We start from the raw sequence: 144,179 nt of genomic DNA on the forward strand, positions 1-144,179 counted from the left end.
AATGAAATTTTATTATCAAGTATATACTGAGAATACAGGCAGAGTGTCAGATTTGAATTAAAATAAACTGCACATATCTGATCCTGCGATTTTTTACTACAGGATACCTACTCCCTGAAAATATTCTGGCAAGATATATCCAGAAACTCCATCTTCTCTGATCCATCTTGTCCCTTTCTCACCAGCACCTTTGGGTGCAGATTCAGTATCTTGCATGGGGAAAAGATTTCATCTCTCCCCTTCCTTAAGTGAGACATCTGTAAACCAGGTCTGCAAGTCAAAGTATCTTATTTATTGCTATCCAAGATGTTCCAGCCTTCAACTCCCAGTGGTGTCTAGAAAGCCAAATATCAATCTATCAACTTTATCATAAATTCCTACAGTTGTAATCAGCACTAAGCAGCAGCTTAAGTTGTTTTACTTCAATAACATGGGAGAAAAAGTAAAAAAAAAAAAAAAAAAGGGGGGGGGGGGCTTTTCCTTACTTGCTTCCAGCTTTAACTTGAGCTATTTTTATTGAGAAATAATTGCCAGATAATACCATTGCTAGATTAAATAGCCTGGAAACTATTTCCTCCCTGCTCATAAAATCTGCACAAAGAAATTGTTTTTCCTGTCTAATGTTAAGACCACTCATGAGCAATCTGCCTTAAAAAACCTCACACTTCCACTGATAACTTTTGAAATGGTTCACTAGTCACCGAGAACTCAGAAGACAGAACTGATCATGTGAACATGAAAGTGTATTTAAAATTAAATTTATTATAGACTTTCCATTATTTTTCATAATAAAGTTTTTAAACTTCAGATGTCAACTGATTTAACATCAGCTATTAAAAAGTGATTAAGTAATGACTCATTGCAATAGTAAACATGTCTGACCCACACTCATATTTCTTGTTGAACCTACCTTTTGGCTAGTGGGCTAAAACTGCTTTCTGGATCTTGTACATTTGTGCATTTCACTGCAACATCCAGATACAGGATCAAAATCTGGCCAACTAAAAATTCACCTGATCCAACATTTATTCAAATATGTATTACATGGTAATTGAAGTAGAAACGAATCAAGCTAAATTTTTGGTGACAAGGTTCAATTCTTCTTCACTAAGATTCAGGACTCAAAACCAGAAATAATGCAGCACATCTTTGCCTTAAAATTGTATCACACTGAAAATTTGTCAGCTACAAGATCAAGCTCAACAAGAAATCTCCACAACATTTAGTTTAGAGGTTAAGTTTCCCAAAGTATCACAGATTCAAGGAAAAAAAACTCTTCCATTTTTCTTGTGCAAAACATGAGTTATTAAGTAGATTCTGCATATGGCTGAGTCAGCTATGTGACATTTTATGAAGCTAGACAGTCATCTTCATTTATTCTGCTGGACTATGTACCACAGAAGGATTGCAAACAGTTACACATGAGGTTTGTGACAGGCTTGAAAAACTGTTCTGGACTTTGATTAACAGTATTTCAATATCTAGATTATACAACTTAGAATGGAAGTAATTTCTGCTTTTGTAACCATAAAGTACAGGAAAGAACTGGAGAAAGACATGGTGACTGATATCTTAATTTTTAAACTGCCCTGGAGCAAGTTATAATACTTCCTATTCTCCCCTAGTAAGATATTTGACCTAGCCTTGTGGTAAATCAGATCAGAGGCAAGACAGAGAATCATAGAATAGTTAGGTTGGAAAGGACCTTAAGATCATCTAGTTCCAACCCCCCTACCATGGGCAGGGACACCTCACACTAAACCATCTCACCCAAGACTCTGCCCAACCAGGCCCTAAACACCGCCAGGGGTGGAGCATTCACAACTTTCCTGGGCAACCCATTCCAGTGTCTCACGACCTTCACGGTAAAGAACTTGTTCCTTATATCCAATCTAAACTTACCCTGTTTAAGTCTGAACCCATTACCCCTTGTCCTATCACTACAGTACCTAATGAAGAGTCCAGCATCCTTACAGGCCCCCATCAGGTACTGGAAGGCTGCTATGAGGTCTCCACGCAGCCTTCTCTTCTCCAGGCTGAACAGCCCCAACTTTCTCAGCCTCTCTTCATATGGGAGGTGCTTCAGTCCCCTGATCATCCTCGTGGCCCTTCTCTGGACTTGCTCCAACAGTTCCACGTCCTTTGGATGTTGAGGACACCAGAACTGCACACAGTACTCCAAGTGAGGTCTCACAAGAGCAGAGTAGAGGGGCAGGATCATCTCCTTCAACCTGCTGGTCACGCTCCTTTTGGTGCAGCCCAGGATACAGTTGGCCTTCTGGGGTGCAAGCGCACACTGCTGGCTCATGTTAAGTTTTTCATTGACCAGCACCCCCAAGTTCTTCTCCACGGGGCTGCTCTGGATCTCTTCTCTGCCCAGCCTGTAGCTGTGCCTGGGATTGCTCCAACCCAGGTGTAGGACCTTGCACTTGGTATGGTTAAACTTCATGAGGTTGGCATCAGCCCACCTCACAAGGGTGTCAAGGTCCCTCTAGATGGCATTCCTTCCCTCAACTGAATCACATAACTTGCTGTCATCAGTAAACTTGCTGAGGGCGCACTCAATCCCACTGTCCATGTCAGTGACGAAGATGTTGAACAAGGACGGTCCCAACGCCGATCCCTGAGGGACACCACTCGTTGCTGGTCTCCAGCTGGACATTGAACCATTGACCACAACTCTATGTGTGCAGCCATCCAGCCAGTTCTTTATCCACCAAGAGGTCCATCTATCAAATTGATGTCTCTTCAATTTAGAGACAAGGATGTCATTGGGACAGTGTCAAACGATTTGCACAAGTCCAGGTCGATGACATCAGCTGCTCTACCGCTGTCCATCAGTTCCGTAGCCCCATCATAGAAGGCCACCAAATTGGTCAGGCAGGATTTCCCCTTACTGCAGCCATGCTTGCTGTCACCAAGCACCTTGTTGTTTTTCATGTGCGTTAGCATGCCTTCCAGGAGAATCTGCTCCAAGATTTTGCCAGGCACAGAGGTGAGGCTGACTGCGCTGTCATTCCCCAGGTCATCCATTTTCCCCTTCTTGAAAATGGGGGTTATATTTCCCTTTTTCCAGTTGTTGGGAACTTCACCTGACTGCCATGATTTTTGAAATATAATGGATAGTGGCTTAGCAACTTCATTAGCCAGCTCCTTCGGGACCCGCAGATGGATTTCATCAGGTCCCATGGACTTGTGAAGGCTCTTAAGATGGTCTTGAATCAGATCCTCTCCTATGGTGGGCCTAGAGTTTTCATTCTCACAGTCCCTGGGTCTGCCTCCCAAGACTTGGGTGGTGCGGTCACAGCATTTGTCAGTGAAGATGGAGGCAAAACAGACATTCAGAACCTCAGCCTTTTCCAAATCCAAGGTAGCCAGTTCTCCTGATAGCTTATGGAGAGGGCCCACATTTTACCTCCTCTGTCTTTTACTTGCAATGCAACTATAGAATCCCTTCTTGTTATCTTTCACATCCCTAGCCAAGTTTAATTCTAACTGGGCCTTAGCTTTCCTAACCTGATCCTTAGCTTCCTGGACAACATCCCTGTATTCTTCCCAGGCCACCTTTGCTTCCACCGTTTATAAGCCTCTTTGCCCCCCCCTCATAGTTTCCTCAGCAGCTTCTTATCCATCCAAAGAGGTCTCCTGGCCCTCCTGCTGCACTTCCTTCTACTTGGGGCATAGCATTTTCTGATTGACATAAAAGTTGCATCTAATGACCCGTACTATACTAAGTTCACTGGGCTGTTGCTAGCCACTTCAGACTGTGCTGACAAGTCTGTATAAAAGTACAAATAAATTCATAGCTCCTCCCCTTTACTATAGGGTATAACATATTTATTCCATAAATTGTTCTAAGGCCAGTAATCAACAGTTATTAATTCTAGCCAGAAGGTTGTTACCACAAGGAATTACTGGTACCCTGAAACCATTCAACAGTGGGGAATTAAAACTTCCCCATCACTGTACACATTCCTATTATCCCTATCACTTCTGTTTGACAGAAGGATTTTCATCAGTGTAAGAACAAATTGTAGAAATGTACACACTATTACACAGCAACTTACCTCTTCACAAATCCAGCAATGACACTTAAACATGTAAGCTATTATACGTGAGGTATCTATAGAAAAAACAGTTTGAAAGATCCTAAATATAAGTGCTTTAAACCAAGTCCAAGAGTGTCCCATGCAGGTGCACTTTCTGCTCTAAATCTGTCAGGTATCAACAGGACGTGTTGGTATCCAAAACCAGCAATAAGCAGAGCAGTGATTGTGTTGAACTGTTGTAATTCTAAAGAATTTCAGGTGTTGTGGAATCATATTACTTTGGCAAGTAACAAAGTCATTGGGTACAACACAGGTATGATATCTTGCATTAGTGTCAATAGTTTATGAAGTGAATTCTTAGCTCTCTTACCTCCACTCCTCCCCAAACTTTTCATTGTACAAAGCAAAGTTTTGGCACTTAAGTCATAATTTTGTAACTGATATTAGGACTCAATCCCAGATATACTACTTCAAGATTTTAAATACATTATACCCAAATTAAACCAGGGAAAATAAAAAAAAAAATCCCTGAAAGAAGTAAGTTTACTGAGTTGTTTTCTCCAGCTAAACCAACAAAAATTCTGCTGATATATTGAGAAGGTTATATATCAGAATTAAAATTCTGGAATTATTCCAGACCTAAAAGTCTGGAATATTTGTTCAACTAATACCAGCCTCGTGAGTTTCATTCCTCTGCAAGGAGAAAGCGGTTTTTGCATCTTTGTCGTTGCATGCGTATGTTAACATAGTCACAATAATCTTACTTATATTTTTGACAAATAAGTAAATTTGGATGCCCATTTCCCTTTGGAAGGTCAGAAATATGAACAAGAATTCTTACAAGTAAATTCAAAACGTTGTTTCTTTCTGCATGAGACAACAAATAGACTAGGAATATCTGGAGAAATTCAAGTGGCATGTGTGTGCACATAACTAAACATCCCTCAGTTAAAGAGTGCTCTGTGGCTGTTTTAACCTTTTTTATTTTTCTTCTTTCAGCAGCTCATCAGTAAATACATTTTATGATTGTATAACAGCTTGTACCTGTTACTGTGGCTTATTACGCTCTTGGTTGTTTGGGCTGAGCTTTGGCTCAGAAGGGAATCAGAGCAAGAGAGCAAGAGTGCTACAAGAAGAAAAGTGCTACCAAAAGACGGGTGGTAGAGACATTCCTGTCTTTCAAAATATCATTTATAGGAATAACTTTTCTCTGATAAGCATGCCAGTCTCAGTAGTCACCATTACATTTTACAGCTTTTATAAAGGCCATGCCTTGAATTCAGTGGCTTTTTTCTACGTTTCTGGTTGAGAAGCCACACTGCACTCACAGCAGCATTAATAGTTAATAGTTAATTGGTGATAGACACAGAAAGCCATATCCATAGCAATGACCCCATTAGGGAAAGAGAAATAAAATCAGAAATAGCCACATATTTAGATACAGATCAACAGATAATCCTCAGGCATCTTCCCAGCAATACTGGTCCATCTCTCTCACATTGCCTAATACTGGATTTCAGTCTTTTCAAAGAAACATAGTTTCAGCTCCTTAGTACCCTGCCTTTTCCTCACAAGCTTCAAATAGCGGGGAAAATGTGAGGAAGAAAGTCTGACATGAAGACAAAGTTCAGTTCATCAAGTTTGCCATTATCAGCCTCTATATTTACATCTCTTCTGTAAAACAGCAATTTAACACCTTACAGAATATTTCTGAAATTACTACTAATGCCTGTTTTCTAACAATTAATATTTACAAATTCCAGCTCCAGCAAACCATGTACTATAACTCTGATTCAGCACCATTTAAAATATGGGTATATCAGTCAATTGCAGGGGAAAAAACAACCAAGAAAAACATTAAATTAATGTTCATCCCTCTTTAAATAAAGATAAAAAACTGTTTTCCATTGTTGTTCACATGGTTTGTGAGGCCAACAGGGAGTGCTGGTCATTACAGTTCAAGTATAAATATCATGACAAGCTATAGATTGCATACTAGTAGACAGTATCATCTATGAAACTGCCTGTGGCTGAAAAACTATGTGAGTTACCTCATTTCAGCAAAAGGTAACCTTAGGTTAAGGTCACTTGCAAAGCTTGGTAAAGAGTATCATATACAAACACTGCTTCTGTTTTTCTTAAAAAGAAGAACCAAACCTCCAAAGCATACCAACAGGTACACAGAAAGTTCTACATAGCAGGTCCACTAAAAATAAGTACTTTATCAACTCCCACAGGCTAAGGCCTGATTTCAGGTTAGGACTGGTAGCATTCATTACTTGCAAAAAATTGCAGCACTTGCAGAGTAGTGCATATTAGGCTGAACAGGGAACACTCTCTTTTTTTCAAAGCAAATGGGGAAGGACCCATGGGAAAGCACAAACACCCCCGCCAGATATACTTCTTGTGTTTACTATGGACTCTGAAATTCACTATTCTTCCTTCTGTGGCTTCTCCTTGCTTGATCTCTGTGACTGTGAACCAATCTTAAGTAGATTCAAATGTGTGGGTATTTTTTTTTTTCACTTATTTAATTAAATAAGCTTTGCCTCAGTTACTAAGCAGCAACACAAACTTCAAACAAAAAAGAATGTTGCAGCAAAACCTTTTTCAGTCCTACTACTAAAGGGGCTTGAGGGGGCAAAAGAACACATCACCAAGAAAAATCCTCTTTCAGTGAAATTTGTAAATGCTCTTACACTAGCCTCATTACTATCCTTTTAAATAAAACACCCTGTTCATTTGTTAGAGTATCAGCAACCAGGGAAAAAAAGCTTTAAAGCAGCATGAAAACAAAAAAGAAACAAAACCATGATTCACAAGAAACATTTTTACTAGCTGTGAAAGATGCTCCAAAATGATCTGTCTGGTCATAAAAGGAAATCTCTTTGAAATTCATTAAGTCGGACACTATCAGCCCAATCCTGCAATTCTGACTCAGGCAAAACTGTCACTAACATCAGTGAAAGCTTTGCCTTTATGAAAAAGTGAGAACAGATTTCAAGGCTGGAACCTAGTTGTGTTTCATTTCATTACCATCTTGCTTCACAAGCAAAAAACCCATTAAAATCAGAATTACATTCTAGTCTAAAAGAGAAACTGTACATCCAGGGAACACAAAACAAGCCCGGTATGAATTGTAGTGGAATTTTATTGTGGCCTTTATTTTAATGTTCCGTTAGATGTCAGAACAGTGCAGAAATCAACATATATTTTCTTTATGAGTTTTGGCTTCTCTCAAAGTGATTTATGAAAATAGATCTGCTGCTAGAAGTGCTGTAGGGTAGACAGAAGGTTGCAGGGAAAATGCCAACACACTAAAAAGACTAAAGAAAAACAGGCAATAACAAAACATAGAACAAAGCAGTATAGGAATATTTAAGTATTTCCTAAGATCTTACAAAAACAGAAGCAGCCATCCTATTCATATTCTGGGAAGTAAAAGAATAGACTAGGTATTTTATCAGAAAGACTTTTGTCCAGAACTCAGGTAATATTTGGGATTACAGACGTCCAGCTGTCTCTCGCTTTTCAAGTCTTGCATCTGAGTCTAACTAGAAGCCTAATTATTTTTAAATTATCAGTTTTCCAGAGATGCAGTAGCACACTCTATGATACTTTGGATAACCTTCTTGGAACAAGATTTTGCAAAACTGAGTTGTCAAAGATAACTTTGTTTTTAAAACTTCAGAGTGCAAATTTCTGAAAGATACCTATCATCAAGAAAAAAAATGGAAATTAATAGCTATCTTAAAACTATTGAATCCTGTTTCAATTTTCATTTACCATAGCTACTCTCTTGTTTAGAGCAAATAAAAAAACTCTAATGTTACAGTTTAGAAGCAGAGCAGATTCAGGTTCATAAAATCCACAAATTTGAAGCTTCTCATCAGGAAATGTTACACCTGCAGTTCATAGAATATCCCCGATCTGAATGGACTAACAAGGATCGTCAAGTCCAACTCCCTCCTCCTTGCAGTTGGTACTATTCAAGTAGTAATATAACCAATCACAGTTCAAAACCTAAAGAAAAAAATCGTATAATTGACACCGGCTTAAGGATACTAGCTCTTGAAACAAAATGGGTCTGGAACATTTAGGTTTTCTACACCTTTGTGGATTTACCAACTTCTAGGAAGCATTCTGCTTCAGTGTACATGGGTACACTCAAGGCAGCTGACATGCTTCTACACTATATTCAGGACCTTGCGCATGTAGTCAACATGATCCATGCCGTGAATTATATTGAGAACCTGTGGAGTCTGACAGTAGACTCTATTGCTACATAGAAACCCTGATTTTTATAGTGAACAATGTAGTCCAGTTATTCTTAAACTGCAGAAGTGCCTCAGAGAGGAACTCTCACTGGGATTCTGCCATGTTGCTGTTTAATATTTGTCTTACTATTCTTGAATTATATTAGCAAATATTTGAAGACAGAAAGTTTACAGTCTTAGCTTCTTTTATTAATTGAATTGTTCAGAGATTGTTATAGATATTATAGATACTTAACAAACATCAGAGTAAGTTAAAAAATGACTGAAAGTATTTCAGAGCTCCTAGGTCCTAAGATAATCACAATATTTGCCCCAGTTTTTGTTTAAAGTTTGCTTTCAATAGCAATCTCATAGTCATAAAACTACAAGAGTTGAAAAAGCCATCTTTCCCACAGATTGACTTCTAAACAGGCGGGGAGTCATAAGGAGCAAATTCTATCTGTGCAAACAGCCATGCACCCCATCCCAATAGGCTCACCACATATACATCTTAGGAACCAAAAGTGACAAATCTGTCAAAACTTAAATTGTCAATATATTTTTCTGTTTTTAAACTTTGGTTTCATTTAGTATCTTAATTTACCTTCTATAAGACATTTAAACATGAATATTTACTTTCTTGTCAGCTCTCTGTGGCAAGTTCACTACCCACTAATATTGCATTCCAGGAAAAAAAAAATAAATCTTATTTGACCATTCAGAGAAGGAGGTTTAGAATTTTAAGATTCCTTCCAACCCAAAACATTCTATGATCTGTGTGATTAATGCACTGTTATTAATTCTTGAAGCAGTGGTTTCTATTTTTCCACTTTATCTGAATAAAAGCCTGCTTGCCTTTTTGTATTATGAAAACAAGTGCAAAGTTGTAAACAAGTGCAAAGCTGTTTCTTATGGGAAGCATAAACACAGGTAATTAAAGGACATTTTTACAAATCAGCCCAGTACTTTACCACACAACCATTAAACTATTACAAGCAGGCCAACTTCCAATAATGCTGAATCCCACTGAATTATTTTCATTATGCTCCACAGTCTTGGAACTGAGTGTGCTTTGCCTCCATAAAACTGCAGTACAGCTCTCCTATTCCCAAGCCAGGGAAGCAAAGATTTTAGCTAGCTAGCTGAGAACTTTCTTCGTTTCTGTTACAGTGTTAGAACTGGGAACTGCAGTAACACCTGCAGCAGATGATCTGCCAGTCTTGCTTATATTTCAAGTCTGAAATAATTTGCCTCTCTGTGGTAAGCTGTGACTTCATCCACATGTACTGGTACAAAGCTTCTATTTCTATTCACAGAATCAGAATTGTTAGGATTGGAAGGGACCTCTGGAGATCATCTAGTCCAACTCCCAGCACTCATGAGCTGGCCATCATGAGTGTTACGGAGAAGAAAACCTACAACAACTCAGTGAAAGACAGACATATCTCTAGCTCCACAGAATCCTCATTACTAACTCCAGAGTTGCTGCAAGTCAAAACTACCCATACAGTAGAGTGAGACCTACAGGAGAAATCCTGGAGTTCCCTGCCAGGAATGTGTCTAAATACCACATATAGGAATCTGTTTTATGTCTATTCAGACAGCGTAGATACTGCTTAGCCAAAACCCTTGACCAGGCATGCTGCTGAACACATTGGAGAAATCACTTCAGATAACACCTTATCCTTTTAAAGGGATTTTATAAATTCATAGCACATTAACAGCTTTTCCTGCTACATACTTCTCGGAAATTAGCAGTTAGACAACACAGTGTCAGTAAGCTTAAGTGCAGCACCATATGTCAGAACTCTGATAGAATTAGCAACAACAGATAAACGTTTAAAATCTCCAACATGCACAAGGCTCCTGAGCACACAGGGAGTCAGCACACATGAATTTTTACAGTCTTTGAAGACATGTTTCCAAGGCCTAGGTAAAATATTGCATTTAAACTCATTTACACTACCCAGCTTGGGGGAATACAGTGAATGCCTGTCGGATTTCGCTTGTACTTTCTTCCCTCTACCACTCAGCTGAAAGCCCAATATAATTGTACTGGGAATTCTCTTCACAGATCTCAAGCCATTAAAAACTGCAGCACTGCTTCCTCTTTGGGCAAAGAAGTTTTGTGAATCTGGTACATTTCTGGATAGTGAATATCACATTTGTGAGAGGGTAACAGGCCATCGAAAAACAGTTTTCCTAGCTTAAATAAATAAAGCATATTCAATAGCTTTCAGTTGCTGTTTGAATTTTCCATTAGACTCTTGCCTATCATTTACTGGATGCTGGGTAGATTTAAGTAGGGGACTAGTCCACATTTATGCAAAGCTGATCCATCTCTTCCTTCTGAAGATTTAATTAAAAACATGTAAAAATGCTTATGTTTCCTTAACAGGCTATCCTCATGTTTAACAGAAATACATACACACACACACACATATATATATATACACACCCTGCAGATCATAAAGCTGAAAAGAACTATCATTACTTCTTTAGCTTCCATTTTCTACTGGAGAAAAAGTGACACTTTCAGTGAGAAAAACTACAAAAAGAGCAAGTTATTTTCCTTGTTATTTCACTTTGACAAATGCAGGGATGCTTGCTTCATGCCTATGTAGTTGCTTCATGTCCTTGGTAATTTTGTGAAAGAACAACATAGCATAAACTAAATTTCATAAAGTAAGAGATGCAAAAATATTTGGAAAATGATCTGGTGCTGAAAGCTGAGTCCCGTAGAGTCCCTCATTGTTAAGTATTTTTTCATTTCACAGGCTGCTCTGGAAGGCCACTCTCAGGCTTTATCTGGACTCACTTCATCTCAAGCAAAGATTCTGGGGTCTTGGTTATTTATTTTTTTTTATGAACTAGCAAGGAGGTCTAATCAACATTGCCCTCACAGAATGGCCCTGTCTTAGAGCTACTCAGCTAAGGGAAATAGTACAAGCTTTTCCATAGAATCATAGAATAGTTAGGGCTGGAAAGTACCTTAAGATAATCAAGTTCCAACCCCCCTGCCATGGCCAGGGACACCTCGCTCTAAACCATATCACCCAAGGCCCCGTCCAACCTGGCCTTGAACACTGCCAGGGGTGGAGCATTCACAACCTCCTTGGGCAACCTATTCCAGTGCCTCACCACCCTAACAGGAAAGAATTTCCTCCTTATATCCAATCTAAACTTCCCCTGTTTAAGTTTTAACCCATTACTCCTTGTCCTATCACTACAGTCCCTAATGAAGAGTCCATCCCCAGCATCCCTATAGGCCCCCTTCAGATACTGGAAGGCTGCTATGAGGTCTCCACACAACCTTCTCTTCTCCATAAACAGAGCTGACACTCAAACCGCAGGTTTTTAGTTTATTTCACTGTCTGGAAAGTGACTGATCTCAGACAAGGTGTTTCAGTCACTAATGGTCATAAGTTAGGGTTGTCTTTGACAAGTTGTCAGTAAAAAAAAGTAAATCATATTTTAAAACTATTAAGGAACAGCTCCTCTAGCCTCGGCTGCACAGCAGTAAACACAAACCCTTTAGAAGTCACTGGCAAGAACCATCAACATTTGAAAATGATCAGCATGAGCCCCAGTACAACATGCATCTTTTAAAAGCTACTTATTTCATAGGAACTATAGAACAGGTTGGAAGGGGTCTTGATAGATCATCCAGTCCAAACTTCCATGGGAAAAGGAGCTTAGATGAGATTATCTAGCACCTGTTCAATTAATTACACCTTGAAAACCTGCAGTGACAAGGATCCTTGGGACAACCCTGGAAAGACTGCTCCCAGTACCCTCATAATTTATAGTAGGATGTTCACAGCATTCTGAAATTCCTCCAGTTTGTTTTCTTTCAATAAATAATAGGTTAAAAAAAAAATCCAACCAAAAGAGAAAAAAAAAACCCACACTAAAACATCCAGTTTGACACATTTACATACAATAGCTGCATCTTAAAACTTTTTAATGCTATGTTGGGAAAAAGGAACTGCGGAGCACTGAGGCATCTGCCTTACTTTGTTGAGATCAGATGCTTGGCAGTAACTCATTTTCAGAGAAAATGTTTCAAAGAACTGATTTTTGCCTTTCTTGTGGCTAGAAGAATCTGGTTCACTATAATATCAAGCTCCAGTCTCATGGTTTCCAAGAGAAATTTATTTCTCCCTGCCAACTATGCAAAATGTCTGTGCTGTATCCAAATTACATCCTACCCATAAAGGATATTATAGCTAACTATTGCAAATAGCAAACAAGTAGCCTTGTTATTAATTCTAATAACCCAGAACATTTTCCATTTTATATTTGTTTCACCTAACAGCCTTCACTTATTCAAAGCAGGCTCCCACAGGTATCTAGGCCTGCATGATAATTAGAAAGCATGTGTCTGAAGTAATAATAAAAAATGTACTTCCTTTAAGAAACAGCACTGTGAAACAAGGGTCATCTCAGTTATATTGAATTCAAGGTTTTTTCAAAGCACACTAGTTGATCTCACTTTTCATCAATTTTACATACAGTCCTTTAAATAGAACATATCAGTAAAAGCACAAATGCTAGCATAACTCTAAAAACATTTCTAAAACTTTCCTCCTCTCTCTGCACCCACTACAGCATTAGTGACAAAATTACTCTGACTCATCTTTCAGTATTGAAAGAAAAATAATCATCATAATTGAAGCTTGTATTCTTAACGGATATTGCTCAGATATCTGGAACACAAAACCAGTTGCATTTAATTTTTAAGCATTTTTAGTGAGGTTGAGACTCTTATTAACATCAGAGTTCACTCTAGTCACTGATAATCTTTGTGAGATACTGAAATAAATTGTAAAACAAGCAAACAATTTATTAATGTCTGAAGAAGTAAATAATTTAGATGCTTTGAAGAATTCCCTATGAATCAGCTCACATTTGTTTTAAACATAATTCTATTATCACATCTTTGTGAATGCAGTGCATTGGGTTTTATTTGTACAAAGAGCTCCTGAAAAAAGTCAAAATTTGTTACTAATGCTGCTGAATGCTGTTCAAACTAAACGGAGATAACAGTCATCTTTCTAAATGTGTTTTGTGGCCTTACAGGCTGACAAGGATGTCTTAAAAGCTTCAACTCTTCAGCTATTCTTAGAAGCTTTTGATGAATAAGGTATTTTTGCCATAGCAAATAATATTTTGGACCTTCCTCTAACAGAAGTGTCCTTACATTCATGAAAACTGGGTAAAGTTTCCAGCAGCTCAGGCTTACTTGAAAGTCCTATGCATATATTAGTAATGTCTCACAGATGGCGTTTCTTCTTTACGTCCATCATTGGGGTTGTATTCAATGAGCTGTATGGATCTCGCATCTATATTCAGTCATTCAGCTATGCCAAGTAGCTGATAAGAAAAGAATTTTTACTTCCATTTTAGACTTTGGAAAGAAAAAAAAAATGAAATAGCAGTACCATATAACAGATTTTGAAAATAACTATAGATGTTCTCCAGATTTAAGAACATTTCTGTCTCCAAAGGATTTGGAGACAATTAGGATCTTCTGAGAAACAAAAATCAACTCTTTTGCTGACTTTTTTATTTCATTCTATTCCCCAAAAGTGGTATGAAGCAATGCCAAAGATACAAGAACAGAACTGTTGACAGCATCAGTTTGAATCTATAGTCCTCAAAACTATACCCTAAACTTTCTGAGGCCCAGAAAATGCACAGCAGCTTGTTTTATGTTTTGCCATTACTGTGGTCCTGTTCCCTTGGCCTCATACTGCAAGACATCCTAATTGATGAACTGGCACACTACATTTGCAATGCAAAGCTATTGACATTTGTATTGCAGTTTTTTCATCCAACTTTTTTATTCCAAGGAATAGGCCTCAAAAATCCACTACTGTATTTCTCACTAGCCAGAGGATATTTAAACTCTGCACATTTAGATCTCTAGATTGCAAGTGTGAATCACTCTTCAACATCATCTCTACATATAGACCACAGCACCATATCAACAATTACGAATGATTTGAACTTAATCCATCAAGTTCTTATCTGTTTCAAGATCTTACATGGCATTAGTCATATTTCTTATTTGTGTCTCTCATCTCTTTCTGGAATGAAATATATTTTGATGACATTTTCAGCAAGAAGAACCCTTACTGAAAACAAAAGACAGAAGTACCACCTATATATAATAGAAGCAATGATGATAAATTGATATTAATTCTTCCAGTAGCTCTAGAATTGCACAGGGTTCAACTGAAACTGCAGTATTAAAAGGCATTCTAAAAATATACCCCAATTCCCATATGCTTTTGATGATTTCAGTGGAACCTGAACCTTTATGTCTGTATCTGTGAATGAAATAGGATTGCTTCATGTTCTGCCTCTCCACGGGGATAAAAAAAAAAAGGTGCAAAACCATAACAAGAGCATCATTCAAAATGAAGCAGCTTCATACTCCAGATAAGACTGCAATTAGTTCAATAAACAGAACCAAGACATTGTCCAATGACACATGTTGCTCAAGTCAGCAAAACCACATCACATCCCTCTGCCCCTGAATGAAACATATAATAGCTGTTACACGACTATTTTGTTGGAGGTCTCCTATTTTTGCTGCAGGTTAAATAAATTGCAAATTCCATTTCTTTCTTGCTTTCCAGCCAATATGAGGGTAAGAAAGTCTTCCTCATCTCCTCTGAAAAAGTCAAGACACACTTTGTTCAACATAGAGTGATAAACTGCAGAATTTCATTTCCATTCTCCTCATTTCTTATTTCTATGGGTTATCACTCCCAGCAGTGCATCCCAGTTGCCTGAAGCTGAGTTATTCCAGACTCCCATCACACTGGTGAACAATAAATCAACCAAGACAAACTGTTGAACAGTATGATAGATCACATCAATGAGCAATGCATGGACTCAACTCTCCTAAATAAATATCATCATCACCAATGAAGTATTTAAGTGCACACACCTTAAATTGTTTTTTTGAGATCAAGTTGGAGTCATAAAATTTCCTTCAAAAGATTTGAACATACCAGATGGGGAACAACTTAAGACAGCTTCATTACAGTCAGCAATTGTGTCTTCTGAAGTACCACATCCCTCTGTTAAGAAAAGAAATTCCTTGAAGCGTGTGGGCATGCAAAATATATGGGGGCGGAGGAATGAGAGCATACAGAATATACATCCTTTCCTTCTGTAAATCAACAAAATAATGTTTTAACCAAACCAACCAAACAAACAGAAAAACCACCCAAACAAAAAAAAATAACCACCAACTTAGAATCAGTTGCCAGATAGAGCCTGCATATAGAAGCCAGTTTTCCTTCCTAATGCAAATATTCTATCATCATATAGCAGCAAATCGATCTGTCTGGGTTTATGGTTTGGTGTTTCTTGGTCAGTTTTGTTTGTTGGTGTATTTTGTTTTAGCTGTGGGTTGATTTTATGCTTCCCCTCCCCCTTTTCTTTTTTTTTTTTTTTTTTAATTTGTTTTAGGTTTGCGGGGGGGGGGGGTTAACTCAAATTCCTTTTGCAATAAAATGCACCTTTTTCCCCAACATACTTCCTAAATGGAAACAATAACTCTTCACCTTAGCTGCACAAAGGGGGCTGATAGTCACAAGAGATATTTGTGTTCTTTCATCTTTTTAATGATGAAATTATTAATTTCATTTTTTATCATTTCCAAAATCCAGTAAGGCTAAAACTAGGAGACATATGGGAACGTGCCATCCTGCCAACATGCATGGAGCTCCCCTTCATGCATTCTGTTTTGTAGATGTAGACAAAATTTTCACCCTGAAGTAACTAGGCATTTTGATTTTATGAGAACTCCAACGTGAGCATGTGAAGCTACATTATTTTTACTGATCCCTTTATCTTCATGTCCCAGAGAATTCTTGAAGATAATGTAGTCCACAAACTCATAAAACTTAGAAGCTTTAAGCAACTGTTAGTTTCCTATTCATTAGCTGAAGTATGAAAGTTACAGTAAAATGCAGCCTATGAAGCCTCACTGTTGTAAACATGTAATGCAAAAACATTGTCTGAAATACCACTCTGTATGACCACACACCAGATAGCTAATAGAGCAGGGCACACTTCCTCCTAGGCAGACAGTACCATCGGGTCTTTCATGGGACCGTGCCTTGCAAAAGCCTACTCAATGGCAAAGCAGGTATTTTCTGAATACACATGCATGACCTAAGTGAATGGGAGTCTGGGCATAATGGTCTTCATTTCCCAGCATGTATCCTCTTGAAGTGGCTACGTAAATAAGCCCACAATTTAGTTTTACTTATTAATGTGAAACCTTCATAAAGGCACTGCCATTTTTCACCTGAAGAAAACATTTGCTTAAATAAAACCTTGAAATAAAAATCTCACTTTGACTGTGATTTTAGACTGTCTAATGAGTTCACAAGTGAAGGAATGCACTTTTGTAAATTTTTTTATACAATGCCCATTTTCTGAAATTCTTTAAGTTAGTTCATATGCTTTCTTTATTAATAAATGAAATAAAGTCTTAAGTTCAACATCAGCTTTACCTCTGTAGCTAAATTAAAATTCATGTTATGTTGAACTTAATACACAGTCAGGAATATTAACTTTGATGTGAACTATATACTTTACTAAAAGATAACCTGGTTTTATGGTTCACTGTAATTTTCTACTTCTGAAGAGCCTTTGAATTAACATTTTGAAATATGTGGTTATGTCAAAGAAGAGACTTGCAAATTCTAAAATTGTCTCCACATAATCAAGACAATAGAAAATAAATACTTGAAACTAAGTGATAAATATGATCAATCACTAATTCAAGATGAGGTTTTCACATTTTTAATAATTTTTCAGACAGAATGTAATGTTTTATCATATTTAAGCATTTCCTATATATTCGTTTATACATTTACATTCAGAACAAGTATGCGTATCTGATTCAGACCACACAGCTGTTAACAAAACAGAAAAGAAACAAAACAATATCCATAACTAGGCAGTACAAGCTGTCTGTCACCTCTCCTCTGTCTATGCTTTGACTACAGGCCAGAGTAGGCTAGTCACACCACCTTCCTGCTTTTAAGTGTCTGGGGGTCACTCTAACCTCCTGTCAAAGCATCTGGGAGCACGGAGTTCAGATTTTCAGTAATTAGATCATCCAGGAACAAATAATTGATATACAGGATCAGAAAAGAGGTAGCAAAGAAACTTGTTTTCATTTTGGCTTCATTTAAGGAATCATAAGAGTCAATTCAATAAGATTCAACTGTTTCTAGATATTTCTAAAGGTAAGCTGCATCACATGCATGATCATGACACATGTAGGAAATACTGTCTGATGAATAGTGACTAAAAAAATTTACAGTATATAGGCAAACAATAAAACTATTTTATATAAAACTTAATAGTCAGGAAATGAGAAAAGTAGCTTTGAGGTAAAAGCCTTTTGTTATAGTGAATTTGGAGGGCAAAAACTGGTTTTCTAACATTTTATATTCTAGCATGCACAAGTTATAGAAGCAGCAGTTAACCTTTAAATCTGTCAAGAAAGAAAAAAAAATGGTGTTTAATTATCTTGTTTGCTATCAACCTAATCTGTAACCCATAAAATTTCTACCAGAAAGAATACTTATGAAGCCCCATCTTAAATAATGAATCAAGACACTGAGTACAAAGTAGGTCTTATTAAATATAAGTGATGAGCACTGTTACTGAACAAATTTCTTCCCTGAGGACAGCATGTAGCTATTCACTGCAGGACACAACAGTAAGGCACTAAACACAAAAATGTAATAGTTTTTTTAAAAGTATTACAATTAAGTGTATATCTGACTGAACCAAAGATTACCTACTGGATATAGATACTTGGAGACAGCATTGCATGGATATCAGAATCACATATTGTGTCAGGACAATAATCTTCTATGAAGACAGCTATTGATTTTGAATTATATCAAATGACACGGTTTCTTATCAGTAGATATGAGGACTTTAAATTCAGTAGAGTGCATGTAAATGACTGGGCACCAAACTGAACTTCAGAATCACATTTTGTATGAACTATTTTAATACATGTTTAACCAATTTAAAAATTAATTATTTCATATAAATCATAGAATCATTTAGATTGGAAAAGACCCTTAAGATCAAGCCCAACCATTACTCTAGCACTGCCAAGTCTGCCACAAAATCATGTCCCTAAGGGCTACATCTACACATCTTCTAAGCACCTCTAGAGACAGCAACTTAACCATGTACCTGGTCAGCCTGTTCTAATGCTTGACAACCCTTTCCATGAAGAAATTTTTCCTAATATTCGGCCTAAACCTTACCTGACGAAACTCTGAGCCCTCCTCCTCTTTTCCTTGCCTAGAAGAGACTGATACACTCCTTGCTACAACCTCTTTTCAGGTAGTCATATAGAGTGATAAGGTTTCACCTGTACCTCCTTTTCTCCAGGCTAAACAACTCTAGTTCTCTCAGCTATTCCTCATACAACTTGTGCTCTTGACACTCCACCAGCTTCATTACCCTTCTTCAGACACACTCCAGTTTCACAATGTCTTTCTTGCATTGAGGGGCCCAAAACTGAACACAGTGTTTGAGATGCAGCCTCACCAGTGCCAAATACAGGGGGAAGATCACTTACCCAATCCTGCTAGCCTTACTATCTAGCACAATATAGTGTTTAATATTCTCAAAATTTTGTCCTTTATGCATTTCTGTTTAAATACACATGCTGAAGAACTGTCCCACAGTCTGCATGTGCTAATCCTAGAGAAGTGAGCCTCAGAAGGTGGACAGACTTGTTCCATAACACAAGTGAAACAGGTCACCTGGAGACGCAGGTGCATCTCAATTGTTCCAATTTTCTAAATTTCAGGAACTCTTACTACAAGAAGTCCCTTACTCAGTTTTAATACTACTGAAAGTTTAAGATCTCAAGACTTGCATAATGTTTTCAAATTGTATCCCTTTAAGTTACAACTGTATGATGCACTTACCCCTTCTTCCTTCCCAGAAGGACAAGGATAGAAAAACATTCATTAAATGGTCTGTCAAATAGTTAAGTAAATAAACAAAGTGGGAGTAGAGCTACATCTCTCAAAGCTTTCCTAGATGCCTCCCCATATAAAGTAATTTGCCACACACATACAAAAGCTAGACAGCTAGAGAGTAGCACACTACTTCTAAGAACACTCAGTAGTCAGTTACTGAAACAATCTTCTCCCACTATCGAGCTACTGTTAAGGAGAAATATATATGTGCTTATGTATACACACCCCATTGGTTTAGTTGCACAACAACAAAAGTTCTTGCATTCTGGCACCACTTTCCTGTTTGTTCACATCAGCTCAGTAAGCAACGTTCCTTCAACCTATTCTTACTTCCATTTCATTATGTGCACTCATGTTGGAAGCAGAGTCACCTGAACAGTCTTCATTTAGGGCAAACCCAGGAAGAAAGGCAATGCCAAACACCACCTAGAAACAACATAAAAATATAGCCACAAAACCAATACCAACTTCGGAAATGCTGTACTAACACCAATTAACAGTCATTTTACAAGCTCTTTTCAATGCATGTTTTCTCTCACCACATCTGTAATTCAGTGATGATCAGCACTAGCTGGAAAGGGTTAAGCAGAAAGCATTAGAAGGAAAAAACCAAATCCTACAAGTTTATGAGTTTGTTTCAGGGAAAGCAAACGAACAAAACAAACAAACAAACACACAAACAAACACCCCCAAATGCTAAAACAAAACCAAACTTCAACCCTTAAAGATGTGGCTTATGGATACTGTAAACATGAAATAAGGCATAAGACAGTAAAAGCTTAAGTCAGGAGATAGGCTGATTTACGAGTTAATACAATGAAGCAATCAAGCAGGGAAATAATATCAATGTGGGAAGCCAAATAATCAGCTGTGCCTTTTTTATACTAGTAGTCTGCTAAATTTTGTCAGTACAACCTCCTCTCCCCTCAGAACTGTCTGTTTGCCTCTGCACAGTAAGCTCCATGCCGAAAATTGGAATAGAAAGAAAAGGTGAGAAGAAAGCAGATGCTTTCTCCAAACTCTTTTTTTCTCCAGCAGCACACAGCTACAGTTATAAAACAGATGAAATAGTCCCCTAAGCATCCAAAAACAGAACAGTATTTTTCAACATTTCAAGGCATTCCTAGAACTTGTCAGACAAGCATATTACAAAGAAACAGCAAGCCATCAACAAGCTTCCCTACCTTAAAAAATCATTACTCCACGTAATGGGTCCCTGTACTTAAAAAATACTCATAGAATGAAAACAAAACATACAAAGCAAGCTACCTCCTCCTTAGGCAGCTCCAAAGAGCCATATTCCCAAGGAACAAATAGCAGCCCAGCAACAGGAAACATTTAATTTAAAAACATAAAAACAATAGGGGGGGAAACAAACAAACAAACTTTAAAAAAACCCAACCAAAAATAAAACCAAAACCGTATGTTGATTACCTTTCAGGGTAGCTGTACTGCTTCAGCAGGTTAGGACATCAGAAGAACAGATCTGATCTGTTTTTCCTAAAGTAAAAAAAGGAACAGTAGCTAGGAGTCCACGTTTTTTAGTTACCTTGTTAGGAGCTTAATTTAATTCACTTGCTAGCTGTCTGATTTGGTCTGTACTTGCACTAGCCTCCATCTAGAGTGTGAATTAGAGTGGTAGGGGCTGCACTTGGGAAGAAATAATCTGGAGACAGCTCTTTCCTCTCAAAGTGGGTTTTAATGCAATGTTTTATTACCAGAAGTGTTTCTCTAAAGTTTTATAGGAGATAAATAAGTTTTTGCTTCAGTATGTTTATGAATTTTAAACATGCTTTGTATAAATATCTGAAATTTTGTTTATAATTTGACATGGTGTTTATCAAAGTAAAAAAAAAAAGTAATATCCATCATCAGTTGGTCATGGAGGGTGCCTGTATTAACAACATAACAGCATTCAAGTCAGCAGTTTAACGTACAAACTCACATATTTTTGCTCTATGTATTTCTGCATTAATAAATATGTATTAGTACAGGAAAAAATGAAATTCAGTCAGGCATATCAAGTTGTTTAATACTTTCAGTTTGAAAGCTAGACACAAATTTATTTCATTGAAGTTGACATGAGAGGAATAAGCTAATGGAGAATATATTCTCTGAGAGCTGCCAACACTAGCAAATATATCATCAAAGCATGGCTGTGGGTACAATAAGCTGTATACTGAGTGTTGCTGAGTCTTCACAGCCTGTCCTTTTGTAGGATCAAATTAGGTGTAAAGTGCTACCATGTGAGAACAGAAGCTTTTCATATGACTCTTCAATGCACTTTCATAGAGATTTTTCATTTTCCTAGAAGCTTACAGGTTTCCAGCTAAACATACAGCAAGGCGTCAGGGAGCCACAAGGGCTGGCTTACCCTGGAGGAAGGCGAGCCAGGGGTCAAGGGCATACACATTACAAGCCATACCCTCTATGGTGGGGTACAGTCACAGTATGTTAGAGATTGGAAGGGACCTCAAAAGATCATCTAGTCCAATCCCCCTGCTGGAGCAGGAACACCTAGATAAGGTTACACAGGAACGTGTCCAGGCGGGTTTTGAATGTCTCCAAACAAGGAGATTCCACAACCTCCCTGGGCAGCCTGTTCCAGTGTTCTGTCACCCTCACTGAGAAGAAGTTTCTTCTCAGGTTTAAGTGGAACCTCTTGTGCTCCAATTTGTACCCATTGCCCCTTGTCCTTTCATTGTTTGCCACTGAGAAGAGCCTGGCTCCATCCTCGTGACACTCCCCCTTTATATATTTATATACACTAATAAGGTCACCCCTCAATCTCCTCTTCTCCAAACTATAGAGACCCAGCTCCCTCAGTCTTTCCTCATAAGGGAGATGCTCCACTCCCTTAATCATCTTAGTTGCCCTGCGCTGGACTCTCTCCAGCAGGTCCCTGTCCTTCTTAAACTGAGGGGCCCAGAACTGGACACAATATTCCAGATGAGGTCTCACCAGGGCAGAGTAGAGGGGAAGGAGGACCTCTCTCGACCTACTAACCACCCCCTTTCTAATACAACCCAGGATGCCATTGGCCTTCTTGGCCACAAGGGCACAGTGTCGGCTCATGGTCACCCTGTCGTCCACCAGGACCCCCAGGTCCCTGTCCCCTACACTGCTCTCTAACAGGTCGTTCCCCAATCTATACTGGAACCTGGGGTTGTTCCTGCCCAGATGCAGGACTCTACACTTTCCCTTGTTTTATTTCATCAAGTTATTCCCCACTCAGCTCTCCAGCCTGTCCAGGTCCCTCTGGATGGCAGCACAGCCTTCTGGCGTGTCGGCCACCCCTCCCAGCTTAGTGTCATCAGCAAACTTGCTGATATTACACTCAATTACCTCATCTAAATCGTTGATGAATATATTAAATAATACTGGTCCCAGTACCGACCCTTGAGGCACTCCACTAGATACAGGCCTCCAACTAGACTCCGTCCCATAGACTACAACTCTCTGGCTTCTCTCCTTCAGCCCACAGTACCTAAGTAGGGTGGGCACAATCACCCTAGTAACAGGGTCCATTGACTGCACCAGACATGGCAAGGGGTGAACCAGATCTAGGAATGAGATCTATCAAGGGAAAGCAGTAGATGGGAGAAAGAGGAAAGGCTACAACACAGGTCCAACCAGGAGCACTGAGATATGACTGGAAACTGGTACACCCACAGTATAGCCGAGGCTGGTACCAAATGCTCAGTCTTGAGCTTAAAAGGGGCTCCTGGGCCCAAGGAAAGTATTGTTTTGCATTCAGGAGGTGCTGGTTCTTTTGGCATCTCAATAAGAAAGACACAGGCACTTCAAGCCAGTTAACAAATATCTTCAGTAAAAGATGGAAATAAAAAAAGTGACAGCAATCTTACAACCCTTCTGATGCTGCATGTGGCTGGAGGCTACACATGATGCTGTCAGGGTCATTAATTTCACTAGCGCATTTAGGACTCTGACATGAGATCAGGATCACTACAGTACATTCCAGAAAGTGATTAAATTATTGATAAAATGTTTTCAAAACTTCAGAATCCAGTAGATTTCATGAGCTCACGAAGGACCAAGAGAAGCAACACATCTAAAGAAAATCTAACTAGATGGTACAAAACCTATGAATGGAGAGATTTTTATTTTCTTTGTTTTGTTTCCAAATGAATATTGCTTATGTCCAGAATATTGGAAAAGCAGTTCTTAAGAAAGTACTATGATTATTCTATAAAGTCCTGAGCTGCCCTTAGGCAGAATATTGCATTTTATTCTCATCATTTAGTTTTGAGAAAAAGAAATTCAAACTGGAAAAAAAAAAGGTGAGAAAAGCTACTCAGGAGACTGCAAGAGTTTTGTTCATTTGGTAAATGCATTTCCTGAGGTAAACACAAGGGAAGAAAAATAATAATACTGTCAAAAATCCCACACAAACAAACGAACAAACGAAAAATGGACAAAACCCAACTAGTCAAACAGAAAACTGTATGTGAATTTAAACTTGGCAGAAATAAATCAAGGTTTGAAATTAGGAAAAAAGCTTCTAATCATGAAAGCAGTAGGATACTTCTCCTCTAAGAGCAGCAGCAGAAAAAGATATTTTTACAATGTGACTTACATGTGTCAAACTGTAGGTGACTTTACATGATGCAGTTACCCAAAATAGCCATGGACTAAACCCAGCGTCTCAAAAGTCAACTTCCAGACCTATTCACTGTTTCACAGTACACACAGAAATACCAGTTTGTTGAAGAAACAAAGAAACTCAATGGGTGACGAATTAGTGCTACTCAAAGAGGTGCATAACCTGTTCCCCTCCCATCACCTTCCCAAAACAACTAATTAGGCCATGGGAGAGCATGTTTCCTGGTGTTGCCAAATTATTTCAAACTGGCTGAAGCATCTTCATCGATTACTACCCTGAATCAAGTAGAATCATAAGTAATAACACTTTGTTCAGTATAGTGCTGCTCAGACTGTTTGCCAGCAGATTCATAGGGCAGTCCTCTCTGTGGCAGACACTGGTTTCACGTTTGTAATCAAGCCTACTGAAAGCACTCTGTGTTGAAAGCAGTTCAGTGGAAGCTAGGATAAACACAAAGTAAGAGAAAATAACTGTAACCATGACTAATTGTTAATGTGTTACTTTTCTGTTTTTTAATGCTTTTAGTGATTAATAGTAAAGTAAACAATCATAGAATCATAGAATCATAGAATAGTTAGGGTTGGAAAGGACCTGAAGATCATCAAGTTCCAACCACCCTGCCATGGGCAGGGACACCTCGCTGTAAACCACATTACCCAAGGCCTCGTCCAACCTGGCCTTGAACACTGACAGGGATGAAGCATTCACAACCTCCCTGGACAACCTATTCCAGTGCCTCACCACCCTAACAGGAAAGAATTTCCTCCTTATATCCAATCTAAACTTCCCCTGTTTAAGTTTTATCCCATTACCCCTTGTCCTACCACTACAGTCCCTAATGAAGAGTCCATCCCCAGCATCCCTATACACCCCCTTCAGATACTGGAAGGCTGCTATGAGGTCTCCACACAGCCTTCTCTTCTCCAGGCTGAACAGCCCCAACTTTCTCAGCCTATCTTCATATGGGAGGTGCTCCAGTCCCCTGATCATTCTCGTGGCCCTCCTCTGGACTTGTTCCAACAGTTCCATGTTCTTTTTATGTTGAGGACACCAGAACTGCACACAGTACTCCACGTGAGGTCTCATGAGAGCAGAATAAAGGGTAATATATAATGCTAATAAATCCCACCACTCTTAAGACAATTCTAAAATCACTACTAAAACGAAAGTATTGAACTGTAGAACATTTGCTTTGCAGTGAAAAATTTTCAATCTTTTGCTAATAATCTTGCAACTTTTTTATATTCAAGAACTGATACCAGTGAAGAAAATGATTTATGTGAATTTGCTTGCTATACATATGTAATTTTGAAATATCATGCACAATTAACTTTGATGCTTTAAATCCTTCACCCTGACAGTCATGGATCCAGATCAAGAACAACTGTTGCTTTTTTTACAGAAACTAAAACTTTAAATTCCAGTTGATTTCAACAAAAAAGCAAAGGAAGACATTGACCATCAGAAAAATTGAAAGTATTTTTTTCTGACTTAGAACATGAACATCTTCAAAATCTTGTGAGTTATCAGGTATTTTATGGTTTACTGGGATATAATGAAATCTGAGATAAAGGGCTGGATTTACAAGGGTTGAGGAACAACATTCAAGCTAAAACTGGGTCTTAAGCCCAAGTTTTACTTGTTATTTTTCCAGGATCTTTTCTCTAAACTCATCTGTAGCAAGTCTGAGGGAGAAGCGTTCACCTTCCCTTGAGGAGGTTCTCCAAAGTTCCTTTGTGAAAACATATAGTTCCCTTGTGAAAACATACAGCTCCTTTAATGAAGATTTAGTTCACAATGTACATCAGCAGGATTGCTCACATGAGCACATTTTTCTAAATCTTAAGGTATTAAGTTACCTACTGTAAAAGGAATATACAATAGGGTGTGTTATATTAATACACGCTGCTCATAAATTATCATTTTACATACTGTCAATTTTTCCAAACTGTTATAACTCATATTCTGACCAAATGGAAATGTCTAATAGTTTGGTTGCTGTATAGAACAGAGGAATGGTTTCACTTTGTTCTAGTATGCTTCTGAGATAATGTTTATTTGCTGTATTTCTGGAAAGAGCTTCCAAATACAGGATTCTCAAATAGACTGAAGAGGAAAGATCAGAAGGTGAATAACTACACCTCAATGTAAAGGATCCAGTCACCCATACCCTTATAAATAAGTCAAAACATGTTGTCAAGCACTTATTCCGTATGAAGAGTAATATGTATTAAAACAATTTTATGTAATTAATTATTTTCCAGCAAATTAATTAGCTAAAATAAGACAATAGGTGTCAAAATGTTTTTAAAAGAGCTACAAAGGAAAAAGTGGACAAAAAATAGTTTGGTTTTCAGTCACAACTCTGAAAAAATTTGGAGTAGCAGTTTTTATCAAGTAACAGCCAGCTATCAAACTAAGTTATGCCAGGTCTCGCATTTTGGAATAATTTTCCCAATCACTATAAAGGATCCCCTGCAAGTTATTTAAGTCATAGAAGAATTCAAAAAGTTATTGAAAGTTAATACTACTCCTAATTTTCTTAATGGATTTATGCCCTTTGTCCTTAGGGTAGATGTAGCATGTACAGTCTGCACAGACATTGGATCTGAGCACAGAACATAACAAGAGAGACAGTGGGAGATTTTCCACGTTGGCCCACATCTTTAGAATTCACTCTGTCCCTAAATTCATACTTGTGTTTGCTACCTTACAGAACATGCTGCAAAACCTGTGCATTATCCAATATGAAAAAACACTGTTAAGTGTGGCAGGATGAGAAAATATGGATTCACAGGTTTGATTTCTTCTATTTCACAAACACCTGGTATCACCATGACTTTGATACATCTGCTCATGGGCGCTGAAAAGTGCTCATTTAAAAGCTATTTTATATATATATAAATAAATGTAAAATACTCCAGTAGAAACAAATCTAGTCCAACACAAGCATATATTGAAAATCTCATATCTAAACACCTGACTGAGCACAAGTATCAATACCGCCCAAACTATAAACCACTGAGGTATCCTTTTAATAATTCCACTCATTACAAGAACCACATGTTTTCAGCTGTATCATTAAACGGTCTCAACCAATACTACATTTTACATATGCAAGCAATTGTATTTCTATCATCAAAATCCATGTGAGTTCATTTACACAGGTACAGTTTGCTTCTCAGAGTTAATTTTTTTTGTATGTAAAATATCCCACAGGCAAAGAGAAAAAATAAAAAAAAAAAACACTCAAAAAATGGAAGAAACTTAAAAGTTTCACACTGGGAAAACAGTAGCCTACTCTGGATATTTAAGCACTGTTCTGTTATGATGAGGAGTAATTAAATAAAAACAGAGGAACACTGACTAACTAGCAGGAACTGTCTCCCTTGAGGCTTGAGACAACAAAGCATTTACAGGGCCGCTGAGTCCAGCGGAACAGCTCACTTGCTTTGAGCTAAACAGTGTTTAACAGACTGAAGCCTTGATTAACAAAAGGAGCTATAACAAAGTATGAGACTAGATTGAAAATATTTCTGCTTTTGACTGATCTCTGTGCACAGCATTTCACAGCTATTTCTGCCTCTTTATTAGACCACTGTTTCTTCTATTCTTTTTTGTAAAACAGAAAATACTAACTTCCCATTGACTCTCATTATCTAACAGAAAATCTGTTTATAAGCACATAAAGCAAAGATCAGATTTTGCTCCAAGGCACTCAAGACACTGTAGTGAGTTTAAACACATCAGCCACACGTGAGCTCTTCTTTTCAGTGCTGACTACATATGGAGTACAAATTTACAGTATATTTATATCCTAGCTTAGCTGTTTTCATATGAAGTGAAAATGTATGCACACATTTTGTAAACATAATTGTTAATATTCGATAATAGTGGTACATTTAGATATTACATAGTTTCTGGGGGGTACTTTTTCCATTTATGCCTGTTGATTACAACACAGAGTGGGGTTTTTCATTGAAGTTGCCAATCTGTTCTCCCTGTATCAACATATTTTCCAAATTCTGCTGCATATTCACTTGATACATACATATGACATGTTATTATTCTGTAATGTACCACTCATTAACATTGAATGAGCTCTAAAACTGAGAGTAAAATGCAGACCACCTAATTTCTGGTGCTATGACCCACCTCCCCAGAGGTTAGGTTTAGCATACGATGGATAGAAAGACATCAGTTGCTACTGGAACTGGGCAACTCCATCTGAATGAAGAGAATTAAGGCTTAAGATAGAAGGTGCTTGAGAAGAAAAGCTATCTGAACACATGCAATTTGCCACTCATGTTTCAATTTGTTAAAAGGCTGATAATCTAATTAACTATGAATTAGGAACAATTTGTATGCATCCTGAAATTAAATGCAACAGCCAACAGTTATGCAAACCAGACTAAAAGGCCTATTTATTTTAGTTACACCAAGACTCGCTTTTGAGGTAATACATTCTGAAGAATGCTATGCTACATCCTTGTGGTGAACACCTCTATTTCTTATAGAGAAAACTGGCAAACACTTTTACACAGACTCTCTATTTTCAGATACTGAAATACATTGCTAAGCCTTTTGTTGCTTATTGAGGAATACTGAACAATTACATTTTTCTTTTTAGTAGTTTTACTCCCATATTTTAAAGTTGGTCTTTCTATTTTAGGATTGCATTTATCAAAAAAACCTCTCTTCTGTTTGTAGCTTTGTGTTTAGTAATAGGTTAAAGCCTCTGGGGTTTCACACTTCAATGAATTACATCCTGGTGAATCCTGTGTACTGAGAAAGCCAGATTAATTAACATAATCAAACATGTCTCAGTAAAACCAGAATCTAAAACTACAGTGATGTCGTATCCCATCACAACACCCTCTTAAAATGCTGGAATATTCAAACTGGCAATACAAGTGTGGTAAAGACTACATATGTGAGATCTTTATTCCTTACCATTATGATATACGTGCTTTTCAACTGTCAACTTGGAAGACAATCTTTTGTTTGAAAGGTCAATTTATTGCTTTTATAAGAAAGCACACAACTTTAACTTTGTAGCTGAATATATCATGACAAAACACTTTGGGTTTATAGACTCACATGTTTTAACATTGGAGCCATTACTTTGAACTTCTGAATCTCAAGGCTCATAAAATTTTACCCAGCGACTTCTGGATCAAACCCAGAACATGCAGCTGACCTACATTTAAAGAACTTAAATAATGATAAGTTCTGCTCCCTTTTCAGTTTTTCGCAAACTTTCAATTGCTTCAAAGTAGGTTTGTTGGGTTTTTTTATTATTCTAAATTAATGTTTTATCAGTTTCCAGTCTTGTTAATTTACTGCCTCTGCTTATTTAAAAATGGCTTTCATTTCACATACTTTTTTCCATCATCAAGGTGTTTAAAGACAAATCTAAACCTTTCTGGTTTTCACAAGTTAATCTGCTTTTATCTTATATTAGGAAAGTATTCCAAACTGTAACATTCTTGTAATTATTTTCAGAAACCTTTCAAATTTGTGAGCAGCCTTCTTACAGAATGATTATTTAAACATATTGAACTACAATATGTTCCAGGATTGAGCACACTAAAATAATTATAGCAACTTCTCATGACTACCACTATGATTAGTTTAATATTCCACAAGGAATCTGTCACACCAAAAAGTACATGCAATAATCCTTCAATCCATATCTGCACATTAGCTTCTCTCTATGAATACTGTTGAGTAACTGCACTATCTTGCATTCAGTTGTATAAATTTTGTGTTCAAATGAAAGTGAGTTACTCTGTTAAATTGACTTACATTTATCTTGCTGAGTGCAAATACATGAGGTTGTTAAAGTATCCCCATTTAAAAGGTAAACTACTAGTTTGATTCAGATTAGGCTCATCTCCTTGTAGTAACCTTATGGCATTTTTTACTCCTAGGCTACCTGGTGTACATATCTCAAGCTTATAAATACAAGTGCTTTATTTTCAAAAATACCCAAATACTTGTTGGACCAGAGAAAGAGTAGCTATACACCCTGCTGGTTATGGAGAGAATTAGATATTGATATTAACGTATTCTGGAGAAAAATTTTCATTTCAATGTACTAGTGTTTTCCATTTGTGAAGAATATGCTTCAATTAACCTTCAATACTACTGAAAGTAAATTAAACAGCTCAGCTTTTTATGCGCATATTATACACATACCAGCTATCATGTTTTGAAGGTTGAGCAATATTCTGTTACATTGTTCTCCAAGTATATAAGACATATATAAACAAACAAATTGATATTTGACACAAATTCATACTACAGTGACACTCCATGAATTTCATTTTTTAAATGGATGTTCAAACAAGTCCTACCTTTTAATTTACTGTATCTACCAGAAGGATAAAAAGATACCATAAACGTCTTCTAAAGACTGAACACAGTTTTGTGTACAGCTTTGCATAATAGGTAAGTCTCCAGTAGCAATATGGAAGGAATAAGAAGATGGTAATTAAAACAATAGTGAATTAAAATACTTTAAGCAGACAATATTTTATCAAAGCTTGTGATTAAAAACGAAGTACGCTTCTATGCTTCTAAATCTCACTGGAGTCAACAACATGTTCTTGAGTACTTTGTTGAAATGGGACTTTTCATGAATCAAAGGGAGTTGTCTGAATTTACTCAGAAGAGAGAATTTTAATATTCAACATTACCCATATGAAAATTTTCAAAAGCTTGAAAACAACATTCTTATTTAGCAGAACAAAATGATGCAACAACAAAGTTGCTGCTTAAAGCAGAAGCAAGCATATGTCTTCCCACGAGGATTTTGAGAAGTTTGAACTCTGCAGATTTAAAGTATAGCCTATATTTATAATTAATAGAACTGTTCCTACTGGAGAGTTCATGCTGGCAGTTTTAACTAATAGTATCATAAAAAAAAAAAAATCACTTGCTTCAGCATAAATAAATATTAGGCCAATTCACTGTTGAAGCACATAATGCACAAAGATAAACAGCACAGGGAGAAGCAGCCTTACTAAACACTAGTTTTAAGAGGAAAGATAAGATTCAAATATTCTGAATATTGAAGGGAAGTACTCTACGCTGATTCTGTAGAGCACCTGCCTTGACAGACTATCCTAGAGCAATAGAGGTATTCTTTACTTTGTTTGCTATTATGTTTTCAGTTAAGGGTTTAAACAGCTTCTTTTCATGACCACTGTTTCCAAGCAGAGAGAATGGGAACAAAAGGATAAACTTCTTGAAAACTTCAAGTACTGAATAAAAAGAGTCCCTGAATTTATGTAACCACTACTACTGAAAAAAAAAAAAATTAGAATGAAACAGTTCAGGGAACAGAGGAAATAAGTTACTGATATTCTAGGATATTCTTCAGCCGTACACTTGATACGTATCAACAAAGAAATCCAAACTGGACTGAAAATGTGTGGTAGGTGTTATTATTTAGTGATACACATTGGAACAACCTTGAAGAAGAGCTAAAAAAAGTGTAAGGATTCTGCAAAATAGAAAATATAAATTAAGAACTAAGGTAAAAGCAACATGTGAGATATTTTTTAAACAAAAAAGACAATATACCTGGAGGTGGAACATGTGATTACTGTAAAGATTTCTAATGAAATACCCTATTTCTAAAACACACCCTATCCTTGGATATGAGGAATGCATAAAATCCCTCTTTCTTATTTCTTTTCTGCATCTTCTCTACTGAATGATCTTTTAATCTTTTCTGTTCTGTGTAAAAAGTTTTTCTGTATTTCATTCACTGTCTTTCTGTAATTACTTCATTATACTTCCCTCAGATTTCAGTTTCTTTTACTCTGCTTCATATGTGCCTAATCTTGCTCAACTTTTGCTTTTTTCCTTGCTTTTTTCCACATCTGCTTCCTTCTTCAGCACTTGAGCTTTGTATGGCGTTTTAATAGTTTAATTAGACTGTGGCCTGACACAATCACATGGACTGTGCAACTAGTGAAGCTGCACACAGAGTGGGGCTGCTGTTTAACATCTAACACAAATTAGCGGCTATTAGGGGAAAGGAAGCCAGCAGATTATATTGAGGCTAACACTGAGAAGAAAGTGCCTAGCCAGATATATTTCACATATGCAGAGACCTCTCCCTGAACTACTCCCATAGTTCCCCTTTCATTGGCTCTCCAAGACATGATGCTGGTGTTCAAAGGCCATTGTTTTTAGATGCACAAAACATCCCAACTTTACAATCTCAGACATAATTTCCTCTTCTGTCCCTCTCCAGGTATATGTCCCTTCCTCACATTTATTATTTTACTGCATACACAAACCACACAGATTTCACAAGAATTTCTCAAAAAATATTTCTCAAGATCACTCAGAAATCTTTATCCTTTTCTAATACAAGCAGCTCCTGACTTGCATGAAATGTTGTTTGTTTTCTCTAACAATAACCGTAATCATTTCTCCTTCCTACTGTCACCTGTACTTGTAAACTCATTCTCTGTTCCTCCCTCTTCTCATTAATAACTTTCAAATTTCTCCCTTACAATGTTCTTTCCCTATTGCTTCCCATAATCCCTTCCACGCTTCTCCCCAGAAAAACTTTCAAACTCTTTTGATCTCCCTAGTAGTCTGCCTCATGGCACTAGACCATCTTTTCTAGAAAGTGGAATTGAACAGGATATACTTTTTGTGTGTCCATCAGCACCGAACTTTCAGAGGAGACTGAAACAGGATTTTTTTCCCCCCCTATTTCCTAAGAAAAGCGTTATAGGTGCTATAGGCAAAGCATAATAACTCCCATCCCTCTTCCCGCAGGGGCAGACATTCAGTCAGGGGCTCTTCTGAGAGCAAACACCTGACCCGACCCCCAGATAAGCCCTCCCCGCGCCCCTAGCGGTGTCATCTTCCCTTCCAGGGGCAGCCCCTTCAGGGCGCCCCCTCGTTGTCCCCGGTCCGGTCCCGCCCCGCCGGCCTCCGCAAGACACAGCGCTGCGGGGGGGACGGCCATGTCCAGCCCCCGCCTTGCCACCCCGCCCGCCCCGCGCCGCCGGCGCCGCGGCACCCCCCTCGCCCGGGATGCGGTCGGCTGCGGGGTGCCGGCTGCTGGCAGGAGCCGGGGCCAGGCGGGCGGAGCGGTGGGCTCCTGCCGCCGCCGCGGCTGGGATTAGGCGGCCACTCTGCTGCGATGCGGAGCGGCGGGGCGGGCGCGGCGGGGCCCAGCGGGAGGGCGCGGGGAGACGCAGGGCACTAGGCGGGCGGCGGGCGCGGCGCTGCCGGAGCTCTCCAGGGTGCTTGGGACGCTCCCGCCCGCGAGGAGCCGCTCAGCTCCGCGCCGAACCGAGCCGAGCCGAGCTGCGGAGCACTTCCGATGCCTCGGACACCACCGCTCCAGGGCTCTGCTGAGCCTCCGAGCAGCATGGCCCGGATTAGGTACCTCCGAGCGGCTGTGTCGGGATTTTACCTGTGGGAAGCAGCGGTACTGCTCAGGTGAGTTGTTTTCCTCGGGGAAGCAAAAGTCCCCCCGCCGGTTTTCCCGAGCGGCTGAAATACCCGATACTGGCGTGGAGGGCGACCGCGGTCACCGCATTTCCTCACCACTAACGCCCGGGCGGCTAACCTTTGGAAGCCAGACTGTGGGCACAGGAGCTACATGCATGGGGTCTAAGCTTCGCAAATGGCTTTTTAACATTGCACTGCCTCGAATAAGATTTCACATTTTGCGAGCTGAAGGCTGTGCCTGTCCTTCACCTGTACATAGTAAGGGTTTCCCTATTTTATCACTGCTTTTTGTGTTGGTTTTTTTTTTATCACTGTGAATTTTATCACTGCTTTTAGCAGGAATTGTAACATTAATGATCTTGAAATTCTTCAGGTGCAAAGTGTCTATATGTAAAAGTTATGGAAGATAATCTGATTTGGGAATATATAGACTTCTTTTTACTGTCAGTTCTTTTCAGTAAAATAAAAATCAAGGATTGTGTTAGATCAGAGAAGCTTTATACAGAAACAGAAAGATAATAGCTGAGTGAACAGAGGATATGGTCTGCAGGATTTCCCTTGAGAGGGAAAGCATTTGCTGTACTACTAGTAGCCTAGGGTTTGTATTGTGAAAGATAGCAACAGATCCATAAATTATGACCTGAGTAGAAAACTAAGGTTCATATGGTTTTTCTACTTTCTGCCCAGCAGACTTTTGCTAGCTGAAGTAATGCTGTGATTTCAATGCAAGCATTCTTTTGATACATAGCTCTGGAACTGTGATGACAACAGCCTGAAATAAACTTAAGTCCTGTGTTTAAAAGTGAAGGAAACCTTAAAAAGAAAACTCAGATATGTAAAGAAGCAGAGTTCAATATCATTGTGCATTCACTACTGATGCGGAGTTAGCCATGCTTGTTACCAACACACAGTCTAGCTCTGGAACACAGTAAACAGACTGTAGCATACAACATGACAATTCTGGGCTATTTTAAGAATCACATTGTTACTTGACAAAGATAAGAAAGAAAACTTACATTTTAAAAGTGGTTCTCCAGGGAGACTTCAGGGATTATACATGTAAGATGTCTATAACCGCAAAGTTAAAGTAGTAGCATGTAGCAGCCCACAAGGACAGCACACTTCACAGCTACCCACAGGTTTTTAGCAAGTCATTCCTTTTGAAGTTAGTATAATGGCCTGATTTGTACCAATATAGCTAAATAGTCGATAATGCGATTTTATTGTAACTGTGCCAAAATAGAGATTTTAAGAAACTGGGTCACATGGGAGGGATTAATTGACACTGGGAGGAAAGAGTAAATGCATGTATATTACAGTTTAGATTTTTACAGCTATATTGAGTGTTTAATGTTCAGAATAGTAGTGTATTGTAGGCAATACAAGCAGTACTGTGCTATTATTATTCTATCTCAATGTACTTATACAACTTATTTTTCCTCAGTGTATTACTTAAATGTCACCCTACCGTGGAATGATTCATCCTTTATTTTAATCATACAATAACACATATTATATTCCAAGTGAAAAAATAAAAATTTTTAAAGTCAGTGTTGGAAAACATACATGTATTTTGCATCACATAATTCTGTACTACTATGAAATTGTTTCAAGCTGTATACAGGCATCTTATTTTGCATACGTTCGAATTATTCTGTTCAGTGATCAAATAACTGTTGCATTGCACTAGTCTTCTGCTCTTAAATTGTCATTTTATCACAGTAAACATGGTCACTGGTGCACAAAACTATGTATTGTGAGAAAGACTTCAGAAAGCTGCTCAGAACTTATGTATATCTTTGGTATGTATCTCTATATAGAGACTAATGGTGATTTTAGGTCTAGCAGTATTACCTGAGATACATGAGCCAGTTCGAGACATACAGGCGTCTTCTCCATGCTTTGAAATGGAAAAAGTGTTAAAATTCCCAAGCTTCCTGAAGCCATTAATTTTATTTCTTTTCCAACTGAAGTAACGTGAAATGACTTCCACTGAAGCAAAGACAATAGGGAATAGTACAATGATGTTTTCACTCTCTACAGGACTATAGACTTCAGCCTTAGCACCTATATAGACCCATCTGTGAGAAGATGGATATGTTAGGGATTTCTAGGAAAAAACAAACCTTGTGTTTTATTTGCTCAGATATTATAAAAAAAATAATGTACCCTCTCTTGCACCTTGTAACATTAACACTTTTCTGTTCTTCATTAACAATCACTCAAGGATGTGTGAGAAGACTGAATGAAACTAACAGGAAAAACTTTCAATTCTTGTCAAACAGCCCTGAGGCTGTTTAAAGTTTTTGTTTAAATGATATGTCTGTAAAGATAGACATTAAGTTTTATTTTCAGTACAGGTCAGATGAAAGTATAAACTTACAAGCTTGCTACTTTAAAGTTTCAGGATTGGTATGTTTCACAAGAGGCAACTGCACCCAATTTATTTATTTTTGTAATAATTAATTTTTCACCTCACATCTAAAAGCTTTTCAAGTTGAAATGACTGAAACAAGATGTATATTGATCATTGTAAGATCTAATTATTAATTTGATTAATTTAATTATGGAAGACTTATGGAAAGAATTAAACACTGTCAATAATATTTCATAATATCATTCATGTTTGTACTACAATGTTTTAGATAAATAGTGTACATATTGATAATATCTTAATAGATTCTAGACATGAAACACAAGGGTTTAAGAACTCTATTACATTTTCACGGGTATATCTGAGGACTGAGAGAAAAGCTATGCTCAGACACAAAATAAAAAACAATATTATTTTTAATAACTGCCTGGCCAAGCCCCAGTGTGATGTTAAGGAGAGGATGGAGATGTAAAATTTATTGTGAAAGCTAGGGAAAATAATTTAATGGAGTCTAAGAATAGCTTCCCACAAGAGAAGGAAAACAAATACTTATAAGATATGCTATTAAGTTATAATAATCCCTAAGACCAAATATTCCTCTGAGTTTTCATTAAACTAATAGCGTTAACAAAAATTCCTTTGCCTTTACTTATTCCAACAGGTCACACTGCAAGCTAGATTATATGTGGTCAAATAAGTTTTGTGACAGCTCTTGAGCTTGCATAGGCACCAGCACAGGTCTATTAGAACTACAATCTCAGGGACTTTTCACGGATTCTGCTTTCTCCTCAAAGAGTATAATATAGGTATTTTACATGTAGACCTGTGTATGGGAAAGTATAGGATGAAAAGGTAGGTGGCACTATAGAGATGCAAAATAGATTCTCCCTATGATATTTCTTTAGTTATCTATATTAGACTATGAAACATGCCATGATTAAATTAGTGCCTCATTCCTTGTTCTTATCATTACTCTATCAGCCTTATATTGAAGGAAACAGTACCACAGACACAGCTAGTTGCACTTAGAAACCAGATTCTTGTGGGAAAACTTCCATGTAACATACGTCTGGGGCATGCCTGAGCTTACAGTTAACTGATTTTGAAATTATTCTTGCATTACATTGGAAATTGTTTTCAGATGAATAGCTTTAAGAAACAGAAGTCAATATCCTTTAAGCCAGCATTAGTTCCTCCAAATAATGAAAGAAAAAGAAATGACAGTTAAAAAATATTAAATCTGACATATCATCACAAACATCTTTGAAAATAAAGATTTTCAGATATCATAAAAAGACTTCAGTAACTTATTATTATGTTAAGACGTATACTCATAATACTATTCAAGAAACAAAACTGTGTTAAAATCAGGATGTGAATAAAATAGCGTGGATAGGCAATATAGTAATTCAAGATGAGAGTACTGAGGCACAGAACCTTTCCTCAACAGCCCAGATTTAATTTGAAAACATAGTTTTCTGTGGGATAAATCAGTCAACAGGTTCCAGATCCTAATGAAAAAGATCTGATATGTCTCAGGGAGCAGCAAGGAAAAGCAAGGTGAGCTGGGAGCTCAGGCTCAGCAAGACAGACAGGAGCAGAATCCTGCCAACAAAGTCTGCAGCCCCTGTGAAGGAACAGAGCAGATCGAGTCCAAACAATTATTCAGACTGACAGACAAGATTAATAGTGATGAGGTAGGTCCAAGGTCAAGCCCAAAAGTCAGGTCAGAAGGTCAGAATTAGGAAGGTACAAGGCTGGGTAAAGGTATACTCGCACAGTAGCTTGTGCAGAGTCCAAGAGGATCTCCCAAGAACTCCTGAAGGAGAAATGACAAAAAAACAAACAAAAAGACAACAACAACAAAACCACAACCCCAAACAAATAAATAAAAAAGAAAAAACAGCTCCTGAGAGAAGAGGGGTAAACCCCTGCTGAGGCTTATGTGACATTTTGTCAAACAGCTTTGCTTCAGTGCTGCGCTGTTTTTACCACAGCTGCATTCCTACTGTGACCAGGTAGCCAAACCCCTGTGATGAAGAAAATGTGCTCAAGGTCCTTGCAAAATGTTAGGAGGAGAGCATCTGGATTCCCTTGCAGAATGTATCCATATGCAGGCATTTTACTTCCCAAAACTCAGACAATGAGGAAGGGGGGGGTAAGGGTGGTAGCCAAAAAATGTAATTCAAATTTTCAACGATACCAGTGAAAACACTGAAATCCTTTTGAACCAGACATCAGTTTTGTCATAAGTAGGAATTTGATCAAAAATTTTAAAATCCATTTAATATCTATAATTTAAAACTTATGTATGTGTTTTGAATTTATAACATTATAAACTGTAAGAAACATAAATAACAATGAAATTTCAATTAAAAGCATGAATCTTTAAATTCTTACTGTGTTAGTGGCATTTTTTTACCTTTCAACCTCTTCTAATTCATTCTTAGCCAATTGATGCTAACAACAACTGAAAGCAAGTAATACTGTGAGATAAGTGTTGTGCTTCTCTATGATGAAAAATGTAATAGCTTCTCCGTCAGATTAGTCTTGTCCAGATAGCCTAGGAATCATGACAATTAGAGAAAATGAAAATTTTTATAAGATTAAATCTTCTTATTTTAACAGATTTAGAATGGAAGCTTCAAATGACCTTATTGGGTATTATGTAATAATACCTATAGGGAATTATTCCAGCAAATCAGCTTTTCTCAAGTAATGAACAATCAAGAACCCTTGTGTGTGGTGTTGCATCTTCTCCTTTTTATTACTTTTCCTACTGATCTTCAAGATATTTATTGGAAGAATCAGTAAAAGGAGATAGGAACTAAAAAGGAGTAACTTTACTTTCACTGGTATGTAGGCACTGTGAACAGATCAAGTGAAAGGCACCTTTTTTGAGAATATCAGCTACCAGTAAAAAGAGAACATCTCAGAGAACAGGAAAAGACAGAGCTAGAAACTATGTACAACAAGAATGGAGGCCCAAAGCAGAAAAATGAGAAGACCACCAGGAAGCAGAACAGTCTTCACAGTAAAGAGAAAAAAAGGTGAAAATATTTTATGCTATACTTTTTTCTAGCACAGGTTACAGTCCTTATTTTGTGTGGCTTCTGAAGGAATACGATCCTTCCTGACTGATGTCTTTAGGTGCTGTGTCAATACAAATGTTAAATAGTGAGAGCAAAAAGAAAGAATGAAGGAAAAAAGTACAAAAGTAAACAGCATGTGGTTATAAAATTAGAAAAGAATTCTTTTTGTTATTAGTCTTCCAGTCAGCTGTCTAATGAATTGCTCCAACATTATTCAACAGTAAACAGGTAATAATGTTTGGTCTATACTGCAGTGGACTTTCTACATAACACTTCCTCTACACTTTTCTTATGCCATATACTACCATGGGACCATACCACCCTCTAGACCTGCCACAGATATACAAAATAAGCAGGGATAAGTGGGGAGTGCCAGGGACATTTCCATGTTCCCTAAGGAAGATCAACCCTCTTCAATATCATTATTACTGACGTTTCTGTTTGGTGAAATGGAACATTAAAGAAGTGCAGTTTCCAAGGGAAACAGTTTGAGACCACAGAAAATGTAGAAATGTTCAAGAAGGCTCTGGCCTGGGATAATGTTGTGGTGAGTGATGGGACTGTTGGAATAGAGGAGCTACACAAGTGGTGGGGCTGCTGTCTAATACAGATCAATGGCTATAGGAAAAAGCAAGCCAGCAGGTTATCCTGAGACTGTTTGAGCGAAACAATAAAGTGAGTAGAAAGCAAATACAGGAGTATTAAATGATCTGGAACTGTGAGGTGGAGTTAAGTGTTATTAACCTTTACGTGACTTTTACAGCTGAAACTAATCTAGGAAGGATATCATAAGCAGAAAGAGTACAGCTATGACATTTAAAAAAGCAAACTTTCGCCTCTTCCTGATTAAAATTTAAGCTGCAGTTATAACTACATAACCTTCTGTCTTCATATTTTGCCTTTTGTTGCATTCCATATTTGCTATAAAATATGCATAAAAATACCTTTGATATAAAAAATAATATTGGAATATGCTACTTATCTTACCATTGCCCAAGGCTTCACATACTCTGCACAGTTTGCATAAGACTCCACTATGTCTAGAATTTATCTCCATTACAAAATACTTTTTTCTCCGTTTCAGGCTTTTGAAAGGTAAAAAATGAGTTTAGTGTAATTCTACCTATGATCTCTGAGGATCCACAATCACCAGAATATATCATTTCCAAGATGACTTTCTATAAAACTGGCTAATCTAATTATCTAATTTTTACTTACAATTAATTAACTTGAATTTCACAACTGCCTACTCAGCAGAAATGCCCAGAACATACAGTTATACCAGTATGATTCTTCAAATGTTTGGGTATTAAAATTATTATTACTTTATATCTTAGTTGGGGACTGCAGAGCTTATGGACTTTTTTGTGAAAAGTTGGTTTGTAATGTTCTGGGGTAAAATGGGGCTTGAATGTTAAAAAGATCCTAAGGTTTTCTCCTGCTGAAGCTTTTAATTTCATAAAGTTTCCTAAACTGCACTGTTATCTGTTAGATTCAGTAATGTACAGGAACATCCATGCCCTGGGCATGTGTAGGCTGAGACATATTCATCTGCAGAGACCAGCTAAACTTCCAGTTTTGTGAGCAACATGTCTCCTGGCTACGGGTGCCCTACTAGGTAAATAAAATAAATGTCACAAAACAGTAACTTGATGGCAAAAATAAGGTAAAACTTTTAATTTTTTTAAGGGAAAAACAAAGGTTTTGAAATCAATCAGGACTAAAGCACTGACTTCACACACCTAAACTATGACTACGTTAGTCCAAGGTAAATGTTAATTCTGTGACTAAGCATCTATATAATAACTCCATGAAGGGATGCTCATCTTAGCAATGTTTTCCCTGATGCTCTCAGGTCAGATCCATTACCTCTGACTCAGCAACATTAGAACTAAAGTCAAAATGGACAGATTTCAGCATCAGAGGTGGACTAAATCCCGTAAAAGACTTTCTTTTAAATCCATAGTGTGATTTTTCATTGCTTTATACTAACAGAAAGAATGCTGGATGTAATTTTTGGGGTTTGTTTGTTTGTTTTTTTAATAAAAAAGGAAGCAGGTTTCTCAGAGTTTTCAATATTTCTTAGAGTTTGTTTTAACTCTTAATTTGCAAGAGTAAAAGTGAAATTTGCTGCAGATCTCGCATGCTAAATATTGGATGCTCAATTGTTCTCAACTTAATATTGTACTTTTTTACTACACAAAGTGAATATGAAATGCACCCACTGGAAACAGTAACCCATGATTACAAAAAGTACAATACACTAGGGAAATGGAATAAAAAAATATATTTGAAAAGTGTTTTTCATATATGCATTAAAATTTTACCTCCAAAAGTTATCCCAAGCTTCTAACACTGTGCAAGTGAACTCTAAGAATATATCTAACTAAATCTAAACGTATTTTTGTTGCTCCTATACACCAATCTTTGGATGTAAGAGTACTCAGATTTTCATCTCTAATAGAAATCTGAGTATAAATGCACTTCTTCAGATTCCCTAAGTGGTGGTTAACAGAATGTCCTTTTTCATCCTTTTTAACAGTGCTGACTCCTCAGGAGGTAAAGTGTCTTGCATATCATAAAGGCTGCAACAGCGTTTGGGGTTGTCCTCTATGCCTTAGTGATCGCCCAAGGAAGAGGAGGGGGGAAGGTAGTGTACCTGGAATACCTAAGGCCCCCCACCCAGCCTGCTTAGTATGTGCAGGGGCCAGAGGGGGATCAGCACACATCATGAGCTTTCCTTTACCCAGCTTATTTCCACTTCTTTATATGAAGCTTAGAAGCATCAGGTGATAATTAATGGTGGTGCTGGATATGTTGTACTGGTATAGCAAAGACGAAATATGCATCTAGGGGGAAGTTTAAACAATATTTTCTGTGTGTAAAAAAGAATGTATGTAGCTGACCAGGATAATTCTGGCAGAAATATGAAAGGCTACAAGCAGTGTATTTTTTACCTTCATATTATTTTCTCTACTTATTCAGTAAGAAATATGCTTCAGTGCATGCATTAGGGATGCTGGGTTCTGCCATTATGTGGCATGCATCCTGCCACTCCCATCATCACCCTGAAGCTCAACCCTGTAGTCTTATGCTGAATTATTATAGTGCTGTTTCTAACAGAAATACTAAAAAAAAAAATAAAAATTATGTAATCCATATATCTCATGTAAATTAACACAGCTGATTGAACATCACCATTCCTGTCTCACAGAAAATTCCAAAGCCCTGAAAACATTGTGTTGCTTTTTCAATGCACAAAAGGAAGTTTAAGTTGCAAAAAGCAGGACAAACTCTGCCAATTCTGGGGATTGGGGAAGATGTTTAGAGAAGTTTTTGAAAATTAGAATCCAAACCCTCAATTTCAGTTGCTATCAACATTAGAAAGTTGATGGCGGCTGACAGGCTAGAAAGGACACAAGAATATTCCACACAAGCCTGCCAGCATTACATTAAAACAGCATTGAAACAGATATGCTTCTGTAAAACACTGTTTCAAGAAAGCAGTATTTTTTCTACTAGAAATATTTTGGCTTAACGGAAAATTCTTAACCAATAGCAGTAACACAGTATCTACACTATAATTAGCTGACTAATTAAAGTAAATGTAATGAGAAGTGTTTTGGGAAAGAACTTTATATAGCCCCGAGTTCTATTTACTGGTAAGTTTTGACTTGTCTGGGTTGTAGGCCTGTTTGTTGAAACACTTTGTTTCCAGGCAAGTGACTCTTTAGGATACATTCAGCTTTTTTTAAACTGAAATTATATCTTATCAAACTTATTACGGAGATAAAGTCTCATTCTGAGCAGCTATCTGACATGCCCACTGAAGATACAGGAAAACACTCTTGTACTGATACAAGCAGATCTTTCTTCAGGCAAATGGAATAGTGTTTAATTGAATTGCACTTCAGTCATCACAAACCCTGAGGTTTTAATTCAAAATCAAATTTTTATCTAGCTTTGATAAATCTCAACAATTTCATTCTATTGTTTTTCCATGAATATTTTAATGAATAATAAAAGAATTGCTTGAGAAGAGACATATTGAAGAAACCCAGTTTTTAGTTTCAGTTATGATTTTCAACTCATAAATTAGACTTTTTAAAGTAAAACAAGGCAAAGGAGGAACAGAAGACAGGACATTCTAAATGGTCATTAAGTATGGTTACAACAAATACCTTTTTTTCTACAGACATACAGTTCATGGGACACTGTTGTTGTTACATTGAGAGAGAGTAAAACAACCCAGTGGATGAAAAGTAAGCTGTTGGGGCAATACCACAACAATACTAAAAAATCTAGGCAGTGAATTATAACTAGAAGTCACAGTAATAGGTATCTCTGCAATTTAAAGGACATGTGCTGATGCATTCAAAATACAGGATCAGCCAAGGAGCTGTAATCTGTAGAATTCTGTTTTCAGTATTCACACGTTGCTCCTAGATTTGCAAAGAGTTTGACTTGGGAAACAATAGTTTGAAGTTTTTAGCCTGGCAAAAGTCGCTTTTAATTAATTCTGCTTTCAGCCCAGTGTTGCCTCATTGACACCAGTTGAATTGCTATTCATATGGTGGTGAATATTCAGCTAGTTCCTGCACAAATTCAATCGGTTAGAGGACTCACTTATTAATCACAAAAATAAACGTAATTATTCAGCTTTGGCATGCTTTTATAGAAGGACATCTGGTTTATGAAAGATAATATCCTGAAATTATTTTACTTGGTCATTTTTGCAATCTATCCATTATTCCAGTAACTTTTCTTTGTTATTCAGTGAATATACAAATTAGTCATTATAGTGAGATAGCAGTGCAAGTTCAGACTAGTATAAATTTGTGATTTACAATTTACAGTCCTCATTCTCAAAGATATTCTGTTCATTTTAGACAAGTATTATCTGTCTTTAAAAAAAAATAAAAGCATTAATTGAATTTTGGGAAGATCTGACTATCTTTAACTAAAAACTAAAGTTGCCAGAAATTTAACCTATTCAGTATGTCTTTGGAATAGGAAGAGATTTGTCTTTATTTATTTGCCAGAGAACATTTGAAATATTCTCTGTTCCTTGTATTACAGTTTGAGTCATTTTTTTCCCAAAAATGTAGGTTGCATAAATTAAGAAGTGGCAAGAAATTAAGACCTGACTTTAGAACATTTATAAAAATAAAGTATACAACAGGTACAAAAGATTATTAAGGAAGTATTTGCTTCTTGGATAACAATGAACAAATTTTCAGATAAGAGTCATAATTCATAAAATATCTTAAGAAAATTCAAATGCTGTATGGATGAAATTGGCAACAATAAACTTGTCTTGAATAAGAAAACAAAATTACAGGGGCAACCTGTAGTTTATTGAATCCATATCTTAATTTAACTAGAAAGCCATGCCCATAGGATCATGAAGAATGCTGACAAATTAATTTTCTTCCTTTACCCTAAGAGGTTATTTTTTTTCCAAGAGGGTGTTAGTAAAGCATTGTGCTTTATGTACTGAGTCAAACAAAAACAAGTATATGTAAATTTAGCCTTATCTGGAATATAAAGCCCTCTGACCTGTAGAATGATGATTAGGTCACAGTGACTTAATCAGAAGATTTAAAACCCCATTATTCTCTATCTTTCATTTCTGTTAAGGAAAGGTGAAAGACTCCACAGTAATCCAAAAATTTTTTAAGCTGTAGTCCATAAAGTAAATAAGGTATCAACATTGTACCATTTCACTTCCATGACAAACATGACTGAGGAATTCTCAACTGTACTAATAAAAGGAAAAACTTATGACACCATAAGGAATCAGGAACATCATAAACAATACTTGCAACCGTTGTCCCCTTGCAAATAGCACCAAAAAAAGCAATGCTACTTCAGTCACTGAAACAGAAAACACTTAACTTTTCCAAATCTGAAAGAAAGGGCATTTTTAATAGTTGCATTGAGATGCAATCCTATACATTCTTCGTGTAACTGTAATTTCTAGCTATTAAAATAATAAAGAATGGATAACTAGTGATCTTAAAATGGAAATTGTTTGCTGCACATAAAAACTGTTACTCTGGCTGAAAATGTATCCTGATGTAACACTACTTATCTTTGCAGCATTATATTGAATGATTAATATCTCCATTCAAATTTATTTAAAATAAGAGGAAAAAAGGACAGCTAGAAATATCTAAAACCAAGAAAATCAGTAGAAAATTTAATCGTATAAAATATTTAACTTTTTTTCCTGAGGATTTTTATCAAAAAAGACCTCTCTAAAATCTTGGTGATGCAACGCTTCTGCTCCTGTTGAAATGACAGGTTTTTTCTCTGGCAAATGTGAATTAAGAGTTCTGTGCCTCTCTCTGATATGATAATTATTGTTATCTAAAACATTGGAGGAGAGGAAAAGCTGAATTTTCATTGCGTTAGGAACTGACAACTTCACGACCTACAGGAAATAAAAGAAATTTCATTTTTAATTAGCAAGAAACACTTTGTCCATTTTAACAGAAATAATAGGAAATTTGGAATCTCAGCCTTTTTTGAGACATTGTAAACTTAATTCTTTCGTCATATACTCTCTTTAGGTTTAGTACATGTTACTCTCTTCTACTACTCTTTCACCACTGGAAACTCACTTTTTATTTTTCTTCTTATCTTTTTTGGTCCCTCACAATTAAATTAATTTATTCACCAATAAAGCTCAAGTAGAATTTTTCTGTGTTAGAATAGAAAGGTGCTGGAAGGAAATTACCTCCTTGCATTAACCCTGAACTGTAGAATTCTGACAGAGCTCCTAGCTTTCCAGAATGGCCCTGGCTTTTCATGAATCAATATTGCTGATGAATAGCCTCCAGTAAGAGAAGTGTACTTGTCTTCTGTGAAGGATTTTAATTTCCAGTAGTGAAGAGATTGCTTTAAAATTTTATTGCATGTTGGCTGCCTGCAGTTTTTCCTTTCCTTATGAGTGTGTAATTAATTTCCTTGAGCTTCTCTTCAAAGCTTTTTAATGTAAAGTGTATTTAAAACATTCAAACATCAACTGGACAGAATGGACCACAAACATAAGATCCAATTGCTCCAGGGGTTTAGCCACACTTGCTGTCTGAGAGAATAAGTCAAGTAGTGAAAGAGCTACTAGACCACCGCAACATATACAAAACCTCATATAACAGCTCTGTAGCATGCATTGTAAGATGAAATACAAAACTTCTATTTCTGAATGGCTATGATGGATTGTGTCTGAGATAGAAGAAATAATTTATGATCAGATGAGAAAAATCAAAACCAAATAAGACAAGTATGTTAATATACTTGTTAATATACAGACAAGTATATTTACTTTCAAAATACATAGGTAGTTTAGTGATGGAAGGAAGAAAAAGAACATACAACCAGATTCAAAGATAGTTTGTATCAATTATATTGAAAAGTTAGTGAGACTCTGGAGACTACTTTCATAATAACCGGGATAAATTAAGCGAATGCTCTAATTTGGACTTGGAAACCTGTTTCTTGGAAGTTTCCAGTGGAAGGTATTATTACAGGACACCATACTCTTTCTTTATCTCTGTCATCCACCTGGGAAGTCAGCAAATGGTGTAACACTTGTTTATCATAAAATCATAGAATAGTTAGGGTTGGAAAGGACCTTAAGATCATCTAGTTCCAATCCTGTGCCATGGGCAGGGGTGCCTCATACTAGACCATGCCACCCAAGGCTCTGTCCAGCCTGGTCTTGAGCACTGAGAAGGATGGAGCATTTACCACTTCTTTGGACAACCTGTCCCAGTGCCTCACCACCCTCACAGTAAAGAATTTCTTCCTTATATCTAACCTGAACTTCCCCTGTTTAAGTTTAAACCCTTTTATCTCTTGTCCTCCCACTACAGTCCTTGATGAAGAGTCTATACACACTAAAGCTATTTTTAAGAATCCACCTTGAAGATGAAAAGTTTGAAATACAGGAAAAATCACTGAAAACCAGTATTTTCTGTAACATATAAATGATATAAAAGTCTCAAAGGCAGTACAATTGACATTAACTTTGAAAATGTACTTTTAAAAATAAAGCTTTGATAAAAGCGTACTGAAGTTTGGGGCAAATAGTGAAGAGAGAGCTTATGATAAGGAATATGGTGACTCTTCAAAAAAACAAGGGAAAGCAATCTGATTTTTGTAGCTTTAAATGTTCTAAAGAATGAAACATTTGTAGAGGTTTTGAAATGTAAAATTTCTTTTAGAGGGTTTTTCTCAAACATTTTCTTTTGGAGGAAGGGAAGAGAGTGAGATTTTCTCTCACAAACATGCTTACTTTAAATAGACATTTCAGAAGCAAAGATTCATGATCCATGATTTTTCTTGCTAGCTAAATTGCCAGCTGCTACATGAGATCTCCCATTTAAATTCTGTAGATGTTGGTGCCTTGGCTGCATAGCTATGCTAACTTTGGTGGGTTTTTTTCCAGAGCTCTTTGGTAGTGATTATTTTAAATACATAAAGGAATCAGCAATAAGGCAAACATATCCTCATCTGAGGGGTTAGAAGTGAGTCCCATCCCCTGCAATTGCAGTCATACATGTCACAGCATCATAATTACTTCCATCTTGAAACACATGGGAACTTTCTATCTCTACTCATAGTGCTAAACTATTCCTGAACTGAAGTGCCTCGCTAGTTGAAAGGCTTTTAATTCATGATCTAAATTTATCCCTGGCCTCTTCATATCCATTTGCTTTCATGACAGTGTTATCTTTTAGTTTAAATTTCTCTCCTCTTTGCAGAGGCATGTCATAGTAGTGGTCAATCTCTGATGTTTTAAGATGTCTGCAGTTTATGGAAATCTCAAGTGCAGTTTTCATTCTTAATTCCGTAATGTGCAAGGAGCTGATGCTCATGCTACTGTTTGGTAAGTCAAATATCCAGCTATGAAAGGAATTGAGCAAAATGGGCTAACATTACCACATATAAACTGCAACCCAGATTACACATTAGAGTACAGGAAACTACAATCCTGCAACCCAGTCCCAGTATAGAAGGCCCCTGAGAAGACACCATTTTCCACTTTGAACTATGCCCATTTTATCCGTTCCTTAAGATTTTCAAGTCCAGAAAGTGTCTTTTGGCAATCTGATTATTTTTGTGTGATATTTGTCATGTCTACTCTGAATTTAGTTTGTTTTTATATAATACACTATAGGTCATTCTTTTTCACCAAGCTAGTATACATGAAACACAATATCTTATATTTTGCTGAATTGTTTCTTCCAGAAAGCTGTACTGTCTTGGCCACTACAATTTGATCTTCTGTTAAGTTCCTTTAACTATTAAACTGCTCACCTAAATTCCCATTTGAATTTGTCTGTCTCTCATTGATTTTTCTTCTGCCTTTCTTCTTCAGATGAATGTCCAGCATTTTCTGCCCCTTTGAGGTATTTACACTTCAATGTTATTTTTCAGTCTTCTTTTTGATAAACTAAACAGGTTGATCTCTTAAAGTCTCTTACTTTAAGATTTCCCTAACTCTCAGTGCTTTAGTGGCTTTGTTCAGTACCTTTATATATATTAATGTCCTCTTAAACAAGGAATTTGGTGCAATGTGCAAGAATATCACCAATATCATATAAAATAGTAAGTGAACATGATGCTTCTGCTCTTGATATTTCCACACTACTGGATAACACAGTAGTGCAGTGAGAACTTTAACACAATAGTGCTGAGTTGTTCAACATGAATTATGAACCCTTCTTCAGACTCAGCTGCTTTCTCCAACTCTGGCCACACTCCCATTTAGTTTACCTCTTAACATCCTTCCTTTGTCTCTTTTAAATTATTCTACTTAAATGGACAGAACTTAGGAAATGGGTTATTTTATTGCCCTCATCAATATCTATACCTTATTTAATTATTTATTTATTTTCAACTCTTAGTTTAAAACCATTGATAATTTTGTTTTTCCTTTCCAGATGGTAGATGGCAGTGCTGAACACCATTCTTACTATGACTCCCTACAATAGCTTTTTGTCTAGAATTTAAGATGCTGTTCTAGACAAGCTGCATCTTGGCTGTGGTGGGCTGCTTCTCATTGTCTAACATTTTTATCGCAGTATAAATGTCTTCAGCTTGACCTAACAGTTTCAGACTCAAATATGATTTTTGGTAGGTCATGCACTGTGGCAGACATGTTTTTTCATCTCAGTCCATGAAATTTCAATGACAGTCTTCAAGGTATGGCATAAAGCTAAACTCTCTTCAGATTTTAAGTGAACACTTATTGAACAGACAGAATAGACTAAATACAAGAGTAATTATAGACCTGGTGATTCCAATTCCGATTTAGAAATTTATGAACAATCTATAAATTGCAAATCAACTCACACATAGAATAAACACTAGATAACAAATAAGGCAGAAGGATTGCAGTTCTCTGATTTCAGTTGATGTAATTTAGAAATGGAACAGTTTTAATTAAAATATGAGTTAACCACAATATTCTAGAGGTTTCTATGTTCATATTCTGTGCATGTCCAAGTTTGTAATACTCAAGACTTAATATGACATAAATACTAATTTAAGATATCAAAGTCAAAGTTCATATTTGAAGACAGATATATTTTAGCAGACCTTCTAAATGGAATGTGCCGCAAAACTGTAACTTTTCATGTCCTGAGTAACACATCGTTTGGAGGAAAAAAATTACATTCCTAGTCTGCACTTAACATTGCATCTGCATACACACATACTTGTATGAAATTTTCCCATTTTGGAACTCCATCCATTGTTAACAAGCAAAGTCCAGCATAGAGTTTTTATGTGTTAGGAAATTCCTAAGGATTTTAGGGTTTTCCCTGGGCTTACTTCTAAACAAAAGCATTTTTAATCACTTCTAAAACAGTGAATTGGCAATAATAAGAGAAAACCAAGCAGGTAAGAAGTCAGAAGAAATGGGAAAAGCTCTTTATCTTTTTTGAGACTCCAAAAGCCATGAATGGTTTTATTTGAATTGTGTATCACAATGTTACTCAGAAATTTATGTGTGTGTGTATATATGTATATATATTTGCTGACTGTATTGCTCTTTCAATGCATTGGCCAGCATTCAAGTAAGGGTTCCACAATAACAGAGCCTTTTCCTTGGGTCCACATGGCTGATTGCACTGCCAATACTCTTCTCACTTAGCATGTGTGGAGCACACTTTAGAATGTCAGTGACAGTTCTGTATGCATAAGGAGAGGAGGCTATATGAGATGACATTTGCCATGTGGCCCTGAAATGAAAATTTTGCCCTAAAATAATTGCTTCAGTAAGTTGGTGGTTTTTTTCCACTGCAGCGGGTACTTTTTTTTTTAACAGAAAAATAACCTCTAAGACAGAGATAAAGAATACTATTTGCCAAAAGACTGTTTAATATGTAGTGTTACATTTAAATATCAATATAAAATAACAGCTGAAGAAAAATTGGTGTAGTAATACTATTCCATGAAAGACAAAGAATAAACTAGATTGGAAAAGACCTTTAAAATCATCAGGTCCAACCTTTACCCTAGGACTGCCAAGACCACCAATAAGCCATGTCACTAATGGCCTCATCTACATATTTTCTGAACACTTCCAGGGATGGTGATTCCACTATGTCCTTACTATTTTCTTTCTCATCTGGACTTCTGTTACACCACACCCAGTTAAAAAAGATTCATTGTAACATAGGTTCCAAATTATGATATTCCACATGCACAGCTTTTGTGTAGATGACATAGTTTAATTATGTGATGATGAAATGACTACCATTGACTGAAAGTCTTATTAATCTACAAAATCCTGAAGAAGAGTTAACAGCAACCTATAACTAAGCAGCTTAACAAAATAAAATTTACATATAAAAAGACAGATAGGAAAAGCATTTATTTGCTACTACTATTCTTGAAGCATAAACTAACTGGAAAGGCAATCTTAGCTTTGCTATTTTCTTGTTCATACAGAAAGTAAATTATTGACTATGTAAAATTAAAGTATACATAACAAAATCTCTAACAAAATTCCATTTGTTTGTTTATTTGCTTTTCCTTGCTGTTAGCTTGGTAGCCACAAAGGAAACAGACAGTGCAAGATCGCGCAGCATGCCGATGTCACCATCTGATTTCCTGGACAAGCTAATGGGAAGGATGTCAGGCTACGATGCAAGAATAAGACCAAATTTCAAAGGTAATTTCAAACCTAAACTTTTATTTTTTCAGTATTTCAATATTTCTTCTCACATAAATGCAGTTTCTGGAATAAGTATGAAAACTAAGAAGTACACTCATTGAAAACAAACAAAAAAAATGCCTTCTTTTGCCTTTCTTTGTTATGACAGTAGTAATATTCTCTATTACTGTCATTTTTACAGCTTTCCAAATACAGACCTTTTGGAAATTTGGCCTACCACTAGGTTTCGATTGTCTAATACAATTAATTATTATTTTTTTGTTTTGTTTAGTGGGTTTTGTTTGGGTTTTTTTTTTGTTTGGCTTAGTTTGTTTTTCTGTTGTTTTTTTTTCTTTTTGTGGTGGAGGTGGGTGGTTTTTTTCCTAACTCTTTTTATAATTTTTTGACATCTCCAACTCCCAGAAATATAAGTGGTTATGACTCTATTTGCTAGTGTTGTCAGAATTTGCCCAGATTGATTCATAAAGACCAAGTTGTTTGTCAAAGTACTTCCTCACAGTAAGCTATAAACAGTTGGTGCTGTGTATATAAAGCTATTAACCAGGATTTAATGCAGCTGGAGATGTTTTGCTTTTAATAAGTTAGTGGTGCTGATATTTCTCAGAAAATGATAAACGTGCACTGGAAATTCAAACACATCAGTAAAAGATTTACAACAGTGATCAATATCCCTAACAACCACACAGAATAAGACCTCTGAACCCTCCTTGCCAGAACTACTTTGAAGAATGTTCTGGTGCCTGGCTTCCTCTAGGGCTCAACAATATCAAACAGTTTACTGAAAGTAATGTAAAACACTCTATTTCTAATTTTTTTTTCTTGTATGAATGATAGCTCTTACATTATTTTTGCTCCTTATTAAAGTTACCTTGACTTTTTTTGGCACAGTATATTCTTTAGCATGCAAGCTGCAGGTTCAACCTAAGGTAAAGTTTTGCTGGGCAGAAGACCTCAGGCAAACTCTAAACTCTGCGGGGTTTTTTTCTTTCTTTTTTGTGTTTCCTGAAGTCCTGCAAACAGGTGTTTAAAAGTGAGTTTACAGCTTAGCAGTTGATTTAGAGATTGGATTTTGGAGATTGCCATGGACATCACGCAATCACAGTGTTCTGATGGAGCTACAGTGAAGAACAGGCACATGATTTAAAGATCAGCAAATTCAATACAGTACTATTTGAAAGTATAATTCAAAAAACTTAGAGCCTTGTTTTGTAACAATTGAAATTTAAAGAGACAAAACCTAATTTGACATTGTTCTTTTTCAAAAAGTGCACATTCTAAATCTTCTAGACAGCTACACACTTTGAACAAATCTGCCCAGAATGATTCAGACCTATCACTAAGAATAAGTATCTCCTTCAGTGACTTTGCCACTTTCTGGTGGCAAGTGCTGGGGTTTAATGCCTTTTTGAGTTTGTAATGTGGCAACAGTTTTAAAGAAACAGAATGAGTACTGATAAGAGAACTCAGTCAATAATTTTAAATAATTTATTCTTCCAGTAAAATTCCTACTTGAAAAATATCTTTAACTACTGATTTTAGTCATAGTTAGCTTTGGTCAATAACATGCAATTATATATTTTGTCTGAGTGCTCTGCTTTTGGATAAGGAATTCTGCATATCTCTTCTTGTTCAACAGAAATAATAGAGAAGACTATTGGTATTTATTTAGCTATGGATTAAAACCAGAAAGTTAAGAAACCTTGCAAAATCTTTGTTCCATCCGCAAATTATTTACTTTACCCAGTAGATCAAACCTATATAAAGATGCTTCTCTTCTTACTCAGCAGTTCCATATCCCAGACTCTCTGTTTCTTACAAATATGAGAAATATTTTATCACCTTTCAAATTTGGACAAAATTATGTAATTCATGTGTAAAAATTGTCATGGCCTCAAGATGCTCAGAATTAATCTTATACAGACGAGGTATTATAATTTTCAATCTATATAGCCCAGATCATAACACTAATAACAACCTATTAATGTGGAAATTTTGGGATTTACATAGGAAAGTGTAAAGCATTCCTTGCCTTTGTACTGCCAAAAGTACTCACCTAATCATTAGTTTAGGAACTTCTTAAACCAAGATTTAATTAAAAAAAATAAATTAGATAAATATGTTCATCTCATCACTTCTAGAAGCAGTTTTGGCATTTCAATGCAAATCCAAGGGGGAGCGCACCAGCAATCACCTTGTACTTTGAAAATTGGCTATGTATCCCTAACATTAAGTCACTTTAAAGCAAAAGGCACTGTCTTTCACTGAAGACTAACACCCTTAAAGAGCCTTTGAAAAAAGATCATGTTGAAAAGTTATTAAAACTCCAAATAAACTATTTTAATTAATTTAAATATATACTACAATTAAAGTTAATACTTATTTAATATTATACTGCCTTTACCCACGTGCTCATCAGCTCTTTCAGAGAGATTTAGTAGATCTGAGAGACATTATTTCAGCAAAAATAATATTTATCCACATCTGTTAATCACAATAGTTGTCATAATTTCTACCAGTTTGGCTGGTACAGAGGTAAGGTTTACAGGGATAAAGCTCATTGTCAATCTCATCCACTATCACACCTGAAGTCTGATTAGCTTTTTTAATTCAAGTTACACTTGCTGGACAAGGTACACCTTTCCGCTGATAACAAAACTGATGCAGGTTATACCTGACTCACAGTGATTTATATTTCCACAACTTTACAAAGATTTTCTTATTGCCTGGCTTGATATCACCTCAGCCTGTCAGTTTGCTCTGATCACTTAGTCTGAAACATCTTCTACAGTCCTCCTTCAAATCTTCCGTCAGAATAGCTACAGTATTTGACAGCAACTGGGGACAAGTGATGCTAAAAGACTTCATTTAGTTTTTCTCTTCTGACCTTCTTCACTTCCATGGATGTCTTTAATCATCTTTTCTTGAATTCACCTTCCAGATGTTGGCAGGATTCTATTTTTAACTCCTTGCAGATAGTTATCATTGTTAGCATTTGTGTGTCTAGTGAGTGTCAGCTCTATTTTTTCTCCTTGTCTTTAATCTATGTTCCATATGCCTGAGTTCCTGTGTTTGAATATGACTTCCAGTTTTAACAGTTTCATTTGCACTTCTTTTTGTTTTGGGAAGTTCTTTTTTACTCTCAGCACAGTATCTTTAAATAATCTTTAAATCATTTGCAAGCTGCTTTTACCTTCTCCTTTTGCACTCTTTTTAACTAAATCTTAAGTATACTGTTGTAATGCTGCTTTTGAAATTAAGCATTGTAGTGATTTATGGCTTTTTCTTTATAAAAGCAAGTATGTTTGTTGATATAGCACACTTAAACCTTAAAGCATAGTAATAATTTAAACAAGATAATATCATACCAAATTTGAAATGATGACGGACACTATAACATGAAAATGCTCGAAAAGAAAGCTGTGTTGCAAATAAATAATCTAACATAGCCAAGTACAATTTTCTCCCTGGCAGTTTTTACTGACTCTGCCTTTGTTCATCTCCCTTGCTTTTTCTTTTTCCCTTGATCCTTTTCAGGAGTTGTCTATGTTAAGCTTTTACTGAATTCTAAGATATAACGAACATGCTCAAGAACAGCTCTAAATTATTAACTGGATATCAAAGTGAAAATAGTGTCAAAGTGACTGCAGATCGACACCTCCTTACTTGAGAATTCTGCTCCATAGGATGCAGTCTTGTGCATTACAGTGGCTGAAGTACATGTAGTGATATTTTGTTGAAATTGCTACACAGTATTTCAAAACAATCATTGCCGTGAAGAAAGAAGAATGTTTCAAATTTTGTCCTATTGGCAGAATTTTTAATGGATGTTCTGGATCTTCAAGTGTTTGAGTTCATTGGTCACATTAGATTTTTTTAGTTGCAAAGCACCAACAGTTTCAGGGCAGATGTTTCTTCAATGACCCTAAAAAGGAATATTACGTAAGGGTTTGTAAGGCCAATCCTCAAATTCCAGATACAAATCTTTCATTAATAGTGACTGCTTAAAACTACAAAAAGAAACCAGGTTCTCCAGTGCTGAACTGGATTATTGATATAGAAGAATATTAAAGGGCAAGAGGGTGACTAAAAAACCTTGTGATGGAAAAATCTTGCTTCTGCTGCACAGAGATTTAAATTGATAAGATTTAATGGACAAATTAACATGCTCTACCACCATGCCATTTTTACAGAGACTTTCAGAGAAATAATTTAAAACCTTTCCCATGAAGAGACAATTCATTGTTCAGTTATCATAATGACTGCACTGCCACTACTGATTCATCTCACATGCAAGATAAGACAGAACAACAGTTGCCTAAAGACTCGTAGTAACAGAAAATTCAGTTTAAACAGATTATTAACCATTTTGTGGATTTGAGAGGAATGAGAATAGAATCTAAGTCTTTCTTTCTTATCCACATTTGTCCCTGTAAGCAGTAGAGATAAGAGCAGAAGCAATGTATTTCTGTTACCAGTGATGACAGATAACATTAAAGGTAACAGCTGCCTTGAGTGAAGGCTATTTTTATCCCTAATTGTTGTGAGAAGTGCATACACTGCTTGCTGAAACACATAAAAACCTGTTTTACTATATATTTCAAACAGGGTGCTGATTTTTTTCTTTTTTTGCACAGAAACATCTGTGCAAGTCAATAATCAACTTTGTCTCTTTTTATTATTGCTAAAACTGGCCAGTCAAGTAACCTACCTTTGAGAAAAATCAAAATGAAATATATTAGGAGCTATTTGCTTTAATTGTGCACTAAATGAGTTGTGCATGTAGCATTATTTCATCCTAATTAGATTTAAAAAAATCATATTTTTTATATTTTATAGTCAGTCAGTAAGGTAAAGGAACTGGTGTGTTTTTTTTTCTTTTGCAGGCCCTCCAGTTAATGTCACATGCAACATATTTATAAACAGCTTTGGATCCATTGCAGAGACAACCATGGTAAGATATTTTACCTCAAGCAGCGATTAAAGTTCAAGTTAAATGTGCTCAATGAGCTCAAAAGCTAACTAAGGCTTCTCTTCACCTGGAACTAAATGAAGAAGGAAATCCACTTCTAAGAACAGAAGTGAGAACATTTAATTTGGTAACTGATTTTTTCAAACAGAAAATTCATTTTTATACCATCAAACACACAAGTAAAGCCAAGGGTTGGCTTTTTTTTCATAACTTTTATTTGATACTTGTAACAAACTCACTATTTTCAATTAGATAGATATTAGTTTCTATAGTGTTCCACTTTTCTAACCTCAAAAATGTCAATTCATTAAGTTGCTTTGTTAATAATATTTTATAATTTCATTATATACAGTGTATATAGAGATGTATACTTTATTTTAAAAGTCCATCAGTAGAGCTGTTGCACAGGCATAATAGAATAACTGAAATAGAGATCTGGTATATTATGAATTCTATGAGTGTGGTAAATATGCTTTTTGTATGTACACTTATAATTTGTCTATTAAAGAAAGGCGGAAGACAGAGTACAAGAAGACTGGAGATTTTAAGAAAATAAGGAGAAAGAGAGGTTCAAATCTAAAGACAGTAAAACTAGATATTGAACTGTGAACTGACAAAGAAAATTTGGATAATATTATTTAACACGTAAAACATACATGCTAATAACTTGAAGTACAGATTTACTCTTTAAAAATTGATGAAAGAGGTGATATAGGCATTCTTTCCCCATAAAAATACCTCATGTATTTTGAAGAAAGGCAAATAAATACCTTTGAAAATAGTTACATAGTAATTTGGGGACAGAGAGTGTTAAAATATAGAGAGATGAAGGGAAATCTATGAGTGTAAGATCCAAATATAGTAAATATTCTGAAATCCCAACAATTTCAGGGGTCAGGGTACATACTTGGAATGACAGAACAGACTAAAAATAATTGGTGCAGCCAAAAAAAAGAGGGAAGGGAATAATCCTAAGCAAAAGCTATCGTTCTGAAAGACCAGTAAGAGCAAGAAAAGACCTTTGACTTTTGAATGTACCAAGAACCTATAGTTAGAAAATCGATAACACAAATTCATAGAGTCAAATATTTCTGCAACCCATACCCAAAGTGATAATCACAGCTGCCTAACCTTTACCCACCTTGGAACATAGTGGTAGATGTTACTGAGAAAGGCAGATGATTTTTTCCAGGTAGAAAATTACTTTAATTTCTATTTGGGGTGCCTTGCCAAATTGCAAATCCCAAACAGATTGACATGTCATCCAAGGAGATTTAGTCAGGTTCGACCAGAGGATTAAGCAACACCCACATGATTAGAATAGTGTTCCATACCTACTTTTCAATGGCTGAATGGGTGTATCTGGTACAAAGAAGGAGACAGACCACAGGGTCAGTAAAATGCAAATATCCAGCAATTAGATCACTATAAAAAGCATATCTAGAAAAACAAAGTTGCTACCACTTTAAAAAAATTGTCCTGAATTTGGGAAGAGAATGCTTGAGTTCACATCTCAAGCGTGTTTTCTCTCTATGACCAGAAAATTAGAAACATTTCCTTTAACTGCTACTCAGTACAATACTTGTATTTTATAATGGTATTCAATTCTGTTCTGTGTGTGTGTGAAAGTACATTAAAACAGTTGAGATGATAGACTACAGCCTGATCTGTAAAAACTAGGTAGTATGTTACAGAAGATACCAAACCCGGGCAGAGACACAGGGTTTTTCATTCTGTCAATTATATGCATTCAAAAACTGAACAACTAAGTACAACCTTGACTTTAAGACAAATGCTGCCTTTATGATGCTGGTATTTGTGTATAATGCATTAACTGATACATAGTATGTTTTGTTTATGGTCAGCAGCTGTTGATTCCTCAGAAACCCAAATCTTCCTTTACAGAAAAACAAATGCTTTTATGTAGTTGGGACTTTCAGTCCTTTATTTTGTTAGCTTTAACTTCTTCCCAACTGAACATCTGAAGATGAACATCTTCTGAAAAATATGAACATCTGTCTATCTCAAAATTACAATCAAAACCATCTTTCATTATTTTGCAAGCTGAATTTCTGCATTGTTGAACAAAAGTCACTTCACCGCAGTTCAGTATTTTACCAATTTTCACTATGTTATTATTTATTTACTGCAGTTCTTAGAATTCAGGTAGCTGTGTTCTAACATTTATTCTAAATCTTTATGCATAAAATGAGTCATTAAAACAATTTATTAGACTCAAAAAGGACTTCTATATTCTTGATAAATACTTTTTTCCAAACTATAAACAAAAGAGCTCAAGTAAGAAAGAAGTGCAAAATCAAACCTGGCCACTAAGTGGTACCTTGAATTCTCGCTGATATTTAAAACTATCAACTTTAAAGAAGTCCGAATACACCAAGCCACTATTGCGATTGCTCTTGGCGCTTAATCTTTCCCAGTCTCTGGTTCTCTCACAGATGACCAAAATCTTTGGGCTCCCTCTGCTGCTTTGGCTATGTATAACACAGTAAAAACAAAAAAACAATGGGTTAAAAAAAACCCCAAAGTGGGATCAGCTGCAAAATAGCCCGGTGCCAACTATACATTATAGGACTCTATAGTTTGCAGTAAGGAAGAGGAATTTGTCAGTGCACAGTGGGAACTTACAGCATGTGGAAGAAATCAGCTTTCAGTAAGTGCATTCTCTTAAACCCATACACACCTGGTCTTGCTATCAGGAGAGACAGCCAAACCAAAGCAGCTTAATTTGGTTTACAGCAGCTGGTAAACTCTATAAATTGGTTCTTTCTTTTTTTTTGGAGGTTTGCTTGGGGTATTTTTTACATTTCTTTTGACTTATTTAGAGTATGGGTTACTGTTGGGAACTCATATTCCCTTTCTTTTTTCATAGTGTGGAAAAAGCATGCCACCTCTTGCTAGGAATTTATGTCATATACACTCTGAGGAGGCAGAGCAAAAGTAAACCACATAATCTAAAACTCCCTTAAACAAACTTTCCTGGTGGGCACAACTTAAGGTCCAGCCTTGCCAGTCTTTCTGTGTTATTGAGCCAAATAGTAGTACCAGACCTGTACATGTCTGATGATATTCACAAAGCAAGTACTTCACACTCACCCTCTCATCAAGTAAAACTCTTATTTCATCACACGTATAAGGGAAAATCTACATCCAGTCTTTCTTTCTTTACATGTTGCTACTATTATGCTTTTCTTCAATTGGAATTTTGAAATCTTAAAGTATATGAGATTAAACAAAAATGTGGAAACCTAGAATAAAATTACTTTTTCATTATAGGAAATTAACATAAATAATATAAATTAACATCTTGCATTTTTTATTTAAGACAAATAGTGACGTACCAAAGTACACTTAACCTTAAAAATCTGATAAATCAATAGTATTGCTTGGTCACGTATATTGTCAATGTGGGAACTGTATCCTACAGGAAACCAAATAATTTGCTTATTGGTACACTGGAACGGAAATTTCAGGCTTAATCATAACAGTCTCAAAAGCTTACAGAGGGTTTGGTGGGTTTTTTTGTAGCTCAAGCTGTGCTAAGCTTGCATTTGCACTGTATCTCCGAATAGGCAGTGTCAACATAAAAAGAATATACTGTTCAGTTTCACAAGGTAAGAATAACACCAATGCTAACATTTTCAGCTACAAATATTTACAGACACAGTAGAAAATACGTGGAGCAAAGGCTACAGAATAGTGAGCCTAAAGGGCAGATAGTAGGCCACACCAAAAAGCCCTTTATTCTAGTAAATATGACTGACCAGCTTCCGCAAGGTCTTCTGAATTTTAAAGGTCAGAAACAACACTTTGGTCTTATTTCAGATTTACAGCAGTATTTACCAAGTATGTATTAATATGCTTAGCATAATGCATGTGCTGAAAGTTTATTGAAAGGGACACTTACTGAGAGACCTAATGGCAAATTATAACAGTGCATACAACTACATATTCAAAAGCATCCCTTACTTCTTCCTGGCACATTTTTGCTGATGTGTGTTTCTTGACTTAGTCTCTAAAGAACTGTGTTATCCTGAATGTTGTTAGGAAGCAGGTGACTAACAAGTTTATCTTACATTTACAAATAAAATGTGCTTTTAACCTACATTAACCCATCTTTAAACCATCATAATTACACTCCTTTACAAGTCACAGCTTTTTAATTTCATTAGCTTCATCTTCAAGTGAGTATTTCTGTTTAAATTCTATTCTACTTATTCTCTTTTAAATAGAGTGCTTGAAAGGAGCGTTCACTTGTATACGTTGTAAAGCTTAATGCTGAAGCATTTCACCAAATATTTTTCATAATTCCTTTTTAGTTGATTGTCTCAGTGCAAGGAAATATGTGCCTTTATTTGGTGAAAATATGCTGAAAAATTCTGTGTAGTGGATATAGTAATGTGTTAATACTGACATGACAAATATCTACATTGCACAATATTTATCTCAGATAAGTGAGCATGCAATAAAGGGCACTTTATAGTTTCAAGATTACAAAAAGTATTAAATATTTTTACCTATTTGACAATTAACTCCCTTCAGTCAAGGCACAGAGAAGTCATTAAATTCTTATTGTGTGAGTTTGGAAGACAGATTATTTAATATCCTTCATTTTATCATTAACTTGCCTCTGACACCCTGAGCCTCGGTTATAGGCTCAGGAGCAGGCTGAGGTTTTTCACATTCTAGTGGGTCTGCAGCTGTCCAGTTTGTTATATGTCCAGATGAATCCCCCTGATGAGCTTGCATTCTAAGCAGACAGCATCATATCACCCTGCCCTGATACAGTGTGTTTTCCACACCGTACAGAAGTTCTATAGTATGCAAAAAAAGAGTTCCAAATCAGTCAGTTTTATAAGCAACAATGGAAAATACTGTTTTATGCAGTTCTGCTCTGAAACTTTTAGTCTATTGGATGATATTACAACAATGCAACAGCATGATGAAGAAGAGAGGAACAAGGAAAAGTTAGACAGTGGTAGCACAGCCAGTTCCTGTCCATCTAACCAAGTTACAAGATGTGGCATGGCACCAACTACTTGCAACAGCTGATCAAGTGTGCATATTTTATATCACTATTGGGTGTTGAAGAGAAGAGGTGGTTTTAGGTGCCTATTAAGAATGAGACCAACTGGAGCTGTGTATAAAAACGTGAGGGTTAGGCATCTAGTTTGCTGATAAACTGTAACAGGTGGTGCAGCAGGTGGATAGATTGGTTAACACTACGCAGAGAAGAGGCTAGTACAGATAATACTGCACATGATGATTATCGGGTACCAACAGCTGAATTTCCAAATCCCGGGTAATCTGGTTCCATATTAACACTGAAACTCATCCTTACACCACAAGTCAGAAATGAGGAGAAATAATCTCACTGTACTTATCTCCTGGCCTTTGGGGAGTTTATGAGGATGATTGATTCTGTACTTTTTCCTAACCTTCTCTTTCTGTGTTATAAGATCTGAATATTCCTGTATTCTTTCCTGGCATCTATACTGGAGACTTTTCTCAGGAAGTAATTACAGCATTTTGGGCTCCTTTGATGGCACTGATAAAGTAAAGGAAATTCCAATTTTTCCTTTTTGATTCCTTTGATGACTTATAAATGATTTAGAAAAAAAAAAAAAATAAAAAATAATAGACAGTGTTTGGATTGGATCCTTCCAGAATTAAATTTCAGCAATTTGGACAGAAAATGAACTTTGCAGTGATGAAAATAATTTTGACTCATGTTTGGTTTATGTTTGGACCAGCAAAAATGACTACTTAAACTGATCTTTAAAAATCACCAGCAGCTTTACCTTTGCTGCAGTTGATAACTATTGCCAAAGCTGGTGGCAGGCTTCTTTCCTTGGTCCCTCCAGTGGTTTTAAAACTGTTTTCAGAAGCAACTCTCCAGTGAGTTAGGGAGCAGTAGTGTTCATTCCTCGGTTAACAGAGTGTGATTATGTTACTTGAAAAAGAGGCTCAGTTACAGGATGGTTTCCACATATTTTATGTTTGAAAGCCAATATATTCAACGTGGATATACAGAAAAACAGAAATATAAACTATGAATTGAGATATGTCAGTAAAATATAAATAATCTTTTCTTATTAAAAATGAGGTTAAACTTTTTTCTTTGTCGCTGCAACAAACCAACTCAAGAGCAAGTCTCAAGTTTATTTTAGATATTGTCTTGAGGCCAAATTCCGCTGAAAGCTTTAGAGATACAGTGCACCTAATAACAAAGTGCATTTGTCCGAGAAAATACTGGAAAAACAGTCAGTTCTTGCTTCCAGGTCTTAAAACCTCCCTTTTCTAAATATCCTTTCAATGATCTATGAAGAACTGAAACTTTCTGTATGAAAGGAAAATATTTCATGAAGTTAACATCTTTAGATTGACTGTGAAGTTACTGTCTAGAATAAGTGATACTGTAATGATGAAAAGCTGCTTGAAAATGTCTTGGACATTCTTGGTAGCCTCAGATGAGAGTACTGCCACAGAGGATCCAACTCAGTACGTGTTTGCAGCATTAAGGGAAATTTAAAAGTGATGCAGGAACTGAAAAGGACTATATTCCATGCACAAACATGTCATAGGTCTGAAAAGACAGTAGCAAGTATCTACAGTAAAACAGAAGTTCAGACTGATAGTTTTTACTGACAGCAGTCATGTAACGGGCACAAACAGAGTAAAGGTGTGGTCCCTTTGCAAAAACTGAATGCCTTAAAAGCAGAATCTAGAAACCTAGAATACCAGGGTTTCAATTAAATACTAAAATTCCCCTTTCAGTTTTCCTGACTTGTAAATTTAATTCATTTTTGAGACTGTGACCCATAATTTATATCAAGATTTTTTGGAAGAAGATGAATTGGAAAAGATTTTATATTTATTCCAGTAAGGCTTGGTGTCTGAGTCACAGCCAAATTCTGTAACACTTTCAGGAACTTGTAGCTGAAATTCAATGGAATCTTTATGTAATATGGAGAATAAAAATATGAGTCACAAATAAAGACTGCTGGTTCCATTTAACTTTCCCTACTGATACAAACAGATTATCTGGATCCTAATACCCATCTGTAAGGATAACTTGTGACTAATAATGGACCTGTGTGATGCTGTCAGGGTTTCCAGACATAACTTTTACTTCTTATTGCCAAATCTCAATCTCTCAAGTTTCCCAACATCCAAGAACAGTGTTTCTAGACTATGGTACATGCATAAGACAGGCACTCTAAGCTCAAGTAGAAAAGTTGCAGGACGAGGCTGACAACAGGCTTTCTCATTTTAAAGCAGACATCTCATTGCTTGAAGATGCAGCTCTACGCCTACAAAATAAATTAATTGAAAAGAACTGCATACAGACTTTTAAAAAGAAAACATTGATCGTTTTCCTAAATTTTTGTGGGGTTTTGTCATTCAGCTCAACAAAAGACCAAGACATGATGCATAAACACTTTGGTACTCTTTGCCAATACATAAATCCACAAACAAATGTTTTCAATAATGAACAACAGCAACAATGAAATGTTAAATGTTGAATAAAACCTCCAAGATTCTTCATGAAAAACAACCACCAGTTTATAGTCCCAGCTGTCACACACAACATGGAAGATATTCTAGTACCTCAAGGCCTAGTGCTGAAAGCTGAGTGGCTTTATCCACTTGTTCAAGCTGAGCATCCGCAAAAACTCTCTTCAGCTACCACCAGACGCATGCAGTGTCTTGTGCTTTGACTTCCTAGTCCTGGGTGAAATGTCAAGTCAGGTATACCACTATCAATACCAACTTGAGGTACACCAAATTCTGCAAATGTTTTAGAATACAGCACTGAGAGATTGTTTCATTGGTCTAAGGAGCAGGCAGCATGCTGGGCCATGTTTTGTTAAAGTTTTACTCACATCGAGGGAAACCTACCTTCAAATATTTTTTACCTCATTTGAAGAAAAGAATGAATCCAGGCTTGCAGTTGCCTTAGTACTCTAAACCTAGGAGTAATTTTTCTATTTTAGCTAAAATAGATACTCCCCAGGATATGTGTTATAATCAGCTCTTCCAAACAATCTATAGGAAATCATTTTCCCCATCTGATCCATTTTAACAAATATTCTTTAGATCTAAAGATAAAATCTTTATATTAAAAAAAAAAATAAAAATTGTACAAAACAAAAACCTGAACAGCTCAATTTTAAGACACCATATTTTCCATTTCCCCGTAGCCATGTATTGCAACTAATAAGAACAGAAATCTTGAAGGGACCTCTTACATGATCAGTGCAAGTTTTTACTACTGCAGATAATTTTGCTTTATAATCCTATTCATCACCTGTTCTAATGCTGTTTAAAACCCATGGTCTCTTTACATTTCAGCCCTTATGAAAAGTTCTTCCAGAATCTTTATCTCCTCATTCCAAGGGAGACTTAGCCTTTAGCCAAATATTTATGTACTGTGCTTACCTACACCCATCTGATCTTGTCCTAGAAAAGCTGAAGAAAAGTTCACACCTCCTATTAATTCTTACATATCTTTGCTTACACTGACTTTTCTTTTTCTGCCTGCTTTTGTACAGCATTGCGTTATAAAAGCCTATGTCATTACTCTCATCCCCTACAGCATTTTCTCACTTTTACATCTCCATGTTTATCTTTTCAACCTGTTTGAATAGGAACTATCAGGTTAGCAGTTGATAAAGGTCTATATCCTGCTATGGTGATTACAGCATTACAGAAAAAGCTGTAAAGACTACTAATTTGCAAGCTGAGATCTACTCAGTCACTATTATAGAAAAGCTGAGTATGTGTAAAAAGATGGTTGTGGCATCACTACATAGCTCCATTCACACTGTATGAGGTATGCTGTTTATAAATTTTCATATTTTGTTGCAATCATATAAGAAGATTAATTAACAAAAAAAAAAAAAAAACAAACCCCCAATAAAACCAACCAAACAAAGAAGGACTAGGCCAAAAGAAATAGTTGTTCAAACATCTTTAGTGTAGCTGCCTTATAATGTGTATTTAAGCAGTGGAAATTAATCTCATCATGATATAGGGGGATTTTGTCCTTAACTCCTGTTAGCACTAATAGGAGTTAAGTCCATAAATCCCCATCTATCACTGTAAGAATATAACCTTTCTCCCTTGTTTTTCCATTAACCCGCAGTTTACTAACACTTTGTTTACAGAAACAAACACTACAGTTGTCTTTAGAATAACTGTTACATTAACGTGAATTAAAAAAAATTAAAGATTCTTCAATTATCACTTTTGTTCCTGGTTTCTATTCTTGAGTCTAGTAAATACATGCTGGAAAACTCCAGTACAAACACCTTACATGAAGCATTAACCTTGAGATTCTTTCTTTGAATAAGTTTGAGTTATTTTGGCATCATTTAAAAATTCAGTTCTGTTCTCATGTCTTCATTCTATCGTGAATACTTGCTACTTCATGCACTCTGTGTGTGCATTTTTAATTACAATAGCCAAAGTAATCGTTTAGCATGAAAGAGCTGTGGACTCACATATTTTATACATCATACTCATATTGCAAGGAAATATCCTAAATTGTATCCCAAAAGTTGAAACCATCATATAATACTTTGATATTAAACTATAAAATTATACCGTTTATCAAAAGAGATGGTAAGAATATGTTTCATACATAGCTATTTTCCATGAATACACAGCATGTGATCAAATATGGTCATTAGCAGCTGGTAGAAAAAGAAGTATTATGAGACTGTGATTCAGGCTTTACTTTCCTTCAAAAACCAAAGGGATCAGCGAGGTGTTGGCTGATAATGCACTTTAACTGACATGCCCCTCCCTGTGTCATTACTGGCATTATAATAATGGTGCCGGATCTCTTTTTTTTTTCTTTTTTGTTCTCCCTAAATCCCCCTAGATTACACAGTATCACAGTATCACAGTATGTTAGAGATTGGAAGGGACCTCAAAAGATCATCTAGTCCCATCCCCCTGCCGGAACAGGAACACCTAGATAAGTTTACACAGGAACGTGTCCAGGCAGGTTTTGACTGTCTCCAGAGAAGGAGACTCCACAACCTCCCTGGGCAGCCTGTTCCAGTGTTCTGTCACCCTCACTGAGAAGAAGTTTCTTCTCAAGTTTAAGTGGAACCTCTTGTGTTCCAGTTTGTACCCATTGCCCCTTGTCCTAATAGGATTATAATAGTAATTTACATAATAGTAAAACTCAGCATCTCTGAGAGAGATTGCTTTCTTCAACAGTGCAAAATAACCTGTGTGACTTCAGAATCTGTCTCGCTTATTGCAGAGACTTCAGCAGGACCAGTTAGTTGACTAAAGCACAATAAGTGGGTTCTGTACCTTCTCTCACTCCCAAGTAATTTCCTTTGTCCCTTCAGCTCATAAACCATCTACCCTGCCATCTAGATTCACTACACAGATGTCTCAAAACAGGGATCAACAGATTGCCACCTTCCTCCCTCTCTCCAAACCATATGTAATCAATCCCACCTCACAGGCTTCTCTGCTCCTCTGCCTCTAGGGCTCCAGTTTGGTGAGGCATTTATTTTCTCAACAACTTCAATCCAGGGCTTTGACACAGCAAAGCCAACAAACATTAGCTCCCTGTAGCTGCAGCCTTTTCCACAGCTTAGAAAGGTCCCAGCTTGCAAGCCTTTACAAAATCAAACCTAGAAGCAAATTTAATTCCCTACCTTTCATTAAAAAAAAAAAAAAGGCAAACAAAACAAAGCAAAAAGATAAAAAGAAAAACCAACATAGGAAGCTACCTCCTCAAGGCATTTCTTGTTAGGCATTGTGAGCCATTGTGAACAGATATTGATCAAACACTTTATCACATTCATAAAGATATTGAAGGTAAATTAAAAACAAATATATTGAATACACATAATGAAAAACAAGTATGTGTTCACTATTTTTTCTTAACCTGCTTTCAGTGATAATAATTTAACAGTAATCTTCAAAGGCACTTCTGGGGGGTCTGAATTTATTCCCTTGCTTTAGAAAATAAGCTGTCTTTGCATTGCCTGATCTTTGAGTCACTAGATTTGTTTTTTGGTTAATAGATTTCCAGAATGTAAATGTACAGGAACATATAAAAGCCAATATATTGGCATAACACTACTAGTTAAAGAAGATTACTAGTCTGCTTTCCCTCCACAAAAATTGATACAATATGTGGAATCTGCCACAGCCTTCTTTTTAGTTCTTTTATAGACTTGAATAAGGGATAGCTACTTGACTCCTAGTAAAACTGAAGGGATAGAATACTGAAAATTTGATGTTTCTAGTCAGTCTACTAAATAGTTCTCTGGTTTGCAATATATTTTTCCTTATTTTTGTGAATTTTATGAAACTGGCTACTCTATAGTTTTAGAAAACAGTATAGAAAATACATCATTTGCATACCTTGATATAATCTACATTATATAAAATATAGAATACATATCTATATAAAACCCAACAGTTTTCAAGGTATATGTTTATACTTTACACTGGTTAAGGTTTTCATTGATTTTGGATAACTTTTTTGCAGATTTTAAATATTTATAGTAGACCTTTTAATGTAACAAGACTGTTTCCCAGCTTACCAAAATGTAGGGATAATGATTCGGATTTGTGTCTGTGACTACTGTTCTGGTAAAACTGTAGTATTACAAACTACAGTACTTCAGATGTATCAAAGGAAGGTTAAGATTGGCTTTTTAGTGAGTAACCTCTACTTCCCCCTTCATAATAGACCTAGAGGATGATTTCAAGTACAAGTTTTTAAGGGAGATTTCTACTTTTAGCCTATTCAATCAATCACTGAAACCAGTCATAGTCTAAGTGTTAACACATAAAATGTATTAATAACACTATGTAAAAACATAATACCAAAACCTCATCTGAACAAATTAATAACCTCAGAAAAACTCAACTTTCCACTTAACAAGAAATACTTTCTGCTGTTAGAAAAGGAATCTTCGGGAACACATCCTCTGCAGCAAAAAAAACCAAACCAAAACAAAAACACCCCAGAATCTTTTGTCAACTGATACCATAGCAACATTCTACGAAGAGAGAGGCTTACTGCATGATGTTTGTTCATGTAATTGCCATGCGCATTTTTATCTAACCCTTATGCTACTGCTTGAAATTTAAAGTGCAAACATTTTAAAAATCCCTGATCTAAAGCTTAAAAAAGCAATTATACTGAACAAGTTGCAAAATGTGATTTTAGAGTAATGCATTAGGAGTTGAGATCACACAACTTCCATTAAAAATGGAAGTAGTCTAGTCAGTCTTCAGTTAACAAATTTCTAGGACATGCAATAAGAGCTGTGAAAATGTTATTATACAATATGTCAGTATTATGTTTAATTACTTTCTTAAAGAGTAAACATCCTAGATATTAACTGGCTTACTGGCTTTGACTTTTGATATGAAGATTATTTGTGAGCACAGAAACTAAAATACAACCTTTTCTACTGGTCATGAACCAGAAAAAAATAATAATAAAAAAAAAAAGTCTTACTAGGTCTGTTCATTTTGCAATGTTTCAATCATAAAACCTGGAAAATAAGTAGGTTCTGTGGCACAATGCTGAATTCAACAGATTCTCTGTGTTTTGTAATAAAGACAGGGGAGTCAAATGCTAAATATCCAGTTTGCACAGAAACTACTGACTATATTAACATGGGTTGAATGGCAAAGACTGATAGCTCTGTACTAATAAGCATCCTGTAAGTGGGCCCACGCTTTCAATAAGGGAAAGACTGAACTGGAGTAGTGACAGAATAGTTCTTCTCCTCCAAATCCTTAGCAGTGATGGTAAATGACATATTACTCAATCCAGAAGAAAAGAAAATAGTAACATGCATCCCACGCAAAATATTAACAGAGATGACACCACTTCAGAATCCAAGGTTATGAAAGCAGGTGACACACCTAGGAAGAGTACTTGGTGCGCAAGTAGTGTATATACTTATTTGCTGAACTCTGAATTTTTATTTTGTAAGGGAATCTGAGATATAATATTACAGGTAGCAATTCTGAAGTCCTAGTTTTAGGTAGTTCTTTGCCAAGGATGTTCTAGTTCTATTGACTTCAATATGAATACTGCTGGGCAGTCATTGGAGTCAAACTCTGCAAGGGAATTAGGCAAAATTTAAATAAAACAGAAAACTATTCAGAGGACACCCACCACAATACTTGGTAGTTCAGAAGCACAAGAAAAGCAAAACAAAACACCAGAAAGATTAAAAATATTAATATACACCTTAAAAGTTGCATTTATACATCCATGAACAAAGAAAGAGACCTCTTTGTTCGAAATCCATCAGCAGTCTTTTCTGAATAGCTCAAATAATTTCTTAAAGCTTCCTAAGGTCAGAGTCAAGTTAGCCTTCACTCAAATCCCCAAAACATCTGGCCTGTTCTACTTAATGAAAGGGGTGAGAACACTCACAATTTTAAACTAGTCTAGGATTAGAGTTTTTATCCAGGAACTGAACAGGCCCAACTGCTCATCCTCAGCCTGCAAGGGCTTCATTTAGAGATCCTAATCAACAGCAAAGTGCTTAGGCAACTAACTTCAGGCAGGACTAGACAGGAAAGTTTTCCACACTTTCATGTGAGGAACTTGTCTTATACAGCAAAATTTCAAGAGTCACAAGATTAGAAAGAGGAAGGTTTTCTCTTAAGGCCCATCAGTAAGGACATGAGGGAGGAGTTATGTGGTTCTGGAAAATTCACAAAGCTGCTTCTTACTGACGGAGTGGTACAGTACTGCAGTTGCTCCCAGCTTCTCTATGAGTTCCATAATTCCAGATTGAGAACAATAAGGTCATCCTTCATTTTACTGCCGAAAGCTGATCTGGAAAGAAATATTCCACCTATGGAATTATCCAGATATCATCAGGAAGGATTCTGTGAATCAGACAAACTATCATAATCAACAGCATATCTATATTGCTTCTTGTAATGAATGCCCTACAGCTATTCAGTACAGAAAAGCATGTTCTTAGGGATGTTTGGCACTAATCAAATCTTAGTACTCTGACACAGATTTGATGCTTCAATTAAAGTTAAGTACTCAGCAATCAATTTAAATCACAGCTAATTTCTCTTTAGCTGCAATGATATATCTCTGACAGATTAATGAGTTACAGTTTATGGTGGAGCATGGAATCTGTTGTAATTTTTTTTCACTCATTAATTGAACTGCCATAGATATATGCACTATCCTTGCTGCAGTTCAGACCTGCAATAATGCAAAGATGTAATAATAAAAAAGTCCCCTTATTTACAGTAATAAATCATGCCAGTGAAAATATCACCAGTGTTTATTAGCATGACAAGCAAAAGGATGAGCCATTTCACTCTAGCCTAAATTTGTTGATAATTAAGGAAGTTCTTGTCCTTAGATTTAAAATGTTTTCTCCCTCTAGTATTTACCCTTCAATATATTAATGGATATCACTCAATCAACTCACAAATCTTTTGTACTACTGATTTTAAAAAAGGAAACTTTTCCTGACTATTTTCAACAGAACTGGCTATCCTGTGCAGTCCTACATCAACCTTTTCTGCACCTTCTTCTATATATTCCTTTTCTGACCATACATGACTAAAGAAGAGGCCTCATCATAAATAATCTCAGTAATCATGGAGTTCCAAATATTAAGCATGAAGAAATATGGGAGAGTCCTTCAGATTATACAGACTATATTTACATTTTATTTATATTTACATGTCAGTGTAAATTTCAAGGGTCTTCTACTTTGATTTTGCAATGACATTGGTAATCTGCATGGAAAATGACTTACCAATTTCAGGGGCTTAAATTTAGATACTTGTGTTTCTACCTTAAGGAAATTTTATTAAGGCATATTGAAATCATTAGCTGAATAGATTTTGTTCCAGTCTGAAATTTTCAGTTATGTGAAGGAAAACTAAGGAAACTCCATCAATTTACCCAAAGTAATTTGATGACCTAAAGTGCAGGCGCAGTGTTTAGGGCCAGTGAAGAAATTTGAAATGGAAAGATGTTATTACCAATTAATAATATACCACAGGGCATCCTGTCTAATTATATTAATCAAGGAAGCAATAAAAAAAGTCAAAGTATATTGAAGATGCATATGGCAACCACAGCATTTTGCAGAACAAAGACCAAACTTTTTTTTCATTTACCCAAGAAGCAAAATGAAAAATGAAGTAATACATGCTCTACATATTTTTTTGTATTTTGGCATACCAATGATGTTCTGAAGTATGAAATTGCTAGTACTATTTCACTAGCAACTGAATACCTAATAACTCAACATCTGACAACTTGGGAGAGCGAGGATGGATAAATAGTCTCATTCACTGAGGGGTGATAAACAAATGCAATAAATTAAATAACTCTTCATAATTATAAAATGATACTTATTTTGAAGCCGCTATTCAAGACATTTGTTACTTTTTTAGGCCAGGATTCCCTTGGATCTTATTTTTCCTGATACATACCCTTCTCCCTTGTGACATCTGCATAAACTATTTAAATCATCCCTTCTTTCCCCCCATGACTCTAGCAGTTCTCTAGATTTTTACCTTCTAATTTTCATTCCTTAGCAGCAGGTAACCCTGATAATATTCATTTCTTACTTCAGTCTTCTTGTGAGCAGCTCTTTCCAGTACATCTGTGGCATCTTCTTAGGAATAGGGGATAATATCCAGTTTTCATTACAACAAAGAGCCACAGTTATCAAACTTTTAAAAAATCTTCACAAGAACAATATTTCTCATGTTGTTCATGAGAAGAATAATATGAGAAAAATAAAGCCATAAATTTAAAGTGGCTTTAAATTTACTCTTACAAGTGTTCATAGAAAGTCCATAAGATTTTCATGTTAAAATTGTAGTGAGCTAGATCAAATAAAGCTAGAGTCATGTTACAACGTTATGCAAAAGACAAGCCTTGGAAATATCAGGCAAAATTGTAATAGTATTTAAAACTTCAGCAAATAGAGTTCTGGAAGATTATTCATTTATGCATGAAAATTTGATTATTTGGTTCCAATGGCAGCATTCAAAAATTACGAGAGCAGGTGATATGCAATGTTCAGATGAAAGGCATATTTTGGAAATTTTAATATATCCTTCTCTCAGATCTAGAAGCATTCTGCATACAGTGAATGTTAAATAATACATTAAAGAAACCAGTGATAGTTAGTCAATTAATATCTTGAGGATTTGTGCAGAAGTTTCCATTCGGCAGTCTAGCTATATTCTGTATGCTGTGGGAATATAGCTCCACCTGTATCAGTATAATGAAGAAGAAATCTTTAAGCACTTAAAATTTTACTGTGTGTTGGAAATTGTTAATGAAAATGTTAGTACTAGAGTCCCTAATAGCCTCAGCCTCAGCTTCAACAAAGCACAATTACCTGATCTCCCAATTTTTATTTTGCTGAGCCCTATGAAGCTGATGAACAGAATCCTGACCCTGTAAGAAAGTTCACCCTGTGGCTAAGGGTTTCAAAGGACAGTGGATCAAGTGCAAACCCATAAAGACTCATTCTATAGAACCAGGGTACAGCAGCTGTTCAGACAATGGTAGCCTTCAGGCTCTGGAAGTCACCACAACTTAAATGATGATTTGATGATTTCTCTCTCCCCTCAAGGAACCTCCCCAGCACAGTTATCTGAGTTGGGAGTCACCCGCTCTAGGCAAGTAGCACGTGAGAATAGCAATCCTCTTGTAAGAAAACAAACCAATTCTGGCAGCTAAATTCTGGTCTCTGTGTTTACATCAGGAAACTCTACTTGTTTAAAGCAGTTTAGCCTTATGCTCACAATGTGTAATTATAAACTGAGACTATGAATACTTGTCTTTCATACAGTAGCAATCAAATATATCCCTTTCCTTTTGATAGATTAGGAATTTTTTCATGAATAATGACAGCCGATTTAAATCAGACCTGTCAAGGGAGAGAACCGTGAAAAATAGCTCATTTGCTTCAATGAAAATTTTAACTAAGATTCTTTTTATCTTAAGAGCTTGAAACAGTTTAAACCAATAAACTTTATGCAAAATGCCACACAGAATAGCTTAATAGAACCTTGAACAGATTCCTCCATTTGTCTTTCTCCATTTTCACTCAGCTTTCTGCTATACATTTTCCACCTATTCTGTCTTAGATGGTTGAGAAGTCCCATTCAGAAATTCATCATATTCTACAGAGAAATGTAAAATAAATATTCTCACTTTGGGTTATAAAAATTTACAGGTAAAGCTTAGGTTTGGCTGAAGTGCAGAGGAAGTCCTGAGAGCTGCAGTGCTCACACCCAGAGCCCCAGGTTTAGAGTTAGTGTTTCCTTCAGTGCAAGCATTCCACGTGTTGAGGCAGGTAGTAGAGCCGTCACTGCTCCCACATCCTGCTTCTTCCTCACCTTTGATTTTATACAGGAATTTGGAAGGGGAACTGGTACTATGTGATATTTGGGATATCATGCAAATAAATAAGGATATTTCGGGGGATATTATGTTTTCTTGCTGCATGGAAGACAATAAAAGCTAAGTTTTATGAACACTGAGCACAGACCTGTCTAAGGGTTTTGGCTTAGTTTAGAAAAAGAAAAAAAAAAACCAAACCCTAGCTCTCATTTCTTCATGCCATGTTGCTAATTATTAAAAGTACCAATAGTTTCTCTTAAGACATTTTTATGGCTCTTGAGGCTACCACTAGCCAGAAAAAGAGGGGAATTTTCTCTTAGTCCTTTTCTGAAAGGGGGGGGGGGTAAAAAATAATTAATTCCTTAAAACAAGTAATAGCCTTTAAAAGTGTAGTTCCTATGTCCTTATGCTCAGTGTCTCAATTCTCTCAGTTCTTGATATAACATGAGATGCTAACATTCACTTTTATTAAAAACAAAGACTTTCACCTTTCAGAGTGATAAAGTTTGAAGAATGTGTGTAACCATAAATACAACATTGTCTCTGACAGAGAGTATATACAACTCCAAAATTAATTCCAGGAGTTTGAAGCACTCCAATTTTCTTTTCTATAAAAGCACCCTTGATTAAGACAGGACTATCTGTAAGAATTAAGCTGACTCCACTTGTACCTAAGCTAATCTGTCATAAGGACTTATATGATCTTATACATGGCCAGGTTGGATGGAGCTCTGAGCAAGCTGGTTTAGTGGAAGGTGTCCCAGCCCATGACAGTGGGGTTGGAACTGGATCTTTAAAGTCCCTTCCAACCAAACCATTCTGTGATGCTATGATCTCCACCGTATTTGAGAGGAGGAACATTCACCCTCCTCAGACAGTTGTCTGGAAACTTATTTCTCACACAATTTTCAACAGGGAACTGAGGCACAGGAAGTGTAAGTGGTGGGTCTAAAATATGTAAGGACTAGAGAGACAAAAAGTAAATTAACTTCCCTTATAGTGGAACAGATTCTCACTGAAAAAGAAGGAGAAATGGGAAAGCCCCAGCCAGGAGTTGGGCAGAAAAAAGTAACTCCATAAAAATCTTTTTATGCTTCTCTCATTTTGACTTCAAGACAAAGTTACTGTAAGGGTAAAGTTATATGGAGTTTTATGAACTGTACATGGAGGCTGGATTTTCTTAGCTTGGGATTTTTCAATAGCCCTGAAATACATCTTTATTCTTATCCATTGTGTCCCCACTAATACAAATAGGTATCATGCTGGTATTCAGCTAAGTAATACTTTTGTCATCCACACAGATGGACAGGGGATTACATGGCTAAGAAATGAAATAAAAGCTAAATCCCTATGCTCAATAAAGCCTTGCTTGTTTTCTCTTTCATTCAGGATTACCGAGTGAACATCTTTCTCCGACAGAATTGGAATGATCCACGCCTCGCATACAGTGAATATCCAGATGACTCTTTAGACTTAGATCCATCCATGTTGGATTCAATTTGGAAACCTGATTTGTTCTTTGCTAATGAAAAAGGTGCCAACTTTCATGAAGTTACAACAGATAATAAGTTGTTGCGAATTTTCAAAAATGGGAATGTACTTTATTCCATCAGGTGAGTCTCTAATCAAATTATATTTTGTTTGCAGATAGAAGCTCAAAAATGTACCAAAGAAATCCTAATGGATATCTTCAGTTGCTAGTCATGCAGTGCTATATCTGAAATAGTTGTGAGTTTTGAATACAGATTTTTATCATCATTACTGTTCATTGTTAATACTAAAATTGAAAATGATTCCTCATTAGATGCACATAGTAAAAATAGTAAGAAAAGTATATTTCCCATTTTAAAATACAGATACTGAGCATAGTGGAGCTAGGGCACTTGCACAGAGCAAATAATCCTGGAATGGCATAATCTGAACTGGCCTATGTATGAGTTTCACATGCTGTAGCCACCAAATGTCATGACAATCCAATTTTATTTCATTTTCACCTTTTTGGATATTTCAGTTGCACTTCAACATGGAAACATGACCTGTTTGAGGAAGCATGACATTTAAAGAATAGATCACTTACTGCTGGAAATGGAGAGAAAAGTGGGAAGTAAACTTTTGAAAAGGTTTAAGAAGCTGTGAGCAGCAATCATAAGTATTGACAAAATCTAGTTATCCTACTTCTTTTCTCTTCTCTTCTCTTCTCACCACTTTCCTTTTATTGATACTGACGTTAGTAGGCATTTTGCCATTACCTTCAAAAACCTGATCTAGTGAGAAACACATCAGATATAAGTATACTAAAGCCCCAATAGACATGGTATAGATTTGGTATTAATACAGTGACCTACGTGTGCAAAATGTTACACTTTTGAAAGTAAATAAGCCTCTCATCCAGTTAGCATTTTGCTTCGCATGTTTTTATAACACTGCATTAATAGTTAATTGGACTTTTTTGAAGACACATCAGGAATTTGTGAAGCAATTTGTATACTGAAAGAAAAACAAAACATCTGTGCCTTTCATGGATGTATCAGTGAGCAAGGGAGTCTCCTCCTTCCTTGCAGTGCAAGTGGGCAGTGTCTTGTCAAGCTTACATAGGAAGAAAGGGTTGGGTTAAAATTCTTGTGTTTCATATCCAAAAAGGAGGTTAGCCTGCCAGTCTGGGAACATAATCATTCTTCAGTGTCACAACATGCATTCTGTCACTAGAAACAGATGGAAAGCAAGTAAAAAAGATTCTTTCTCTGGACCCAAGTAGAAAGAAGAGGTAAATCAACTTTCTCCAGACTGTCTGAATCACCCTGAGAGGCACTGGCAGTTTTTCCACTCTAGCCAAATAACTCCTCCTTACCCCACTCCCTCCAGATACATACAGCACAGGGTGTAGACACCACCACTCAACTGAAGCAAGTTTGGATTTCAACTTCAATAGAATTCAGATCAAATTCAGGGTCACATGAAATGGGAGAAAGAAGACAAACATGAGAAATGTATAATACTAAATTATAAAAGCAAACACTGATGGTGATGAAAGAAAATTACAGCTCTTGTGTTTCTTATGGAGCCAGAAAGTTTATGTTGCCATGATTTAATTAAGAAGTATTACAATTTCTGAAACATTTAAAATCATATAATTGCCTTTTAGCTGAGTCAGTTCAGCTTTTGATGAGGGGCAACATGTTAATTGCGAACATGCTAGATTTAATATTAAAAGGGAAAAAAAGGAGAATATTTCTAAATTTTCTTTTTCCTTTCATTCCCTAACTATTCCTCCTCCCCTAACTGCATTGGAATTATAATATTCTCATGAAAATAATACGGTTACAGTCCTTGGTTCAATGAACATCTGAATACTTACTGAAGCACAAAGCAAAGTCCAGGTGCCTCTTCTCTGAAATTACTTGTCATGTTATAAGCCTACTAGTCAGATTTTGTGTATAGGACCATTTTTAATTGCATGGTAATAGAGTCTGGCTCTGAGTTCCCTCCTCAGGCTGTCCCTCTGCAGCTCTGTCATTGCCAGGCTAAACAGAAGTTATAGTAACAATCAAGAAGCTTTGGAAGCAAAAAAGAAAAATAAAAGAAATACATAGACACCCTTCCCACCTAATGCCCATTTCCCTTTAGCCCTAATTCCAAAAAAAAGGGGAATGACCTGTGTAAGGTTTTTGGAGAACATTCTATCAACTGATCTGATAAATGAAGGTGAAGTCATGGCACTGGATGATGAAAGGATAACTAAAGAACACCAGTGAGAAAAAACATGTACCTTTACTTCTTAGAACCACAGAATCAGTTAAGTTGGAAAAGACCTTTAAGATCATCAAGTCCAACCGTTACCAACACCACCACTAAGTCATCTCTCTGAGGGCCTTATCTGCATGGTTTTTGAGTACTTCCAAGGATGGTGATCCCACCACTGCCCTGGGCAGCCTGTTCCAATGCCTGATTGCCCTCTCTGTGAAGAAGTTTTTTGCAAATATCCAGTCTAAACCCTGTCCCCGGCAGAGCTTGAGGCTGTTATCTCTTGTCCTATCGCTTGTTACTTGGAAGAAGAGACCATTCCCCAAGACCGATACTCCTTTCAGGTAGTTATAGAGAGCAATAATGTCCCCCAGGAGACTTCTCTTCTCCAGACTAAACAACCCCAGTTCCCTCAGCTGTTCTTCATAAGACTTCAGAGAATAAGTCTTCACCAGAAGACACCTGACCCTTCTCCAGAAGTACTACTTTAAATATAAGTTACATTGACATAAAAAGTAAAAATACCCCTTTTGCTTATAGGCTGCAAAGTATTTAACAGGAAGTATCAGGACTAACATGAAACACAGCTGCAGTTCAAAATTACAGGCATGTTTCAGTGTGCCATCAGTATCATAAAATGTTATCTTAAACCTTTTGTTGACAAATTAAGCACCTTATTTTAGAACAATAACACGTAAATTACTTTGCCATCATGATTTGCAGCTGACATCTGTTATGAAATTCTTGTAGGTCTGGGTGAATTTTATGTTTGAAACACTGTACCAATCCAATAATTCTGCTTAACACAAAAAGCATGCTGTTGTTGAATTCCTTAAGACCTCTCATAGACTTAGGCAACCCCACTGAAAAATTGTTTTTCTGAAAGTCTGTCATAATTTTTTTCCACATCATCAAACTAAGCTGAGTGAGTGAAATGGGTTCAGATAATCTGTAGCCCTCCTGAAAGCTTTCTAATAAAAAAAAAAAAAAATGCATTTTCTTCAATTCCTAATGACTTCCAGTATTTTCATGCATCCTTCCTGTGCACTTTTATGGCATTTTATGGTAAATTTTTAATACTTTTTTTGTGTTCTTTCAGATTGACTTTAATACTGTCCTGTCCGATGGATCTAAAAAATTTTCCAATGGATGTGCAAACGTGTATAATGCAGCTGGAAAGCTGTAAGTTTGCGTAATGTATTATCCTATCAATACTTTTTCAGGGATTACAACAGCTGTGTAGGAGGTAGATAGAACAAATTTTCAAAGAAGAATCCTCTATTTTACCAAAGGAATATGTGAAACATACATGATTTTCAAAGAAGGAAGACTTTCTTTCATCCTTACTTGTACAGAAAATCTGAAGTTACTACTGAAGTACCCAGTGCCGATTTATCTTTATGTAAAAACTTATGCACATAGGAATTCACCATTAAGTCTTCCCTCTGTTCACACGTACAGGGGGCAGTAATATGGAAGAGCATAAATGAAACATAAAGGTAACTTAAAGAAGTGATTTATATGATTTACATGAATATCCCCAAATCAGTAATAACTCAGCGTCCTAAAAAGCTAGAAACAAGATGATACATATTAAGTTCCTGCTTTGCAGATTCCTGCCCTAGATCTTCACCATGCCTACATATTCTGGCTATATATATATAGTTTTTACCTAATCCTAGTAGGGATTAGAAAAAGTGTTTATTACAAAAGAGAATTGTAGAAGATTGCAAAGGATATGTATGCATTTATGTATATGGCTATGCACTGTACCTACACAAGGTATACTTACACAGTTCTCATCCCAACTGTGGCAGCAGCTTGGATCAGTGGGCCAGCCCCAGAAATATTTTGCGAAGGGCTGCTGTGCCCTTGGATTATGAAAAGGAAGAAGTCTATACAAGGTATCATTTAGTGAGGGATAAAATGTGAGTATGATCTAACCACCAGTCATAACACTGGAAAAATTCAGCAACTTCTGAAGACTCTAGGCTTAAAGGAATTTGTAGCAGCACAGATGGCTTGACATTGAAACCATGTTTCAAAACACAGAAAGAAAAAAAGACCTAAGAGTTTTCTATCGCAGAGAAGATCCAGGAGTTTGACCAAACCTGGTGTTACACTAGAATTTCAATGAAAAGGTAAAATTACAACTCCACCTATTTCAAATAATCTCTTCGTAAAGCCTTATTTTGCATTATATGCAAATATCATGAGGAGAGCAGAGAAGGTGAAACCAACTTAGATAAAACAGGCTTTACAGAATTATCTTTCAGTTAACAGCAATACTTTTTACGTGCAATAAAATTAACATTTGTTAACTCAATCCGTCATACAATCTACTTATCTCCCTCGATATCTCGCTTAGAACATAAAAGTGGATTGAAAGCATACAACAGTTATGCCCTTTCAAGGCACAGACACACAAGACAAAACCAAAGGTTCTGTCTGATGCCATGATCGAAGCTAACACAAGATGTGTGAGGAGGAAGGCACAGATATGCATTAAATTCTAATATTCCTTGTAATAAGAAAGTATTTGGAAATTGCCTTTTCCCCTTAAAATAAGTGTACTTTGGAAGAGATTTCTAGCAGAAAAAATGAGGTGAAGAACAAAAATAAAATGAAGTAAGCTTTTCTTAAGAAATTCCAGCAATCCAAAGATTCTGGAAATACAGGGGAAAACAGATGAATGATAAGTACCCATCTTAGTGTGAGATCTAGATTTACAGGTTTAGGATCAATAAGTAGAATATCTACTTATAGATATTTCCTGTAGAATTTCCTTCATATAGAATGAACAAACTGGATTATCTGAAAGATATCATAGATCATAAACAAAAAGCACATAATTTTATTAAACTATTTCGGGGGGGGTGTCTTATTTTACTGGAACAAAGTAACATCTGAGCGAAAGGGGAGGTAATTATCTATCAGTCAGTATGTCAGAACTGTTTGTAGCATAGATAATGCAATGCTTTTACAAAAAATTTCGGGGTGAGTATGAAAGCCTGATCTGACTTTCATTACAATGGACAGATGGTAATGTTATAAAACAGGCTTTCAATGTGACGGCAATGGAAGAATCTGACAGCAGAAATTTTCTTGACTGAAATTGAAAGATAATTATTTGCTGCAAATGTCAAGGAGTTTAGGCAATATTATACATTCAGTATTGAAGCAAAACTTCACAGCCAACCCAAGCAGAAAATCCTCCTGATAACCTATGTCACCTTTATAATTAATGTGGCTAAATAGAAGGTTAATATGAAGCAGTTGTACCAGAGTACATACAGATGGCAGGAATATTCACTATATACAATTATGCTTCAAACAGAAAGCACCATAGTGTTTGACTGAACAAGCAAAAGGTATAATTTTAAAATTAATAATAATAATTTAAAATAATAATATGTTTTAAAAGTTAAGAAACTGTTGCTTTAACAGCTTTGTAAAGCTCAGATGTATTTTTCCTTTTGTTCAGCCCTTGTGAGGACAAGTTGTACAACAATTGGGCATTCTTGAACAAATAGGCATCTGGTTTGCTTTATAGAAAACTTGCAGGACCTCGCAATTCCCACAAACTACACCACAGGGATCCAACACATATTAGCTGAATAGCACTGTAGTTGTTCAATTGTATTTTTCAGCAGAATATTTTTCACTGAAGTCTTGTTTTTAATCATTTGATTCAGTGGGAGTAAATTCCCTGCTGCACATTCACAGAGCAGAGAAAGGCAATGTTCATGAAAGAAGACCTGAACAAAATACAAATGATCACTTCAAAATCTTCTAGTTACAGAGAAAGATCAAATTTGATTTCATAAGGAAGTTATGAGTAATAAAGCTTTTCCCATATTGCCTTGTCTAATTCTATTTTACATCTCCAGACACTGAAAAATAGAATATAGGCAAAGTAGCTGGCCTGAGGCAGAAAATTTTGCAGCATGTAGGAGCAATGGCTCTACCTATGTGTCTGATATGAGAACTACCAGTTAGATTTGCAAGAACAAGACAGCAGTTCCCTGAAATGGCTTTGGGACAGATCCAAAGAAGTTAGGCACAGCAGCATCATTTCCAAGCTCCTAGATCTTCAGAAGCAGGAATTCACCTGCCGAAACCCAGTTTCTTTATACAAGAACTGCAGGAAGAGAAATTGGAGGAGTTACAGAAAACATCTGCATGCTGGACAGGAAAGTAACAAGGTTAAAAAAAATGTTTTGTACAAGTCTGAAAACTGAATAATTCCCAAAACTTAGAAAAAGGTAAGAAGAAGCATTCCAGAATCTTTGGTTAAGAACAGACATCTAGTTCTCTTTAAAATTATAGAAGAAAAAAAGAAAGATGGGTGTATTTAGCATTTTCCCAAGCTTTATAGCAAATATCCTAAGGTAAGAACTGACATAACCCCGAGAGCTTGAATCCATCCAAGCATCTCTAATTTCTAGGCCATGGTGTCATCCTCTCCTGTAGCTGTCTGACTTACGCTTATTTGTGCACAGTGAGACAACTTAAACAGGGGGATCAAAGCACTAACTCTGGTGATTAATGCACTGTCTGGGGAAGTAGAATATGTGGGGTTTCAAAGCAGACAACACAGTCATGTTATGCCCTGAGTAAATGATCTGATCACCAGGCTGTGTTATAAAAATTAAAGCAGTTGCAGGAGCAAGACAGCAGCAGCAGCCATGCTTCCAGATGTTTCTTTTGAAAATCATGATCATAGCTTTTTTTTCTCCTGAGTGACAAGTTGGGTAGGATATTGTACAATTATGAACCTACAAGACCCATTTATTTCAGTTTCTTTAAAATGTACCTGATCTTGGAAGCCTTGCTCCTGCATACATCGCTAAGTAAATCAGACTGTTTCTAACAAAACCCTCATCTTTTTCTTACTCATTCTACCCTCAGGTTGCAAAGAAAGACTGACTGTCATTTATAAAGGACAGATCACAGGTTTTAGCTTTGCTGTAAAATTATAATTTTGTTTAGTACTAGATACTTTCCTTTTATATTGATACTGTTGCTCCAGAGGAAAATTCATGTATAGCTTTCCTTCCCAAATGATGTATTTATTTTTAGCCAGCTCATGTAACATTTTTTTCAAAGTCAGTCCAAGCAGTAGAATTTGCCCCTGGTTAAAGTACTTCACTTATAGCATGAAAAATATTTAAGTGGAAATGTCTTCTATTTTTAAAAGATTTATTTTATCAGATGATTTCTCAGCAACTAGAATGAGCTGCTGAATGAAATGCACATATGAAATGATCCCTTCTCTATTTCTGTGCATAACACCCGGGTAGCCTATAGGCATGTGAGATAATTTTAGTTTTATTCTGCTTGAATAAGATACAAAGAAATGTCAGCTAGATACATATTTGTTTCTGTGGCCTGTCTCCTAGGAAAAAAATGTTTTTCTTTCATATACTAGAGCTTGCTGTCTCTTCTTTAAGTTGCACTTTTATCTCATAGCATTCCTTTTTTCATATATTACAACTTGATGTGACATTCAATATCCCTGAATATTCAAATAATAGTAAAAATACTCAGTTACAAAAGAAGCATTTGCATACTAGTAGAAACATAATACAACATATGTGAGCGCTTTGTTCCTCGTATGAAACATATTACAACATATGTGAGGGCTTTATTCATGTACTTTCAAAATTGCATGAATGAAATGTTATATTTACTATTAAGTTTAATAATAGAGTTAAAAAAGCAAACCACAAACAGTATATGCATTTTTTTTTCAGGAACCTCACATGGGTGTCGATAATAACTTGTCAACAACATTTTTTAAAAGATTTTCTGGGAAAGATGACCAAGACCGAGAGAAAAGTTTGTTTTTCTTTTTTTCCAAACACTATAGTTTCCCTTACTACTGAGAAATACTTCAGAAGGATCATGTTCTTTTTCCCTTCAATTTTTCCTGAAACCTGAAATTGAACACGCTGAAAATTTTCACTCTAGTTAGACAATATTCAGTGCTGTCTAAAGGCTACCCTTAGTACATCTGTCTTGTCCAACTTCTGCCAGATTTTTGCATAGATTAGATACGTTAAATAGACTATCACTACAGTTCCATTTTATTTTATGTCTTGATATTCAAGGCACAAGTCCTGACAACCACTCATCATCCAATTCATTATCTTTTCCATCTCCTTCCTCAGTAGGTATGACCACATCGTTTTACTTTCATTTTTTCACACATAGCAGCAGCTCTGTGACAGACCATTTGCTAAAGAAAATCTGCAGGCCAAATCCAACTTTCCCAATTGTTTCAGGCCCTCTACACTGTCATTTAATTCTGAATTCCACTTAGTTTGCCAGTTCTTCATTTTGGCCAGTACATGTCTCGCTAGCTAATTACCTGGAATGACTTCAGACTCCTAAAAATGAGTTGTCTCTTTAAAGAGAGCTGTTAGCTGAGAGGCTACAGTGCCATGCATATGCACAATTCCCAAGTTTTCCTGAGAAATACTCCCTCTGGCAAACTTCTGCTGCTGGGATGAGAACCTTGTTATTAACAACAATTTATCGTCTGTTTTTGCATTACAGATGTGCAAGACTTCAGACTTTGGGTTAACAGAGACAGTATTAACATGACCTAACCAGTCATGTAACTTCTGAGCAGTGCTGATCAACATTACAATGTAGGGCTTGTTCTTTCTTCCCAGTTCTATCATGATACCTCTTAGATTTTGTGTGATTAGTAATATCTTTGTAGAATTAAGTAAGAAAAAACTATGGGCAGTAGCTAGACAACAACAGATACACTGCAAACTGCCCTGTACTTCAGCCACAGTAGCTGTTTTGTATCCCATAACACACACAATTTGTCACTTTTACTTCCTTTCTCAACCTTTGTGCATTTTCATATGGCAAACCAAAACCCTAGCACACTGCTTTTGAGTGACAGAAATCCTTACTAACTCACCTTAGCTTGGCCTGGTCCTGTTGACCACTATACTAGGTGATAGCCTCCATTGCTTTCAGCTATTTCTGTAATATCAAAAGATCACTTTTTCCATCAACAAAGAAAAAGTGTGCTACGCCCCTGTATACTAATTAGGCCAGTGACTGACTGTCCTTTTTCAATACTAACAGGTCGCCACTAGGACTTTCCTTCATAACATTGTATTTCCCAATTACCAATAATAAAAATATCTGGTAGCAATTTATAATAGTCACCAAAACCATTTTATAGTCAAAAAAGAAAAACTGTCTTTTAGTGAGAGTTTGTATATCATGTTGGGCTGCAGAAAATGTAAATAAGAGATAAATATGTTCTCCTCGCAAAGCAGCAGGAAGAGATGTAATATAGTAGGACTGAACACAAGAATTTAAAAGTAGGTATAACCATTATGTAGCAAAAGTTTACCTTCAAAGACAGGTGTGCTCAGAAATAGGTTCACAGATTTTAATTCGGGACACATAGGCTAGGACTCCCTTCAGGCAGGCACATCACATTTCATATGGAAAGCAGAATACAAAGCAGAAACAAGGCTCAAAAAGAAAATATTTTATGCTCATACCCATTCATACCCAGGAAGTCAGAATTCAAGAGGTAAGCACTTATGTCTACTACAGAATATCTCCATATATCTAGAAACAATAAACATTTAAAGTTATGTGTAGTTCATAAAAGCACTCTTCTGATTGACTTTAAATCATCTCAGAGTTCAATAGAAGGACACTGAGACGATTCCTCTACACAAAATACGACTGATAGAAATGTCAGAGACATACAAAATGTGATTACGTATTTTGTTATTTTTACAAAAATAAACAAAAACGCCATGGCAAAACTGCTAAATTCATTGCCACATGAACATTTGGCATGTGCTTCTGCAGCATAGCCATCTAGAAACAGACATGACTGGAAAGATAGGGCTTTTATAGGCGTGAATCTGAACTTGAAAACCTACAAGTTCTTCATTCCATGACTATGCTGTGAGTTGATTCGTCTTATTTCCACAAAATCAGGGTCCTAGGTTGTACTAGCTCTTCCTGACAGCTAGTTTCTCTGAATTCAGTATTTATGGACCTAGCAGCACTATAAAGATGTTTTATTCTTTATAACTACTACATATTTCAATGCGGTTCTTACATGTCATGGAATATATTTAAGAATATATGACATACAATGCAAGTTTGTACCAGTACATCTGCTGAGAATATAGTCTTCACATTTGAAGCCCACAGGTTTGTTGCAGCAGCTAATCATTTCCTTTTTGCAAATGTAGGCCTCAGTATTGAAAATACATATGCATGAAAATCTGTATAGTCCCATTGAACTCAGGCAGTGGCATCAGAATTTTAAATTAATCCACATAATTCTAATACTGTACACTTTTATGACTGGCAATTCAAGGATCCTAAATCCAAAAAAATAACACTCTGACCTCGAAGCTTCAAAATTTTCATTACCAAAGCTTCTTATATTTCTGCTACTTGCTGTGCACTTAAAGCCCCTTCCACCCCCTGCTCTTAATGGCACTGAGCAATCTGGTGCCTTATCCATGTCAGTAACATAAGACTCTGTTGCTAAGACTGAACTTTAAGGCAATGATGTTTTCCTGGGAGCCCAGGCACTTCAATAAGGGACACTAATTACATTAACCAGCAAAACTGTCAAAATTAGGAGGACTGATCTATAGGCTTATTGTGTATATAAATGTAGTAGTATATACGCTACAGTATAACCACCAACCGCTTTAAATGGCCATTTCTACAGAAATGTCTTTTTCCCCTTATGCATAATGCACATAATACCATGAGCATTATGAGTGTGCTATTCAGCAGTTCTTCATAGAATTATTTAAAAACCAAAAATATTTTCTTGGTTTTGAGATATTTAGAAAGCTCAGTGAGTTCAATTAGTATTGCTGTTCCTCCTGAATAACTTCTAAAACAGAACAATGAAGGGTTTAGCCCTTTCTGTGCGTAGAATATACTGGGATAGGCCTAGGATATGACCTGCAGTTTGTTCTTACAAATTCTCCTATTCTGCATTATTTCTGTTAGTGAGTAGATACTCTTCACTGTAGTCTTTCTTCCTTTTCTCCATGCTAAGAACGATGATAGTTGGAAAAAAAGAGAAAGAAAGAGATTTTCAGTTATATCGAACTGTACCAAGTAAGAAAATTGTTTCAGTTGGAAAATCAAAAATATTTGTCCTTATTAGCAGTGCTCACTAAAGAAAATTTAGAGACAAATTTTTGCTAACAAATAGTTCAATATACTTAAATAATTAATGTTTTCTCACTTCCCCAATTACAGGACTATTACAGGATTTTAGATTTCCCTAATTCCATAAGCACATTTGAATGGGCCATGTATTTCATATTTAATAAAGGTCCATAAATTTGATATAGATTTAAGCTGTTTGACATATGTAGTGGAAATATTATATGCATTATACTGTTTAATATTTCTTTGGTATAACACAAACTCACTTCTCCAATAGCTTCTCTATATTTTAAGACACACTTTATAACTATGATCTTGACTTACGAAATGGAAGTTACAGTATTGAATGTTAGAGCTATATTTGGGCATTTTAAATGTAAACATGATAAAAATTACTTACTACAACAGCTTTTTGCACATATTGCTATTATTTTTGCCAGATCACACTAGAGAATAATTAGTGGGCAGGGTAGATATATAATAAAAATTAAAAGCATGAATTAGAGATGAATGAATCTGATTTACTGAAATACATTTTGACACAGCAGTTGTTTCTTGTCAATTCAATAAATTTCACTCAGGGAATATGACTTCTGGCCATAATCTACATGCTTCAGATGATAATCTGCTTTATACATAACTACTTTTTGTCTGAATTCATGGAAAGTTTGATAGGACCCATACTTTTGATATTTTTATAGTTTGCGGCATTTAATATTGGATTTTAATACTGTATATATGAAATGTCATGCATACAATAGACAGAAAAATAAGTGTTTCCTTGCACAGTTAATATATGGCTGTAATCACTTGAATAATTTCTTAACTACTTGTTTAAAAGGATATGATCTCCTTTTTAGCAAATTCATCCAGCCCCAACAGAATGCCAAAGTAAACCACCAGTCAGCCCAAGTGTCTGTTGTAAAGCTGTATATATGTATATATGTACTCCCCAAAGAAAGAATCTAGAAGAAAGGAGAGGTCTTGAAAACAGTTTAAAATTTATAAACAACAAAGATTATAGACTCATCCAACACTGATCAGAAAAGATGATGTCTCAGATTTGAGGTCAGCATATAAGGGTATTATGGCTGACTCGCATTTATTCATATTTACATATTCAAAGAGAAACAAAGTCACTGACTATAACAGGGGAAAGATTTATGCCCACATATCAAAGAATTTATTTCCTTCACTGGAACTCAAGATTTCAGTATTTGCTGCAGACAGTTACTCTTAGAATGTTCTGAAAAAAAAATATACATTGAACAGTAATTTGCTATTGAAAGATTAAAAAATATTTGCAGTTAGCAATAGGTTATCCTCAGCAGCTCATGACTACTGGACTAAAGCAGAAAGGAAACATTGCAAAGAAGCAAAATAGATGAATGAAATATATAATTTAGACATAAAAACCTCTCCCTTTTACTTAGCTATTATAAGTGTCTCAACTGTGCCCTTGTTGTTCAAACTATTACAACAATAGAAGCTACCTAGTTTTAGATTTCAATCTTAAAAACTTGCTTTGTCCAAATGTATTAGGTTCTGAGAAAGTCTTAATAAAAACTGAAGAATAAGAATCCTTTTTTTTTTTTCATTTATTATAACCAGATAAAATATATCAGAAAAGTAATAAAATGAAATGTCAGGGATATACCGGAAAATTAATATATGACATATCAGAGGACGTAGAGTTATTTCCCCCAGCGATATTCCATGTGAATATTCAGCTGAGAGGTGGAAATAACAGGGGAAAGTACTTGCCATTTACAAAGTCTGGCCCTTGTTTACTATTCCTATTATGGCTTTTGCTGTTTTATTTAATCTTATACAAACATGAATGAGGTATGGATAAATCCAGGAATCAGGATATTCAAACTGAATGCCTTTAAATGCCATAATACATCACAGTCAGCTAATAGGAGAAGATTACGATTAATTTCTCTCCCTTGTTTTGTACCAGTTTCAGAGAAAAGTATTTTTTTCAATTCAAGGAATACTTCAGTCTTGCAGAAATTTTCTTTCATTGGTCTCTGTGAAGAGTTTTCACCTTACAATTCAAATTGACATACATCTATAAACATAGCTTTCACAATCCACTATTTCATCTCGAATAAAAGGAGGAAGACACCTGAGTGTGAAGGGCCTGTTGGATCCTTCACATGCAGGGTAGGGTAAGATGATCCCAAGCACCCAAGAGAAATGGATGCTTAGCTCATTTTGATGCTTTTGTTAATTCCATTAATAGACTGACTATAAAGATCTCACAAAGGATGCAGAAGAATGGCTTTTTTTCTAGTTCAGAATGTTTGGTGATACAAGCAGGCCTCTGTATTATCTCCATTTTGTGACATTTACTCAAGCTAACACTATTTGGTATGTCCCTGCTTTTTTGAAGCTGACCTAGTGTTGGTTTGCAATTTTGTTTATTTTGCTTTTCTTTTTAGTTGGATACACAATGAATGATCTAATTTTCGAATGGCAAGAAAAGGGAGCAGTTCAAGTAGCAGAAGGTCTCACTCTGCCACAGTTTCTGTTGAAAGAAGAAAAGGATTTATGTTACTGCACCAAGCATTACAATACAGGTAGGAAAGCATGTTAGCAATTAAAACTGGAAAGACATTTAACATTTATGTTATTTTGGAAACTTGTTTTATTTATTTAATTATTCTTACTGAACTCACAAGAAGATTAAAATGTCCAGGTGCATTGTGCAGGATAATGCAGTCTTAAATAACTGAAATGATGAAACGAAACTACCTAAAGGCTGATCAAACTTCTGTTTTAGTAAATTTAAGAAACTACATAGCTCACATAATTCAGAAAGAATTCAGCCAGGAGTTTTATTTTTACAGTAGGTGCCATGAACACATCTACACAGAACTGCTGAAATCAAAAAGTAGTATGCTGTGCACTAAGCATGGCCTGCCTCAGTGAGGAAAAAGGGACAAGGCATCCCTATGAGCTGCTGTCACATTTAGATGGGAGAAAGGGTTTATTGTCACAACTCTAGAGGACAGCATGGTCATTGTTATATTTATGCATTGCTTTGGCCAAACTGCATTTCTGTGGCCAAACAGGTGCTCTAAAATATGAGAGCAGCCCACACCCCTGAAAAGATGGCTGAGGTTTGTGTCTCTACTTAAAAAAAACAGTTGGGCCATATAATTTGTCCAGAAAAGTCAAGCTGTTTACAAGTACAGAAAACTGGGAAACCTGGATGCAGGCACTCATCACATGCTTCAGGATAGAGACTTTAAAAGACCTCAGCAGGCAAGAAGACAATTGCACAGATGTGAGACATGCTTATGACAAGCAGGGGGAATAAAATGCAGTGCTGAGTGGCACCAGCTGCAGGCAGAAGAAAGGGTATGTCATCACCAGAGGAAGCAGCAGAGTGGTCTGCTCTGAGTTACAGAACCAAAGTTAGGGTTACAAATCTAGAAGAATTCTATCAGGGCAAACCAAAGAAAAAAGACAGTCTTACTCATTCAGGACTACATTTTTTGTGAGATTCTCTTCTTCAAGTACTTTCTCTGGAGTATTTAATTTTTTATTCAGGTCTGCAGCACAAAGTTAATCAAATTAGAGGGGTTTGATTTGCTTTCTAGGAGAGCAGGAGTGCCTTTCATTACTTTTTACAGCCAGAATTATTACCTACCAATTGTAGACTAAAAAACACTAAATAATATATTAAAAGACAGCAACTAAGAGTTTCTTTTCCTCCACTATATCACTCAGATATGTGACTAGTAACGTGCTTTCTTAAGGGTCCTGCAAAGAGGTGATGTAGACAGATACCCCTTAAGGACACTCCACAAGAAACGAAACAAAACAAAACAAAAAAATCAAAACCAGAAATAAAACCTATTTTTCTGGCCTACAACAGAGTAGATAAAATGAATTCTTAAAAGAACGCTAAGCAACTGTGCTTGGTATGCAATAAAGAACCAAAGAAGTGTATTCAGTTTCAATTTACTTACAGCACAGGATGAAAGCTCTTCCAAGACATCCCATAAAACAGGAAAAAAACCAACCAAACCAAAAGCCTCCCTGTGAAGCAAATTAATGTGAAGCTTCAGGACAGTGTCTGGAAACTCATCAGTGCATGTCTCATCAGCGTTTCATGCCCAACTGAAAATGGATCACTGTAACCACAGTTTGAAAAATAAAATGCTTCTAAATATAGGGACATAACAATTTCAGAACAGTACAGCATAATGGCTCATCAAGTTTTGTGTTCTGAAGTGACGCAACAACATTTCTGAACATTTTCATGTTGTTGCGTCCACTGGTATATATGGCAAACTTGGGAAGTGATGCAGAATCATAACAAGTAGAAAAATCACAGTATTCAAACCATTCACATTACAAGGATGGTCTTGCTCTACCACGTCTTCATTCACTTCCTGTGTGACACGTATTGCTCCCCTGGCCTCTCATGCAAAATGCAATTTTATTGCAATCATTTTGAAAAACTAACAGTCTATGACAGGCTGAGGACATGACAATCTGTAGGCACAGAAAACAACACTGCCTGACTCCAAAAGGGCATTTTTCTCTGCAGAAGAGACCTCGGTTGTCACCCCTCCACTGATAAAAATTGAAACATTCATTGCATAAAAAATTATCAGCTGTCCTTGAAGCAGAGATGTTACGTCTAGAAGCCCTTGCTATTTATGTTGCTGTTAGATTCTCCTTACTTTCTACTTCTCCCCTCTGTGACACTGCTAATACAGTGGAGCATGTGACTAGTCTTTCACCTTGCTAAACTTCTGTTCAAGTCATTATCTACCAGCCTCTCAGACCTTTCCTGTACAACCGCTGCCTACCCAGTCCATCCCCAACCTGTACCAGTGCATGAGGCTACCTCACTTTCATTGCAGAACTGTGCATTTATCTTTACCAATTGCCATGATGCTGTGGTGGGTCCTCCAGTCCCTCTGAATAGCAGAGGATCCGTTCTGAGCAAGTGCAAATTCATCAAGTTGAAAAAAAAATAGTTTATCCTTTCTCCATTTCTTTTCTATTCTTTTTACCACAGTCATTACCAGTCTTGCACCAATGTTAAGCTTACCACCTGCCACAGAACAAGCCATGTAAAGTCACTTATTTCCTGGCCAAGAACTTACACTTATGTAGTCAATGGCACATGAGAGCACCAGCAGTGATATTCCCCAATATGCCACTGATATCTGCAGACCATGACTTGAAAGAAAAACTTAATGGTAGTACATTCCTACAGCCAGTTTGTGAATCTTAATTTTAGATACATAGACACCAGCTATATATACGAGAACAGGTCTAGTTTTATATGACAGACGCTTGAATATTATTATTTCTAGTCAGGCTGCATGATCATAGACACAGCCTGAATGTTTTACAACAAGGAAAAGACAAGTACTTTTACAAGCAATTTTTATCTCTTTGACTATTCTCAGTGTGTGTTGTAGTGCAATAGACATTTGTTTTGAGTAAATAATGGTCCTTTTTTCCTTCATACAAAAGTACAGAGATGAAACAAGAATACTCAAAGCATTACAATGGCAACTATTTAGGGAGAACCTGGGAATCCAGGGTATTAAATGTTAGAAAACAGTATCATAAAGTGCAGCAGCCACGCTGCTTCAATCCATGCAAAATCTGTTTCTTGGGTCTACCTATTGAGTCTCCCTATTGTTTTGTCTTAGAAAATGAGTCAACTTTTGCTTTTAGAAGAGAGGACTACCTAGTTTTGCTCTATAGGGAAAAGTGCATCAGCTGCCTTTTTCAGTACCTCTTTTCCAGACAAAATGACAAACTGACTTCTACAAGTCTAGAAATGATAAACACTGCAGCAGTTCAGGACTGCACCTAGAAATACACACTCTAACACAATGTTCAAGCTCAGACTGAGCTTGAAAGCTTAGGACCTTTATGGGTAGTACAGGAATCATCTGCCTAAAGAAGTGATTCCCAGAAGGCAGACAATGGTAGAAGCCCTATACTGTATTAAGGGATCTAAATCTAAATCAGTAATTTTGGCTAAGCCAGGGAAGAAGTCTCGCTCTCCATTTCTCCTTTCCTGCTATCTCTCAGTACTTAATTTCATGTGAAATCTGTGTCTGTAGCTGTTTATCAAGGGGGAAAATGCAGTGCTAGAGAAGAGACCATCATCACATCTCAGTTGCCTCAGGACTCTGTTAGCAAATCTCCATAGATAGCAATATTTTGGCCATTGGGCTGTTTTTTTGGTCATTAGTCTTCAGTAAAAACAGAACCATGTAGTCCACCTCTGTATTGGCAGACGTGTTGGAACCAGAATACAAAATATCAGCTTCCCAGATCTAACCTTCATACTCTGCAGGGTTCCATAATGATTTATTCAGATTTGTTTAATTTAGTTTAGTTTAATTTTGATAAGCCTTGAATTATTCTCTATTCAACAAGTATGAAATTCTTACTTAAGTAAATAGTTTTATGTAATTTTGCTAAGCTATACAGTCTTTAGGCCACAGTCTTATCTACATCCATAAAATATTTTCACAGTACATTGGCTATTAGCATTATCAATGGCTTTTCTTACATGAAGATTAGACTATGACCCACTAGCATCTAAAGTAGTATCAAGAAGGAGATACTTCAGCAGATATCTCTCCATTCTCCATGGATTAACAGTTAAAACTCTTCATGCTTAGTTCCTTTATTTTTTATTTTTTAATTCTTATTCCTTTTATATTTTGCTGTTATGAATTTTCAATTTCATAGTGTTTTAATAAATATTATTACTTTTATCTTTGTTTCTCAGGCATGCTATTTCTTTGGTTCAGTTTCCTAAGGTGATTCTCCATTATGAAAATTTTCTATGTAGCTTCAGAAATAGCTCCTCAGCCTTCCTGGGAATTGTAAACATGACCATGATATTGTGAGGGTACAGTAACGAAAGCTTCCCACAGGGAATATCTTAAAGTTTGCTGAAAGGGGACAAACCTATTTAAGTTCTACCAATTGCTGCCTCTGGAGCAGTGTGAGGCAGAGGAAACTGAAAACGACTCCTTACGGCCTGAAAGATACTACTTATGCTTGCTTTTGCTTGCACACAAGCACACTCCTACCTGTATAGATCACTACTTTAACAGCACCTGCCATTGTCAAAAGAAGTTGTACAGCATGAAGGTGTGCTAAGGTGGAAAACTGCTCTTCTCAGGTTACTCACAGTTGGCCACAGCAGCAACAACCAAAAAAAGAATATGTGACTTAAGCACTGACTCCAAAGAAAAGCCACTTGTAGTTTATGGGGAAAAGAAAAAACATATAGAATGACTGGAATATCAGTTTCAGTGTGGACACTGCATGGAAATCATGCCAGCCCAGTAGGTCTGACCTTGATACTAAAGAACTTGTGTAAGAGAGAAAAATGCACCATCTCCTGCATATATATACCAATACGTTCACTTCGCATGCATAGGTACAGTATTCAGCAAGACAGTACTTTTGGTGCCTTTAGCACACTTGAATCCCTGGTTAGGCTGGACTTCCAAACATGAAGAACCTCTCTTTCAGGAAAAAAATGTTTATGTTTTAGGAAGCTCTTAATAACTGTTCTTTCTTTTGCATTAGAAAAATCTGCTTTTATGGATTGTGTGCACATCTAGATTTACCCTTAGTCTGAAATAGCATCAGGCTTTAATATGTTACGCAGCCTCAGCAAAACCACAATACCACAAAGGTTTCATACGTTCCTCCTGGCTACTCCTCATAACGTTTACAGTGAATATCAGAATGAACTAGAGTTTACCTTCTGTGTACTGCAAATGAATTTTTAGAACAATGCTTTTAGCTGCTTGGATATTTCTTTCCCCAGCTGAGACGACTTCATGGGTATGTCTCTTCTGATCTAGTCAAGCATCCAGTCAAAAAGATTAAAGCACAGCTAACCTGGCTTTGGATTTGAAATAAAATACAGGACAAGAAAGGAGACCCACAGCTGGAAAACAACAGCACAGCCTCTGCTGACTGCCTCCTAGCTGAAGTTCACAGCTGCTAGTTCAATCTATTTTTTTTTTTCCCATTCTGCTTCATTAGCCAAGTTTATGCAAGTGGCTCTGATCTCAGCCAGGAAGGGCAAAAATTAACATCACCCCTTCCATGCTTAGATCAGTAACTGTTACAACTGCAGTGCCAAGACTGATTTCCAACTGTTGCCTTTCTCCAATAGTCAGCAGTGGAGTAATAGGGAGAAGTCTACCTGGGGAGACAGCAGTCTCCCAGGGAAGTTGCCAAGTATTAATCTTTCAATGCTATTCTGGAACAAAGCAGATGAGGAACACATATGAGTTGCAAGTCCGTAAACTCACTGGGCCTGAGACAAAGGCAGGAATCTAAAGTCACACATTCCGTGCAGTTAGGTAAAAGTATTTTTTCACTTCACTTTCTTATTTTCAATTTTTGTCTATCAGGGATTGGGGCTTTTCATTTGTTTTGGGGGTTATTTTTAACCTTGGTCAATAATGTCTGAAAAATACAAATCCATGCAAAAGAATCTTTCAGTATAGTTCCTCTAACACATCACTCAGATTCTGGCCTCTTCATTATACCATCTCTTTTCTGTACTTTTCTATGATTACAATATATTCCATTTGTACTTCTCTCATTGAAAATCTCTTTCATTTTCTCAGGGTTCTGTTCTCCACAGCTGTTCTCCCTCCTTAGTTTAGACAAACCTGGCAAACTTACAACCACATAAAAAAGAAACCACATCAGACCTACTACATTATTTATTGCTCCCTCTTTAGGACATGGTGCTAATAGCTCTGTAACAGTTCGAGCCCTCAGGAAGAGTCTTAGATCTTTTATCCCACCTTTCTCTGGAGAAAAAAAAAACACACCCGCACCAAAAAAGCAAAACCAAACAAAACAGTGAGCAAGCAGTAGCCAGTGTTTACTGACACTCCAGTCATGCACAGTCTTTCTGATGCGCCTTAGTTTTCCTTCCTAATTTGTTTTCAAAGAAGAATATAGGACCCTATAAGAAGGAAATGCTTCATGCTGAACTGTAATTATTGTGATGCCAAATAAAACAGCTTTGCAAGAGACCTAGATCTGCTTGATGCATTTCTGTCACTCCTTACCCCCATGATTTCCTGTGATGTATGCGAGAGAGAGAGATCAGTGCTGTCCGAGTCTGCTGTCACACACAAAAAAAAAAAAAAAATCTTCAGGGTAAGGATCAGTTTGAAGTAAGAATATGATTTTGACAAAGACCCAGTGCAGAACTTCTAGTTATGTGAGCTGTACTGAACTGATAAGTAAAAGAATGTATCTTTGTAGTTATCTTTGAAGATCCTGGAAGAGAAGCATAAGGGAAAACCCTGGTCTTTTCCTGTTCCCTTTGTTAAACTAGGACTTCATCCCTTGATTGAAACAAAAATCAGTTTTTGAAGCTGGGACAGCAGATGGTTGAGACAGGATTTGGGACACAGATTTCAGTAGTGTAGATAGGATTCAGAAAAAAACAGCAATTAGGAATGGAACTAATAATTGAGCCAGCAGATATAAAACTCCTGGGATATGTCATTTTAAAATTGAACATCATAACTACTGTCTTTCTAAACAATTTTTTAGTGTCTCAACAGAATTAAAATTTTATACAATGATAATTACTATGACATCATAGAAACAACTAACAGCCTGTGAAGAGAACTATTATGAAAAGAATTAATTTCAGCAGAAATTTCCAAGCCTAGAATGAAAAAGCATTTCAGTTTGACTTTATCTGAAACTCATTTCTGTTTGTCTAACACTTGTCACAGCATAATACACAATATATGAAATTAGTATGGCATAAGCTCATAAATAAGTCCATTACATGAATTTTGTTACTATGATAAACATTAAAGCACTATTAATGTGGAATTATTTTCTATAAAATTGCATTTTGGCAAATAAAAATGGATTAAGAAACTATCCATCCAAATAGATACATTCTATAACAAAAAAACTGCATACCAATTAAGAAATAAACAACTATATAGCTTTCCATGTTAAATTAGGAAATTCTTTCATTCAAATAAGGAAGAAATCTGAGCTATGCATATTTCCTGCTGTAAGAAACTGTGTATTCATGTATACTCTATTTACAGTAACAGCATTGCCGTCAGCACCATTCATATGTGACTAATATGAGCATTGAGCAGAATTAGAAAATCTGATGAGACCAGGTCAAGATCTGTGAAATCTACAGTCCATGGGGTAAAAAAAAAAAAAAAAGCAATCTGGATAGGAGAAAAAAAATGGGTTTATGGCATTTCTATGAGAAAACTAATATTTTTGTTCTGGCTTAAGTTGTTTGATGTTCAGTGTCTGGGATAAAATAGGTCATTTAATTAGCTTCTTGAAGTTAGTTAATCTCAAATCCTCAATTTCTATTTAAGTCTCAGACATTGTACTTTTGAACTGGAACAGTTTCAATGGGGATAAAAGGCGAGATTTAGCAGAATCCTAATGTCCAAACTGATCTCACTATATTTTTCTCAAATTCATTGAACTAAAAAAAAGGAATTTAAGCTTCAAATTGAACCAAAAGATAAAGAAGAAGTTATACAATAGGAAAGGAGCCCTTTTCTTTGCATACATCAGTATTTCCAAACAATAGAAAAACAAGTATGATCACACAGAAGAAGTTTCCTTTATCATAATGAATTGTGTTTTGGTTTTTATAAAGAAAGAGTTCCAGAGGTTAGTGAATTCTTAAGTTTTCAGGTTTTCTGTCCACTTTCTTTTCAGTAAATACTCCTGTTATAACAGAGATAATGCATATTAAAGATTACTGAACAGAAATCAAAACATCCATCTTTCATTAGAGAACAAATATATTTGACAGAGTGTAAATTCTTTAATGTGTGCACTAGATGTTGAGAGTAAAGAACATTCTATTTTTATTGAATATTTCTCCTTGCTATAAAAAGGAAAGTTTACGTGTATTGAAGTCCGATTTCACCTTGAGAGGCAGATGGGTTACTATCTCATCCAGATGTACATACCAAGTCTCTTGATCGTCATTCTCTCCTGGGTGTCATTTTGGATCAACATGGATGCAGCTCCAGCCAGAGTGGCTTTAGGCATAACAACTGTACTGACCATGACAACACAAAGCTCAGGTTCACGAGCATCTCTTCCAAAGGTAGGCAGAATTTCCTTTGTTTACACCACGCTAGTACAGAGTCATAATGCTGTGTGACAAATAAACACCTTCAGTCAACCTTATAATGTGTGTTTGAATTATCAATATTCAAGCATCTTCTAAAGGAGATAAACTTGAAATATTTAGGTGGGTTTTGAGTCATCAGTCAAATATATTCCATTCCTCCCACCTCAACTATTTAGCCAACTGTCTACTAAATTCCACAAAATTCAATAAGTAATGAAAGCAATGTTATTGAGTACTATATAAATGCTGCTTAGCACTTGGCTAGCTCATCATTTTCCAGATCCCAGTATTTGATGACATGCTAACAGATATCACTGAATTTCTAAAGTTCATAGATTCTAACCCTCTCTCAATGATATTTCTTTCTCAAAACCTGCCTACATTATAAATTAACTCACTAGTCATAATTAACTAGTTAACAACTAGTTAACTCACTAGTTACAATTTACATTAAAATATAGAAAAATGTGAAGCTAAATAGTTCCAGACAGCTGTATAAAGAATGGCTCACTACACACTGTAAATACCTTAAAATTATATTTGTATGATTAATTATTTAAGTTTTCTGGCTTGTCATGGCTTTAGAGATTTTCATTTTAAGGCTTATCCCTTGACCATCTTCATGTTCCACTGCACTTAACAGAAATAAAATATACACAATAAAACTACACAAGGTCCACTTCTGTATTTAGTTTTAACATGGTATTTTTATGCTGGCTAATTAAATTTTTCTCCAAGTAAAATAGATATCCCTAACAGGGGTGTGTCTTATGCCTCAAATATATGGAACTAAATGCATCTGAATCTAGAATCAACAGATAACAAAATTATAGAAAAACTCAGAAAAAGAAGACTGTAAGAGGTTACCAAAGAGAGCTGCAGACTTTTTTTTTGTCACATTTTTTAAGCCTGAAGCTAGTTATGTTGGTTTATATGACAAAGCTCTTATAAATCTACACATGTGGAGAGGCCCTACTTTCCTGGTTCAGATTATGTCCTGCAGCAGAGCTTGGCATTAAAAGATTGCAATGAGTTCATCTACTCTGTAATTGGTTTTCAGTAGTTCCACTGTGTCAAAATTACAGGACTAATTTGAACCTGTAACTTTGATTTAGTGTGTCTATATTAGCAGAGAATGAACATACCAGAGTTATCCATTTATCTCCCATCTTCTACCTAATTTCTATTCCAGGCACTTTAAATCAGATCTATTCTAATACAGGAATTCCCACTGGTCCCGCTCTAAGGTATTCTTTGGTTCCTTAGTATCATTCACAGATCTCAGTGGGACAAATGGAGGAAGAGCATGTGCTTCTTCTGGATTATTTGGTTTGTGATAGTGTAAACAGTACCTTATAAGGAACTGTTAATAAGAAACAGTAAACATATTTTGCCAAAGACTACTTTTTTAAAAGAAACATTTAACATTTACAGCTTGAATTGTTGTCCCTCTTATTATCTAGCTTTCATGTTAAGTTTTGTTTTATAAAAGTAGTGTTGGGATGTGGAGATATTAATGAACTCCCTCCTTCCTGATATGAAATGCTAAACCTCACATCTGTGGTTTTAACACAGTCTTTCTCACTATAGGTATCATATGTCAAAGCTATTGACATCTGGATGGCTGTGTGTCTGCTCTTTGTATTTTCTGCACTTTTGGAGTATGCAGCTGTAAACTTTGTGTCAAGGCAACATAAAGAACTTCTGCGATTCCGCCGCAAAAGGAAGAAGAACAAGGTAAAAGTAACAACATTCACAACTTTGAAAGAGAGTCAGAGATTGATTTATCCCAGGATACAGGGTTAATTTGGTAAACACAGTCAAGGCTTAAAGTGCCAATATAAATAAAATAGCAGCATTCGCTATAGGTAGAGTGTCACTACAAGGACTATGCACTGCATAAATCCAACTTGAAGTCTCAAAGAGGGATTAAGAAGGATTTAAATGAGGCATGGACCATGTGGAAGCCATCTGCACAAGCATGAATTTCACTCTATTAGAAAAGTTAGATTCTTCGGTGGATGAATGTTGCTGGTCTTGCAGCAGTTTTTATTGCATTGAGATCTAACAAATAATGTTTCCTAAGTTCTTTCTAGTATTCAGTTCAAAGCCTTAGCAGCAGTGTTTTATGTAAATATTTTAATTTAAAAAATAATTAATATTATTGATGAAAAAACATTTTATTTTAAAAGGCTGAGAAGTTTTTTTTTCTTCTAACATTAATTCAGTGTAAATTGTTCATACAACTAGTAAGAAACTTTAATATGCCAATGGTTATTAATATTTCTTTTATAGCTGAAGATATCTAGACTAACAACAAAATAAGCCACTACCAAGCGCAAAGTCAAACAGCTAAGGCTACAGGTTTTAATTTTAAAGTTGCAGTCAAATCAAGCAATAAGCAAAATTTCTTACAATAATATGTAACTCCTACTTTGGATTTTTTGAAGAGTAAGTTTTTCTCCAACCTACTCATTAAAGAATATGCACCACTGGTGTCATGCAGAGCCCTTCTGCTGGCTTTTAGTGGCTACCTAGAGTATCACTGTGGATAAAAGTCTGACTGTAGCTCAAACTTAGCTCAGTAATCTTTTGTTCCTGAAGACTTGCCTCAGTTTATTGCTTACACCACAAGGAAAGGACATTTTACAGTTTTTTTCCCTTTTACTTAGAAGATATGGAAAATCTGTAATGCAGCAAAGCTTACCTAAGCATTCTCTACTAGTAAGACTCCATGCTGAAGGCAGGCTGGACAGTCAGATGAATATGACATTCTCACACATTTGCCTGTTTCAGTGTTTTGGGTCCTAGACTTCAGCTGCCGAAACGTATGTGCTGTAGCATAGAGGATGATTCAGCCCACCTGTACCTGTTTTCAACATTTGCTCCTGTGAAAAAATGTGTTTTTTTCTTTTCACTGGTAGTAGCAGAAAAAACACTTTCTGAGACACACATTTTTGTGACAGATTATTTGTTTTTCAATTGTGGCAGTTCTCTGAAAGCTGCTTAATGGTTTGGAATGGGTAAGTGGAAGACAGAGACAGATTACTGGGCAGGGGACAGGTGAGCCACAACAGATGTGTCATGTATCAAACAGCAGTGGTTAGTGATATATTATGTGACTAAACCTCTAGTCTATTCATTTTTTTCACCATGTGTTATAGCATCTTCTGGATGTCACACAAATTTACCATATTCAACTTTAGCAATATCTTTCTTGAGCACAATTCAATTATTATAAATGCAGGGTTAGAAATTGGCAGGTAATATTACCTACCTTCCTCAGAATCAAACCAAACCTTTTTCAAGCCCCATCTTAGCAAGACTTCAAGCTCACCAAAGACACTTCTTCAACAATCACAATCAATCAAATTTCATCTTAGATATATGTGGAGAAAGATCCACAATATACGAAGTACTTCTAAGAGAAGATCACTGAACAAAAATGTATGCATATGAATAGTATCATTGACTGAAGTGTTTTGCTAGGTCAGTGCTTGACATCCTGGTATTACTTAAAAGACCTTATTCTAATTTTACATTTCATTAAGCAGTCTTAAACCTTCAGGTAGGTTGCCTGTTAGATTCTCATGAAATTAGAGGGTTAGAGACTGAAGTGTCTATAGTAAACTATCAAGTACTACTGTTTGATTCTGTAGGATGAAGACATGCATTTCAATGCTTTTCTTTATAACATACCTAGGTGAGGATATTAAACATATTCAGAGGGACATGGTATTCCCTTCCTCCCTGTATTGGGAAGTTTCATCATGAGTCAGGTTTCTCAGCCTACATTTACCAAGAAATCCTTTGTTCCCATGCAAGGTTATGATTTTGAGAAGTAGACATTTTTTCTAAAAAGACTAAATGAATGTTTCTTGGGTGACTCCATTCTGTGTAAAGCTAGAGCTCCCAGACAGAGTTATCTTTTGAGAATATACCTTCTCAAGATCTACAGACAGCTCAGCTAATTGCTTCTCTTTTTCTCAATGTTTTATTAAACCATTCCTTTCCCAACAAGCAACAAGACATGTTACAGCATAGAGATACTTTCTCTTCAAAAAATTGGATCTCATCCAAGGCCTCAGGTATACAAATAGTGAATGACGTCTTTCAGATTAAAAAAAAAGCAGTTAATAACTAGGCTTCCCTACCACAAATGTTACTATTTATTCACCACAATTTCTAACATGAAATGCATACACTAGGATCATAATTCAAATTAACCTTTGCTTACTTATCTTTTGTCTTTTTTAAAGTCAGTTAGTATAGCATATGATTATAAAGTTTTATATTTGTTTGTTAACCTTTTGGACTAGGTTAAACTCTCAGGAAATAGATTGTATTGACTTTTAAAACTACCATGTACAAAGAAATGTTCATTTGACCACAAAGTCAAAAGACATGAAAATACGTTAAAAAGTTGTGTTTAAAATAAACTTCAGGGGTTTCCTTAAACATTTAAACCTCTTTTTTTTTTTTCAAAGTGAAAACTGTTATTCTATTCAGTATTTATGTCCAAATAGATTACAGAAATAGAGCAGTTAGGATAATTTATCAGATTTTTTCATCCTATGTGCTCACCATGTGGGGACATTTTACTGGGATTGGGTTTTTCTACCACATGAATTCCAACCGATGAATACAGAATTTTTTTACATAGGCTTTTTATCTGCAAAGATAGAGCAAAATTCTTAGTGGTTTGACTGTGTTGCAAAAATCAAAGAACAGATGGGTTTGGAAATGGTTCATTTCAGGTTATCTGTTGACAGAAGAGAACATGCATGCAAAATCTCTAATTGCAATAGGGCAGCTGAAGAATTTCCAAAGTTTATTTTCTTTGTAACTAAAAAGATGTGTTTGTTGCAAGAAATATTTGCCTTTACCAGGTAATCCTAGCAATGGCCAGACGATTCAATTTCAGTGCTGGAATGCCCCTCAGAGGTCAATGAATCCATTTCCTTGACCCAAGTCAGGATCAGTTATACCTAATTCATCACACTCATAAAAATTGAACAAGCTCTCCTACAATCTATTCCAATAGTTTAAATTCTTTTTGATGGCTTGTCTACAAGGAATACAGAACAGAATGCTGCATTCCTTTATGTAGCCATCTGTACATTTCCTTTCATTTTTTTTTCTCTAAATATTCCTAGGGTGTGATTTTTGTTTTGTTTATTTTTTTCTCCTTAAGTGGAAATTCACCTATTCTCCTAAATAAGTCCATGTAATTCCTCAAAACTCTGTTCGCAACATGAAGCCTAGCCAGTAACAGTTGAGAGCAGGTGAAGGATCACATGGTGTAAGTTATACATTTGTTTATTCAAGCCGGTTTGCCATTTGCCCTTTTAACAACAGCAGGTACTGACCCATACCAAGATTGTGACCTTCCATAACTCACAGGTCTTTTTCCAGAACTACTGCAGAGCCATTCACTTCCCATCTTATGTCTGTGAAGTTTATTATTCCTGGCTAAATGTAGTACCTTGTATTTGTACCTACCAACTCCCCTCTATTTCTCTGTCCAAATCATTGAACTCAACTTTAACTCCAGATGTATCCCCAGATGAATTTGCAGTTTTTCCCAGGTTGGAGTCTTCTGTAAATTTTATCACACCTATGGGCTATTCCTTTTCAACACTGATTAAAAACAAAAGACGACTGAAATATCACTTTTAAAAAGCACTTGCTCGAACTCTGATAAACCCTTTGCAGTAAACAAGTGCAGCAAACAAAATAGCTGCTGAATTATGGGAAATTATACAGTTACACAAAATGTAATCATGTACAGAGCTGTATCAAGACATTTTGGTATCCAAAGCTTATCTATCCTTGCCATTTTCCTTGTGCTTTTTCCCCCTACAGTCACATCCTCTCTTTTACACCATCTAGTACATTTGCAGCCTCCCTTCCCAAACAACAGTAACAGCACCTCTGTTATTTTTAGTTATAACTGCACTCTTTGGCTACCATTTTTATAGTTGTAAGTATTGACCTTGCTCAATGACTCCAAATAACTGAAAGACAAATTTCTTTTCAGAGACCAAATTCAATTTGCACAGAATAAGCAAAAATTTTGAAGCTCTGGGATTGTGTTAAAAATAAAAACATAATATACAGTGTACTCATTTGTGGTTTCCAATAGGCATCAGAATAGATATAGAATATTTTTCAAAAAGGGATTAATTTCTTTGTGGCTACACAAATGGCATAATGAATACTGAAAACAGGGGAATTTTTGGTTCCAAATTTGAGATTTCATTTGGTAGTGAGTATATGAACCATAGTGTTTTGTCTCCGTCAGAGAAAGAAATCTGGCCAATGAACACAACTATTTCACAAATATTATATTACTAATATGATGGAAACATTCCTTCAGAATGAACAAATATTAATTATTAATTAATATATATTAATTGAAAGACAAAAGGAAAAAAATATCAAAGTTAAAAGTCATACAGGGATACTGAAAAACACCTATAATCAATGCTTTTTCTTATTAGCATTTAGATTGCACGGGGAAAAACATTAACTGTATACATATACTGAATAACACTTTGATTTTAGATTAGTTTTTAATATATTTAGTTTTCAGGAACAGTCAATCTTTTAATTCTATTTTCAAAAATCTAAAGATCATTGTATCTTTAGTGAGGAAAATAGACATGCAAACTAGATTGTCTTTAATGGTAATCATACCTCTTTTCTTTTGTTTTCTTTTTGGTCAACCCATCCATTTTGATGAAAGTATTTTGAGGGAGTTCTTGATGGAAATGAAATCAGTGAATCATTGCATCTTAGCAATGGCTTGAGATGTACACGACCTATAGACGGAACTTTGCCTCAAATCTACAGTACAAATTTAAGGGTAAACTACGAAGAAGATGTCCCATTTGTCATAATGTGATATCCAATCATTAACAGAGGCCCTATCCTTTTGTCTGAAATAATGTCTTCCCATGTGAACTTCATATACCTTCATTGCTACCTGTATGTGATGACGTGAAATATTAATAAAGGTACTTGTTTTGTTAATTCTGAAATCCATCTAGATCTCTTTAAGTCTGCATTCAAACATAGTATTAAAATTATACTTCCTGCAACTTCAAAGGAACAGTGACATCAGTTCAAAGAATAATCATTTGCTACCAGATCAGTATTTAAAACCAAATTGTTTGTAGTGCAAACCAATTCAATAATACTTTTCTGCTCAAAAATTAACAACAAAAAATACAGTGTTCAAATAACCAAAACCAAAGCTTCAAATAATTCTTCAAGCTGTTACCACAGCATACAGTCAAAAAGCTATCGAGATACTCTTAGCCCTTATCCATATTACTCCTCAGAAGAAATGTATTATTAAATATATGGATAGAAAACAGCATGGTCACAGGGCCACAGAAACTGCCAGTTTTCAATACTTAATTAACTCAAAAGTTAATATCAATAATAAAAGTAACTACATTTTTCCTGCAGGCACCCTTAGATATGAACCTGGGGCCAAATTAATATTTTTCTGCATTATGAACCTGATGAAAAACTTGCATAACCACAGAAGAAAATTATGGTGGTACCTGGCATATTACAATGCTCCGAAGGTGCTGTTTCCTGCATAGCCATTAACCTTAGCCCTTTGGTCTGACTTGGCAGGCTCCAGCCATCCTGCCTGCCCTAAGGGAGACACCATCCAACAGACACTGGGCAGAAATGTAAGATTTGTAGAAGGACCTTCACATCACTTCCTCGACAACAGAGAGCATTTCCAAGCAGCCTGCTCACAAACTAATCTCAGGATGTATGCAAGAAAAAAAATAAGCAGAGATCTGGCCTTTATAACCATTTTAAAAATCACTCAATTCAGGAAAACAGAGACAGCAAAATCTTAGCATATAGTACCTCATCTGAAAACATACCTAGCTGAAAGCTGCTACCCAGAAAGTTTATTATCCTTTTGAGTCTGTGCAATCATAAGGATTGTTTTCTGGAGATGCATGGAAAGATTTAAGCTCTGAATTTTAGTTTAGTGTAAATTCTCGTGTTCATTTGTAACTCCTGTTAACTAGAATACAACTTCAAAACTTTTCTGTAATGCAACTATTATAAAGATGTTATTTCCCATTCTTTTCTGACAGGAGAGGAACACTGTTATAGTAACTAGATCTTTGGTTTATCACGTCATCAAATAATGACCCTATCATATTGTATTTCTGTTATTCACTTCCATATTGAAGTCAGTCAGTTATTTTCCCTCCTTTTCTTTCATGTTAATTTTTCTTTTTTGTTTCTATAGGAGAGTTCTAATATAGATTTTAAGTATAGAAGTTTCAGTAAGCTATATTAGCCTACTAGTTTATTTGATTTACATGTATGAAAAAGTATTGCAGCTAGGTAATAATTACAGCTCTGCTGGATGATCATGCTGATTGCCAACTAGTTCACTTCAAATGTAGTAATTTGTCTGAATTCTTTTGAAACAACTTATTCAACTAATATTGATGATAAACTTCATTGGATTTTTTTTAAACAAAGTAATTAACAATGGTTCTTCTAACAAGTACTACTTAAGCAAAAATTTAAATACATTTAGAATTAATTCTCCATTCAAAAGCATTTTCAGATTTTCCAAATCTCACAGGCATTTTCAAAATTACAAATTTAGGAGTTTGGATTTAAACTGTGTTCACTGAGAAATTGTATTTGCATAAAGAGATTTAAATTAAGAAATGCTTTGGAATTACTGAACTGAAACACTAATTATTTTACTTGCTTTGGTAAACAATATTTTTTTATCCTTTCATTTTCATTTAAGCTATGAAGAGCTTCAAAGATATCAAAAATTCTCTACAAAAAGCAAAATTGCTGCTTAATTATTTTTTTAATACAGAAATTATTTTCAGGAATATTTAAGATATCACATATGCATAACACTTTGTCATACTTCATAGAAGTCTAGAATCTTAAAACAGCTAGGCTAAATTAGACATGAAATATAGGAAATCCTGAATTTAAAATCAGTATTTTAAAAAATTGTGAAAACCACCAAAATCACATTAATATCCTTGAGTAGCATACATAGTGAAAGAATGCACTGGAATATACTTCAGAACAAACTTTGGTCTAGGCTTCACAGCATATGTATCATTTATTTGCCTGCATTTGTACCTCCATTATCACTTGAGAATACCAATAGCCATTTAAGAGAAATACAAAATGTGTCTCTCCACAGAAGCCACATTCTTGAAACGCATGGTATGAAAATATGTATACCTTCAGATCTCCTAGTTTTGTTTCTGTGCCACATGCTTAAAACCTGCTTTTGCTTACAGCTCCCTGAATGCATATAATGTCTTTGCTAGTTTTCCCCTGAACTGTCAGAAGAACAAATCAGAAGAAAAATCTGGCCTTAGTTTTCATTAATTTTATTTTAAACTAACACACTTTATATATTATTCTCTTTGATGCATTCACAGGAAGACCTGAAATGAGGCATGCAGATGAGAATAACTAAATATACAGTGACCAGATAGGCAGAATTCTCATTAATATATTTAAATCAACATCATTACTGCTTCTATAATGAAAATCTCTAGGGGCCAAGATCCCATTTTATTAAGCAACACAGACTTAATGGCTGTTGTCTAAAAGACCAGAGTGAAGTTTACCCACTTAAAGACTTCAGACATTTACTGTAAATGGGAAAAATTAAACTTGTGTACCCAACTACCAACAGCTTATTTCTATAGTAAAGTATAGCAACTTCTATAGTATAGAAAACTTCTCTCTTTAAGTAGGTTAGAGAATCTATAAACAAATAGAAAAATTCTTCACTTACTAAGGCTGCTGCAATATTTTTGACAGACATTGAAAGGGCTGAAATTTCAACCAGTTAAGATAGATAAACTGTGGATTGAAGAAGTCACTGAGGTAATGGTGCAATATTTGCTATTTAGCTGATGGTAAGATTTTTGTAAGTAGAAAAGCATTATTTGATTTTTCTCTTTCCTTTTTTTTTTTTTTCCTAACAGGATGATGATGTAAGGGAAAGTCAGTTTAGTTTTACAGCATATGGAATGGGCCCATGTCTGCAAGCAAAAGATGGAGTGACACAAAAGGGACCAAATAATCCTGTTCAAGCTGCACCAAAAAGCCCTGATGACATGAGAAAGGTATTCATTGACCGGGCCAAGAAGATAGACACGATATCCAGAGCTTGCTTCCCATTAGCCTTCCTGATTTTCAATATTTTTTATTGGGTAATTTACAAAATCATCAGGCATGAGGACATTCACCAATAACAAGATTAAGGCTTGCAATACATACAGCTCTGCCTGCTATGTTCAACAGGATGTTTTCTGTTAGAAATGCACAACAGAAGAGTTGAAAAGAAGAATAGCACCCAGAGAAGATACACCTGCTATTGCAAACTTTCTGTGTCAAACTAAGTATCAACTCTTTTTTGTTGTTAATCACTCTCTACTGAAGCTTTACTGCCAAGTGTTTATACATACCGTTACATAGTGGTATAATGGTACAGTACTATTTGATGTTCTTAGATTTTTTTTAATTCTGGTATATTTTTAATTTTAAAAATGGATTCAGAATACCCTAGGTAAATCCCACTGTATTACAGAATAGATTAGCATTTGAAACCTTTAATTTACTTTAGAAGATAATGAAAAATTACTGATTTGAGAGTACAGTTTTAGGGACATTTTCTTGTCTTAAGGATAGTACCTGTGGTTTTGCAATGAGTATATTTGACAGATTTAAGTTATGTAGTTTATTCAATGAACTTCATATTACTGTTGCCCTGGAAGGTGCATGTTAAAATCATCTCAAACAGGACAAGATATCTACAGCCTAATAACCAGCATACTACATGATAAATATATCTAAATTTATGAAGTATTTATTTCCGCAAAGGACTTTTCTCCTTTTAATTGTCTGCACTTTGATAATTGAAACCTATAATATTTTTTAATCCTTTTTATATTTTTGAAGGCTTTTTTTCTCAATTGATAAAACCCATAAGCTTTTGAGATAGGCAAAATACATTGAAAATTTGCAATGCTTCATTCTGATTCAACACAAAGATATCTTGTACCAAAACTAAAAGCCAGTAGTCAACTGCTTAGCTGAAATATTTGGAGGAAAACTATAGCTGTGTGAATACACATTTATCTCCTACATGTTACATAAATACAGGAATTTTAGTTTAGGAATATATCAAGCTTTCTTTCTCATTTTTGAAGCATATTGATATGACTTAGGTACTGGTTAAGAAGCACTTCATAATAGTGGAAAAAAATGCATTTCTAAAGCATAAAAAAGGATCTGTGTGGCCTTTTACATTTATTTTACTTCACATAAATAAACAACTATTAAAACCCTGGGTAAGATTTTTCCTGTTTAGGATTAAACAAGTCATATTAGTTTCTTTTTTGAATTGTAACACAGATCACGTTTATGGCTTACTTTGTACTTTGTAGGCAAGAGAGTTTACTTTTGCCGATCTTGCCTATTGCAAAACAGAAACATGCTAATATACAGCAATATGACATTTAGAACTACAAGGTACTCTAAGTCCAGTACCTGAGGCTGTTTCTGATTAGAATTTTTTTTTTTTATATGGTTTAAATTTTTGGTTTGTTGTTGCTCAGAATGTATATACAAAAGCAAAATCAGCTGGAGGCAAACATCTGGTGCACTGCCAAAGCCGTGGTGCATACGAAGCAATAGAAGCAATGTGATTCTGCACTGAGGATTATAACATAGCAACCTTGGGTTTGGTTTGGTTCGCTATTCTTTTCCTCCAAGGATTAGTTAGAGAGATTTTAAAAGAGTAGCCATCAGATTTTGCTCAGCTGTGTCAGAAAGAATCTCTGTAAAACTTCTTCATTTTAAAACTTCATTATTTTTTATAGTTTTACCCCAGTTATGATCTGAACTTAATTCAATTAACTTTAAACAATTATTGTTTGCTGAGGCTGTCTCTTGGTTTTGTTGCTCTCTTCATGTGCACATTCCAAAATACATTGTTCGCTTATGAAGGTGTGTGAGGGGTATCATGAACTAATGACTGACATTTCAGTTGGGTTATATTCACTCTCACAAAGTTATCTTCTGCTGTATTTCATTAAAAGGGATGTCAATTTAATTCTGCTGTCAGCAAAGTCAACAGTATTTTATTTAAGGACTGGCTGAAGTACTGGATCCATAATCAAGAGGAAATCATAAAAAATTACATTATCTTGCAGGCTCATCTTTCTTCTAAAATACATGACTTGCACTCAATAAAGAATGCTTGAGTGGGCAAATGCATAAAAAAAATGCTGACCAGATCAGAATAACTCCTAGTTATTCTAATTTATAACACTTGATTACCAGCTTCATGTTGCCTCTTTCCCAATCATTCAATCGTCTATTGCTCTCACACATGTAGTACTACCTTATTTCAAAAACTAACAAATTTGAGTAATGCAGAGCTAAACAAACATAGGGTTAATTTCTTTCTTCACTCTTTAAGGCAGAAAAGGTCTACACTCTTTAACAGAGAAATCAGACAGGAAATCTTGAAAGTGATAAAGAATTACAAAACTAGCAAAATATAATGGAGTCAGAAGGAATGTAAACTACCAAACAAGAAGGACAAGATCCTTCATTCATATATGAACATATTACCTCAGTGAGGAGGAAGAACCCTGTATCACATTTCTCTTTGACTAGAGCATGCTAATCTAAGGAAAAATTACAGCATATACATAAAATAAAATGCGTAAATTTTCATTATAATTATTTTCTGACCTTCCTAATGGATTGTTATGTATATATTCTATTTAAAATAAGTGAGATCTGTAGATTTAATTACTGGACCTAGTGCCTAATGTTGTCCCTCAGGATGCATCTCTTCAAGCATGCACTATGGTAAGAGTGTCTTAGACCTGGCCTATGGAAGGTATATGCCTTCCTCAATGGAGTTGTATTTCTCTTACATGGCAAGTTGAGCATACCTTAGTTCTATAACTAAAAATTTACATATGATGCTCAGTTTTCTAACAGGAAATATTGAAAATAATACGTTTAAAACATCATTATGAAAACTCTACAGTGTTGATGGAACATTTTTTTATTTAGCCATCCATTAATAACAGAAGTATTTCAAACAGAGGGGAAGAGCAAAAAGTAGTTCCATGATGCTGTTTTCAAATGCAGGTAACATTTTCTATGTCACTCTGTTGCACTCAGATAAATAAAGATTTGCTATTTTGATGTAATAGAACCATAATCTCTCCTGAACTGCTAAATTTGGGTATTTTTACTGGAACCATAACATTTGTCAACATAACATAAGCCTCTGCAGTTCACTAAGCAATGTGTTTTTCAAAAGAAAGAAGAACTTAACTTTTAAATTTCATTTAGATTATTCCTAAATGACTTAGTGTAAAAACACATGGTAAAGAAAGATATAGATGTTATTATTTGAGATAGATAATAAGAGACTTCAGGGCATAAATGCCTGCTACTCACCACTAAAGGAAATGTGCAAAAATGCCAGCAGGCATGCCAGCCCTCTGTACAAAGCTAGAATAGCTATTGTCATCAGCTAAGATTAGTGTGGGAAATGATTCTTTTGTAAATGTATAATTAAATAGCAGGAAATAGCATTAAGAAGAATCAAGAATTGAAAGATACTCTGCAGTATTTATCAGACTGCAGTATTAATGCTTCGGTCCTGTGAAAGAGGCAGTGGAGAGGCAGAATCATCAGGGAGATAATGCTTGATACAGATGGTACATTGCAGTTCTGCTCCTACATCTAAAAGGACCTGAAAGGCTGAAGTAGACCGCTACCTCACTTCACTAGCACTGAACCTGGGCTCTGCAGGGTACAGGTCCTCAGCAAAGCCACATAAGAAGGCTTCTTGTAAGCACAACCTCTATGTGATAGGCCAATTCTACTTTGTCACAGGTCACTATTCACCCTAGGTGCAGATTCTGTGCTGGCCACATCATGTTTTTCTGGTCTTTGTAGTCCAGTCCTATATAAGTAAAATACTATCATTAGAAGATCATTGCAATGCAAGGAAAACAGAGGGAGAAATTGGAGGATCTGGAGGAAAGCTCCAGCTATCAAACAGGTGTCAGTCACCACAAAAGGGGAAAGAAGGAAGCATAAGATATCCTTGCTACTTTTCCCCATTCCCCAGTATCCTCTCCATAGATACAGTTGTTCATTTGGAAGCAATAGCTGCAGGGGGAAACCATTTATGTCAACTGCTGCCAAGTTTCTACCTGCATGGATAGGGAATTGAATTCCACACCATCTGCTTTCTTAATGGAAAGAGAAGTGCAGCAGGAAGGTACAGGATGAAAAGCATGGGTTGTACATAGCATAAAAGGGACCACAGAGAGAGCGAAAGCCCAAAGCAGTGCCTGGAACCTTTCATATGACTGTCTGTTCTTCCTGCACTAAAAGGAGAGACACGGCCAAATACACGTCACCTCTTGCACAGCCAAAATCTTCAGGACCTTGAGAAAGATAGATACACTCAACTACCACACTACCAAACTCCAGCTTAAATTCTGAATAGCAAAATACATTTTATTTTTAAAACCATCAACAAAATAGGCTTGCATGGTTAGAGGGATGACTTATTTTTCTATAATGATAATAAATTTGAGGAAGCTTGAAAGAGAAAGTGCATGCTACTGTAGATTTACCTATTTTAACACCAAAGTAAAGCACATTCTGCTTTCAAAGATTTTTGACAGCAAGCACTACTATTTAAACAGGTTAGAGGAATTCAGGAAGAATGTGGGAATTCTTTTTTCAAATCAATCATATATTAATTTTCATTAGATTCTCTTTATTAGAGTTTGTTCCAGAATCTTTGTGATGTGTGAGAGATGATTCTGTTTACTCACTAAAAAGACTTATAGTTAGGTGACTTAGTTGTGCACTTTACATGTGAGGAGTAAGGTATTGCTTCCATTTTGTACTATAACCCCTTATAGAATGGTAGGTTGATAATGTAGATAAAAATATAGTATAATGAACTGCATAAAACCCTATATTTTTAATAGTAGGGAAAGACAAAAAGTCTTCCTTAAGCTTAAAAAAAAGTATTATTTTTAGCAATAATTTTGTATTAAATGGAAATGAATTTATTTATACAGTTCCTAGCCCAAGCAGAGATGGTTGCAAAAGGTAGATATACTTTATGTGCAACTTCTGTTCTCATTTGAACTATCATAGGAACAAGTCTAATCCAACAGAGCAGAATTTGGCCTTAAACTGTGAAACTGCTGAATGAGCTATTAATTCATACAGTTCCCCTGTGAGGTAGTAAAATAACTTTATCCACATCTTACTGTAGAATGAAATGGTTATTCGGATGAGAACAATATCAGATCATTACAGACTTTTTTCTTTTTAAGACAACTAGGAAGAAAAACATAAATCACAGACCAAACTACTTCTTAATGATAAAATGGGTATTCTGTTTCAGAGTGGTTATGGAAAATGTGGCTTCAGGCCACATACATCTCCTACACTAGTTACTGAAATACTATCAGTTTGGAAGGCAGGTCAGATTGCTAGAAGCATTGGGTTAAATGCCAGAAGGATGTTGGCTCATCCAGTATTCTTGATATGCTTGAATATTACTGTACTTCTTCACTTTCATCTTTGTGAAATATGCAAGAAACATTTCTTATGTTTGTATTTTAATGTATGACAGAGTGATGTTAACAGATGAAATGGACTAAAGTAGTTACTGATGTTCCATGATATGTAATTGTGAGTTGTATAAAAAGAAATCGTGCCATAAACTTTTGACATAAAGGTTTAACATAATATGCAGTACTTTGTGTGTTAGTGATTCTGGCTTTTTAAAGGCTGCATCAAGAAAAAAGAAAAAAACTACTATGATAGTGCATTAATGACTTTCCTGTGAGTTTTCAAATTATTCTTCTGTGAGTTCTGTCTGATGGCAATTTCATCTCAAAGTATTTCCTTTTTAGTAAATGTGTTGTGCATGGATTTGATTAAATTCCTTTTTGTTGTATTACAGTATCATATTGCACTTAAAATGACATTCTCAGCAGACAGAAGTGTTAAAATGTGTGAAACTTATGCTGTCACCCATATAACTGTAGATATTTTATTCCAAAAAAAATAATAAACTTAACTTTTTTTCAGAAACCATGAATTTCTTTTTATGCTATTTTAATGGGAATGGGTTTAAAGTTACAGGAGAAACTATCAACACCACTGGAAAAAAGGATGAAACCCTTATCAGTAGTTAAGGTGCATTACCGTTAAATATTTCACAAGTAAAACCTTAAGAGAATGAATACGGTGCCTTTGATTGTTATATTATTCAGCTTCAAAATACTTTAACAGCATTAATCAAATATGCCAAGAAGTGTTTTTCAGGGAGCATGATGGGGGATAACAGGCACTGAATTAGGAGTTTGATCTTCCAAGGATTGCTTTACAAGTTAGTGGACAGAAAGAGATACTTCTCGTGGACAGGCGGAGGATGGGCTCCAGTTCTGACAAGAAAAAACCAACAAAACCCTCATTCTGAAAACTCAGGGAAAGTTTTCTTGCTAAATGGCCATTGAATTAAGTACAGCTACTCCAAAATAGTCCTGCTGATCTTACCATCAAAAAGGCAAAGAAATTCACTTGCAGCAAAATAGCCTTATGGAAACTTTATAGATCCTTTAAGTACTCCTTGATAGACAAATTACTTCCCACAGAACTGCATGATCAGATCCCTGCTATTTATGATAGCTGCTGCTCCAGCAGGTCTAAACTAGCTTGCTTTCCCTCAAGCAAAGCATAACTGGTACCCCTTCTTTTGTTCACATATGTTCCCAAGCAACAAGGTCATAAAATTACTGGAGTAGCAAATGTTTTCATGCTGAGATGCAGAGTTTCCAAAGCATGAAAACTGTGAATACACTGTACCAGGTGTGCAGCAAGCAATTGAACAAGAAAGTAACAGCCAGGTAATGGGAAACAAGAGTCAAAATTAAAAGAAGTAAGAGATATTAAAGAGATCAATATGTGACTGTGTTGCATCTAATTTTTCACACAAATTGAGGAAATTACTCCAGAACTGGACACAGTGCTCCAGGTGTGGTGCTACCAGTGCTGAGTAGAGGGGAATGATTACCTCCCTGAACCTTCTGGGAACACTCTTAACACACCAAGGAAACCATTAGTCTTTGCCACAACGGCACATCTCTGGCTCATGTTCACCCCCCAGGTCCTTTTCTGCCCACCTGCTTTCCAGTTGGTCACCACACACCAGTGCATGACATTGTTGCTTCTCAGGTGCAGAACTCTGCACTTTCCCTCACAATAGTGAAAACCTTTTCTTGTAGTGTTAGTGTCCACTTAAGTAATCTGCAGTTAAAACCTCTGCTGAGGCAGTGAGCTCAGCCTGAAAGCCACTTATGTCACATGCCTGAATTGATTGATGGCTTGGCTTTGCAAGCGAAGATTTGGGAAGGGCTTTATCCACGCTGACTACAAGCATGATGACCAAGGTCATGTGGGATATGCAAATCTGATTGGAAAAAAGGGTGCTAAGGCAATCAGGAAGTGTCCGACCAGGACTGTCATAACCTGAGCAATCTCAAGCAATCCATGTGCTGGTCCACCCACATGCAAGGTTGGATCTGCAGCTTCCCATGCACCTTGTCACCTACTGTTTCGACCCTCACCTGTCCATACAGACAAATGAGAGTAAGCATTACTCCCTCAGCAAGCCACATAACACATCTTATCTGCCTTTAAAATCCACCCTGTTACTTTGGATATGTTTAGTCACCCTCATTAGGCATGCTCAGTAGCTACAAAAAACATTCAAAGGGTTTTTTTCCAAAAAGGCACATGATATAGCAGTTTGCTTGCCATCACATCAAGTAGGAGTAAACCACATGTAAATGCATTCAATCAGAACAAGCCCACACATCACTATAATTCGGCTAGCTTATTTAAAGTAAGAGGATATTGTTAACTATTAAAAATTTCAATTATATTTGATTGCATTATATGCAAAACAGGCTTCCCTTCTGTTGTGGTTTAAGCCCAGCCAGTAACCCAGAACCACACAGCCACTCATTCACTCTCCCCTCTTCCTCCCCCTGCTCCTGGAGAGATGGGAAGGAGAATCGAAGGAATGTAACTCCCACGGGCTGTGATAAGAACAGTCCAGTAACGAAGGTATAACACAAACCACTACTGCTAACACCAATTATAATAATTGGTGGTATAATATATATAATAAGGGGATATGTAATATATATATTATATATCTAATATATAATATTAGATATTAAATATATGTATATAATATAATATATAATAAGGGGAATAACAAAGGAAGAGAATACAACCGCTCACCACTCGCTGACTGATAACCAGTCCAACCAAGCAGTGATCTGGCCCTTCCGAGTAACTGACTCCAGTTTATATACTGGGCATGACATGCTGTGGTATGGAATACCTCTTTGGTTAGTTTGGGTCAGGTGTCCTGTCTCTGCCTTCTCCTGGCTTCTCCTCCTCCCTGGCAGAGCATGAGACTCAGAAAGTACTTGGTCAGAGTAAACATTACTGAGCAACAACTAAAAAACATCGGTGTTATCAGCATTGTTCCCAGGCTGAAAGTCAAAACCACAGCACTGCACCAGTGAGTAAGGAGAAAAATGACTGCTACTGCTGAACCCAGGACACTTCCCCAAGCATTTCTTACTTCATTGCAGCATCCTCATTTTTTAAGACAGTATAAATTGCACCAGAAGATGGCTCCCTCTCATACAGATTGAGGGATGCGTGATTGTCCGCATTTCGTTCCAGGAAATGAACCTCAACAAAATGCAGTCTTCATGTAGAAACTCCATGCACTGACATTCATTGCTAAGAAGGAAATTTATAAAGCATAAACATTACTCATGTTACAAATCACACTTCATTTTGAAAACATTTTGCAAACGTTCTGAGGTGGTACTCTCTTAGAAACAAAAACAGCTGATTTTGATTTATTAAGAACTAAACCAAGGGTTTATGTCTAACTACACATATGATAATGTAAAGCTTTGTGTACCTGAATATTTTATTATAGAAAAATAGCATTTTAAAACAAAAACCAATAATTTGTCTGTTGATTGTCAAATACTTATTGCTACAGACATGATTTTGTCCAAGAGAAAATGAAGAAGTAAACAATTTTTAAATCAATCTTTTAAGAATTAAAGATGAAATCAATAATTTACACTCTGCTCCCAAATCTGCTAAGGTTAGAAGGTCTTTGGAGTACATTCCTCATGTTAAGGATGCCTTCAGAACACAGGTACAGGTAAAAATACATCAGTTATTGGCAATGCAGAACAGCTATCCCACAAGATGTATGCTGTCGTGCTGTAATAAATGCAAAGAAGGAAGCATATATGGCTTTTACTGAGGAACATATAACATTATATTATATTTTAAATGAAGTGAGCATATCCACTTCAGCAAAGTAAACAGTGTGAACCTGTAACTCAGTGTGCCTTGTGATAGCTTGTTGTGTCACCACCCTCTCGATTTCCTAGCAGGCTTCACCCATTTACACATCCATGGAACAAATATGAGTAAGAACACCCAAAACTTTCATCTGAAATGATAGTAAAGATATTAGTATAGATAGATACCACCGGATAGTTGTAGACTAGAATAGGTAATACAGTGTACCACTAACATCCATTTATTGTTTTTCTTCAATTTCTCAAGAGACTACAACATATATTCTCTTTCACGATTTACATGCAGAGTGAAGACTATTAATTTTTACTCTAATACTAGTTAATAAATTGCCTGCCAAAAGTTAAAGACTTACATATTTAAGATTAAGGTAGCAGTATTTGCAACTTAAAAATCAGTGAACATTGTATTTGTTGTCTTCTTTCTTTTTTGCCCCAGGCGTTGTAGGCTCTCCTGAATGATGAGTCAACTAAATTACTTTGACGTAACAACCAACTGTTTTATATTTAACTGTATTGCCAGTAAAAGCAGCTCAGTAAAAATAAAACAAGAACATATCTTACTTTAATAGGAAACTTATCCATTTTATACAAATGCGTTCAGAGGTTATACAGAAACAATTTTATACCAAAAGAGTTTAAAGAAGATAAATTTAAAATAACTTTCAGAAGTGTTCTATCACATTTTCAGAAGCCTCAGATTTACATAAGGTTTCTGAGTGCCCCCAAAAAAACCCTCTGAATTTTGTTATTGCAAATATATGAGACCAAGTAACTTTGAGAAGAGTTTTGAAGCAGTACCAAAGCAGCTTCTAGGTGAAGGAACACAGAAAAAGTAATAGGTCTTTCTCTCATTTTCTCTTTTTTCCCCCAATAGCTTTGTATTTCACAGCAAATCTGGTCCATCTAGGAGACTAGGATATTCCTGAAGGATTTTGCTTAACAGCTATAGTGCAAGATATTATTGGTTCAAGTCTCAACTGTGTTACGGGTTGTGTCAGGAGTTCAGTGTTCAGGTAAAACCCCTTTGTGAGAGTTCCTTGCATGTTAACCTGAGTTGATTTCACCCCTCTATTAATTCTTTTATTCCTTAATAACACCTTCAGAATGCTGCTTTCCTTTGAGAGGCAGTATATCCCACCACCATCTGACATACAGCTAAGTGTATTAAACTGGTATGTTATGCTTACTCCCTTTGAAATTATTTCTCTCACTTCATCAACATCAACATTTCACACACCTACTCCACTTGTAGAATGATTATATTGTCTTTTCATATTACCAAACTTCTAATATTTCATTTTTACCTAAAAAACTCATGCTTGTGTTCCCACTCTGGCTCCCCCTGTAAGGTGAAGTATGGACCCAGCTTAACACAAAAAGCTGTTCTTTTCCCTGACACCCCAGGCAGCCACTTGGGATAAGAAAATTCAGGGACTTAGATCCCTCTCACACCTCTTTCCTTCCTACCTTTACTACCTATACTTGGAAAAATTTCTCAGTTTTCAGTGTTAACATGTCCAAGTCATGCCTAAAGTCTTCTATAAGCACCTTATTCACTACACATTTTCAAAGTACAAAACCTCTGTCTAAATCCCATTAGAGTTTACAAAATTTAATTATTCCTTCCCTGGTTTCACTTGAGGGGTACAGTTCCTTTGGGATGCTCAAAGGGACATCTGGACAATCTCTGTAAAAACACAGAAAATCCTATACACTGTCTTTTACTGAACACCCTCATATCTCTCTTAAACCTTTACTAGCTCTCAATCCAACCATACCTTATTCTCTAATATTTATGAGATGGCTACAGGGTAATTCCAAGGTACAGTCAGTGTTTGCTCATTTGTGAATTTTACAAGGTTTCTTAACATGTCTAAAATTAAAGCAGAATATTTCACTTGTACCAACCAGAGCAACTTATCTTACATGCTTCTTTTGGCATGTGTGAAAACCATCCAAAACAAAAACATTTTTTCCAGTGTGGTAGAAAACGTTATCATTTTCCATTATTTGTTCCATGTCTAACAGTTCTCTAATTCAGAGTCAATACTAAGCCCTAGTAAGCACACAAGTCCAATTTGTATGTTTGTTTGTCCCTGCCAGGCTCTACATACGTCATGCACGATTTACATATGCATCACAATTGTGCAGCTCCAGATAGAGCAGATCTACTTACCATCACAAAAACTGCTCGCAAATTCACAAGCTATGTTTACATACTCATCCTGAACAAAACAGGATAAAAAGTTATTCTGTCATCTATCTCTAGGCAAAGTTGTCTTACAACACACCATGATCTAATTTTCATGAAAGCAAGTGGTAAATATCTACTCATCCATTGGAAAAAGATTCTGAGAAGCTGTCTTCCAAAGATCTCTTACTTCTGTTGGTGCTTTGCACATGCCTACCCAGATGTTCCAGAGCAAACAAAGCTTTTAGCAGAAATAAAGACAATCTGTGGGAAGTGCACTGTAAGACACCAGTCTGACTGAAATACTGAAAATGTTTATTTATATCCCCAGCAGAGCATTCATGTGGTACTTTGTGTAGACGCCTGTGAGTGAGCTAAAATGCAGGATACATTTTCAACAGAATTGTCCACCCCCATAATATTTTTTATAGACGCATATGTAAAATATTTTAAAAATCCATGGTTTTACCATTTTACTTTTCAAAAAAGCATGAAAGAGAATACGGGGGGTTTTGTTTGTTTGTGGGGGTTTGAGGTGTTTTTTTTAATAAGCACTGCTGAAGGAAAATGCTGCTAGGCAAAAAGGTATGAAAAAGTAGTATAAAAAAGTACACTGACCTTTTACCCAATACTTAACCCACCAGAGGATGCAAGGCTAACATGTAACTACTGTGTGAAGCCTCTCATAGGTTTTTGAGATGAAAATATTTAACAAGATAAGAGGCATTCTGCTTGTCTTATTCTTACTCTCAGAATAACAGTAATGTCTTTTAACCCCACCAGTTTCACACTACCTAGCACAGATACCCCATGACTCTGAGCTGTAAACCTCCTGATGTCACCTCTGAGTGGGAAAATCATTTAAGATATTGAAAACTTATGAATGATACAAACCATGCATCCCCATCCATCTTAACCTGCAAGTTTCCCATGAAAAAGATATAATCAGTTTTCCAAATTGTCTAGACAATTTAAGATCAGTGGGTGACAGTTCATTCTGATGTCACAATTTTCTGAACTTAATATCCTTGGTACAGTTTTAGTGGCTGGAATTTCTGTGAATCTGGTTTGAGCAAGAATTTGCTGTCAAGCCTGCTTGAGTAGTTCCCAATAGCCCTGTTCTATAGGTCTGAAGTCAATGGAAAAATGTCTCAGGAAATTGGATCAGGCTGGCCTACCTGTTTATAAAGGGCAGTGGTTATATATCTTATTGCAGTTGGAATTTTAATTACTACTTTTCCAAAGGAAATTGAATCACCATCTTTGACATAATCAGTCTGAAAAATTTCTGTTTGCTTCAGACCTTGAACAAAAGTTCTGAACTCAGGGAGTTGACCTGAGTCCTTTCCAGTGCCTAATTGCTGTGTGCCTGCAAAATAATCAGCTATTTGAAAAAAGAAATCTGTACATTAAAATAAACTTCAACAAAATCTAAACTGAACTTGAACCTATGAACCAAACTCAAGTATATGTAAAATATGCTTGCCATCTTGCCTCTCTTATTTCTGCTGCAATCTAGTTTCGCTCTGTCTGAAGTGGAAATACTTCTACGGACATCAGAAGTGGCTGGGAGAGGCCTTTCAAGATTTATTCCAGCCATACATGTATAATTTCAAGAGTTTCAATTACACTATAATATTTGAAATAGTAAAATAAACTTGGAAAATATTCTCAGAGATGGTAAGATAGTAATCACGAAACAAACAAAAAGTAATTTCATTGTACAACCCTTTAAGCCTTCTTTTACCCTTCAGTCTATTTTCTTTAAATTCTCAGGGTAAAAGCACATAGAAACAGACTCAGACTATATATTTTTGTTTGTACTGGTTATATCTGGATATTTAATAGCTATCACAGAAGTCAGAACAAGAAAACACTTAAATCCCCTCACTATAGACAAATGGTTTGAGTTACAATCTAGAAAAAAAAGATCATTTAATTCCTTTTTATTTATCCTGTTTTAGAGAGGCTCTGTAACTATGACCGATGGTTCATGCTTTTGTTCCACTTCTACTTGAAAATCCAAATTGAAATTTTCTCTATTGGCATTTTAAATCTAGCAAAGGACAATAGCTCTTGCCTTTTCGTGGATCCTTGCAGAAAAATCTTCATTAAAATAATTCTTTATTAAATCCGTTGTGAAAGGAAGTGAGCTCCTTCAGACATATAACAAAGAACAGAGCTGTCATTAACACTGCTTTATGCCCAACACATAAACTGCCACACTAGAGTTTCTGTGCTGACAGGAACTTATCTTTGATCATATCCCTCCGGAGCTCATAGAGAAAGGGGGGAGAGATTTGTAGAAGTGATTGCATAGATTTTACCTGCTGAAGAATCACTCATGGATGTTGAACTTTTTCTGGGGAAAAAAAAAAACAAAAACAAAACCTCCTTTTCGATCAGCTCTTCAGTAATCTGCTCTTCCTTTGTATGTATGAGAAGTCTACCCATTAAACTGCCTCACTACACTACCCATTAGGATCACCTAAGCTGGGAAAAAAAATAAATAAATAAAAGGGAAATTTGGCAGATTTATCACTCCATTGTTGGATATGGAAATAAGACACACTCTTGATGTGCTTCTCTTGGGAGATATGTTGATTCAGAAGGGAAAAGAGCAGAAGAACAATGTGTAGATGCATTTTATCCATACAAATAAATTCAGAGAAGGTAATTATTCTCGAAAAGTTAATTTGAATCTTAGCCCAACTCACCAGTCTCCATGGCTGCATCTACAGGCAGCAGAATCAAAACAAACACTTGTGTTTACTCAACAGGATCATGTAATTACCTCCATTCTGAAATTATGTAATGAAAGTCACATCTCACTTTCAGAGAAGAACAATCTAAGATGCAAAGATTACTGTTATTTACAGACTGATTAAAAATCTATGAACTGAATCTTTTCATATGGCATCCATTACAATAGCTCTATGAATTTTCAGCATGTTTTACAGAAAAAAAGTCAGCCACCAAAGAGGAAAAACTAAATTATCTTTCTTGTTTCTTCAGGATGACTCCCACAAAACAACTAGAATTATAGAAGAGCAAGAGAGGATAACTTCGGTCCATTACAATCTCAAAAATAACCTTATTGCTATTAGTCAGACTTAGGGCCACATCCATACTGTAGATACTAAACAAATACGTTAAGTGCCTTCAATTCTTGGTCCCTGTTTCTTCCTTTCCCTCCACAGCCTTATGATTCTTGCATATGATCTTCATGTTAGTAATGGTAGGTGCAGACTCAATCTTCACAGGCCACATATTGCCCAAAGTATCACAATATGAATAGTTGCAAATTCATTTCTAAGCACAAAATGACAGAATTGTTTTAGGAAGTAGGAATATTTCCTTCTCACAGTAACTATCCTTTCCCTGACCTCCTCAGTCAGGCTAGGACCTGTATATTACAGGAAGTTTGCAATCCAAGTAGCTTTCAGCACAAGACCCAGCTCAGCTCGCTCTATCTAAAGTTCTTTCCCAGAAACCTAAGTTCCCTGCAGGCTTTGCTGTCAAGAGGAAATAACTTTATCAAACTGATGTAGGATTCTTTTCAAAACTGCTGGAGTGAACTGGCCATGCACAAATTACTACCTGAAATCCTGGAAAAAGAGCCAGCAGGAGAAAGCAGGAATATAGTGGGATGAACAATAAGTACCAGGGCTACAATGAGCTAGGCTGGACTGCACAGGCACTGACACAGATCTCTGCTGCAACATACAGCAATAACCCAGATCCTCTGACCACCCTCTTGTAATAAAGTTTTATATTTGTCTTGCTCCTAGCACACACACATGCACATACAGAGACACTAGCTAGTTTAGCTGTCTGGCGAATTAAAGAATGTGCGGAGACCTAATATTCCATGTGAAATAAATCTGTCTGAATAATTGGTTTTCCTACAGCTGTGCAAAGTAAAATTTAAACAAAAATTGCCCCTGATGGTTGTTTACTTTTAATCATAATAAAATTAATTTGTATGTGAAATTAACAGTTTATTAGAAACAAAAGCAATACGTAATTACATTGAGTGACACTCTACATTTTTACATTATTATTTTTAGGCTATTGTGGTGAGTTGACCTTGGCTAGATGCCAGGTACCCACGAAAGCTGCTTTATCACTGCCCTTCCTCAGCAGGACAGGGGAGAGAAAAACATAATGAAAAGTTCATGGGTCAAAGTAAGTGAGAGATCATTCACCAATTACCATCATGGGAAAAACAGACCTGACTTAGGGAAAAAGATTAATTTAATTTATTACCAGGCCACAGGTCCTTCCAGGAGCCTGCTCCATTGTGGACTTTCCCTGGGGTCACAGCTTCCTTCAAGAATCCACCTCCTCCTACATGGATTCCACCCCAGACTGCAGGTGGATATCTGCTCCACCATGGACTTCCATAGGCTGCAGGGGACAGCATGCCTAAATATGGCTTTCCTTGCAGGCTGCAGGGGAATCTCTGCTCTGGCACATGAAGGACCTCCTATCCCTCCTCCTTCACTGACCTTGGTGCCTGCAGAGCCGTCTCACATATTCTCACTCCTCTGTCCTGCTACAATTGCTCCCACATAGCAACTATTCCTTCTTCTTTAAATCTGTTCTCCCAAAGGCGCTACCAGTATTACTGGTGGGCCGGTGGTGGGTACATCTTGGAGCCATCTGGCATTGGCTCTATCAGACACAGGGGAACGTCCTTTCAACTTCTCACAGAAGCCACTTCAGTGACCCCCCCGCTACTAAAATACACAAAACCAATACAATCACATACCTAAAATATTCCTTAACTAAATGTTTCAGTTAAGAAAAAAACATGTAATACCATTTACGTAATGCAAATTTTTATATTCATTCTCTATCCCTAAAATTTGCACTGTAAGTGAACAAAGAATCACAAATTTAATGGGGACTTCTGCTTTAAGATGGAATCAGATACATATGTCTGGACAGACACTTGTTAAACCTGTTTTTAAAGAACTTAAATGATTTCATCTTCACTGTTCCACAAGGCTTTATTCCAGGAAAACACCCTTATAAGTTTTTCCTAGATATCTAATATAACTCCTGCTTTTTGCAGTTTGTTATTATTTTTTTATTCTATATATAATAAACAAGGAAAATATTAGTCCTTTCCTCTTTGCTAATGGTTTATTTACCATGTTCCTTCTTCTCATCAGGTTTCTTTATTATTCTCTTCTTTAAAACAAAAAGTTATCCCAGTGCAGAGGGAAGGGATTGCTTGGCATGTTTTGAACATAAGGTTCTGCTTATACATTTTCCTTTTCACAGCAGCATGCCTCTGTTGATTCCTGTTCAGCATGCGAGCTGTACTAATCCACACATTCTCTTTTGTGCACAATACTAGTTAGCTTCTTGTTTTGCTTAATTGAGCAAAATATTTTTCTCAATTCTGGTGTGAAGTGACATGAAAACAATGTGATTTGAATCTTTTCCAAGGAAAAAGAGGCCTCCTTTAGAATTCCTTCCTCAGCTTCACAAGACTTTTCAAAATGTTTAAAGCTGTCTGATTTAGTAGAGATGTCCACATCACGTAATAATAATTATAAAGTATCCCTGTGGCAGCCAAGCTACATGTTATTCATATGCTGTAATAACATATGCTGAGAATAACAGAAAGCATGAAGATTTCAAGTAAAATATTCATTTGATGCTATTTCTTGCTTTCAGAAAATAAAAATCGGGTTTTCCATCCTGCCCTTACACACATGTACACTCACAGGCACAAATTAATTTAGCATGGGAGAAACAGGATTCTGTCACTGTTAGAGAGCTGTTAGAATACTTTCAACTTGCTTGCAGTCAGTGCCTAGAAAAGAGGACTTTCTGTTGTTGAATGGAAAAGTTTCATGATAAAAGTTAAAGGAACATTTTAGGTGTAATTCCCAAAGTATTTCAGCTGCACGATAACACTATTCTAAAGAAAAAAATAAAATAATCTGGAGGTGATTGTTGAAGCACTGACACATTTAGGTCCTAGTCTTAAAGCAAGGAATTCATGCAAAAAAGTGATTTTAAGTGAGACAGAGGGTCACCAAAATGCAAGGGAAGAGTCCAGTGAAAGAAATAAATACTCTATTATTTTGAAAATGGTTGGATTATTCAAGAATTTCAAATAAATATAATTTACAAGTTCATTTTAAATTAACTATCCTTGGTTTATTTTTTATAACCAATAACTTTGGGTGGTTATATGAGAAATATTGAGTAAGCAGATAAATGAAAAGTTTTTAAGGAAAATTACAACTTCTTTGAAAGAATTGCGGAGTTTCTATGTTGTGTTACTGCCAAATCAATTATGTTACTTCTCAGGAATGATAGCTCAAGGTCAAGGTAAAATCAAGCTAACAGACTCATGGAAACAATACCATTGCAACTGACAAATTACAAAATATGAAAGTAACGTGCTACTCAAAGCATATTCACCTTTCTCTGAACATGTCCTTTGACTTTTTGCTAGCTCAACAGCCCAACTTAAAGCTTTTCATTTCCAGTTATTGATGTTATAACTAATAAGGAATTAAAAACGGTTTCTTAAGAATGCCTTCCAAACACCAAGTGATAGACATTTTATTTATACATTAGATTTGACTCTAGTAGCATAAATATTTTGAAACCTTATGATATCAAATTGATTTACACTGACAATTCTCAGTTTAAGATTTTTCACCTATTCCTAACTGAATATAACTTCTGTTGGAGGCAGTCCCCTAGTAAAAGCTAAGCTATCATTATATAAAGGATTTCTACTAAGAATATGGAGATTTCTAAGCTTATTTTATGCATTTCTGAGGCTACAGTTATCAAACTCTTATTGAGGCTAGACGGTTAGCACTCATTTACCAAGTTAAGAGCTACCTTAAAGACACTTAACAAGTGAGAGAATTTACCGTCAGAATAAAAGACTTCAGTGGCAATCCATACAAATTATAACATAAAGATCAGAATTTGTGACTACTAATGATGACAGATTCATATAGAAAAATTAAACATTCAGTTTTCAGAATCCTAGGAAACTTGCCATCACTGAATAAAGGTAACATTGACACCATCACCTCTCATAGGGAAAAGAACAGAAAACACCCATCTCCAATAAGCAACTGAGATACTTCAGCCCATTTTCATCTGAGGATCTAGGTTCAGCTTCCAGGAGAATCCACTGTAAATTAATGTAATTAATGCAACTGAAATGACCCACTGCAAACTGGCAATAAAAGTACTATGAATTTTTTGAATACTTTTCATTCCTCTGGGGGTATTGATAATCAGAACATAAACCAATCTTGCAACATATGTTGCCCAGTATCTAACTCTCCACCCTTTTGCTGATGAAAATATTTTCTATCCCCCAGAAGCTCTACTTGGTAAAAGCTAAACTGGTGAAGAATAAACCAAGCACAGCTTTTTTATATGACATATTCTCATCTGTGTAGTACAGAACCTTTACATTTCCTTTAAATGAGTTTCAGCCATTAGCTAATAGGTAATATAATAACTTTTTAACATTCTTTGTCTGTAGCCCCAATAGTTATATTGAAGGTATACCCAAAAGGCAGTGACATTTATGGAAAGACAGCTGGATCTCATGAGAAGAAAGGCTTTTCCAGAAGGTGGATTCAGGAAATCTCTAGCACTGCTATGAACAGCTGTGTTTCAAGTTATTTTTCACTGCTCTTAAAGAAGATGCAGTTGACTGTTTTGAGGTTTTATATAATTGCAGTAATATAAAATGCAGTAAAATATAGCATAACAATTTAATATCCTTACAGCTAGGTTTACAGTACTTCTAAGAGTACACCCACAGCACTTTCCCCTCCTTCCTGAGGCTAGGGACAATATGGTCAGAACTAATACTTACTTTTAAAGGGCACTTTTCTCTGAACTTACCAAACTTTTCAGCACTTCAAGAATTATTAGATGGGAATGCCAGTTATTGTAGAGAGCACATGGGAAAGAAAAAGACCTAGATAGTCTTCCAAAACCCTGAAATGTCATCAAGTCCAAATGCTTCCTTTGATGTAATTTCAAACATCTGAAAAATATTATTAACATGATGCTAAGGATTCCTCTTAAATCATTAAAGACATAAAGAAGATAATAGACCTGATTGTCACTGTCTTTTATCTCATATAGTTATGAGCTATTTAAAATGCATACACAAGAAGATACTAATTTTAAAATTGAGAGGGAGGGCAGTGAAATATTTCATCTATCAAAAGCAAGGTCTTTGGTATGAGTAGGAAGACGATTTGGTATCAGCTGGCTCAGGTTCACTGTGGAATATTTCTTCTGTTAAACACTTTCTAAAGAACAATGTCAGCTATCAGTTGGTGAAGATGAGCTGTCCTTTTACTTCCCTCTTCTATATCCATTGTATCTCTGATTCCCAAGTGGGAGAGGGAATATGAGGTTGTCTGCCCTCTGGGAAGTACAGTAGTTAGCAATGAATAATATATTAAGAACTTCAAGATTTCAAGAAAAGGCATCTGTTGTTTTCACCTGAATTTATTTTTCTAACAAGGTTCTTCTTTTGTACTGTGGTTCATGTTTAATGGCTGTCTTGGTTTACTAAATATATTTAATTATGTGACAGAATACTATTTCAGTTATGCTATATCTGTGGTACAGAAAGAGATGTGTTCTGTTGCAAAAGGAATGTAGATAGAGTACATTATAAAGCATGGTAAAAAGCATTCCCTTGCCCTTTTTTCTAATTATTTCCCAAAAAGTCTGGGAAATTTCTGTATTTACTTGTATTGCATTCAACAGGTTGCTGTTATTTTGACTTTGCTTTTTTACAGACTTGCAGTGGTGTAAATAACTACAAAAATCTGAGGTATTTATATTTTATAAGATATTTTAAATCTATTTACTTAAACAATTATATATATTTTACAAGTTCTTTATATTTTATAAGACAAGAAGGGCTGGTTGTGACCAGGGACAAATCTGGAAGAAATTCCTTAGCCAAACAAATCGCAAATTTGTAGTAATGCAACCATTTGCTTTGATTAGTTTTTGTAATTATCATTATTATTTTTAAGCTATAAGTAAAAGGAGACAGTGAAGAGATAAAAAAAAGCCTAGCTGGCTGAATTTTCCATATGAAGGTGAAGCCTCAATAAATTCCATTACACTGAACATGGAAATTTCCTGGGTGGTTCTGGGCTCCTGTCACATTAGAACCATTATCAAATCACAGACATACATATTCCTGGTAGCAAAAACTTTCTCTAAGAAAGAGATGCAGTTGATTAACTTACATTTAACAGTTATTGCCCAGTCAACTGTTTGACTACATTAGAAGGACAAGGCACAATGCCAGATCAGCACTATCAGCACGTGGTCGATCACAGCAAATTCTGTAACTATCCATTACTGTGTGGCTTAAAATTCTGTTTCACAACATCTAAACACAGCTGTTTGGAAAACAGTTTCCATAAACCTGTCAAGGATCTTGTATATTGGAGAAGGGGGAGGGGCTTATTTTCAATCAATAGTTTAATACAGAAAGTCTTAAAATTCTGCTGTAAACTGGAAGCTGATCAACTTCCAGAAGAAGGAATTAAAGGTGACTATAGAATGATAGTAAACTTTCACATGTTGCAAGGGATAAAAAGGCAAAAGGAATCCTAGGAAACATCAGAAGGTACACTTTTATTAGGAACACATCCCATTCAATAGTCCTGGAAGTGGTCTGAATGCATACGTTCAAAAACCTAAGAGAAATCCAGGGGAGGACTACTTGGATTACAAGAGATGATGAAACTTGTCTTTCACATGAGAAGGCTCAAAGAGCTTATTTTTTTAATCTGTTAGTAGAAACAGCAAGAATACATAACTGATCTCTGGAAACTTAGCATATCCTTATAATCCTGACGATGGATAAACACCAAGAACAAAAAAGAGCTATTTAAGCTAAGAAAGAATGTCAGGAGAAAATATATAATTAAATTAGTTATTAGTATTTTAGGCTTTCTTCTTACAGATGAAAGAGTTGTAACATTGGAGCATTCAGGATTTGGAATAGACTTCGAGTGAAAGCAACATGCATGAAAGCCTTCAAGGAGAGAACTCCTTTTATGGAACATAAGGTGATTGCCTACAGCAGAATGGGATTTCTCTTGATGACTAAGTAATTTCCTTCTAGTCTGCTGTTTCCATTACTGTGTGAATATGCACCTGTGCACATACATATACACACATGTATGTATACGCAGATAAAATTTTCAGTACAGCGAAACTACATGTTACTGTATAATGCATTTTACCCAAATACTACAGTGTGTAGTATTTGATTTGACTAAATACATGTGAACAGTAAATATAGCTATGTGGAATGTTGACTAGGAATTAAATGCCATAATCTCTTGTCACTGCAAAGTAAAATATGTACTTTGGGTGTATAACCCTGAGTCAGTGTTTTTATTGACATTGTTATACAATATTTTTATTATAGCTAAACATAACAGCAAAGCAAGAACAAATATATTTTTCCAGGAACTACTTAGGATCTACTGTACCTTAGTATACTCTGAAAAACAGTGACTCATTAGGACACCAGATTTGGTGCATATGTGGAATTCTTGCTCTATCATGGACTTACAATTAGAAGGAAGCCAAGTGGGGCCTGTTGTTACTACTGTTAGTTCAGTCATGGTATTGATAGGATTACGGAAATCAGTGCTAACTCATTTGCTACATCATGTGCAGCACAGTCTTCAAGATGGTGTGATAAAAATTAAGTCAGTCCAGCAATCCACTGACCATGAAGGAGGTGATCTCATTACTTCCACTCTCCTTCCTGAGGCCCAGATAGGCAGCCCTGCCCTCTTCCTCATCCCAGCACTGTGGCCACACTTCAGAAATCTAATTCATATCACTAAACCCACTATTTCTGTTTTACCAATAAAAACAGGGGAGGAAAATTCAACTTTGGCTCTCAAAGTCAGGACCATGGCAGACAAGGCTTATCTTTCAGTATATAATGTTCTTCAATTGGTTCATTCATCTGAAACTATATTCACAAACTGCGTTTAAAATGGCTGAAAAACACTATTTCTCCAGACAAATAACACCATTTTCTCAAATTTCTTTTAGGCAATCTTTCTGCCAAAATGTTGAGGAGCAGGAAGGAGGGGTAATTTGTCTAAGATTATTTTAGAACTGTTTGGATTGGAAGGGACCTTGAAGACCATCTAGTTCCAGCTGCTAGACCAGGTCATTGAAAGCTCCATCTAACCTGGCCTTCCCAAATTATAACCAAAAATGCACTCATTCACATTTAGTATACTTCTAGTAAACTATTAATCTTATATCTAAATTTCTGCTGGATAGGTAAAAATGTGCATGTATTTGTGCGTTATACACATATAAATGAAGAACTGAGTTACCCATTTCGCATTTCAAAACCTGTGATTAACATTTATAGTCAAAAAGACCTTTGGCACTGGTGAATTTCTATTCTGCATAAGAAAGGGAGGAGAAGGAGAAAGAGTATACTCAAACTGGTTTAATTGCTTGGGATTAGATCTGCCTTGTACTGACAAGAAATTCTCAGGAGACAGATTTGTATGTTGACTAGGGCTTGTAAATCTCAGGTTGGTAGGAATCTCAATACTAGTAACAAGTAGCCAATCAACATGACAAACTATATATCAACATGACAAACCAACTATAATACATTGTGTAATTACACTGAAATAATCATTTATCTAGTTAAGTCTATCTACACACAGGAATACAACAAAATACTTACTCCACAGTCATCCTTGACCCACAGGAGCCATTACGAATCTCTAAACGAGGCTAGATGTTCTCAGCATTTTCCTACATAAAAGTTGTTCTCATCTTTGGGATAACTGCGATGTGCTCATTCAGATTATTCAAACTTTAAAGTAAGAGGCAGAAACCAGTCCTACACCTGGGTCGGGGCAATCCCAGACACAGCTACAGGCTGGGCAAAGAAGAGATTCAGAGCAGCCCTGCGGAGAAGGACTTGGGGGTCCTGGTCGATGAGAAAATAAACATGAGCCGGCAGTGTGTGCTTGCAGCCCAGAAAGCCAAACGTCTCCTGAGCTGCATTAAAAGGAGTGTGACCAGCAGGTCAAAGGAGGTGATCCTGTCCCTTTATTCTGCTCTCGTGAGACCTCACTAGGAGTATTGTGTGCAGTTCTGCTGTCCTCAACATAAAAAGGACATGGATCTGTTGGAACAAGTCCAGAGGAGGGCCACGAGAATGATCAGGGGACTGGAGCACCTCCCATATGAAGACAAGCTGAGAAAGTTGGGACTGTTCGGCCTAGAGAAGAGAAGGCTGCGTGGAGACCTCATAGCAGCCTTCCAGTATCTGAAGGGGGCCTATAGGGATGCTGGGGATGGACCCCTTATTAGGGACTGTAGTGGTAGGACAAGGGGTAATGGGTTAAAACTGAAACAGGGGAAGTTTAGATTGGATATAAGGAAGAAATTCTTTCCTGTTAGGATGGTGAGGCACTGGAATAAGTTGCCCAAGTCGGTTATGAATGCTCCATCCCTGGCAGTGTTCAAGTCCAGGTTGGATGAGGCCTTGGGTGATATGGTTTAGAGCGAGGTGTCCCTGCCCATGGCAGGCAGGGTTGGAACTTGGTGATCTTATGGTCCTTTCCAACCCTAACCATTCTATGATTCTATGAAAATAGGATGGAAATTATCTGTGCTTATTAACTCAACATTTTTTAATTGGAGGGCTAAAGTGAGATTGCCACATCACTAGCAAACGTCAAAGTAGAAAAAACTAATAGCTGCTGAACACTTAATTCCCATTAGTGACAAATTAATTTAACTTATTGTGTCTGGCATCATGTCTATAATCTTAATTTATCTCCATTTATTATTTGATTTCATGGTACCTCCTCTTTAGCAGCAACAACAGCTTTTATTGTCTGTGTTATGTAACAAAGCATATTAAAAATAGGCATAGTATTCTGGAATAACCACATAAATAGCAGGTACCTGTTGCAGTGCCTATTATAGACAATGCTTGTGCAATAACAGTTCTTTCAGACTTTAGAAACAGTGACAACAGAAGACAATCAAACTGACTAGAGCTTCTATCTTAAAACTGCAAACAAGGAAAGTTAGTTCAAAAATTTGCTTAATGGACTCCATAAACACAAGGGTATGAACCAATGTACATCATATTCATCCCAAGAATTGCCCCTCTGAATGCAAAATAGTGACCAACCTACCTAGCAAGAACAAGCAACAGTATTTGCTCTCTAGTACCTCAGGGTTTCCTGGGTATTTCTAAAGAAACAAAAGAAATTATACTATTACTAGAAGCATTTGACAAATTCCTTACTAGAGGCCTTTCTTAAGCTAGTGGTCTGGTAGCTCAGTTTCCCAAGTCCCTAAACAGCTTTCTTCAAAATGAGCTGAGCTCGTTTCAACAACTGGACTTTAACTGGTTCATTTCAACTGAGAGGAATGAATGTACAAATAGTTCAGCTAGCAGAGTTAATGGGATAGTAGATGTTCATAATACCCAGGAGTTCATAATATCCAGGGTTAACCTATTCTCTTCTATCCACAGAGGGACTACTGAAAGAAAGCAAGCCCTAAATGGCCAATGTTTAATGACATGTATTAATTAAGGTCTTGCCTCCGGCACAATTCTAGCCAGCCTACTGCATTTGTGATGAGGAGCCACTGCCTCAAGCCCCACATAAGAGGCAGAGATAAGACTGGTGGCTTGCTATATCCAGCACACACAGGTAATTAAATGAGCTGTTCCATCACTGCTACTGCAAAACAGAATCTGGACATCATCACTAAAAAAGCTGAGGTTTTTTACATTATATTCTGCATTTTTTCAAAGTAGCTAATTGGTTTACATATACAGTGTCATTTCTACAATACTGAACACCACATTAACACCTCCATTTGCATTTTTACAGTATTGCAGAAATGATGAATTAGTACCAAGAGAAATTATTTTAAAATTTCAAAATCAGAAAAACCCTAAAGGAGATGAGCAGAGGGGCTTACACTGAGCCAGTAACAGCATCAGGCTTCCTCCTCAAGTTTTTAAATGATGCAATCATAACACAAGAAACACTGAGTCAATTTAGTATTTTACTTTACTGCCTTCATCCACCTCATAGTCTTAGTGGTATTGACAACAGCAGCATAATCTCAGTCAACAGAAAAGAATACAGTAAGATATAGGCATGATGCTGAAGTGACAGTTAACATCAGACCCATGGGTCTACAGATTAACCTATGGTTTTGTGCCTCAGCAAACAGATTGCAATCAAATTTTTATGAGTACCATACATTTCAATTCCCCCTAAACTCTCTAGATTCCAATTCCATAGGTATTTTTGTTGAGAGGTTTCCCATTGTGAAGGGAATTACTTGAAAAGCACAAGTGCTGTCTGTACTGTGGAAATGTTATTGTGCTTTGTTACAAATCAGACTGGATGGAGTCAAAACACTTGACCAGTTCTTAGGAAATACTGGTTGAAAATAATGAAAATCTCAGATATATATCTGCTTTCATGGAGTTTATAATACCTGGGCTGAAATCCTTCCAACACCCAATTCCAAGTAATGCACTCTCTTTCCCCCATTGGGTCTACTCTAAACTACAATTTTTATTTTTTTTTCCATTGGGTCTACTCTAAACTACAAATTATTTTTTTTAATAAGAAAATATTTTTAAAAATCTTGAAGAAAAGTTCTGTATGACATTTATGACGTCTACAGTCAGAATAGTTTCTTTTGATTCCTCTTTCACATAGAGTCAGTGGTGAACTGTTGTGTCTTTATGTGACATCAGGAAGCTTTATCTCATACGACAGTAAGCACAAAGTCCAAAAAACAAGTTATAGATAACAGCTTCGTTATCAGTGTAACCAAAACCAGTGACCTTTGCTCTTCTTTCTCTTCTGGTATCTTTAGCTGGATTTTGCACTTCCTGACACTTCTTCAAACTGCAACATTTAAATGTGAATGTAAATACTTGTGCAATTTTATGAAGCTGTTTTTTGGTATGGCACAGGGCTTTAAACCTTGCTTCCTCACAACCATGGCAATTGCTCTTCAGAGTACACAGTCGCGGAAAGAGGATTGCTGTGAGAAGGGATAAAAATTGGAGATCAAATATATGGCTGAAATGCTCTGTAGAAGTGGGCGGTTTTGGAACTTGAAATAAATTATTATCTTTCTGTAATTCATATGTTTTTCCTTAGAAATGCAGAAAGATTTAATTCATTTGTTGTTTCCCTTTTGTTTTGTTTACTTTTGTTTGGTTTAAACTTTTACTCTGGAAGACTCTGAAACAGCTGCCTGGACTGCAAAAGTGGTATTTGCTAGATTCCCCAGAGAGTGTCTTTTCAGAGAGACCATAGTCCAGGAAGTTAGCGTGTAGGAATTTGAATTCATATCATCACTGGGTGCGGGGGACAGTGGGTGTGTGCTTGCAGAAATAAAATATAAGTCTCATAAAAATCAGAGAGCAAACTTCTCCTGAATCTTTTCTTTCTGTTTAAACATTACCTCAGCAGCTTCATCTGTTTATTTGAAAAGCTTCTCATCTTTGTATAAGAGGGCTGAGGACTACTGTCTCTCACTTGATCCTGTTAACTCAAAACCATGTAAGAAGGAGGTTTTGGTGCTGCTGATGAGCCTTCCTACTTGTGATGAATAGCTTATTTCATATGGCCTAGAAGAACAGGATGGAGAACTTTTTTTGCCCTGAAAATTCATGTTAGAAAGGAGGGAAATGGTATACAGAGGATTCTGCAGAATAAATTTGTTTCTTTTGTTCAGTTAAAGCTTGAAGTGATCTCCTAAATTTAGAATTCTCTTTGCCCTCAATTGTGTACATATTCTTGTGGACAGTATGAAAACCATAAGTATGATAAGTTAGTCTGTCACATATTAAATTTATGCTGAGTAAACTTGCCAAGAGTGTTGTTGATTGACTTAGAAATATATCAAGTTATTGTCTTGGTAAACAGGATATTAAAATGCTTGCTGATAATTTTGTTTCCCTTGGGGAAAAAAACTGAGTTCCCTGAACTGTCATGATGATAGTGACCATGCGTGTTTCAAATCACATTTACTTTTTGTTTAAAAATGCATGAAATTGACTAATTGCTGATAGGCATAACTGTGTCTGCCAAGTTCCAAAAATAAAAGATAAGATTTTTAGTTCAAAACATAATTAGTTCCAAGATGTGTTAAGCTATGCTTTTGCCATTTTGCATCTATCATTACTTTTATAAATAACTATGTGATGCTATTAGACAAAGAGTAATCTGTCTAATTCAAAATGTTTAAGAATATTAAAGAGTAATAGAGTTTTGATTTATTTTACAAGACAGATATATAAAAGTCCCTGTTCATATTAAAAGCATCTTTGCTTGGGGACTGCATAAAGTGAGATTACTTTGCATTTTACATCCCAATGAGAGCTATAACGAATAATCTCATTATTGCTACCCTTTAAGTTCCCCTTTTTCTGAATTCAGCAGTTTCAGATGGAAATACATCATAATTGACCAGAATTTAATTTCCCTACCTAAAAACTGAAGAAATATTCATAGAAAAAAGACTTTACACCACAGATATGTATTTTCCCCTCTGAAAAAAACAATAAATCTTTAATTATTTTTCAAAAGAATAATAATAAATAAATTGAGAAAACTGTTATTAATGCAGTATGCAACTACTCTATTTTTAATTATTATTTTACATAAGGAGTCAATCTTCTGCATAAATTTCATCTGTATAACAATATAAACCTATAATTTTCTCAAGATTGAAAAGAATGATTGAAGCATAACAGCCATGTTACTTTAAACCAAAGGTCCATGTAGTCCAATAGTCCCTCTATGAAAAGAGCCAATATTACCTACCTAGAAAAAGGGTAAGAACAGGAAAAGCACGTAACATACCTTCTGTTAGTATTCCTGATTACCAGTGTCTGCAGGTCTTTCCAAGCTATAGGAAAATATATATAGGTAATACATACTAAGAAACCCCTACTGGAGTTCTAGACTGTGAACTTGTTCAAGTTTCCTTGGGAGTAAATAAAAATGTTGGTATCTACAGCATCTGTAGAATGGAGCTTCAAGGTTCAGCTATGCATTGTATGAAAAATACTTTTGATTGGAATTCAGGAATTATTACTGATTACAAGACCAGGAATTTCTTAGCTACTGATTGTTTTCATGGTAATACATGGGGGTTTATTTTGTCGCTCAGCATTCATACATGTAAAAAAAAACCCTAAAGTACAATAACAGCCATTTTCAAGTATCTCAGGTCATTTTTTTACATAAACATCTGTGAGTCAGAAGGATAAATTTGCCTTAAAATAAAATCAAATCAGACTCAGCACAACTGTCACATTTCTGTGTACCTGTAACAATTCTAGGCTGCCTGGATAAAACTGCATCAGAGACATATAGCACATTCTCCAGATGGTGTTAGTAATTATAATATAAATTCTCCAGAGATCCTGTCTAAGTGATTCAGTATCAAGTGCATGTGAAGCTCATATTGTTACATATCATTGCTAATATCTACAGTGCACACCACTAGTCACATATTATCTAAATAAGAAAAACATCTGTGTGGTACTGTATGCTGAAAATCCAACATGATTTCCTGTGCAAGCTTTCCTCTGTTTCAAAGCATGTTTTTACCTCCAAATACATTACACAATGGGAATTTTTTTTTTTGTTTATGGTGACCTTGTATTCCTAAAAACTTCCTGACAGTGAAGACAGCTCTTGTTTTGTAAGACAGAACCAAGTAAAATGTTGCAATGGAAAAGCACTTGTTCCTCATAACACATCATCATTTTTTCTGGTTGTTTTCTTAATTCAGTGTTGGCCTCTCAAACACATGTAGTTTACCTCTGTATATTGAGAAACAGCATATAAGAATATAAACCAAAAAAAAAATGTCCAGTCGTTGTGGCAGTAAGGTCACTGTTGCCTGAATTTACTGGACACATGCTAGTTTTTAATCTTATCACCTCTGAAACTTCCAAAATATACACAGCTTCCACACTGGCCTGGTTTTGGTTCAGTAGTGTTATTGCACCAAAAAAGCTATGGAAATCACATCAGGTGTTAAAGGCTCTAAAACATATTTTCTCAGTATCACATTTTTTTTTCCCTATTGGCTCATTTATATAATCCCAAACTAGCCAAAAAAGCATCATTAAGTCCTTTCTGAAATACGTCATTAAAAGCAGGAATTTCTTCTATATTTCTGTTTTAAAAATAAACTGAGGCATATACAGAACTAGCAAGCAAACAAACCAATACTATTATGTCCTGGGTTTAGCAGTAGCAGTCATTTTGCTCCTTCTTAGTAGCTGGTGCAGTGCTGTGTTTTGACTTTCGGCCTGGGAACAAAGCTGATAATAATGATGTTTTGGTTTGGCCAAGGACTTTGCTCTGCCAGGGAGGAGGGGAAGCCAGGAGGAAGCAGAGACAGGACACCTTACCCAAACTGACCAAAGAGGTATTCCATACCACAGCATATCATGCCCAGGAGGAAACGAGAAGTTACCCGGGAGGGCTAACTGGACAGCAGGGTTGGAGGAGGTATCAGTCAGTGCTTGGTCGGGCTGGGGGGGCTAGTTATCGGTCGCCTGGTGATGAGGTGGTGTATTCTGTTCCCTTGTTATTTCCTTTATCATTACTATTATTGGTGGTAGCAGTAGTGATTTGTGTTATACCTTAATTACTAAACTGTTCTTATCTCAACCCGTGGGAGTTGCATTCTTTCTGACTCTCCGTCCTTCCAGGAGTAGGGGTGGGGCAAGAAGGGACGGGGAGTGGGTGAACAAGCTGTCTGGCTGAGGTTAAACAAAGACACATTAGCAATCAGGTCTCATACACTTTTAACTATACAAATTGATAGGCAAATTGCAAGGATGAGGCTTTGCCCTATATGCAAGTTTGTATTCAATTCACTTCTCTCTCTTTCCAGAGATTCCAAGGTGATTCAATCTCACAAGCTAGTATTTAGCCATTATACAAACTAAATGAAAGCACTAGGTATCATATGATCTAGATTTTTAAAGTCTCTCTGTATAGGATTTTATAATGTTGGCTGTACCCCAATGTGATATGACCCTTAGCAGATAATTACTCTGTATTTTACAACCTTGAATAGGTAGGTGAACATAGCTTGCCACATCAAAAAGCTTGGCTTATTGGACAATCTTAGGAAGGCAAGCAATGGATTTGAATGTTTTTACCAAAAAAAAAAAAAAAAAGTGCAACCAAAAGTTGTAGATGACCTCAATATTTTAAATAAACTGTTTCATTTTCAATTCTTAAAGTAACATACAGTCTTGTAACTTCAATGATGCCAAGAAGAAATTCAGAGTCAAATTAATTTAAAGCATTGTTTTGCACCCTGAACTGGACTCAGCAGTGTAGCACAGTAAAAATATTTAGGCAAGTATCAGATCAATTTGCATAACTAATCCTGAATGTAGTCCTCACCTTCCTGCAAAAGACCTGTGTCACAATGTATGCAGTTATCACAGTAAAACTATACCACTTTGACAATTACTGTTGGAGATTTCACTCATAAGTTTCTCTTTTCACTAGGCCCAGTAGGTAGATCAGTTAGACAGAAAAACATCCAAGAGCAAGATTTATTCCACACTGATATAAGCTGCTATTTCACTGCAAATATACATGGCAGTTGTCCAGTGAAATGCACAATGACAAAAAACATTATCTGCCACATTTTATGATTTGATTCTGCTCTGTGTAAAGCCAGAGCAATCATTTTACTTATTCAGCTGAGTGGAATACCAGTGAGAACACAAAGTTAGATTCTATACACCCACCATCCTCTGAGAACTAATGTGAAGCTGGGTGGTTGTTGTTACTCAGATGTTGCTGGGAGGGAAACTGAGATAAGCTAGAGATCTTACTAGCGACTTGTTGCGTCCTACACAAGTCAGAGCAGGTTAAGCATCTTGTCTTAGACCCAGATACCTTACTGCCACCAGAACAAAATAACCTTTACTTTGTAATCTTCTTTGAGCATATTGTGCTTTCTGCTCAAGTAAAGAACTTTCATAAATTGAGTATACATGCAAACATCTATTTCAGTTTGCATAATATACCTTTAAGGGCTCCATGTATTCTACACTTGCTACCTTTTTTCTTGGATCAGGGTTAAGAGTCCTCTCTATCTCGTCAAAGTGATAGGGAGTCAAAATATTGCTCCAAGATGTTCTAGAAGTAAATCAAATTAACTTCAGCACATGCTGAATTTAACATCGGAGGAGCAATGTAAATTATGCCTTGTGTTCACTGCAATCATTGACCTGAAAATGTGAGATTCCTACATCAAAACCTTTGGAAAATATCCTCTGTCATGCTAGATGTTATAATTAGCACGAATCTTAAGCATAATTAGATAACTGATTACAGAATGACCTTCTGCTATTCAGTTATGAATCTGATTCAAAACACGGTCTGCAAGAAAAAAGGAGGAAAAAAGAAATCAGTTTAGATAAGAGTTAAGATGTTTCATAATAGTTGCTATTAATTTCATTGAATAAATGAATTCTTGAGCTATAATTTTTATTAATTTCTATTTTGTATTAATTTGTTGAATTGGTGTCATGTATAAGTGTATGTGTGCTTATACGTGAATGTAAACAATACCACATACATTGGGCTCTTTAAATTATCACTATATAATTGACATACAAAAGGTGCAATTGGATTAACAATTTCTGTTAAGATTGTCTGTCTTAACTGCAAAGAGATGTACCTTCCTAGATCCTCAGTCCATTCCTATGTCCCTCGCTTTCTCACAGTCACAACTGGCTTAGTAAGGCAACTTTTTCCTACATTGTTTGTTTTCAGTCTTCCATAACATTAAAAAAAACCAAAAAACAAAAACCTCATGTATTAAACTAAACGGTTATTGCAAAATGAATCATTATGTGTCATACATCACAAAACAATTATAAGATTAATTATGACATGTTGTAGCTACAGCATTTGGAATCTTGCCATTTGCTAAATTTGTTTTCAGTTAACTTTCTGGAAAACAAGTAAAACCCTATCAGGTTTTTTTAGATAGTAGTTCCTGTCACTTTTTCTTAATCTCAGCTGTGTTGTTTATCTACGCTGTAGCACCATTACTATTTGTTCTTTAGGTTCCACAAACTTTCTACTACATGAACATAATCTCATGCAAATGAACAAAAAACCCCAGTAAAACAAACAAAAATAAGCAACCTCCTGTTAAGAATACAAATATTAGCTAGATAAATTAAACATAACCCTACTGTACATAGCTCTCTAAGCAAAATGTTTAAAGGTCTGCATAACACTATCTTCATAAAGGTCTTGACAGCAGAAGGGGGAAGGGTCACAAATTCCAAAATGTAGGCTGTGAGCCACAAAGCATTTAGCAGCTGCTTAATTTAAAGCAGGCAAGTAGTCCAAATGATAGTAAACGTGTTTAAGTCTGTTTGCTAGCTTACTTTCTTGTCAGCCTGCACCTAGTAAAACCTTTTCCAAGCATGGAAGCCACTTTCATGGAGAACGTGTTTTTACTAGGAAACTGCGTGTCTTCACCTATGGTAACAAATGCCTATTAAATTGCTAATGAATACGGGCAATTTGTAGCTTTCACACATTAGTAATTTGCCATAGCATCTCATGCCGCAGCAAATGTCCAGCCTGATCTTCAAATTCATGTTGAAACTATGAATTGATTTATCTTCATTTAGGATTTTACTTCATAATGGTAATCTTTGTTAAATGCTAGATGAAGTAAGTAACGAATACCTTGATTTTTTGGAGAAAACAAGATGTATGAGATAGCTCTTCTGTTTACCTGAGGTCTAAATTAGGACTCATCCGAAAACAAAAACGTCTACTAATGATTACATTGAGAATAGTCCGCTGATCTTTATCATCTCAGTGTTACAAAAGACGGAAGTTTCTCCAACTGTTAAAATGCAAATAACTCATAACGATCCCTGCGGGGTGGGGGTGGCTATGTTTGGGCATAGATATTTGTCCTTTGTCAAGGGCCATACTTGACAAAAACTGTTAGACTCGGTCACATAGGGGGTTTCAAATAAAATAGTTTTGTTGTTGTAATAGTTTGGTTTGTTGGGAGGTGTTTTGTTTAGGTTTTTTTGTTGTATTCCTGGCAAAAAGCCTGCAGGTTTACATTCTTTTAAAAATCTAAGCCAGGTTTGTAGTGATTTGCCTGATTTTCCAAGTGAAACATACACGTATGATGTTCCCAGAATCCTGTTTGGTTTATTTCTGGGGGTGTTTGTTTTTTTTTTTTTTTTTTTTTTTTTTTTTTGTTTGTTTGTTCTGTTTTCCAGTGAAGATAATTTCTTGTTTTATTACTTTAGAAAATGGTAACTTGAGAGGGATGGTTTTTTATTGTTCTTTTTGCATTGTTGTATATTTACATCCAGAGTTACAGATCTATGCTGAAGTAAAAGCCTCATAAAGGCAAGATTCTTTAGTTTTGCCTTTAGGTAACAGAGATTAGGTCAGCAGTATGCCTTCAGGTAACTTTTTCTTTTTTTTTTTTTTTTTCCAGTTTTTCTACCAGGTAAATAGATATTAAAGTTCCTTGTCACTGTACACATTTTGTCTTGTACTAGTTACCCCAAAGTAAAAGCTTATTTAACAATGAGAGCCAGTTTAAGGTTTTATAATTATGGTTTTTGGAGTGGTGGTTGCATGACTTCGGTAACAATATGAAGTCTGATGCCTGCTCTGGTAGTAGTCTGAAATTATTACTGTTTAATGAATATTAACAAGTTCCTTCTTCCCTTCCAAGAGAATACAACATGGAACCAAGTTAACTTCTGTGTTGTTTTCAGATAATTTCTTTCTCAGATCATGTCTCTTGATACACTCTGACTAAAAGTTAAAAGCAACTCTGTACTTTATCCTGCAGTACCACACCTTTACCATGGCTTCTGAACAGAGCAAAGTCAGTATAAAGCTAGAAGAAACAGCTGCACATAAAAACTCTTACACAATAATTATTAAATATAATTTTGCATGTAAGTTTAGTAAACCTAATTAATGGCAAAGTTCATCTAGTAATTTCCAGCACATAACTACATGGCTTTTATTTATACTCCTTATTAATAACATGAATAATGTTCTTTGGACAAATTTGATTCTCTGGTAAATTTGTTAGGAATGCCAGTGTAGATGAACCATTTTCAACAAAGCAACCGCTGAAATGTACTAATGCAGAAACTACATTTATTTGCAAAAATAAAAGTAGTAAGTAGACTATATAAATAAATAATGAACCAAAACTGAAGTACAGAAAACTATGAGATCATGGCTTCAGCATAATATTGTTATCCCAGCATCCTGATTCTAAAAGACAAAGTAAGTAACTAGGGAAAAGCAAGTACAGGGCAAGTACAAATTGTATTTTCTCTAAGACTTTCCTGGCCTCAACTATTTTCAGGTTATTGAATTTCTTGAAGCTGATGTAATTTATCTGCTTGTATCACATTTCTAAGTATATTTACAGTTGCTTGAGTCCATGCTACTTTTCTGAATATAAAACAGCTTTTGGCAAAAATTTCAAAAGATCTACAATCCCACTGAGTGATCAACAGGTAAACTATCAGTCGTATCATCTTTAGTTACATTTGCTGATGCCTTTGAAGATCCTCAAGATGTCTGAAATTAAGGACTTCCCTTTAGTGAAGTTATACTGAATATTCCCAAAGGATTGTATTTATCCAGATTTCTACCACCAATTAATTTAATATGCATTCTGACCCTATAGGTACTTAAATGTTTAATTATTTTGCTTACCTGAATCACCTATTCAACAGCATGAGGCTATTTAAATGAGTGAAGTGGCATGTATGCTGCACATTTTTCAGTCATGTCCTGTGCTTTAATATGAACAGAGGATCTGATTATTTTTTCCTCTATAGTAAATATAGAAGTATAAATGCACTAATAGCTTTTGTCAGATGGAGAAGTTGGAAGCAACTTCCATATGAAACATACTTAGTCTGGAGGACTGGAAATAGAGTATAGTATTTGGCAAGGGAAGTTTTCAACATCCTTTGGTCTCACTCTGAATTCATGTAGTATGGAAAACCAGCAGCTGGGAAATATTGTGTCAGAAGTGACACGAGCTGGGTTAAAGCAAGAAGAGGTTATTTTGTCTGAGACTACAGATATATGACCAAAAAAAAATGCAAAACCACACCCCACAAATAAATTTAAAAACAATATTAAAAAAAATAAAGTAGAAGAATTATAAGTTCTTCCCAGCCTAATTTCTTCTTGGCATTTTTGCCAGAAAATTTGAGATGATTGGACCAGCATTCCCATACAGCTCAAACCTCCAGAAAAAAATAAAGTAGAAAAGGATTTAAACACTGTTTTAATTCTCATTGTCCTGGGTTCAGCAGTAGCTGTCATTTTTTCTCCTTCTTAGTAGCTGGTGCAGCTTAGTTAGAAACTAAGATTCTCGAAGCTTATAACAGCCTTTTATTATGTGTAATGGTTATGAATACATTTTGACTCTGACAGTCTTCAGAGTAATTACATACAGACTATCAATTTTTCTGTATAAGAAAAAAACAGTAACATAAGCTTGTAATATAGCACAGGTAAGAGGAAATTGTGTCTTTGGAAATACCAAAAAAGATGTAGTCAGGATGAAGCAGGAGAAAGGAACAGGTGACTTTAGAAAAGACTATCATAGATA

General features: G+C 36.0%; 1 protein-coding gene across 3 annotated transcripts; it reads left to right on the forward strand.

The window, feature by feature from the left end:
- Positions 1-33,019: 33,019 nt before the first annotated feature.
- GLRA3 (glycine receptor alpha 3) lies at positions 33,020-108,571 on the forward strand. 3 transcript variants are annotated; one of them, XM_061372437.1, is made up of 10 exons: positions 33,020-33,457; positions 50,998-51,125; positions 56,012-56,079; positions 74,921-75,144; positions 78,372-78,454; positions 88,915-89,052; positions 97,414-97,628; positions 99,246-99,392; positions 104,404-104,523; positions 107,681-108,571. In XM_061372437.1, the coding sequence occupies exons 1-10, from the start codon at positions 33,339-33,341 to the stop codon at positions 107,948-107,950; spliced, it is 1,512 nt and encodes a 503-aa protein (XP_061228421.1). In that variant the 5' UTR covers positions 33,020-33,338; the 3' UTR covers positions 107,951-108,571. The 3 variants fall into 3 exon arrangements, with proteins under 3 accessions (XP_061228421.1, XP_061228404.1, XP_061228412.1); XM_061372420.1 differs by lacking the exon at positions 104,404-104,523; XM_061372428.1 differs by lacking the exons at positions 33,020-33,457; positions 104,404-104,523 and adding an exon at positions 48,326-48,354.
- The last annotated feature ends 35,608 nt before the right edge of the window (positions 108,572-144,179 follow it).

This window comes from Neopsephotus bourkii, unplaced genomic scaffold, assembly GCF_033783945.1.
Source record: "Neopsephotus bourkii isolate Nb327-2 ecotype Australia unplaced genomic scaffold, CSIRO-AGI_Nbou_v1 NB_168, whole genome shotgun sequence".
Classification (NCBI taxonomy): domain Eukaryota; kingdom Metazoa; phylum Chordata; class Aves; order Psittaciformes; family Psittacidae; genus Neopsephotus; species Neopsephotus bourkii.

Bases quoted from the DNA above. Each gene is read 5' to 3' on its own strand.
- GLRA3 (XM_061372437.1), top strand. From the start codon at position 33,339: ATGCCTCGGACACCACCGCTCCAGGGCTCTGCTGAGCCTCCGAGCAGC. The intron at 78,455-88,914 runs GTAAGTTTGCGT...TTTTCTTTTTAG, and splicing joins TATAATGCAGCTGGAAAGCT to TTGGATACACAATGAATGAT. The intron at 104,524-107,680 runs GTAAACTACGAA...TTTTCCTAACAG, and splicing joins TCTACAGTACAAATTTAAGG to GATGATGATGTAAGGGAAAG.